At 44.3% G+C, this 141,757-nt stretch overlaps 6 protein-coding genes, 1 long non-coding RNA gene and 1 pseudogene across 11 annotated transcripts; 5 read left to right on the top strand and 3 right to left on the bottom strand.

Moving 5' to 3' along the window:
* Window positions 1–1,256: 1,256 nt before the first annotated feature.
* Window positions 1,257–11,502, top strand: DDRGK1 (DDRGK domain containing 1). Its single transcript, XM_077112505.1, has 9 exons — window positions 1,257–1,423; window positions 2,655–2,840; window positions 4,077–4,189; window positions 4,434–4,535; window positions 7,203–7,325; window positions 7,689–7,727; window positions 10,298–10,354; window positions 10,839–10,887; window positions 11,210–11,502. The coding sequence occupies exons 1-9, from the start codon at window positions 1,333–1,335 to the stop codon at window positions 11,374–11,376; spliced, it is 927 nt and encodes a 308-aa protein (XP_076968620.1). The 5' UTR covers window positions 1,257–1,332; the 3' UTR covers window positions 11,377–11,502.
* A 17,045-nt stretch (window positions 11,503–28,547) lies between these two features.
* On the top strand, window positions 28,548–33,763 carry LZTS3 (leucine zipper tumor suppressor family member 3). 4 transcript variants are annotated; one of them, XM_077112491.1, is made up of 5 exons: window positions 28,682–28,833; window positions 29,182–29,658; window positions 30,032–30,898; window positions 31,234–31,307; window positions 31,410–33,763. In XM_077112491.1, exons 1-5 carry the CDS (start codon window positions 28,804–28,806, stop codon window positions 31,933–31,935), a joined length of 1,974 nt encoding a protein of 657 aa, XP_076968606.1. In that variant the 5' UTR covers window positions 28,682–28,803; the 3' UTR covers window positions 31,936–33,763. The 4 variants fall into 4 exon arrangements, with proteins under 4 accessions (XP_076968598.1, XP_076968590.1, XP_076968606.1 ...); XM_077112483.1 differs by lacking the exon at window positions 28,682–28,833 and adding an exon at window positions 28,548–28,625 and having other exon boundaries at window positions 31,234–33,763; XM_077112475.1 differs by lacking the exon at window positions 28,682–28,833 and adding an exon at window positions 28,549–28,663 and having other exon boundaries at window positions 31,234–33,763.
* A 2,660-nt stretch (window positions 33,764–36,423) lies between these two features.
* On the top strand, window positions 36,424–94,541 carry UBOX5 (U-box domain containing 5). 2 transcript variants are annotated; one of them, XM_077112450.1, is made up of 6 exons: window positions 36,424–36,537; window positions 65,871–66,031; window positions 70,856–70,950; window positions 72,130–73,330; window positions 85,888–86,049; window positions 92,105–94,541. In XM_077112450.1, exons 3-6 carry the CDS (start codon window positions 70,897–70,899, stop codon window positions 92,224–92,226), a joined length of 1,539 nt encoding a protein of 512 aa, XP_076968565.1. In that variant the 5' UTR covers window positions 36,424–36,537; window positions 65,871–66,031; window positions 70,856–70,896; the 3' UTR covers window positions 92,227–94,541. The 2 variants fall into 2 exon arrangements, with proteins under 2 accessions (XP_076968565.1, XP_076968557.1); XM_077112442.1 differs by having other exon boundaries at window positions 92,100–94,541.
* Window positions 36,428–49,195, top strand: FASTKD5 (FAST kinase domains 5). The gene is made up of 2 exons (XM_077112430.1): window positions 36,428–36,537; window positions 43,770–49,195. The coding sequence occupies exon 2, from the start codon at window positions 43,960–43,962 to the stop codon at window positions 46,246–46,248; it is 2,289 nt and encodes a 762-aa protein (XP_076968545.1). The 5' UTR covers window positions 36,428–36,537; window positions 43,770–43,959; the 3' UTR covers window positions 46,249–49,195.
* LOC143644030 (uncharacterized) lies at window positions 92,916–95,310 on the bottom strand. Its single transcript, XR_013156455.1, has 3 exons — window positions 94,617–95,310; window positions 94,419–94,508; window positions 92,916–93,951 (listed from the first exon to the last, which is right to left on the bottom strand). It is a non-coding gene; the product is annotated as an uncharacterized LOC143644030 (long non-coding RNA).
* A 21,662-nt stretch (window positions 95,311–116,972) lies between these two features.
* LOC143683848 (vasopressin-neurophysin 2-copeptin-like) lies at window positions 116,973–120,885 on the top strand. The gene is made up of 5 exons (XM_077160275.1): window positions 116,973–117,038; window positions 117,155–117,242; window positions 117,339–118,941; window positions 120,276–120,477; window positions 120,645–120,885. Exons 3-5 carry the CDS (start codon window positions 118,822–118,824, stop codon window positions 120,821–120,823), a joined length of 501 nt encoding a protein of 166 aa, XP_077016390.1. The 5' UTR covers window positions 116,973–117,038; window positions 117,155–117,242; window positions 117,339–118,821; the 3' UTR covers window positions 120,824–120,885.
* Window positions 120,886–136,364: 15,479 nt separating this feature from the next.
* On the bottom strand, window positions 136,365–137,217 carry LOC143680373 (oxytocin-neurophysin 1). Its single transcript, XM_077156836.1, has 3 exons — window positions 137,074–137,217; window positions 136,509–136,710; window positions 136,365–136,420 (listed from the first exon to the last, which is right to left on the bottom strand). Exons 1-3 carry the CDS (start codon window positions 137,191–137,193, stop codon window positions 136,365–136,367), a joined length of 378 nt encoding a protein of 125 aa, XP_077012951.1. The 5' UTR covers window positions 137,194–137,217.
* Window positions 137,218–138,577: 1,360 nt separating this feature from the next.
* LOC143680362 (ATP-binding cassette sub-family F member 2 pseudogene) lies at window positions 138,578–140,686 on the bottom strand (annotated as a pseudogene).
* Window positions 140,687–141,757: the final 1,071 nt, after the last annotated feature.

Here is a 141,757-nt window from a genome sequence, read left to right as displayed (position 1 = left end):
ATTTTTGAAACTGTCCTGTGTTTGAAATTATTTCAAAATTAAAAGTTTAAGAAAAAAAATTATATAAGCTGTTTGAGGTTGCACGGAAAAGTTATCTCTATTGATTTTTTTTTTGTCTTCTCTTCCAGACAGCGTTTTAGGTACATGGAAGTTATACACACATTTATGACTTAATTTTTCCTTTTTAATAAAACTTTTTATTATGAAAAACTTCAAATGTACACAAAATTTTCAAATCTACACAAAAATAAAATAGTGTAAGTCATTCTGTACCCATCACTCAACTTCAACAATTATCCACATCACTATTTTAATATCATTTATCCTGCCATTTTTGTTTAAAATTTAATTTTGAAATGCCAATTATTAAATAATTTTAACTTACAGAAAATAATAAAATAGATGCCCAAGCTCCCATCACTTCAACTTATCAGACGCTAAGATGTTGCCATATTTGTTTCAAACTTTTTATTTGTTTCAAACTTTTTTTTCTCCCCATACATCATGCAATCTGTATTTCTGTCATCACACACACAAAGACTTTCAAATTCCTGCAATAGCAAATTTTGAGGAGTCGTTATTTGTATTTAAAAAACTTTTAAAAACAATTTTATTGGGATATAATTTGTCCCCAGTTTTGTAAAGGTTCTTAGGAATTCAAAGCAAATTTAAATTTCCTGTGCATATCCTGAGCGGTCAGTATGATGAAATTGAATCACTAATACAGATTCAACATAGATGAATCACTAATACAACCTAATACTTTACTAGTTTGGTATTAGTTTATTGTTATTAGTTTATTGTATTAGTACAACCTAATAAAGTCAATACTACCTAAAAATAGGTATAAAATTGCACGTCTAAATTTAAAAAGCAAATCACAATATATTAAAATGGAAAATTCGGTCTCTCAGAACCAGAGCTCCGCCCTTAACCCCATCCCACTTCTTTCCTCCACAGAGGTAACAACCATCCTGAAGTTGGCGTGTATCATTCCCAATAATCTTTATGGCTTTTTCCACATATGTATCATATCAACAGCATGTGGCACTGTTTAGGGTTTTTTAAACATACATAAATGTTATACTACACATAACCGTTAGCAATAACTTCCACTTATTGCTATGCTTTTTTACAATCCCAAACTCATATTTAAAGTTAAAAAAAAAAATCGGGCGGGTAGCCGAAGGCTCTGAACGCACGGCCTAGGCGGGACCCATACGTGGGCGGAGCGTAGAATGGGAAACGGGCGGGGCCATAAGCGCGTTGGGCGGAGTCTGGGGGAATCCGGGGCCTTTGGGTGAACGTGCCGGTTCCGCTGGAGCTGCTGTCATGGTGGCCCCTGTGGTGTACGTGGTGGCGGCGGCTCTGCTTGTCGGCCTTATCCTTTTTCTGACTCGCACTCGGGGCCGGGCGGTAGCAGGTAGGAGATGCCGCCACGCCAGATCCGGCACGGCCGTATTTTCCGGCCTTCGGAGCCTTTCTAGGCCGTACAGTTGTTACCCTTGCGCATGCGTCCAAATTAGGCTCGCGAGAACGTAGGCGCTGACGGCGCTGGGGCGCCAGTGAGGATGATCGCGCGCAGGCGCATCGGTGCGCGCGGAGGGTGCTGGGAAGAGCTGTGGATCTCTGTTGTGCTAGAACTGAATCCTGGGATGGGATGGCAGTACCCCTGCACCTTTCTCCGGGCCCAAAGCGAGAATCACGTCCTATTCCCATCCTCCCGCCCTCCTAGCACTCCACACCCAGAGGGGCTAGGCCCTGGCGGACCCACACTCCTTTTGCGTATTCCTTTTGGCTATCCACTTCATCGTCCATTGTGGGGCCGCAGTGCCTTCCATCCTTCCCAGGATGGTTCGAGAGTGGCTTCCAGGGAAGGGCACCTGAGTGTTCTGCTCTTCTGCCTACCCATTAGCTGGAGGGAGTGTGAGGCTGCCCCAGGAAGCTCCCTGAAACTCTCCTCTTCCTCCCAAATAAAACACCAATGCTGTCTTGTCCTCTCTTCCTACCTGTTCTGCCCTGTTGTTGCAGCGCCACCAGAAAACAATGCCATAGGCCAGGACAAAGAATAGATACAACTGTTATCCTTGCCCTACTCCCTATTTCTTGTTAGCATGTAGGTTTGTATGTGTTCTCCTTCGGGACCACGTGCTACTTCAGGTCACCTGCCTGCTCTAAGGGCAGATAGCCAGCACATTTTCCTGGGAGGAGAGACTGAGCTCCTGCCTAAGGAATTTACCTTCTGGTTGGGGTGCCAGAGAAAACCAGGCCAGCAATGTTAGGCAAGAAGTAAATGGCTGTGGACCATTTACTTCTGGAGAGGTCAGAGTGGTCTTGCTGAAGGAAGTAGGGCTTCAGCACCCTCTTTCAGGGCAGAGACAAGCTTCCTGACAAGCTAGCTATAAAGATGGGGCTTTGAAAGGAGAGAAAATTTCAATACTGACAGGAAAGAAGAGGAAAACTTGCTACATGAGACTAAGGTGTGGGCCATGGTTATAAAGGCCCCAATGGTCAAACTGAGAAATTGGGGCTCTGTTCTTACAGGCAGTGGGAACCTGGAAGGAGAACAAGCAGAGGAGGTGAGGATTTCACAATGCTGTTCTCCCTGCCATCAGGCAGACAGGGTAGTGTTATGGTTCCTCTCTTTCCTACAGCCCGCCAAGAGCCACAGCACAATGAAGAGGAGCCAGTAGGAATAGGCCAGGAGCCTGGGGAGCAAAGAGCTGAGGGCAGGCCCCGACGCCGGAGGGACCTGGGCAGCCGCCTGCTGGCCCAACGTCGAACCCAGCGAATGACCCGGGTGGAGGTGGATGAGAATGAGGAGGAGGCAATCATCCCAGGTGAGAGGGGCCCAGCCTGGTGGGCAGAGGGGTTTGATTAGGGAATGAGGGTGTCCCCAGAGCTGGGCAAGGGGAATGGGGTATGAAGACATATTGTAGGAGGGATGTCTGGAGCCACAGGGTAGGGTGAGAGGAGACTTAGGTCTTGGCCTTTAGACCTAGGGGCCTGCAGTTTTGAGCCCTGACCCCACTCTATTGAGCCAGTCCCTTCTTCCTTCATGTTGGGTCTCTATCCAAGCAGGAGAGCAAAGAGCTTCAGATTGTTCAGTGCCCTTCATGGTGAGGGCACACTCCTTCCCTGAAGGCCTCACCCTGGAGGGAGAGTACCTGGCCAGCAGCTTCTGCAGTTCTTGGGATGGGATCATCCAGAAAGAAGGTTTGGGAACAGAGGCATTCTGTTGGCCGGGAGGCCTTCCTATCCCTTGTGCTGGGAGAACAAAAGAGCCCTTTCCCAGAGCCTTAGGCTTCTGGGAAGAAAATGTCTCTTCTTCAGTGCTTGACAACTGGCTTAAGCTTGGGGAAGGAGCATTTGGCCCTTTCCCAGAAGCCAGAGGCATTTGGGGCTTTTGCCCTTGTGCCCTTGTTGATTAGCCCTGTTGGCTGAAAAAAAAGCTTTCTGTTCTGCCATCCCTCCTATCTCTGACTTGGGATCAGACATCTTCACTGCTCAAACATCAGCTGGTCTTTAAGTTGGTCTTAAAGTACTCCCAGGGTTGGGTTGTTCTTTTGTCTTGGACCTGGTTAGAGAAAAGGATAACCCTAGCCAGGAGGTGAGCCCCAAAATCTTTAGCAGCTCCTGAGCAGGATTCATATTTGAGCCTGGGATAAATTTCCCCATGGGGCCGCCCCTCCCTTAGAGATTTAGCTCAGAAACAGAACCACAGACCTCTGCAAACCTGGCCAGCTCTGCCTATGATTCTCAGATGCTGGGATATTGGAACCTGCTGTCCCCTCTTCAGAGGTATCCAGCATATAATTTCTCTTCTACTCCCTTGCTCTGTGGCCCCAATCTCTTCCCTACCCTCCCTCCATGCCCTGTGCCTGTTGTACTCAGGGTATGAATTTCTGCATTTCTGGCAGATGCCTCTGGAGGGCAGAGGTGGACTAGCGACATTCAGAGATGGATGAAAAAGGATACCCCCCCCCCCCCCAGAAGAGGAACAAGAGTAGGGTGTATCCATCATCATCAGTCTTCTCTGGCCAGGGCCTGAAGTTTTTTTCTCTGACCATACCCAGACCAGGAAGAAGAAGACATTGAGAAGCCAGCAGAAACTCATCTGTCTGGGAAAATTGGAGCCAAGAAATTACGGAAGCTAGAGGAGAAACAGGCGCGAAAAGCTCAGCGTGAGGCAAGCAAGAGGGATTGGATGCAGCCTTGGGAAGTGGGAAAGGGCTTCCAGGCAAACCCTTTCCTCCTCTTGGGCTCCTTGGGCACTGGGCTGTTGTTTACTACTTGCTTGCCTTACCCTGTCTCCTGCTGCCTTTCCCTGTGGCCTGGCCCAGACAGTGCCTTCCTCTAGCCTCTGTAGGAGGTGGGCAAGTACTAACTGGGGTGGGGGAGGACCCCCCCCCCCCATGAAGGCTTCTGTCCAGGCAGAAGAGGCGGAGCGTGAAGAGCGGAAGCGCCTGGAGTCCCAGCGTGAAGCAGAATGGAAGAAGGAAGAGGAGCGGCTTCGTCTGGAGCAGGAGCAGAAGGTGAGACAGACCCCTGACTGACACTCTGACACTTGACCTCTGACACTTTTGGGGGAGCTGCTTTGTTGGGGAGCTGCTTTCCATGCAGCACCCCAACATCCCCAGCTTGGAAGATGGGTTACGGACTAGGTGCGGGGCAGGCCACTTCATTTTATCCCTGGGCTCTAGGCACAACCTGTGTAAATTGGCTGTCTCAGGTCAGGTGTCTGAGAGACGAAACCCAAGATGGGAATTTTTGTGCAGCTGATTTATTGGTTATGCCTGAAGAACACTGAGGTTAGAATTAAGGAGAATAGAAGAAGGAGAGAGGTCAGACAGGTCAAGGAGTCTTGAATCTTGAGGGCCTTGAGGTTGTAAGAGATGTACCCCCACCTGTGCCATGCCTGGCATAGAGAAGGTGCTCAGTGCCTCTTCAGTAGAGTAGTTAGTGAACATTTTTTTTGCCAGGGGTTTCCTTGAGTCTGAGAACAGGTACCCAAGAAAGGGAACATCACGAAGGTGTGGGGTATACAGGGTGAGAGCCAGGACCTCCCCACCTGGGAAGACCCCACAGCCTGGCACCTGTGGCCTCTGACTGGCCCTGGGTGTCCAGGGACCCTGGGTGGTGGGTAGCCTTGCCCTGGGCCCTGGAGCACAGCAGAGGGGAGGCATTAGCAGAGAGGGCATTTCACCTTTCTCATATGCAGCTTGCCTAATGCACCTTAATTATTCTACGGTCTCCTCCATGCCTTCCCTGCACCTTGCACATTTGTCACAATTAGTAAGCCAGTACTGACAATTATTAACTAAACTCCATACTTTACTCAGATTTCATTAGTTTTTCCCCACTGTCCTTTTCCTGTTCTAGGATACCCTCCAGGAGACCATGTTATGTTTAGCTCTAGTGTCCCCTTAGGCTTCTTTGAGCTGTGACGCTTTCTCAGACTTTTCTTGTTTTTTATGACCATAACAGTTTTAAGGAGTACTGATCAGTATTTGTAGAATGTCCCTCAGTTTGAGTTTGGCTGATGTTTTTCTCAGGGTTAATCTGGGCTTAGAGATTACTGGGAAGACAACCACAGAGATGAAGGGCCAGTCACGATGTGCCATCAGCTTGACTTATCATTGGTGACATTGACCTTGATTGCTTGGCTAAAGGCCATATTTGCTAGATTTCTCCACTGTAAATCTCTTTTGTTTCCCCCTTTCCATATTGTATTCTTTGGAAACAAGTCACTATATGTAGCCCACACTTCAAGGGGTAGGAATTATGCTCTATCTTCTGAAGGAAAATATCTACATAAAGTATTTGAAATACTTCTGTACAAAACATTTGTCTTCACCCCCTCCTTTATTTATTTGTTCAGACACTTCTTTTTTTATGTTAGTATGGACTAAAAGATATTGTATATTTGGAGTTATAATCTAATACTATGTTATTTATTTTACTGGTCAGATTGTTCCAGCTTTGGCATTGGGAGCTCTTTCAGTTGGCTCCTGTGTCCCTTTGACTTACCCTCATGGTTTTTTCTTTTTTTTTTTTTTTCATGGGCAGGCACCGGGAATCGAACCCGGGTCTCTGGCATGGCAGGCAAGAACTCTGCCTGCTGAGCCACCGTGGCCCACCCTTTTTTTGTTTTTTCGCATGGGCAGGCACTGGGAACCAAACCCGGGTCTCCAGCATGGCAGGCAAGAACTCTGCCACTGTGCCACCATTGCCCACTCCATTACTTTTTTTTAGTACTTCCTTGCCTTCTGGCACTATAAGATTCTCCAGACTTATCTTTTGTATTCCCTGCCACACTTTAGTTTCATGTTTTAAAAAGATATTTCTGAGAGCTCTGAGGAGGGCAGCCAACTGGATGGCTGTGTGACCCATCGAGCAAGGGACCCGAGGAGAGAATGAGATGTTCGAGGAGCAGATCACCGGGTCTGTCTAAATTTGAGATGCTTGCGAGATGACCACATGGCACTGCCGTGTGGGCAGTTGTGTTTGGAAGGAGAAATTTGGGCAGAGGATACAACTGTGACAGTTACTGGCAGGAACATGATTGTCAGTGGTATGGGCATGGGTTAGGTGACCCTGGGAGGGGAGAGAGGAGAGAGAAGGTTCTGGGCTGGGTGATGAAGGAGATGGGGAAGAATGGCCCAAGAAGCAGGAGGAAGTCTAGGAGAGGATTGGATTCACAAAACCAAGGGATCTATGAGAAGGTTGTTGACTGTGCCCACGGCCACTGAGAGGGCAGGGACGTGAGACCTCTTGGATTTGGTGAGATGACGTGGAGGGCATTGCAGAGACAAGGGCAGGAGTTTTGGTGTAACGGGATATGCAGAAGCCAGATCAGAGTAGACTGGAGGAAATGGGACCTGAGTGTTTGTTCATGTTTGGGCATGGCAGGGTAGGGAGAGGGAGGGAGGTGACTGACTGGAGGATATTTGGGGGCAGAGTCATGCCAGGGTTTCCAAGAGATTTTCACTAAATAGATCTGAGTAAGGGGGGGCAGGAGCAGGGATGAAGCAGTGTTTATCTGAGAGGTGATGGGGGCAGCCTGCATACTGTTCATCTTGGGAGGGTGAGGGTTGGGGTCCTGACAAAGGACTGTGTTATATGCCCTGGTGCCCTGCAGGGGCAGAAGGGGACAGAACCCCCACCCAAATTCCTGACTCTCGCCATCTCTGTGTCGACAGGAGGAGGAGGAGAGAAAGGCCCGGGAGGAGCAGGCCCAGCGGGAGCATGAGGAGTACCTGAAACTGAAGGAGGCCTTTGTTGTGGAGGAGGAAGGCGTGGGCGAGGCCATGACAGAGGAGCAGGTGGGCCCACCACCCTGCACCACCAAGGGGTGCTCTGTGTCAGACCCAAGGTTGGATCTCCCCATCCATGCACCCTACAGCTCCATGCCTGCCTGCCCTCGTAGGCAGAGAGAGAGGGCACAGCAGGCTCTCACAGCCGGCAGCCTTGTCCTTGGCAGAGGACAGCGCTTCCGACACCCTCACTGCGGGTGGCTCTGTTGCTTCTGCCAGCAGGCCGGCTGGTGGCTCATATAGGTGGGCAGCAGGCACTTGAGGCCCACAGGCAGGTGGCACTCGGGACAGGCGGGCACACATCAGGGGAATAGGCCTAGACCCTGTGACCCCCTGCTGGGAATGCTCATCCTGCTTTCCCTGCTCCTCCAGTCCCACAGCTTCCTGACAGAGTTCATCAACTACATTAAGGTAAGAAGCTGAGGGCGGAGGTCGGGGCCCACTCCTTGCCCTCGCGTGTGTGTTGTGTGCTTCTCTCAGGACCTTGAGAACAGACCCAAGCAGAGGCTGTAGGGCTCACTCAGATCCACGTGGGAGTAGGTAGGGGAACCAGGAGAGCCTTCTGGGTTCTGGTCAGGGACGTCCCTTCTCTTCTGACCCTGAAGGTGGGGAAGGACCCGTGTCTGTGTGGGAGGCATGTGTCTTTGATGGGTCCCTCACATACTGGGTTTGACAGTTTCCCTGTTTTTCAGACCCCGCACTTGGTGAGTCACTGTGTTTTCAGGTTTTTTTCACGTGTCAATTCCATCAGACTGAGGTGCCTCTGGGTTGAAACAGGTGTTCCCTGCTATGTGACCCTGACTAGGAACTTGGGTTTCCCAGGGGAAACAGGACAGTATTTCTTCTGGAGTCGAGAGCAGGTGGCAGGTGTGTTCCCCTTTCTGCCTGCAGCCACGGCGCAGACAGCCCAAAGGTTGCTCTGGTTGCATAAGCATGTCCTGCTCTGCTTTGCTGCTAAGCAACTTCTCCTCTCCCACGAAGGATGTGTTGAGGGGAGAGGTTTTCAAGTGCAGCTCAGAGGCGCAGAGGCAGCTGAGGGAAGGAGTGCAGAGGGAGCGGGGGCGGTGGAGGATGGGGGTGCTAGGGTGCCAGGGAGCCAGGGCTTGCATAATCCTCCCCCCACCTCTCCCAAAAGAGAGCAGGATTTAGATACCTCCCAAGTGAGGGGCTGGGCTCACAGCCCGGTACCCGGGGTTCCTGAGAGGGAGAAACACTGGCAGCTCCCAGAGGGTTGTGTGAGCAATCCTCCATAATGGAGCCCATCCCGTTGAGGGCCAAGGCCCTTGCACGGCACACCTCACACTTTGCTGATGCGTTCTGGAACTTGCCGTTCCCCTCCTCCCCAGTGGACATCAACATGGTTCTGAAGTCCCTCCTCCCGGAAACCTTCGTGGGTGGATTGAGAGGAGGTGGTTAGCTTCGGCATCCTCATCTCCTCCGCAGGCTGGGGCGAAGCCCAGACCCAGGTCAGAGACCCAATGAAGGGGTCCCAGGGCAGTTCCAGCCCTCCCTTTTGGGTTTCCCTAGATGTGCCATTTTCTTGGGGTTCTCCAGACCCTTCTGGAGTGTAGAGACATTTTCAACCATGCTGGCTGTTTCTCTCAGAACTGCAGTTTGCAGAAAGAAGGACTTTTGAAATTCAGCCCACAGCCTTCCTCCTGGCTCTAAAGAAATGAGCCTTTTTGTCTTAGGCTTTCAGAACCGGAAGAACATTTCTGGGCCAGCAGTTTGTGAGGGGTAGCGAGAATTTGCTCTTGTCTGTCTATTCTCTTTTCTGACCATGGCTGGATGGTTGATTTGTTTGTTTGTTCAGACACACTTTGGGCCTCATCAGGACCTTGGGCCAGGTATTTAGGGACCACTCGAGTTCCCCATGTTCCCTCCCTGAGCTGTCCTGACAGCCTGGTTCCAGGCCCCTGCATTGTAGGGGAGGCCAGCTGGCTGGGTCCCGTGTGCTTGCTCACCCGCGACCCAGCCTTCACTTGCTGGCCTCCAGGCTGTACATACATACGGTTTGGCATTTTGAATAGTCACATGCCATCTGCAGCCGGGAAGGTGTCTCCGTGTCACTCCTCCCCCAACTCATTTGCAAGGGAACATACACGGAAATGCAAAAGGAGCCCTCCCCAGTCCTGCTTGGGGTGGAGGGCTGTGGAGGGCCCAGCAGTGGACCCTTGGGCACAGAAGTAAAGTTTCTACTAAGGGTATGAGGGAAACACAGGGAACATTGCCCTGTGTGGAAAGCACTTGGAAGTGTTCGTGATAGTTCTTTTATGTGTCTCAGACGATGTAAAGAGGATGAATGAAAAGAGGGGTGGGCATGTCTGGGTGTGGGAGACCTCCAGGCCAAGAGGGTAGAGGGTGGGGGAGCGGTGGGTGAAGGTGAGGCAGTGCCTTTGCTGCAGGACCTGGCTCCTCAGAACGTTTGGTCTGCTCTCTCCTTGTCCATTCACTCTCCTGTCTCACCAACCGCTTGGGGGCTCAAGGGGAGGAGCTGTGTCTTGTTCACCATTGTGCCCTCCCCCTGCCACCTTCTCAGTGCCTTGTCCTGATAGGTTCTCAGTACCCAAGTCCAAGGCGACCGTCTTTTAAAATAGTTTTTGGTGACTATCCCCGTCCTCCCTTCATCTCTGTGATACTTCCTCTTCCAGGCTGACCATGATGTTAAAAAGATTTCAGCAAGTTACAGAGGAGGTGGCACTGTGTGCTGCTCTCCACAGATGTGTCTGTCTCAGGTAGTCCCCGGTCCAGGAGGGGCCCTGTGGGTGTTTTGCAGGGAGTGAGAGAGTGTGGGAGTGCATGTGTCTCTGCATGTGGATGGTCATGAGAGCGTGTGTCTGTATGTATGAGCATGTAAAGGGAGCAAGCCTCTCCCACGGGAATCTGCGTAGTGTTTATCCAGCACCAAGACCAGGTCAGAGCAGAGGATACCCTGTGCTGAGAGGGATTTGTCCAAGCTCAGCTTCTACCTCTCCTTGTAGCAGTCCAAGGTGGTGCTCTTGGAAGACCTGGCTTCCCAGGTGGGCCTGCGGACTCAGGTAAGTCCTGGAAGGTAGCCTGCTGGGTGGCCTCCCTAAAGATGGAGAATCTTGCTGCTCCCTCCACCCTGCCCCTCGCCAAGAGTGAGTAGAGTGTAGGAATCTGTTAGCACTCCAGGTACTCTGCCTTTCTGATAGATGGAAGAACAGACAGAGAAAAAGGATGAAGTCAAATCTGTCAGTCCTCACCAGCCCCTGTAACCAATGCAGCCCAAATCCGGTTACCTTGACAACTCTCTTACAAACAGGCTGTACCAGTCTTCAGGGCCACACATCACCACTGCTCTCTTCCCCATTCTTGGGGTTTGGCAGGGACCTGGAACCAGAGCCCCTTTTCCCCAGGATTCCTCCCAGGGAGAAGTGCAGAGTCTCAGTGCGGGGCGGACATGAGGAGGAGATTTGGCTTTGGGAGGGGAGTTTGGACAAGTGCCCCTTTGGGGGATGGCAACCTCTATGTCTGCTCTGAGAAGTTTTCTCCTTATAGGATGCCATAAACCGTATCCAGGATCTGCTGGCTGAGGGGACCCTGACAGGTGAGAGGCTAAGAATCAATCACTACAGGCCTGGCCTTGGGCGGTGTCTAGCCACAGGGGACTGCAGGGACTTATTTCTGTGGGACATCTGATGGGGGGAGGGCAGGATAACTACGCCTGGTGGGGAGAGGGTTATGCAGTGAGGGGCACTGTGCAGTGGGATGCAGTTACAAGGAGGGCATGCTGAAGCCTAGCACTGGCTGTGCAAGGAAAAGCCAGGCTGGCAGGGGACTGGAGGGTTCTGAAGGGGTGGGTGGGCATTCCCAGGCCAGGTGGACGGAACCCAGGAGGGCTTAGCCCCACAATCTGCCTGTTTCCACAGGTGTGATTGATGACCGGGGCAAGTTCATCTACATAACTCCGGAGGAATTGGCTGCTGTGGCCAGCTTCATCCGCCAGCGGGGCCGAGTGTCCATTGCTGAGCTCGCCCAGGCCAGCAACTCCCTCATTGCTTGGGGTCAGGAGTCCCCTGCTCAGGTCTCAACCTGACCCCAGCCCTCCCCTTTTGAACTTGGAGCTGGTATGGCTTACCTGTCTATGCCTCCTCACCTTCCCTATCATCCTGAGCAGTGGTGGAGTGTGGCAGTTATGGATTAAAGGCCTGTGAGCACTGCAGAGCTTCATGTAGCTTGGTGTAGCAGAAGGCCTGGCCTGGGATCTCAGAAGAGCAGGTACAGTCTAGAGCTCTAAGTATATCTGATAGGAGGGGAGGATCTCTTGGAGACAGATGGGAAGTTCCCATTCTTACCATGAACTCATTCATTTATTCAAACAACAGAGTATTTATCACTTTCTGTGTTCCTTTTTGCCCTGCAAGCCCCACTCCCAAAGCCTGGACGTCTTCTCTACCATCCCCTCCATCCCAGAGCAAAAGTGGGAAACCTCTTGGGTCACATCTCCCTTAACTGGGGAGGAAGTACACATACTTTTTTATACAGATTTGAGAACCCTGAGTCGGTTAAGAGCCCCTAAAAGAGAAGAATCAGAAGTGCCAAGGATAGGGTCTGAGGGAACTTCAGCTTTTAAATGGGAGATCAGGAGGGTCAGTAAAGGCGAGAGCAGGACCAGGTGCTTGTGAGGCAGGTAGCAGGAAGGGTTGGACCTGGTGTGAGATAGATACGATTGTGTGCTGGAGAGACATTGCTCATACAGTAAATTACATGCATTAAGCCCTACCCCCTCGACAAAAAGAAAAAGTTGATGTGTGGGTGATTGTGCCCACTGTTGGATGTAAGGACCATATGCTGAGGAGTGGGTCTTAGATGGGATACGTGTGTATCCTGTAGGGTCAGCCATTCTTGTTCCTGTGGTCTGTTTATGGCGTGAGCATCCTACTGTGTAAGGGTGAGGTTTGTGTTAAAATGTGTATTTTTAAATGCAAGGTGGCCCTTAAACACAAACCACCTCCTTCTTCTGGTGCCTGGTGGAGGAGGCAGCTTTCTTTTCTAGCCCAAGGAGAGACTGTCTATGTGAGCGATGAGGAGACATATATCAGGCTCCTGGGTGGTACCTTCCTGAGGGGCTGTCAAGGGTGACCTTGACGTATTTGATGCCATACGCATAGTCTGTAGAACCTAAATTTCAGTTAGAGTGTGCCTCTGCTACTTCCATCAGCAGCAGGCACTTGGGGTCACTGGGGCTGTGAAGTGTCTGTCACATGGATGGCCTGCAGGGCCCCGGGAACCCACAGGCTAACAAAATAGGGAAGACATGGACACAGATAACCACAGAGTGAGTTCCTTTTTATAGGTGTAAAATTCTAAAGGGAAGAAAAGAGGTGACTTCTGGTTAGATCAGTGGTTCTTAATCCTGGTTGCTCATTAGAATCACCTGGGGATTTTTCAACAGGCCTCATGCCAGGCTGTGTACCCCAGATCAGTTAAATCAGAATCTCTGGGGGTGGGAGACAGGCGTCAGAAGGAGATTCCAGTTTGCGTGCAGCCAAGGTCAAGAGTCAGAATGGAAGTGCAGTTGGGGAGTAAAGGCAGATGATAAGGGTGTAAGTAATTAAAATTCCCACTGGAAGGGGCTCCTTCCAAAGCAAGAGAGCAGCTACAGGGTCCTTTCCATCCTTTCTTTCAACTATCCTCAGCCATTGCTATCCGGGTAATAAGATGGCTACAGTAGCTCCGGCCCCGGCAGCCCACCTCTCAGGATAGAGGGTTGGCGTTAAAACGTATCCTGAACATAATCCATTCCTGTGGGTGTGAATCCATTATAAATAGGATCTTTTGAAGGGGTTACTTAAGGTGTGACCCACCTGAATCAGGATGGGTCTTAATCCTATTACCTGAGGCCTTATAGAGAATGCCACAGAGAGAAAAGCCAGCAGGGAGAGAAGAAAGAAGCTGGAAGTCAGCATAACCCAGAATAGAAAGGAGAAGATGCTGCCGTGTACATTGCCATGTGACAGAAAAGCTGAGAAACACCAAAGATTGCTGTCCAGCCAGAAGACACCAACAGGGAGGAAGCAATCCTCCTAGCTTCTGAAACTGTGAGCCAATAAATTCCTGTTGTTAAGTCAGTCCATCATATGGTATTTGCTTTAGCAACTAGGAAACTAAAATTACTGTGGAGGAAAATATCTACTATTCCTTGTGCAGTATTTAATGATAACAGTTCTTCAAATAGTAAACAGTTAACATTTTTCTAAATAGGTATAAACTACTTTCACAACTAATTAAAACTTACAATTTAGCAGCTTACATTTTTCTAAACTTTTAAACATTAGTTGCCAACCTAATTAATTTTAAGCTTTTAATTAAACTACCAAGTGTAATATATGAAATTATTTTAAATGTTTTAATACCTTAAAAAGTAGACAAGATACTGACAGCATACTTATCTACACACAACACTAAATCTGACTGTAAATGAATCAATTTCAGGGATTTATGTTTATGCATTCATTATCTGTATTTTAATTTTTTTCCCTCCTGAGAGTACAATTTTCACTTATCCTGGAGCATCAGGGTTACTATCCCAGAGAGTTGAGGATGCAGATACAACTGGCCAGTGATGATTCAGAACTAGGGATCCGAGACTTCTTTGTGATTTCACATGAGTCCTTTTCCCATTGAGCAGTCCCATTTCTAAGTTAGATATTTTCCCTTACATCAGAAATTCTACCTTTGGCTCCAACAATCAGATGGGTTTTGATTTTTGTAACCTTCCAATGATGCTTGCTCTGGGTGCCTTCTTTTCATAGCCTAGCCCAGTGTAGGTCTATTTGGATATCACTTGTTCCCAATAGAGTGTAATCCAGTTCAGGTTAGTTTCTTCAGTCGCAACTTCTCCTTTTTTTTTTTTTTTTTTTTTTTTTTATTAATTAAAAAAATTAACACAACATTTAGAAATCATTTCATTCTACATATACAATCAATAATTCTTAATATCATCACATAGATGCATATTCATCATTTCTTAGTACATTTGCATCGATTTAGAAAAAGAAATAGAAAGACAACAGGAAAAGAAATAAAACGGTAATAGAAAAAATAAAAATAAAAAAAACTATACCTCAGATGCAGCTTCATTCAGTGTTTTAACATAATTACATTACAATTAGGTATTATTGTGCTGTCCATTTCTGAGTTTTTGTATCCAGTCCTGTTGCACCGTCTGTATCCCTTCAGCTCCAATTATCTTACCCTATTTCTATCTCCTGATGGTCTCTGTTACCAATGACATATTCCAAGTTTATTCTCTAATGTCAGTTCACATCAGTGGGACCATACAGTATTTGTCCTTTAGTTTTTGGCTAGTCTCACTCAGCATAATGTTCTCTAGGTCCATCCATGTTATTACATGCTTCATAAGTTTATTCTGTCTTAAAGCTGCATAATATTCCATCGTATGTATATACCACAGTTTGTTTAGCCACTTGTCTGTTGATGGACATTTTGGCTGTTTCCATCTCTTTGCAGTTATAAATAATGCTGCTATAAACATTGGTGTGCAAATGTCCATTTGTGTCTTTGTCCTTAAGTCCTCTGAGTAGATACCTAGCAATGGTATTGCTGGGTCATATGGCAATTCTATATTCAGCTTTTTGAGGAACCGCCAAACTGCCTTCCACAGTGGTTGTACCATTTGACATTCCCACCAACAGTGGATAAGTGTGCCTCTTTCTCCACATCCTCTCCAGCACTTGTCATTTTTTGTTTTGTTGATAATGGCCATTCTGGTGGGTGTGAGATGATATCTCATTGTGGTTTTGATTTGCATTTCTCTAATGGCCAGGGACATTGAGCATCTCTTCATGTGCCTTTTGGCCATTTGTATTTCCTCTTCTGATAGGTGTCTGTTCAAGTCTTTTTCCCATTTTGTAATTGGGTTGGCTGTCTTTTTGTTGTTGAGTTGAACAATCTCTTTATAAATTCTGGATACTAGCCCTTTATCTGATATGTCGTTTCCAAATATTGTCTCCCATTGTGTAGGCTGTCTTTCTACTTTCTTGATGAAGTTCTTTGATGCACAAAAGTGTTTAATTTTGAGGAGCTCCCATTTATTTATTTCTTTCTTCAGCAACATCTCCTTTTAATGGACTGTCAGTGTATCTTTTCAAAAATGTTTATTTACAAGATTGACCATGAGTTGAAAGTTACTGAAACTGGATAGTGAATACATGGGGGTTGTACTTATCTGTCTCTATTTTTATATGTGTTTAAAATTCCCTATAACAAAATATCTAAAAATAAATACAGTGAGCCATACATGGCCTGAAGTATCCTTAGCTCATGTTTAAGCCTCAGAAAAGGGGCTAAAAAAGCTGAGCCATGTGAAACCACCTGGCCATTGAGTCACTCCCCTGGGCTACCAGGAAGGATGCACATGGATTTTTGTAACATGAAACTATTAAAATCCGAAGTGTGTTAAAAACAAACACTGAGAGGTGCACGAGTCATTCAGTGGTAGAGTGTTTGCCTGCCATTGAACCTGAGCTCAATTCCCAGCCCATGCTCCCTGTAAAAACACACAACAACAAAAACACTGCAATGTGATTTCTGGAGAACCCACAGAGTATGAGGCATGAAGTAAAGCAACCCAGAAACTACCATGAGCAAAACACTGCCTCTCCACAGTGGCAGTGGGGAGAGCACAGTGGTTGGATCTCTAACAGGGAGACAGCACAGCCACCCAGCTGCCAAGCGTGCAGCAATATGCTATCACATGGGAAAGGCAGAGGAGGAGAGGTCTTCCAGGCTAGGGATTGGCAGGCACACAGATCTGGAAGGGAGAATGTAAAGGACTGTGGTTCATGGAACACAGCGTGGAGCTTTTGCAAAGAGAAAAGGGAAAAGGTGAGGCAAATGGAGAAGACAGGGTTGGAAAGGGAGGTTGGGACCCAGCTGGGAAGGGCACTGAGTGCAGAGCCTAGAGATTGGAAGTTGATTTGATGAGCCAGGATGGGAACTGGGGAGAATGTTTAATATTTAGTTAGAATTTTGAATCGCAGTTATCTCTTAATCCTTTTTTTTTAGTCATTGTCTCCCATGAGTTGTCTCTACGTCATCAGCATCTCCTTCCACATTCCTGTTGTCCTCTTCCAGGGTACCACCTCAAACCTTCATGAGCGCATGCCCCAGGCACCGCTAGTTTCTTCCCAACCCAAGATTGGACAACCCAATATTTATTTGACTAAAGTAGAATTTTTTCAAACCATTTTGATAACACTCCTTAGTAAGAATTCCATTTACATTAAGGTATCAGAACTTAGTGTGTATTTATACATACAAACAACCGAAGCAAAAGGCTCACAAGACTGTCCTTTGCTTATTCTGGTTTGATGCATGTTGATACTTGCTTTTCTGTTCTGTTTGATTGCTGATGGTGACTAAATTGATCTTACAATCTCAAAGCAGGTCTTGACCCACAGTTTGAAAAACAGGGTTCTAAGGAGCTCTGTTCATTTTATATTTGTTCTCATTTTATATTGAGAACAAATCAGGGTAAAGAGTTGTGTATCATATGTAACTTTTGATAATCATAGAGTCCTACCAGAAGTAATTTAGACTACAACAGTGACATCAGAAAACATTTTTAATTGGTTCATCCTGACACCATATGTAATTTTAGGTTGGTTAGTACGTGATCTGATTACTCACTACAGCAAATACTGATACTCTAACATTAAGCTAATTTAATTATACCCTTTTGCATTTAACTTGCTAGATTTACTGACTGGTTTCAGTCATTTAACTTACAATTTTACAATTTGACTTACATTTCTGACATGATACAAAAAACATCCATAGTAATAATAACAAAAGCTAAAACTATTAATGATCCAACTGTACTGAGTAACTGAAATCTAATACCTCTGTTACTTTAAGAGATTTGCTTTTATTTCTCATTAGTAAGATAAGTCATTTTGTTCTTGAACTAAACACATAATTCACAGTGTAGTTCACATAACCATGTATTTGTGTGGACACCTGCTTGATATCTAGTTTGGCATTTGTCTTGATGCCTTTTTAGTTTGTGCCTATTGTCTCAGATCAGAGTGGACTAGAGTGACAGATGAGTGCCGTGGATGAAAAATTGTTGAGCATTTAACCAGTCATCATCAGGAAATTCTTAGTTTCTCTCCCTGCTCTGTGGCAGAAATTCAGGAGAGGAAAGAGCCACAAAGTCAGGTTATAAAAGTTTCAGTTTGCCACCACCACACTCATCTGCAATGATAAGCTAAGAAGTTTACAAGGAGGTTTTCAGCTGGGCAAGTTTACCCACCAACGAATATTAGATTTTGCATATTTTCCATAAGATCATTAAAGATTTGGGCATAACCATAAATTCCACGGTATGTGGTCATTTTGGTATTATTCTGTTTAGGGCTTTTGGATGGACCAGCATGCCTCACAAATAGATGTGAGTGCATCAGACATACTGGAGTTGATAGTGAAGTGGTGACTTGTATTTCTTTTAACTTTGTATCAAAAGACCTTGCAATGAGATTTTCAGTGTATAGATACAGGTGGGTCTCTTCGCTGGTATTATGTAGACAGAGTATAAATTACATGAAAACAGCAAAGAAAAATTTAATGTTAAAGGGGGACTCTGAGTTCTGGAACTTAAGCATATCTTATATAAGGTATCTTAAATCGTAGGCAAAATGTGCAGTTAGTAAAGAAGAGTGGCAAGAAAGAGAATACACTCTTCAGTGATTTTTTTTTTTGTATTCTTTTAACATTTTTTTCTTGAGCCTAGTATGTATGTGTGCTGTGTGTGTGTGTGTAAACATCAACTTATCAGCTTATGAAACAACTTGTAAAAGCATATTTGACTCACAGCCATTTCAGTTACAGTTTTACATTCTTCTAGATAACCCTGAGGACCTTTGCTAGTAAATCTCAGAAATTTTTGGCCCAATTCCAGAGGTTATTCATAAAGCAAGCACAACTATAAAACAGTTTAGTACAAAACACCCCAACTTTTGTGCAAATTAAAATGTTTTGTGTGCCTACCAGTTTGGTGTTGGGAGATGACTGCAGTTAGTCACCCCTGTGGAGAAACCCCACCCCCCACCCCCCATCCCCAGTCCTCTTCTGGCTAACCTTGTAGGTCTTTGCTAATTCAATTGGTTTTAATTTGCATCTCTTCAATTTCAGTGAGGTTGAAGATGTTTTCAAATGCTTATTAGCCATCATAAGCATTTTCTATTAGCCATTTGTTTTCTGTGTATTATCCATCTTTTACTCATTTATCTATAAACTTAGGGTTTTTGGGATTTCATTCATCATTCAACAAATGAATATTGAGTATCTATTATATGTTTGTGTTACATTTTTAGTGCTTCTGTAACAAATTACCTCAAATTTAGTGGCATAAAACAATGCATATTTACTCTCTGAGAGTTCAGTAGAAGTCCAAAGTGAGTTTTACTGGTCTAAAATCAAGGCATGGCCGTGTTCCTTTCTGGAAGCTCTAGGGAGATATCTCTTTCCTTGTTTTTTTCTAGAGGCTGTTCACATTCCTTGGCTTTCAGCCCCTTCCTCCATCTTCAAAGCCAACCAAATTGCATCTATCTAATCATTCTTCCCTAGTCACATTTCCCCCTCACTCCCTTCTGCCCCCCTCTTCCACTTTTAAAGACTTTTGTGATTACCTTGGGCCAATCTGCATAATCCAGGATTATCTCTGTATTTTAAGGTCAGATGATTAAGAACCTTAATTCTATCTGCAACCCGAATTCCCATGTGCTGTGTGGGCTGCTTAAATAAATGCCATACAATAGGTTGACTTAACAGGAAATTATTGGCTCAAGGATATAGAGGCTACAAGTCTGGCTTCCTCCCAGTGTCTACATCTTCTGACTTGCTGGCAATCTTTGGGGTTCCTTGGCTTTTCTGTCATATGCCATGCCCGACATCTTGTCCTTTCCCTTCTGGGTTCCACTGACTTCCAGCTTCTTGCTTCTCCCATGGCTTCTCCTCCTGTGTCCAATTCCCTTTGCTTATAAGGATTAAGACTCACCCTCATTCAGTTTGGGCACACCTTTACTAATAACATCTCCACAGGTTCTGTTCTATTAACATACTCACAAATTCTGGGGACTAGGAGTGTGGCATTAATTTGCTTACACAGTGTTAAGCCAGGGGTATGAAATTTTAGAAAGGACAATACATGGATCCTACATGGAAAGACAGATGACTAATCAATCATACAGATTTCTTTTATACCATTTGTCGGACTTTGACATTAAGATTACTTAACATTTATCAAATGAATTAGGGAGCTTTCCATTTTCCTGTGATTTAAAATGATCTCTTCAAAGATTGAGTAGAATTCAGCTGTAAAACAGTCTGGGGCTAGTACAATTTATAAAGGTGGATCTTTAATATCATTAATTTCTTTTGTAGTTATCAATCTCATTAAAATTGCAATTAGAAAATAATTTTATCTATAAAATTATAGGTATAATTATTGTTATAGATAAAATTATTGCATCCTACATACCTCCAGATAGGCACTTGACTTGCTCCTCTCCCCTTCTAGTCTCTAACTTAAATGTTATCCTCTCCTCAAGGCTTTCCATGTTACCCAGATTGAAATTCCCCATTTCTCCTGATTTTCCTCCCTAGTGCTTGATACTTTTACTTTCTAGCCCACTATATATTTAACTTATCTTATTGTTGTGTCCCACTAAAGTGTAAACTCCAGAGGGTGAGGGGTTTTTGAGCAAATGTTTAATATCTTATCTGCTGTTTATAAAATTTCAGAGCTTTCTCACCTGTTCATTCTTTTTTCCTTAAAACAAATTTTTTTTACAAAAGTAATACATGCTTATCATTAAAAATGCAAACTATACAGAAGTGTCTCAAGTAAAAATCTGAAGTCCTTTCTTCTATCATACCCCCTGGAATCCCACCATCTCAGGGTTAATAGTTAATAGTTTGTGTATCTCTCCAGACTTTTCTGAGAGCACATATATACTATTTTTTAAATAATAGGAAGGTTAGAGCATATTATATATAAAAACAATTCTCCCATTTGACTATTTCATTTAATGTATTATAATCTTCCTTCTTTGTCAGTAAGATACATATCATTCTTTTAAATAGTTGTCCCTTGTTAAATTGCAGTGATGCTTGGTAATTTATTTAATCAGTCTTCTATTTGTGGGTTAATGCATTTAGATTTTTTTTTTGCAGCTTCATTCAGTGTTTTAACATAATTATATTACAATTAGGTATTATTGTGCTGTCCATTTTTGAGTTTTTGTATCTAGTCCTGTTGCACAGTCTGTAATTGCATTTAGATTTTAAAAAATGTTTTTTCTATTGCAGTCAGTACCTATCTTTGTATGTATGTCATATCAACTTGTGATTGTATTTCTTCTTGGAAATGGAATTGCTGGGTCTGAAAGTACACATATTTCATATATTTATGTACTACACAGTTTTTCTCCAAAATGGCTGTACCAGTTTATACTCTTGAAAAAGTTATAACCTCAACAACATGGAATACCTTGATTTTTTTTTTTTAATTTTTATAGACTCTTCCTGGTTAATTATGAGGGTTCTTCTTGAGTATTGCTTTTTGAATGACATTTTGATGTCTATTATAATGTTTTTTTCTTACTTGATAATCTCATGGAATATTAGTTTCATTGACAACAATATTTAATTTCATTTCCTTGAGCTGTATTGAGGAATTTTTTTCCCCAAAAGAATAAGCATGATTGGTTCACAGTTTTTCTTTCTGTGCTGTCTTTGTCAGGATTTGGTATAAGAGGAATTATGGCCTCATAAAATGAGATATGCAGTGTTCCATCTTTTATATGTTCTGATATAGATATACAGGGTGTTCAGTGAAAGTTTGAGAGAATTCTTCCATTAAACCATCTGATCCCAGAGCCTTTTTGGATACATTTCTTGGATGTTTTTTTAATCTCTTTTCTAGTTTTATAATTTTTCTTTTCCAAAAAATCCACTTCAAGATTTTCACATGCTTTAAAGATGAGATATAGTATTCTCCCTTGTTCCTGTGTTCTTCTAAAGATACAAACTTTCACTGTGAAATACAAATATGATACTATAAACAGAGATTAAGTTGAGATAAAGCCAGCGGTCAAATGGAAACTGGCTGAAATGAAAGGAAAATAAAACAAGCAGAATTTAACATCTTATTGGAGAAAATGATGAATACCCTTGACTCTGAAGAAAATTAAATCAGTGATGGTGAAGAAAACCTTGTGATACCCTCCCAGGATGCAGAGGAAAAGTCAGAGAGATTTAAATGGTAATCCAATGTGATCATTTCAGGGAGGGGAAAAAATTTTCACAGAAGGGACAGACATTTATTAGAAGAAAACTTTTGTAAGCTGAAAATAGACTTCTTTTGTTTCTTAGAAAAAGGTCCACACTAAAAGAAAGTAAGAAAAACATCCACACTCAGACTTATACTAGCAAAATATTTAACTTTTAAGGGTAAAGAAAAACACCTAGGAGCACCTAGGCAAATTGCTTACCTAGAACAGACAAGTACAGCTGGCTGGGCTTTGCTGCCATTTTAAGTGCCAGAAGACAACTAAATAAGAGCAAGACTGTGTTTAAAAGGGAAATGTTTAGATTGAAGAATTTCATTAACAGCCAAGCTACCATTTGTGCAGCATTCCCATATGAGGCAAGGGCATAGAAAAATACCACCTTCACAAATCATTCCTGAAATACCAGTCAAATGAGATGAGTCCGAATGAGTAGAAAAATGAGAGCCTAAAAAACTGGCAGTGACATAGAAATCAGCTAAAGCTGTCAGAAACCAAAAACAGTGATTGTGAAAGGATTCTGGGGCATAAAAAATGTAAAAGCTGAGGTGTAAGTAGGTGTAAGAGCAGCAGGCCAGAAGACAGAACGGCACATAACATTTCTTATTACAAAAAGAATAATACAATAAATAAATGATTTGTCACTGACTTTAATGATTTGTGAAACATAAGTTTTATTTGATAAACTTAAAGGCAGCCACCAGGAGAATTAAAAATGAGCTTTCTGCCTTGCAACTCACAATAGAAAATAAAAGCAAATATAGAAAAATTCAGTAAGCAGGAAATTAGCAAGAAATAAAAACTATGGGAAAACGGAAGATCAAGCACATCAGTTGTAGTAGAGATATAAGTGATTAAACCCCAGCCGGAGTGGATGCTGTGCAGCATTCAGAATGAACCGTTTGTGCTTCCCGGGCTGTGCTAATGCCGAAAATTCTGCTAGGTTTGCTACTCATTCTATTCTAGGCTAAGGCCTCATCTCAAAGCAGATACCCCCTTCCTCCCGGCAGCCATTCCCGATTTGCCCTGGGCAGGTGAGCACATCCCGCCCGAGCGCGCGAAGTTGGCTTTCCAGGTCGGAGACCACACCTCCCTCCTTACCCCCGGAGGTAGCTTGGGGGAAGATTCCGGCCTCGGGACAAGAGCAGGGCGCTCAAACCCTCCAGGATTGTGGAGTATCTTCTCTTCTCCAGCCTTTTCCCCCGGACGGCGAGCCTCCGGGAGCACAGAGTTTCAAACTGGCTTAGTTTGAGGAGTGACGGAGTCAGGACCCCTCGACGCCTGTCACTTGTCTGCCTGCGGTTCTGGCGCCCCAGCGGGTCTTCCTCCTGCAGTTTCGGGTCCTTCCGCGACGGCTCGCCCCACCTTCACCTTGCAGACTTATAGGGTATCCAGACGTCCGCTGGGAGCCTGGCCCCGAAGAGCTCAGGCGGAAGAGGAGTGGGGCTCCGGGCTGGGCATCCAGAGCTCCTTCCCCAAGCCAGCGATGCCCCTCTCCCTCGCCAACGATGTGGGATTTAGGGAGGGCACAGCCCTGCTGGATATGCCGGAGAAGAGACTCGGGTGAAATTGAGAGGTCTTGCACAAGGGTTGGGGCGCAGCGGCGAAGAGGTTAAGTCACAGCGCCCCGCCCCCGCTCAGGGATTGGTGGCCTCGGGGGGCGTGGCTGGAGGGCGGGCCCGCGTTTGCCGCAGCCGCGGGTGGGCGGGACCCGGGCGGAGAGCGGGAGGGGCGCCGCGCGGAGCCGGGCCCGCGCCGCGCGCCCAGCCGGGCGGGCTTCGGGCTGCGCCAGCTAGCCGGGCCGGTGGCACCGGTTCCGGAGTCCCCGCGCGGTACCTCCAGGCATCTCACGAGTAAGTGAGGCGGGTCCGCCGCGCAGCCCCTGCCGGCTCTGGGTGGTCGCCGTGCTCCGCTGCACCTTGCGGCGGGTCCCACCGGACCCCATGCTGGGTAGGGGGTGCGTCCCGCTGCTGGGGTCCCGGGGGGAGGGGAGGGGAGATGAGACCGATGATGTCATGGATGCTTCTCGGGGCCTGGGGGGAGGTGGCGGCCAGAGGGGGTGCGGCTCGGATTATGTCACCTCTTCCCTCCGCGCCCCGCCCCCTGGGGGCCGCACACGTTAGTGGGGGGTGCCTTAAGAGGTGCGGGCGTGGCTCTCCCCACAGCAGAGACCCCCCAAGCACCTGTGCCTGACGGCTTTTGGCTGGGGTCTCTGTTGGCTCTGCGGACCGTGGATTGCTTGTGAATGGCGATGCTCCCCCCACCCCCCGCGAAGGCTCGTGTGTGTGTGTGTGTGTGTGTGTGTGTGTGTGTGCGTGTGCGCGCGCGCGCGTCTGTATGTGTGTGCTGGGATGGGGGGGTGGCGCTGTCGGCCCCCTCAGTCCTGAAACATGCGCTTCAGCAGAGCCGGGATCTAGATGGGCCCCTTCTGCCGTCGGCGCCCACGCCGCCAAGGGAAGACAGATCTCCCCTCACACATCCCAACCAAGAAGTTCTGGAGACCTCTGCACCCCAAAATCCTTACAATGCCCCCGGATCTCTTTCGTCCCTCAGTCTTTCTTCCAGGAAGCCTTTCCTGATTTTCCTGCCGGATTCATTGCCTTTTTGCATTGCTGTTAACTAGCATTCCTACATGCATTTTCCCAGTATCTCCTCTGGGCCAGCGCCCAAAGACCCCCAGGATTCAGCTGTCTGTGTCCCTGGGATGCCCATGGACCAGCTCCAAGGAGGCCTCAGAGCAAAATTTACCCCAGGGTGGCCTGAGCCAAGTGCTTCAAGAGCTTCCCACTGTCCTGGGAGGCAGCATTTGGACTGGTCTTTGAAGGTTGTAGGATGGGCACAGAAAGCTAAAAAGGTTGTGCATGGAGTGAAGGGGGGGGTTCAGGTCAGGGGAGATAGCATAGGACTGTGGGAGGGGCTTGCTGCCTTCTCTGCTCTGGGTCGGAGCCAAGAGGGAAGCCAGGCATTTTACTCAAAACACATTTACTTCATATGGTTCCTGCAACGTAGGTGGAGAAACTGAGGCTAAGAAAGGTGAAATAACCTGCATGAGGTTCACCCCTAATCAGTCGAGCTGGGATTTACACTTGGAGCTCATGCCTCCAGAGCTCTGCTTCTGCAATTGGTGCTGCTCATGGAAGGGTTTGGGCAGAGCAGGGACAAGATTGGTTATGCCCTTTATGAAGAGTCCCCTGGCAGACACATGGGGGAGGGAGTACAAGGGAAGAAAGGCCAGTGAGGAGGCCCTACAAGGGCATTGGCAGGAGGGGCTGCTGAGGGCTTTAGGAGGTGGCCTGAGGCCCCAAGAGAAGGGTAGAGTGTTCCTAGCTTTGGGAGAGACACGGGTGGGGACCAGACAGATGGACAGTGTGGATTCAGTGGGTCTACCTGTGTAACTACTAGGTAGAGTCTGTTTAGCCTCTTTGTGTGTAATGTCCCAGGCACTGAGGGCTGATGGGACAGAGAGGCAGAGCCAGGCAATAGGCTGTTATCTGGGGTTTTGAGCTGATGCCACGAGGCTGCCTTTGCAGACCACGCTTGGGCAGTTTAGGACCCTGATCCCAAGATGAACCCAAACCTTTCCCCTGTCAGAGAAACAGGAAACATATCCACCCCCTTGTCCCGCAAGCTTCCCACCCAGGTTTTGAGGAGAGAAGCTGCAGCAGCCCAAACTTGACAGAAGCAACGGGCAAGGAGCACTTACATGGGGTTAACTGTGACAGGTTGGAATTATATATAGAATTAGAGAGCTGCTGTGGATTGGCAGTCAAGGATCCCCAAGTAGAGTATGGGGCAAGGGGACTCAGGACAACATCCTGGGACCTCATTTCCATCCAGGACTCCAGCGTCTGAGCCTGGCTGATGACCGCACATACTTAGGGGAAACAGTGGGACAGAGTGGCACATGACCAGCCTCAATCTATGGTTAGATTCTCCTTTCCTGAATCTTAAAGAAGGTGGTACAGCATGTTTGTACTGCACCTTACAGTTTACAAAGCACCTTCCCAAATATTGTCCCCTGTCATCCTCACGATCAACATGATTTCTTCTGGGTTTTTCTCCAGTTCACACCACTTCTGGCACACCGCTTGCTGCTTACCTAGCTCTTTAATCCCACCCTCACTATTGGTGTCTTTTTTTGGTGTATCAATCACACTCAGGTTTCTACTGTGTTTAATTTTAAAATAAAAAAGGATTCCTTAGGTTCCGAGATCTCCTAAAATGACTGCCTTCTCTTTTAGCAGAGAATTATCCCATGTCTGTCTCTGCACCACTTTCCCTCTGTAGTCTGGTTTTGCCTGTACCATTTTCCTGAAACCATCCTATCAAAGACACCAGTGATGTCCCCACCTGTCAAATCCAAGACACAATTATCCATCCCAGTTTTACCTTTCTTTCTTTCTTTTTTTATTGTAATTTATGTATAAAACATAAAATCTGCTATTTTAACCATTTAAGTGTACATTTCATGTTATGCTCTTTACCACCATCTATTACCAATTTTTTTCATCATTCCACATAGAAAACTCTGTACTCATTAAGCAATAACTCCCCATTTCTCCTTTTCCTCAGTCCCTAGTAACCTCTAAGCTACTTTTTGCCGCTGAATTCACTTATTCTATATATTTCATATAAGTGGAATCATATAGTATTTGCCCTTTTGTGTCTAGCTGATTTCACTTAGCATAATGTTTTCCAGGTTCATCCATGTTATTGCATTTATCAGAACTTCATTCCTTTTTATGGCTGAATAATATTTCACAGTGTGTGTATGACATATACACCACATTTTGTTTATTCTGTCAGTAGACACTAGGGTTGTGTCTATTTTTTTACTATACTGAATAATGCTGCTTTGAACATTGGTTATTCAAGTATCTGTTTGAGTCCCTGCTTTCAGTTCTTTTAGGTATATACCTAGGTGAGGAATTTGCTCCCTCAAAAAAGAGCCAAAAGAGGATGGCTCCCTTCTTTTGGACACCAGGAGGGGCTCCCACATTCTTTAATCTCCCCTGCCTATTTTGGCTTTCAGGACCCACCTCCTGTCTTTCCTGCTTCTTCCTTCCTCCAAAGCTTCTGGGTACTCTGCAGCCCAAGCTCAATGCCAGGTCTCACCCACACCTGCCCTGAATGCCGATGACCCTAGTATCTCCAACAAGTGCCAGAGAGGAATCTTTCTCTGGTCTTCCCAAGATCCTCCAAGCCTTTTCCCCTTGCTATGTTAAGCAGGTCACACCCACCTGCCCCAGCCCAGACTTCTTCCTCACCCTACCCCAGGAAGCCCATCTGCTCAGGTCTGGGCCATTCTTCCTCCCTAAACCCTCCCAGCCCTTTCCACTGGTTCCAAGCCTTAGACCACACAGCCTCCATCCTCCCAGGCCCCTTTCACCTAGGGAAAGAAAAGGGGGCCATGCTTCGGGTGGGTTGGTGGTTTCTGGGTTGAGGGGCTAACAGGCTGGAGCATTCTGGAGCAAGGGCAGGGCCAGAACTAGGATGAGGCAAGAGAGGCACCTTAGGTGCAAAATTTACAGTGGCAGTCACTGTCAGAGCCATGTACTTGCTAATCCTGCACTTAAATTGCATCTTAGGTGCTTCTCTTGTTTGACTCTAGTCCTGGTCCCTGTGTGTGGGGCAGATTGGCCAGTGGGAAGAAGGTGGCAAAGTGTTGGCCTCACCCGTGGAAAAAGACACTGAGAGAATGAAATTCTACAAAGGCCGTAGACTAGCTTGGTGGTGAACTCTCCTACAACCAGGGCTGTAAATCCTGGCATGGTAGCTAGAAGACTCCTAAAGTACAAGGGTGGGGGGTTGTCAGGCCCCCCTGGTTTGTGACCTATTAAAGGAAGGATGTAGCATTAGGAGTGGGCATCTGAATCGAAAACTGCGGAGCACACAAGGACCTTGGGGTGCAACATGGACCCCTTGTCCTGATAGGGACTGAGGTCTGCCTGCCTGCTCCCTGGTGGGAGTAGGGTTTAAAGACCTGAAGGCCACTGCGGCCCATCTTTTGCGCACTTATTGCAGCGTCTACACCGGGGCGGGCACTGCCACTTGCCCTTGGCGGGCACGATTTTGCGGATCTGGGGCAGGTGTTTCCCGGTACGGACTTGAGACAAAGGAACCAGGAAGCGGGGCCTCCCTGAGCACAGGTAACCCGAGGCCCTGCTCCCGTGGGCCGGCCCTGGGGGAAGGGGGAGCGTGCGCCCACAGAAGGGCTCAGAGGACTTCATGGAGAACTGAGCAGGGTCAAAGTCCACAGGGAACTGGGGAGGGGAGGGACGGGGGCTGTAACCCGAGAAGTCTTCCCGGTGGGAGTGAATTCTTAGCGGGGTTTGGCGAGTGCGGAATTCTCTGGGGCGCCTTGGGGTGCGGAGGCCCCGCCCCTCCCCCGCCCACCTGCGGGAAGGGCAGGTCCGGGGGAGGCACCGCCAGCGCCCATCGCTAGCGGCCCTGCGGCGGCCTCAGCCCGCCCCCAGGCCTCAGCGAAGGTACCGATCTTGGGGAGGAGGCCCTCTCGGCCCAAGCCCTCTGCGGCCGACTTGGGGAGACCTCCGGGAGGCCTCTCAAGCAACCTGCTGCCGCCGCGGCCCCCGCCCGCCCGCAGGGGGCGGCGCGTGCCCGAGCGGTGCCCACAGGACCAAGGCGCCCCAGCTGCGTACCGCAGCCGCAGCTCCCACCCACCGTCTCGCAAACCCGCCTTTACCTCGCGCGCCCGCCTCCTCGGAGCTTGGCACGCGGCAGCCCCCCACCCACCCCCAGGTAGGTTCTTCATTCCTCCCATTTCGCAGAGGAGAAAACTGCAGCCCGGATGACTCAGTCGTCCCATCCAAAGTCACGCAGCTGCTTCGAGCACAATCCCGACTGCGGGAGTGACGCACATGGCCCCTGCAGACCGGGCTTCGGAGGGTCCCAGGCTTGAGGACCCGTCGGCCTGCTGTCCCTCTGGCAAGGAGAGAAGCCTGCGCTGGCAGTGAGCCTTCACATCTGCCCTTCACTGCAAGACCCTAGGTTAGGGGACTGGGAAGGACCACTCCTCCTCCACCCCCTACACTTTTTGGCTAGAGATGGGTTTCTGCCCCTCCCCTAAATTGGGTGTTCTCTATTGGATTTAGGTACTGCTGCCCCCTTCCAAACCCATCTCCCAGCACATGCAGTTGGGACACAGGGGCCCAGATGGGGTAAAGAACCTCTAAGCTCTGGGGTTTGCAGTGAGGAACTGGGGGCATTGCTGATTCTGGGAGGTTCATGGAAGAGGTGGGGTTGAAGCAAGAGTGGAATGCATTCCAGGCACTGGGAAGAGCTGAGCAAAGTACATCGTGCCCAGGGGGTAGGCTTTATCAGGTGGGTGATGGTAGCCCAACCTCACCAAGCTGTCACTCTTACCCCAACCCACTTCTACACCCTGGGTGCCAGGAACTCTCATAGCCTTTGTAGGGAAGGGGCAGATTGCCAGTGGTACTGGGACTGACTAGGCTGAAGTGGGGGTGGGGTCTGACCTATCTCTTCCTTCCCACCTGTTCTCACAGTGCCCAACTGGCTTAGTCATGGCAAAGCTGGAGACACTGCCTGTGCGTGCTGACCCAGGACGGGATCCCCTCCTGACCTTTGCCCCACGGCCCCCTGAGCTCGGAGCTCCGGAGCCCCGCCTGGCCATGGGCAGTGTGGGCAGTGGGGTGCCCCATGCCCAGGAATTCGCCATGAAGAGCGTTGGCACCCGCATGGGGAGTGGGGGCAGCCAGGGCAGTTTCCCCGGCCCCCGTGGCAGTGGCGGTGGGGCCAACAGGGAGAGGCCCAGTCGCTACCCCTCAGAGGACAAGGCTCTGGCCAACTCCCTCTACCTCAATGGCGAGCTGCGCGGCAGCGACCACACAGATGTCTGCGGCAATGTGGTGGGCAGCAGCGGGGGTAGCAGCAGCAGTGGTGGCAGCGACAAGGCCCCACCTCAGTATCGTGAGCCCAGCCACCCCCCCAAGCTCCTGGCCACCTCTGGCAAACTAGACCAGGTCAGTCCCCAGGGTGTGAAACCCTCATGGCCTTTGCCTGGGGAGTGGGGGACAGCCCAAAGAGGAGGGAAAAGGGGGCCTTTTTGAAGGCTGGGTTGTAGTGGCGGGGAAGGAAAGTGGGTAGGGCAGCCATGGGGTGAGGCCCTGAGGCCCAAGTACAGCTGGTAGGTCCAGGACAGACAGAGACCTGGTTGAGGGTCCATGAGGGTGAGTCCCAGATGAAGGACCCCAGGATGGAGATCCAGTGGGGGTGGGAGGTAGGGCAGGACAGTCTTAGCCAGGGGTGGTGGGGATAGGGAGTGGTGGGGAGGAGGCTGGGGCTGAGGCTAAGGCCCCATCCCATACCCACTCCCCCTTGTTTGCTTTTATGCAGTGCTCAGAGCCGCTAGTTCGACCTTCAGCTTTCAAGCCTGTTGTACCCAAGAACTTCCACTCCATGCAGAACTTGTGTCCCCCACAGACCAATGGGACCCCTGAGGGACGCCAGGGCCCTGGCGGCCTCAAGGGAGGCCTGGACAAATCTAGGACCATGACCCCAGCGGGTGGGAGTGCGGGTGGCCTCTCAGACTCAGGCCGGAATTCACTGACCAGCTTGCCCACCTACAGCTCCAGCTATAGCCAGCACCTGGCACCCCTCAGTGCCTCTACCAGCCACATCAACCGCATCGGCACTGCTGGCTATGGCAGTGGCAGTGGCAGTGGTGGCGGCAGCGGTGGTGGGTCGGGCTACCAGGACCTGGCAGGCTCTGACAGTGGGCGGGCCTCTAGCAAGAGTGGGTCGTCCTCCATGGGGAGGCCAGGCCACCTGGGGTCTGGTGAGGGTGGAGGCGGAGGCCTGCCGTTTGCGGCCTGCTCCCCACCCTCGCCTAGCACGCTGATCCAGGAACTGGAGGAGCGACTGTGGGAGAAGGAGCAGGAGGTGGCAGCTCTGCGGCGCAGCCTGGAGCAGAGTGAGGCGGCCGTGGCCCAGGTACTGGAGGAGCGACAGAAGGCATGGGAGCGCGAGCTGGCCGAGCTGCGGCAGGGCTGCAGTGGGAAGCTGCAGCAGGTGGCCCGCCGTGCCCAGCGTGCCCAGCAGGGCCTACAGCTGCAGGTGCTGCGGCTGCAGCAGGACAAGAAGCAGCTGCAGGAGGAGGCAGCCCGGCTGATGCGGCAGCGGGAAGAGCTTGAGGACAAGGTGGCCGCCTGTCAGAAGGAGCAGGCCGACTTCCTGCCCCGGATGGAGGAAACTAAGTGGGAGGTGCGGGCTGGACGCTTGGGCCTTCTCCCTCAGTCTCTCCTTCCTTTTCTCCCTCTGGAGAAACCCAAAGCAGTAGCCTACCACCCACATAAGGGAGGTGAAAGGAGTGAGGGGGACAAAATCTATTAGTCGTGTCTGTGAGGACCAGAAACTACCCCTGGGTGGAGTGAAATGTTGCTACTTGATGAGTCATGTCTGCTCTGAATTCAGGGAAGGGAACCCCATGTGTTAATTCTGAAGAAGGCGCCACTGGGGCTAGACATGGGGGCTGGGATGGGGGTGAGCAGAGAGCCCTGCCTTTACCCTGGCCTCTCCTCACCTGTCCCCCTACCCAGGTGTGCCAGAAGGCTGGGGAGATTTCCCTCTTGAAGCAGCAGCTGAAGGACTCGCAGGCGGACGTGTCGCAGAAGTTGAGTGAGATTGTGGGGCTGCGCTCGCAGCTGCGGGAGGGCCGGGCCTCACTGCGGGAGAAGGAGGAGCAGCTGCTCAGCCTGCGGGACTCTTTCGGCAGCAAACAGGCCAGCTTGGAGCTGGGAGAGGGCGAGCTGCCTGCGGCGTGCCTCAAGCCGGTGCTGACCCCCGTGGATCCCGCCGAGCCCCAGGATGCGCTGGCTACCTGCGAGAGCGACGAGGCCAAGATGCGTCGTCAGGCCGGAGTGGCTGCGGCTGCCGCCTCCTCAGTGTCCTTGGACGGGGAGGTCGAGGCTGGGGGGGATAGCGGGACGCGGGCCCTGCGGCGGGAGGTGGGGCGACTGCAGGCAGAGCTGGCGGCTGAGCGGAGAGCCAGGGAGCGCCAGGGTGCCAGCTTCGCGGAGGAGCGCCGCGTGTGGCTGGAGGAGAAGGAGAAAGTCATCGAGTACCAGAAGCAGCTGCAGCTGAGTTACGTGGAGATGTACCAGCGCAATCAGCAGCTGGAGCGGCGGCTGCGGGAGCGGGGGGCTGTCGGGGGCGCCAGCACGCCCACCCTTCAACATGGCGAGGAGAAGAAAACCTGGACCCCCTCCCGCCTCGAGCGCATCGAGTCCACAGAAATCTGATCCCCACCCTGGGCACGTGGTCTTTTGACAAATGCACTGTCCAAAGACCTGAGTCCCCAGTGTCCCTCCTGTCCATCTCTTTTCCCAGTGTCTCCTGTATCCCCAAACCAAAGAGGTTCTCAAAGCAGCCGTGACCAGGTTACCCCCGCCCCACTCTGGGTTGGGTGCCCCCCCCAGTACCCCCCCCCCCAGCTCTACTACTGCCCCTTGGGGCAGCCCACCCAGATCAGGGGGAGGGCAGAGTCAGCGGGGATGAGGGACCCAGGCAGCAGGGAAGCCTATGCTCCCTTTCTTGGCACCCCGTTGTTAGAGACGGGGGCAGCAAGTCTGCAGCACCATGAGGTGCCCCAGCCCTTGTGTGAGCCTTTATGGCTACTGTTGGCTTCCCGGTGTCCAGTTGTGCTCTCTGTGCTCACCTCCTAGGCCATGTAGCCTGTGAGGGCCTGTGTGGGGTCTGCTGAGGCTGACAGGCCCCAGGGCTCCTGGCCTTTTGCCTTTCTGTAGTCTTCTCCCTCCCTATGCAGATTGGCAGGGCATTGGGAACAGATGGCCTGTCTGTGGTTGAGAAGGCCACCTGCCCAGCCCCTCCCCCCAAGGCTTCTTGGGCTCAGGCCTCAGAGCCTGGCCTGGTCCCTAGTGTGTCTATAAGTGTGTGTTGGGGGGCTGGGGCTCAAGGATCAGTGCCCAGGGAGGATTTCCCTCCATTCTTGGGAAGGGTCACCTGGAGGCTTCTCAGCTTCACCCTCACCCTTTGGCCAGGATCCCACAGGGCCACAGCCCTATCTACTTGATTTACCCCACACCCAGGGCCACTGTCCGGCTCTAACAACAGCTATTAAGTGCTACCTGCCTCTCAGATACTTCTCTCACCCAGTTTCTGAGGTCAGGTGGGTGTCTCTGACATCTTCCTGTGTCTTCCCCTACTTGATTCCTCCCTCCTCATGCTTAGAATTTTATCGTCCCAGGCTGTCTCTTCCCCAAAGTCTTACTTTTCCTTCCAGTAGAAAATTCTGCTTGACTTTTGGTGCACTGCCCACTTCCAAGCTCTGCCAGGCCCAAGTCTGAGCCTGAAATGGCCTTGTTTTGAGGGCTGGATGTGACTACCCTTGAAAACAAGGCTGGCCTGAGAGGAACACTGACCCCTTGGCTTCCAGGGCCCTGGGGCAGCCCGGTGTTTGCCCAGAATAGGACTGGCATGGCATGAGTGGGGGTTGGGACAGCCAATGTCACTCCTTTCCTCCTCTAGGGGCCCTCTCAGAGTTCAACTTCCCAAGGCAGGGAGGGAAAAGAAAATTTCTAATTCACCAGCAATAAAAATTGGAGGAGGCTTGGCCCTCAGTCCTTATATTTCTCTCTTTTTTCACTCTCTTCTTCCCACTCCCAAGACGGTTTGGGGGAGCAGGGTGGAGAGAGCTGGCAACTACTGTGAGCAAGTTCCCCAGCCCCTGACCAGCCTCCTCCCATGACTGGTGACTGTTTGACGAGCTGTGCGTCCCCCACAAAAACAGGAGCGCCCTTCTGTGTGGCCTCTACCCTCACTGCACAGCCCCTCCCCTCACCAGGTCCCTGAGCTGGGAGGGAAGCAATGCTGGCCACCACTGCCCATTCTAATCACCCCTGACTGCACCTGCCCCTGAACCTAGACCTGGGCCAGAGGGGAGGAGAAGTCAGCAGAAAAACATAAGAAAAAAATATGAATAGATTCAGCCTTTGGGACTTTCAAGTACAAAAGAAATTATATATAAATATATATAAAAATATATATCTACCATATGTGATGGAAAGATTTTTTGTTTTCCTTTCCCAAAGAAATAAAATGGAGAAAGTCTCTAGAGTGGCATTCTTTGGTCTGCATGTGTCTTTGCAAGTGTGAGAAGTGAGGCTTGGGTGAGGGGGGTGTGAAGGGTAAAGCTGGAATAAACAGATTTCCTAGAGCGGCTCACTGAGCTGGGCTAGGGAGGAACTAAGGCTCCTTGTTTCTGCCCGAGGGGGCCTTCTCTTCAGCTCAGACTGCAGCAAAACAGTTTCAAGCTGGTTCTATCTCAGAACCTGACACCCGCCTGCTGGCCAGCAGGCAGGTAACACAGGACAGCAAGATGTAGCCCGCAGCACCTTGAGTCACTTGACAGCATTTGGCTGATGTTTAAGGCAGAAAGGTGCAGAAACAAAGGATGAGGCTGGGTTTGTAATTAATGGTGAGACCCTGAAGGCAGAACTAACACAAGCATGCTGCAGAGGAAGAGCTGTCCTTTGGGGGTAAGTACTGTCCTTTCTGACGGATCCTTCTGCCATCCTCACAAAGCCTCTCCCACTCCCCCCAATTTACTTGTAGTATTCTGCTACAAGTAGCAAACCTGATGTATAGGACCTTAAAGACTGGTTTATTTTTCCTCACCTGGCAAGGAATCTGGAAGTCAGTATCGTAGGTGTTGGTTGATTGACTCTCACTCTCCCATCCTTAGCATGTTGTTCCCTCCTTGCCACAAGGTGGCTGCCACAGCTCCGTGAAGGGATTGGAGCAGCATCACTTTATTATGAAAGTAAAAACTCCCTTTAGATGTATGAGTTTCTTTTTTCTTTTTATTTCTTTTTCTGAAGGGCTGGAAATGTCCTAAAAATGTTCATAGTGATGAATTCACAATTATGTGATGATATTGTGTGCCACTGATTGCATACTGTGGATGGACTGTATGTATGTGAAGATATCTTAATAAAAATATATTTTTTAAAATTTTTTATTAATTAAAAAAATATTACAGAAAGAAATGCAAACATTCCCAAAATGTGATCATTCCATTCTGCATATATAATCAGTAATTCACAATATCATCACATAGCTGCAGATTCATAAAAATATTTTTTAAATGGGGGGAAAAATCTAAATCGTGGAATCAATCAAATTACCAATTAATAGGATATTGGTTTAATAAACTAATTTAAAACACTCAAAACAAAAAACTCCCCTTAAATCTTGGCCAGTCCTAAGTCATATGCTCTTCCTACTTTAAGGGAGACTGAGAAATTGAGTACCTGGCAAAGAGGAGTAGTATCGTCATAGACTGCCTGGGGCAATCATGGTTCATCCTGCGGCTGGGTTCTCTGCTTTCTATGGGTTCTGCAGATGGTAGTCCTGATGGAACAGCAACTGTTTGCCCTGGGCTGGCCTAAGTTAGAAAACCCTCCCTGAGCAAGAGTGTCAGTGGTCTGGGTTCATAGGCAGACTGTGCCGTCCATAGAGGTCAGGAATTGGGGTGCCAAGCTTGCTTCTTGCAGGGAAGTATCCTCCCTGACCCGACGACACCCCAAAGGGAACATTTTTCTCCCCTCCCAGACCGTAGGATGGGTGGACCAGTAGGAAAGGCACTAACACACATGGTATGAAGACTGTGGCAGGCAGCTCTCAGGTGCCCCAGGGATGGCAGGCTGGGGTCAGGCCCATGTGGAAGCTCTTGGTAGAGTCTCTTCCTTGCCTATTGTGGTGGTTTGAAGCTGTTATGTACCCCCCAAAAGAGCCATATTCTTTTAATCCATTCTTGTGGGTGCAGACCTATTATAGGGGAGACCTTTTGATTAGGTTATTTCAGTTGAGGAGTTGCCCCAAGGTGGGTCTTAATCCTTTTACTGAAGTCCTTTATAAGAGATGGAACCCAGAGAGTCAGAGAAGCCCAAAGAAGCTGAGAGACAAGGACAGACCCACAGAACTGAGAGAGGCTTCCTCAGAAGCTGAAAGCAACACAACCCAGGAGAGGGCCAGCAGACATCAGCCTTCCCATGTGGCAGAGATATACCAGATATCGGCAGCCTTTCTTCAGAGAAGGTATTGTCCTGTTGATGCCTTATTTTGGACATTTTCATGGCCTTAGAACTATACATTTGTAAGCTAATAAATCCCCATTGTAAAAGCCAACCCATTTCTGGCATATCGCATTCCAGCAGTGAAATAGAAACACCTCTCTTCTACTAAGAGCTCAAGTATGAACTCCACTATCTGGGGTCCAAATCCTGGAGAAACAGCTCAGACCTGGATGGCCCTACTCAGAGAGTTATTGGATTTCCTCGGTTATCCACCATAGTTCTGCCCTCCTCGAGCTCCAGCCCCTCAAATCCATGTCTCCTAACCAACTCACGTATCCATCACTAACTCCTCCTCTGGGAGCACTTTATACACACATCTTTATTATAAATGCATTATAACCTTCAGCTTATAGACAAGAAATCAGCCTTGGATAATTGATGTGACTTCTCCCAATGTAATCCAAACTCGACCTGTAGGCCTAGGATTGGAACCTAAACCTTAGCTTCCACAGCGGTCCAGCCACGGCAGCATTTCTCGACAGGTTCTAGATATGCTCCTCTCCATTTCTAGAGTCCGTGCTCCCGCCCTGCTCAGCAACGTCCTCTGACAGAAAGCGTCCTTGGAGAACGCTGACAGCGTTTTTTGAGCCTCAGCTGCACCCGTAGCTCGCGCAGCAAGCGGAAACAGCGGGCAATTAGCCGGAAGAGGGATTGTGATACCCGATTGTTTCTGGAGGGTTCGCTGTGTAGTGGCAGTCCGCGGGATCTGGGGTCCTGGGACGCGGCGCCCTCGCTCGTCAGGCTCAGGTGAGTGGCAGCGGCCGGGGAGGAGGTCGCGATTGCAGCTTCCTGCTTTCGCCGACAGCTTAGGACTCGGCCCACGTTTGCCTCTGTCCCGGCTACCCCAAGGCCGGCACCCGCTGAGGCCAGGCTTGGCGCTGCCGCCTCCTGTCGCAGGCCTGGCTCTCGGAGGAACCTTGGAGACCCTCGCCATTCTGGAGTTCTGTGACCTTTTGACGAACGTCTTATCGGGCCCTTGATTTTCCCTCTGTGTACTTGACTCACAGAGCTGTTGTGAAAATGTAGTGCAGAATCACGGCGCTGTTGTGAAAATGTAGTGCGGTATTCTGCCGCACCTCATACCACGCTTTTAACAGGCATACTAATCAGGGGTCTGGAGAGTGTGACTCTGTAGGTCTGGGATGGGGTTCAAGATTCAGCATTAGTAACCAGCTCCCAGGTGAGGCTGATGCCGCTGGTCCGCAGACCATATTTTGAGCAGCAAGGCCTTACTATATTTTTAGTACCTGGGACTGTCAATCTGGTATCCACACTTCCCCCGTTTTTAGCAGACCATTTCTGGTTGTACAAGCCTAACTAAAGGTGGTGTTAATATTCTCTTTTTTTCTCTCCAGAGATAAGAAAAATAGTTACCTTCCTCTTTATGCACAAATCGTGACACAGCTCCTCTGTCCTTATTCAGGGAGCTTTGGGCCTGGCTTATACCAGCTACGTTCATCAGCTTCCATTCCGCGGAGCTGAGAGCCAGGTGCTTTAGCCCTTAATTTTGTGTTTTGTGCTCCGTTCATTTGTTGTTGCTGAAGTCTAAATTCATGTTTACTGCACTTTGGGCATATCTCCAGGACTGAATTTTAGAAGTCCCTTCCATTAGACTAGAATCATGGCACTTAGTTGTGGGTAGTAGGAACAGCTGCCTTTCCAGAAATGAGATTTGTATTTCACTACCCTGTATGGCTGTGAGCAAGTCTTTGGATGAATTTGCTACTGCCTAGTAGACCAAAATAAAATCTGAAGATACAGTGCCACATAATACACCTGAAAAAGTGAGGCCTTTGACATTATTCAGGTGTAATTTAGTTGTCAGTATGGTTCCCTTCCCCGTTGATTCATTTATTTTCTGGTCCCTAACAAGATCTTACTCATTTTGCGAATTCTGAAGTTCTTCCTTTGCTTGACTAAAGTACTTATAGTGCATTCTTGGAAATCTAGGAAAGCAGGTAAAACCAACTGTTTGATTGCGCTAACTGTGATATGTACTAGAGCTGTACTTGAGCCGTTTATGTGGGAGTTTTCTCTAATTACTTTATGGGTACAGATACTTTTCTTTACCTGTCTGGATTTTGTCCATCCTCTGGTAGACACATTCAGATGGTCTGAGAGGAAATGACTATTTCTGAAGATAGTCTTAAAGACACCATTTAAGTAGTGGCTGTGACAGACCCATCTCTGGGACTTTGTCAAACTATGTCTACCTGTTCTCTTCTTACCTTTCTGATAGGGTAATATCAGAGTCCCTGTCAAAGTCCTAAAGGGAGCCAGAAAGGCTATGTAAGCTGAAAAAGTTTCACAGATGATTATGATATGCTGTTTTCTCTCCCATAGGCATGAAAATGAGAATAAAGTGGAGGGGAATGGATGGCTAGACTTCATTTGGTTTGGTTTAGCTTTGTGGGTAATACATATTTTTGTTTTTTTTTCTTATTAGAGAAGTTGTGGGTTTATAGAAAAATCATGTATAAAATACAGGGTTCGCATATACCACCCTATTATGAATACCTTGCATTAGTGTGGTATATTTATTATAATTGATGAAAGCATGTTTTTATAATAGTACTGTTAACTATAGTCTATAGTTTACTTTAGGGTTCATTGTTTGCATTGTACAGTTCCATAGAGTAAAAAAAAATTTTATTCTAGTAACGTATATACAACCACAAAGTCCACTTTTAACCCCTTCAAATAAATAATTCAGTGCTGTTAATTTCATTCGCAGTATTGTACTGGTGATGGCGCATGACATTGTGGTACGTATCTTGACCTAAGCACCTTTGTGCTAGTGCTTTACAGTCATAGAACTAGTAGACTCCTCTTTCATAGGTTCTCCTCCTCTGTGGAAGTGAAAGCCCAGAAGAGTCCTGTTAGCATTTTCATCAATAGGTAGGTCCTTGTCAGTCGTAAGCCCTCACCCGCGACTTTAGAGCTTTAAGCTCTGTAAACTTTTCAGCAGGAGATAATAGCACCTAGATAAAGGTTTTGTTTTTTTTTTTTTTTAATAAATTCTAAAGGTTACTCACCAGATCTTTGCTGGGACAAGTATCCATTTATTTGTAGCAGGTTTATCCGGACCCAGGAGTGTTAAACCTTTTTATCAAAAGGATTAGAAATCAGCATTGAGGGATAAGATCAGGTACCTGGTAAATTGAATATCCTGAGGGTATCATATAGTTAATCTACAGTTTAGTGTGACTGCTTTCTTCTAATTTCTGTACTGTAGTTTAAAACAAAGCTATTTAACCTTACTTAGACCTATGACTGGAAGGTGGAAAACTAGATTCCTCGCTTCTATGAATTCACAACATTCAGGGTGCTTTGGGCAATGCCTTTCACAATAGCCAGAGTCTGGGGGTTTCAAGCTTAACTTTGGTTCTTTAGGACCGCTGAAGAAGAGATGGGGAGGAGCAAATGCTGGGACATATAAACTAGGAAAGGGACTTTGTGAAATGATGTCAGATGTTTCTGAACTTTTAGACTAGGAGTCAGAAGTTGTTGATTGGGCTACTTGTAGTGTTGTTTCTAGCTTTCTTATGGAATCTCTGAAAGTTGGAAACTACTCTCCCTAACATATGTTTTCTCTACCTGAGCAGCACATCCTAACCTCCTCCCCTCTGCGGTGCCTTTTCTCCCTATGGTTCTACTTTTCTGATTCTGTATCTTCCTTATTTTTCTTTTATTTTCTTCCCCATAGCACTCAAGTCCCAACTTCTGAAGTGGTCATATTTTTGACCTGTAGGTATACACATAGTGTCCATATATTTACTCTAAAAGTTGCATGGTGAAAAAGTAAGTAGCCACTGTTTGCCATTTGCAGTTTGACTCTGCATGTTTCTAGAATTCCTTATTTTGTCATCATTTCTGTGACTAGGCATCCATAAAGAAGTTGTATAGACAGTAGAGTGCTTGCACTGGAAGTAACTTTTTTTCATCATTTTCCATGAATGTTAAGATTACTTTTTCTATTCATTGATTTTCTTCTTGAAGAATACCTTAATTTCCTTTTAGCACATATATTCTGTAAATTTAATTTTTTTCAAAATACACATACATGTATTTTGGTTTTAAAATACATGTATATATTTATGGTTTTAAAAGTCAAATCGTTTTAAGAATGTATAACACTAAATATCAGTTCTCTCCCTGCTCGACCTGTGTTTTTATTCTCCAGAGGCATTTTCAACTACTTATTTGTTTATTTGGTAATTATCAGTATATTTCTAATTTCTTGATTTTTCCAGTTTTATATTTAATCTTTTGTCTTCCTGTTTTTCCCCTCCCTCCATCCTCCCAGTATTTGATCATAATTTTTGGCTAGGTTAATATTCAAAGTTTATATTACTAAATTATGTAAATATTATTCAGAGCTGATCAGGGAGTGTAACATTTTCTGTTTCATATAACATTTTTGTTTTCCATGGAGTTAATCATTTTTGTGGCTGCTGTTGCTTGGTTTTTTGTCTCCGTATCACTAGTTTGTCCCCAGATTATCTATTAAAAGTGTAAATCTCTTCTGTCTTGGATTGGTTGCTTTCTACATCTGCTCACAATGCTTCTTGGGATCTTCCTTCATTATCCTGGGATTTTCCTTAGCCTCTCTCCTGTGTTGGAGCCCTTAATTTCTGGATTCCATATTATCCCCCAGCCATCTTTCCGACTTTGACTTGTGGTATCTATCTTCATGCTGATACTGGGTCACTATGCCGACATGTTACTTAGGGTAGTTTTAAAAGTTTTTTCTTTGTTCATTTTGTAAGCAGTATAAACTAGATATAGTCAGATCTAGAATCCCAGACTTTAGAGGTAGGAAGGGCATTCAAGCGCACCGGATTCTAATCTTTCAGCTCCCTGGCACCTGGGGGGTGGGGGGGGACATTGTTCAGAGGCCCCCTCCAGGCTAAAACCTTTTTGTCTAATTACTCTCATTCTTGTCTCAAAGAACACCAATAATGTAGGTTTTGGAGTCACAATTTTGAATGTCAAGCCCCAGGCCATCTCTTGGTTATGTAACCTAAGGCAGGTTTCTTAATTTTGTAAAGTCTATTTTTCCTCATCAGTAATATGAGGGTACTGAATTGACCTTATAGGATGGTTGTAGGGGTTGAAACTTACACAGATAAAACAACTCATACAAGGCCTAGTGCAGAGGAGACCCTAAGACAATTATAGCCCCTATTTTTTCCATCTTGGAACAGCCTGTATTTTTATAAATCAAAATGAACCATTTAGAACATCAATTCAGAACACGAGCTCTACATAAGTCAAACATTGAGATTCCAGGAAATGATTATTTCATTCATTTTATGTACAATAATTTCATTAAGCAATGTTAGGTAATATTAATTGTCATAATTATTATTATTTAATATGCTTTAAAATTAAATTAATCCTTGTCTTCTACTGTATTAACAGTTTTAGCCCAAATAAAAAGGGGAAGAGGTTAATTTATCAACGACAGAACAAAAAGTCTCCCTGCAAAGAAGCTATTTAATTCCTTTCCCTTTTCCGTAGGTGTATTTTAGGTGATGGCACTAGATTGTGTTCAGTGTTTCACTGAATATTTGTAAATTTCCATGTTTCAATTCTGGCCACATATTTATCCTGTAAACTGTCCTCTTCCTATTAGATGGAAATTTGAGTTGTTTTCAGTTTTTTGTTTAGAATAACAGTTACTTTGTAAAAAGTCATTGTTTTTTCTTTTGAGTTACTTCTTAGGTTCTCCTTCCCAAGGTGAGATGTATTACAGATTTGAACAACTTGTAGCTTCTGTTGCAAATTGTGTTAGACTAAATTTTGATTCTGGATTCTAAAACAGGTCTTCTTAAAAGCGCTGTTCTGTAAACTGGAGAACAGGCTCCTATCTCTGGTTCCCACCATGTGTGTGCTGAAATATTAATCCCTAGTGATTACTTTGAGGCATATTACTTAAATTTTCACCTAAATATTAAAGAAAAATAAAATTATTTCAGTACTATTTTCCTAATGTTTTTCTAACTTTTGAAAAGTTGGCTTTCTTCATTCAATAGTAATAAACTAATGATCATATATATATATATGCACATATATATTTTTTATTTTTTATTTTATTGACAAATCTTCACATACATCCAGTCTGTACATAGTGTATAATTAGTGGCTTACAATATCATCATGTAGTTGTGTATTCATAACCATGATCATTTTTAGAGTTTTTACATCACTCCAGAAAAAAACGAAAAGAAAAGCTCATACATCCCATACCCCTTACGCCTCCCTCTCATTGACCACTAGTATTTCAATCTACCCAATTTATTTTACCCCTTATCCCCCATATTATTTAATTAATTAATTAATTAATTAATTTATTGGCTTTTAATGAGGGGAATTTAATGAGTTGCTAGTTTACAGTTCTAAGGCCGAGAAAATGTCCCAATTAAAACAAGTCTATAGAAATGTCCAATCAAAGGCATCCAGGGAAAAGATACCTTGGTTCAAGAAGGCCGATGAAGTTCAGGGTTCCTCTCGCATCTGGAAAGGCACATGGTGAACACAGTCATGGTTTCTCTCTTAGCTGGAAGGGCACATGGCGAACATGGCGTCATTTGCTAGCTTTCTCTCCTGGCTTCCTATTTCATGAAGCTCCCTGGGAGGTGTCTTCCTTCTTCATCTCCAAAGGTCGCTGGCTGGTGGGCTCTCTGCTTTGTAGTGTTGCTCTCTCTGAATCTGAATCTCCAAAATGTTTCCTGTTTTATATATTTATATTTTTAATCCATATTTTTTTACTCATCTGTCCATACGCTGGATAAAAGGGACATCAGACACTAGATTTTCACAGTCACGTAAATCTTTTTACAGTCATCTTCGACAATCAAGGTTACTGGGAACACAGCTTAACAGTTTCAGGTACTTCCCTCCAGCCACTCCAAAAAACTAAAAACTAAAAAGGAATAACTATATAATGCATTAAAATAATCTGGAATAAGCCACTGGCCTGTCCTTCAGTCCCCTGGCACTAATACTTATGCTCTGGGCTCTAGAAGGAAGGAGCTGACAGAGTTGGGCAGGCCTTCTAGAAAATCATTCTGGCACCCTGTAACCCTCATGAGATTTTCTTCAGCAACAGCCCAGCTGGTCCATTGGTTGGCAACTCAGGTCTCTCTGGGCCTTGTTTGTCAGGTTTGGCACTTCTTAAGTGGAAGGAAAGAGAATACACTTCTAAGGAAACCAAGCATACAACAGAGTCTGTTTCATAGCCTCTCATGGTTTCTACCATGGGAGAAAAATACGAGTTGTGATGCTCAGACGCAGGATAAGAAAGTAATTAACTCTTGACACACTGGAAACATTGCTAATCCACTTTCTCTAGAGGAAGGCCATGGTGCTTTCCTGACTTGTCAGCAGGGCAGTTGCAGGAACTGGCATTCCTTGAACCCTGAGCCCAACTTTGAGATGCTCTTTGTTTCCCATCCAAGAGTTGGCAGTGAGCAGGGCTTCAGCTTTTGCCCTCCACCTCCCCCCAAAACTGGATGTTTTTGAGCATACTTCCCAGTTTGGAGTATATTTTCTGTTGCATGGCTATTCTGTGGCAGCGATTCCAACTCTGTTATAGGCCTCTGTTATGGGCCTCTACTAAATGCTGTGGGATCTCACAACTTTAGAATGACAGAATTCTGTAATTGAAACTTTTGTCCTCTAAGAACAGGGAGGGTCAATTGTGGGTATAATTAATTGAAGTTTGACCAAAGTTAGAGCTCCTTCCCTGTAAGACCTGCCCAGTGGTACTCTGGTTTGGGGTTTCGCTGTGCCTTTGTGCAGGGCATGTGGACTTTATACCTGATAAATGCTGACATAGATGTGGTTTAGGCATTCACTAACATTGAACTTACTTGAGCGGACAGCAGTACAGTTTTAATCCGTTTCTTAGAATATGTGAATTTTGGTGTTGTGATAGGTGGACGCTACTCATTGTTCATCTACCCTTTTTTCAGTATTTGGCACCAATTCTGGCCCAGTCATTTGTGGTCCGTGGCTCTTGTGATATGCTGAAGATTTCCAGGCAGTTTCTGTGGAACACTTCCCTGACCAGCTTTAATCAAGCACCATTTAAACAAGAAATGGCCTGGCCAGACCTGTGAGGACTATATTCTGACTGCCAAAAAGATCAGTACTGACACCAGAATGGCAGCCACTCTCAAGTTTTTAAAACCTCAAGGGTTTTGTATTCCTTTTGCCTACACCACAACCCAAAGGGTGGCATATTGGAATGTGGGAAGCAGTACATGGCATGGCAGACAGGATCCTTCAGAATGCAGTAGCCCCTGCCATCCTGTCAAACAAGTTGAGAACATTTGTAGTACCTCCTTTTCTCGGAGGATCCTGACAACTACCAGTGCCCTCTTGGGTTTGGAATTCAGCAAGGCTTCTAACTTTAAGACCTGCCCATTACATTTGAGCTCACCAAGGACCTTGAAAGTTGATGAAGAGGATGTGGAAGCCTTTGATTCCCTTGAAGATCCCCGAGTTTTCCTGCAGCTAAGACCGGAGTATCAGCTTCACAGCTATAATAGATTTGAGAATTGTCATGCCCTGACTGTTTCAGAAGGTGAACTAATTTTGGACAATGTCACAGTTTTTAAAAAAAATCTCCAGCCCCAGATCATTGTTGATTATTTCTGTAAGCTGAGCTCTTTGCCTGCAGAGCAGCGTCCTGTTTTGCTGTCCAGTACCAGCTTTGTTTTGCTCTGTCAACTGAGTGTGAAAAACATACAGTTCTTTAATGCTGCAGATCTGATCAGTATTTTGAAAGCCTTTGTCACCTTAGGAATCCCTCACTCCCACCCAATGCTAGATGTGTATGAAACCAAATTTTGCCATCAGGTGTGGGAGATGAGCCTGGATCAGCTTCTCTTGGTGGCTGACCTCTGGCGGTACATGGGTCGCAGAGTACCTCGCTTTTTAAAAATATTTTTTAATTATCTTAATTTGCACTGGAAGGATCTCTCCTTACCCCAGCTGATTCATTTAATTTACATTATAGGTGAAAATCGGCAGGTACCCCAGGACCTAATGCAAAAACTGGAGTCACTGATCCTCAAGTATATAGATTTGATAAATTTAGAGGAAGTTGGTACAATCTGTTTGGGATTCTTTAAATCAAGTAGTAGTCTCTCTGAATTTGTCATGCGGAAAATTGGAGACTTGGCTTGTGAAGACATGCAACATCTGAGTAATCAGGCCTTAGTGAATATTCTTAAAATGTTCCGCTTCACTCACGTTGATCACAAACAATTCATGAGGCAGTTTGGACAGATTGCTCCTCAACGAATTCCTTCCCTGGGAGTTCAGGGTGTCATGCACCTAACTCTTGCTTGCTCAGCCTTACGCTTCTTGGATGAAGGGTTAATGAATGCTGTGGCTGTTACTTTGCCTCCTCGAGTAACACACTGTCGAAGTAAAGATATTGCCAAAATCTTGTGGTCATTTGGAACCCTAAATTATAAGCCACCCAATGCAGAAGACTTTTATTCCAGCCTGATGAATGAGATTCACAGAAAGATGCCCGAGTTTAAGAAATACCCAGAACATCTGCTCACCTGCCTGCTGGGCCTGGCATTTTCTGAGTACTTTCCAGTAGACCTCATTGATTTTGCTCTGAGTCCAGGATTTGTCAGGTTAGCTCGTGAGAGTAGAAAATTTGAACTCATTAAGGAGCTGTGTACTCTTGATGGTACAGTTGGCATTGAGTGTCAGGATTACAGAGGCAGTCGTCTTAGTTCTTGTCTTCAGCAAGAGGGGTCTGAAATGCTATGGAATTTAGCACGGAAGGATATGACCTCAAAGCCTGAATTCCAGGAAGCTCTCTTTTTACTTGAGTCCATGTTGGGTGGGCCCCAGTACATCAAGCACCATATGATTTTGCCTCATACCCGATCTTCTGACTTAGAGGTACAACTTGATGTGGATATGAAGCCTTTACCATTTAACAGAGAAGCCAAACCAACTGAAGATATAGCCAAATTAAGACATAAGCATATGGGACTCAGCCTTACAGATGATTTGATGAATCAACTGTTAAAAGGGAAATCAAGAGGGCATTTCCAGGAGGAAATTGAATCAGAAATTTGGCAGCACCCCGAGGAGTTAGAGAAGAATGCAGCCATACACTTGGGAGGCTCCCTTTGCAATGTGGGAGATAGTTTGGGGTCCATGGAAATGGCTGGCTTGGGTCCCCTAGCTTGTCTCCAGGCCCCACGAGTGAAGCTGGCTATTCAGTTGACAAACAAGAACCAGTATTGCTATGGTACCAGACGTCTGCTTGGGCTACACAATATGAAGAGGCGGCAGCTGGTTCAGCTTGGGTACCATGTGATAGAATTATCCCACTGGGAATGGCTCCCACTACTGAAACAAACTCGCTGGGAAAAGCTAGCATTCCTCCATGAGAAAGTGTTTACCTCTGTACTATGAAGGGTGAAATATAAGAGAAATATAAGTATTTCTACTTATAAATACTTTAGGTGTACTCTGTACCAGGTGGTGTGAAACAGTGATAAAAGCCAGAATGTAAGTTTGATAATAAAATCGTCTTTTGTGGGAACTTAGCTGTGCTCTCATCTGTGGCAGACTGAACCTAATATAAGTAACCATGAATTTATTGTAATGTGGTCCAGTTGTACAAGATGCTGCTAATTTGTGCATATTACTCCTAGGCAAATAAACATCTTAAAATATTTGGTCAAATAAGTCCTGTTACATTTTTCTTTCTCTTTTGCCTGCCTTATCTCAAGGTTATTTTGAATTTTACAATAAAAATAAAGCCAATTATTTAAACATTTTTATTGTGAATTATATACAAAAATAATAATAATTTTCTAAGTACACTCCAATAAGCAGCTACAGAACAGATTTCATAATTTAGTATGGTTTGCCATTCCACAGTTTCATGTTTTTCCCTCTAGCTGCTCCAAAACACTGGAAGCTAAAAGAAATACCAATATTGTGGTTCAGCTATCATACTCATTTGTTAAATCCTCTCTTCTCTGTTATAGCTCCTCCTCCTTTGATCTTTCTCTCACTGTGTAAGGATCTTTGGGCTATCCCCTTTCTAATTTTTTCATGTTGAAAAGGGGTGTCGATAATATAGGATAGGGGGATATTCTTGGAGAGGCTGGCCCCTCTGGATTTCAGGACTAATCTAGAATAGAAACCTTCTGGAGGTAATGGGTTTCAGGAAAGTAAACTTAGTGCATGAAACTTTTATAGTCTCAGAGCCATAGGTGTTCTTTACAGTTAATAGGTACGAGGTTTGTTGGAGTTTGGCACACTGCAAATAGCAATATCTAGCTGAAGCTCGCATAGAAGTAGCCTCCAGAATAGCCTCTCAACTCTTTGAAATCTCTTAGCTAATGATACCTTGTTTTGTTACCTTTTCCTCCTTTTGGTAGAGAAGGCATTATCAATCCCACAGTGCCAGGACCAGGCTCATTCCTGGGAGTCATGTCCCATGTAGTCAGGGAGAATTTTACCCCTGAATATCATGTCCCCTGTAGCAGGAAGACTAATGATTTTCCTTGCAGAGTTGGGCTTAGAGAGAGAGGCCACATCTGAGCAACAGACGAGGTTTCCTGGAGGCAACTCTTAAGCGTAATTATAGAAAGTTTTAGCTTCTCCACTGTAGAAATACGTTTTATAAGGACAGGCCTCAAAATCAAGAACTTGACTTATTTTGGGGGGAGTCCTTGATGTTTCAGAGAGCACCAGGGGATTTCCCAAATGGGAAAATTTAATAGTTGTATATTTTTTCTCCAATCCCTCAGGGAACTCTACTTTTTTTGTTTCTCTAGTCCCTCAAGGGACCCTGCCAATACCTTTTTTTTTCCCTCCAGTCCCTCAAGGGACTCTACCAATACTTTTTTTCTTTAACATTTTTTGTTATAAAATAGAACATATATACGAAGCAAAGAAAAAAAAGCAATAATTTTGGAAGCACACTTGAACAAGTAGCTACAGAACAGATCCCAAAGTTTGTCATGGACTGCTATTCCACCATTTCAGATTTTTCATTCCCGCTGCTCCCGAACGCTGGAAGCTAGAAAGAATATTAATATAGTGATTCAACAGTCATATTTATCTGTCAAATCTTATTCTCTCTGTTATACCTCCTCCTCCTCATTTGATACTTCTCCCAGTTTATAGAGATCCTTGGGTAATACCTGTTCTGACTTTTTCATGTTGAGAATGGATGTCGACACTAAAGGATAGGGGAATATAATTAATTGGTAATCTTGAAGAGGCTGCTTCCTCTGGGCCTCAGGACCCATCTCACCTAGGAGTCCTCTAGGAATTATAGGTTCCAGGAAAGCAAACTTAGTGCATGAAACCCCTATAGAATCTCAGTTCAAGTCGTAGGTGATCCTAAGAGTCAACAGCAGTGATGTTGTTTGGGGGTTTCCAAACAATGACAATCAGCACTGTCTAACTGAAGCTTGTATAAGAACAGCCTCCAGAATACCTTCATGACTCCATTTTATCTCTCTTGGCCGCCTCTTTTCCGCACCTTGGTCCAGAAGGCTGTGCCGATCCAACAGTGCCAGGACCAGTCTCATCCCCGGGAGCTGTGCCCTACACTGCCAGCAAGACCCTTACACCTGAGTGTCATGACTCACAATGGGGGAGGGCAATGACTTTCCTTACAGAGTCTGGCCTAGAGAGAGAGAGAGAGGCCACATCTAAGCAACAAAGGTTTCCTGGAAGCAACTCTTAGGCCTCACCATGGGTAATCTTAGCTTCTCCCCAACTAAAGCAAGCTTTGTAAGGGCAAGCCTGAAAATTAAGGGCGTGGCCCATTTTCCTGGGAGCCCCCAATGATCAAGAGGATACCCGTGTCTTCCTAGATGGGAAAGTTCAATAGTTCCATACATATATATATACACACACATATATGTATGTTTATATTTTCCCTTCAGACTCTCAGGGGACTCCACTAATACCTCCTAATTATCACCCCACAACTGTCTTGAGACGTATCCCAGCACAACACCAAGCTATGCCGAACTACAAGGCCTTGTTCCTGTTCTGGACCTCAGGAGTCTGGGTTGTTCAAATGAGGTTGATTTAGATCAGGAAATCTAGGTTCTAGACATAATAAACCTCTCTGCTTTTGGTCCCATATGGTAGGTGAAGGTCTAGAGTACATACAATATCATCTTCTACCTAGTGTTCTGGTTTACTTTAGACCCAGCCAAAGTGGCTTTGTTTTTAACTCTAATTGAGGCCTGATCTCCCCTTCAGTTACTTTAACTGTTATTATACATAGCGATGCTAACCTTCAGGGCTGTAGCACTCCACCTCTGGATCCCAAGTGTCACAGAGTTACTCAAAGTCCTAGGGAAATAACAGCTGATACACATAGCTCAGCATCCAGAAATACATTTACAATTTCAGACTATGTGTGGCTGCTATAAGGGCTTACACTCTAGACTCCAGTTTTCTTATAAGTATTTTCTGAAAGAAACCTTAGCATGTTTGTTCTTTTATTTCTGGCTATTTTACACAACTTATTGTCCCCAAAGTTTATGCAGTTCATCGCATGCTGCTTGACATCATTCCTTTTTGTAGCTGCATCATATTCCATCATATAAATGTATCATGATTCGCCATTCTGCTTCTCAGTTATTGTACCCTTTGGCTCCCTCCATCTTTTGAGAGTCCTGGATAATATCCAGAATAAACAAACTGTGTCTTAACAGTTTCCTCACTTAGTTGCACAATCAGCAGTACTCTAAATTTTAGACAGTTTTCATTGATCCATAATGGCAACTGACAAACAGCATCACCAACTATCAAATCAAAACTACCCCTTATCACTTGCCCCTGCCCCCCAATTAGTTGCCCCTGGTAGTGATGTAGTACTGTTGATATCTTCCTGTTAATATTCGCCATAGCATGCCTTTTTTAGTTTTCCCCCTATACCCCTCTACTGTTGACTCTTTGTCCACTATCAAACCATTGAAATAGTTCATGTGAGAATTTATTTATAATTTTAAATTTATTCAGTGGTATAGTTGGCACTATACATCCCCTTTCAATCATATTCACCTTCAATATCTCAGTGTTACTTATAACCCCACTAATTAGTTACCATCATTTCTACCTGTCCCCTTGCATTTAGGTAGAAATTCTACAGTGTAACCGCTGAGATTACCAGAGCCATAATGTAGGAATCATACAGTATTTATCCTTTTGTGTCTGAGTTATTTCACTCAGCATGTGTCCTCAAGGTTCATTCACATTGTCATGTTTTAGGACCTCATTTTGTCTTATTGCTGCATAATATAATGTTGTATGTATATACCACATTTTGTTTATCCATTTGTCTGTTGATTGGTACTTGTATTGTTTTCATCTTTTGGCAGTTGTAAATAGTGCCACTATGAACATTGGTGTGCAAATGTCTGTGTCGCTGCTTTCAGCTGTTCTGGATATATACTGAGTATTGGTATTGTTGAGTCATAGGGCAACTCAATATTTAGTTTTCTGAGGAATCGCCAAACTCCTCCATAGTGGATACACAACTACACATTCCCACCAACAGTGAATAAGTGTTTCAATTTCTCCACATCCTTTCTTAACATTTGTAGTTTTCTTTTTGTTTAATGGCAGTCACTCTTATACTTGTGAGGTGATATCTCATTGTCTTGATTTGCATTTCTCTTATAGCTAAATGAAACCGAGCATCTCTTCATGTGCTTTTTAACCATCTGTATTTGTTCTTCAGAAAAGTGTCTATTCATATCCTCTGCTCATTTTATAATTGGGTTGTTTGTTCTTTTGTTGTTAAGCTGTATAATTTCTTTATGTACACAAGATATCAAGTCTTCATCTGATATGTTTCCAAATATTTCCTCCCATTGAATTGGCTGCCTCTTCACCTTCTTAACAAAGTCCTTTGAGGCTCAGAAGCTCTTATCTTAGGGAGTTCCCACTTTTCTATTTTTTCTTTTGCTGTTTGTGCTTTAGGTATATAATTTAAGAAGCTGCTTCCTCTTACTAGATCTTGAAGCTGTTTCCTGGCATTTCCTTCTAGAAATTTTATGGTACTGGCTCTTAGATTTAGGTCTTTAATCCATTTTGAGTTAATTTTTGTATAGAATGTAAGATAGAGATGCTTTTTCATTTTTTTGGCTATTGAGATCCAATTATCATTTATTGAAAAAACTATTTTGTCCCAGTTCACTGGATGTGAGGACTTTATCGAAGATCAATTGACCATAGATTTGGTGGTCTATCTCTGCACTCTCAGTTCAATTCCATTGGCTGATACTTCTGTCTTTGTGCCAGTACCATGTTGTTTAAACCACTGTGGCTTTTTGTAAGCTTTGAAGTCAGGAAGTGATAGTCCTGTCACTTCACTCTTCTCTTTTAGGATATCTTTAGCTATCCAGGGTCTCTTTCCCTTTCAAATGAATTTGATAACTAGTTTTACCAAGTCTTCAAAGTAGGTTATTGGGATTTTGACCAGAATTGCATTTAATCTGTAGATCAGTTTGGGTAGAATTGACATCTTAAGACATTCCACCTTCCCACCATGAACATGGAATGTCTTTCCATCTATTTAGGTAATTTTTTATTTCTTTTAGCAATGTTTCATAATTTTCTGTGTACAAGTCCTTGACATTCTGGTTAGGCTTATTCCTAGATTCCTGATTCTTTTGGTCACTATTTTGAATGGAATTTTTTCCTTAATTGTCTCCTCAGATAGGTCATTGCTTGTGTATAGAAACATTACTGATTTTTTACAGTATTCTTGTATCCCATCATTTTAATGAATTTGTTTATTAGCTCAAGTAGCTTTGTCATAGATTTCTCAGGGTTTTCTAAGTATAGGATCATATCATCTGCAAATAATGAAAGTTTTACAACTTCTTTTCCAGTTTGGTTGCCTTTTATTTCTTTCTCCTGTTCAATTGCTCCAGCTAGGACTTTTAGTACAAAATGAGCATTCTTGTCTCATTCCTGATCTTAGGGGGAGTGCTTTCAGTCTCTCACCATTAAGTATGCTGCTGGCTATGGGTTTTTCATATATGCCCTTTATAATACTCAAAAAGTTTCCTTTGATTCTTACCTTTTCAGCTGTTTTTATCAGGAAAGGATGCTGAATTTTGTTGAATGGCTTTTCAGCATCAATTGACATGATCATGTGATTTTTCCCTTTGGATTTGTTAACGTGCTATATTACATTGATTTTCTTGTGTTGAACCATCCTTGCTTTCCTGGGATAAACCCCACTTGGTCGTGATGTATAATTCTTTTCATGTGTTGTTGGATTTGATTTGCTAATATATTTTTTTTAATGTAATAATTTTAATGCATGAACTTACTTGATTATTATGATGATATCAAGGACATAAACATAAGGGCTTTATACTGAATTTTATTATGTAACTATTTGAATGATATTATAATAAAGTAAATTCATCCTTTTGCATAAAACTGGTGCAAGAATATGAATGGTAGCATTATTCATAACACAAAAAAATGTGCAAACAGCCCAAATGTTAATCACCTGAAGAAATGATTTTTAAAATGGTGTAAATCATACAATGGAAAATTATCAAGCAAAAAAGGTGATAAAGTACTGGTACTTGCTAAAACAGGGATGAAACTGAAAATATTATGCTTCATGAAAGAAGCAAGAAACAAAGTCCATGGAGGAGTGATTGTGAGTACATGAAGTGTGCTGAGTAAGTAAAAACATAAAGACAGATAAAAGATTAGAGATCATTAGGAGATGAGAGAAAAAAGTGGGGGCAAGGAATTGCTATGGATAGAATTTCTTTTTTTGTTTGTTTGTTTCTTTATTCTTTTTTTAATTTTATTAATTAAAGAAAATTACAAGAAACAAACATTCCCAACACATACACTTAGCAATTCACAATATCATCACATAGTTGAATATTCATCATCATGATCATTTCCCAGAACATTAGCATCAATTCAGAAAAAGAAATAAAAAGACAACAGAAAAATATAACAAACAGAAAAAAAAAATTTTACAGGCCATACCCCTTACTGATCCCTTTCATTGATCACTAGCATTTCAAACTAAATCTATTTTAACATTTGCTCCCCCTATTATTTATTTTTATTCCATATGTTCCTCTCATCTGTTGACAAGGTAGATAAAAGGAGCATCAGACACAAGGTTTTCACAATACACAGTCACACTGTGAAAGCTATATCATTATACAATCATCATCAAGAAACATGGCTACTGGAACACAGCTCTACATTTTCACGCAGTTCCCTCCAGCCTCTCCATTACCTCTTGGATAACAAGGTGATATCTACTTAATGCATAAGAATAACCTCCAGGATAACCTCTCGACTATGTTTGGAATCTCTCAGCCATTGACACTTTGTCTCATTTCACTCTTCCGCCTTTGGTCGAGAAGGTTCTCTCAATCCCTTGATGTTAATTCTCAGCTCATTCTAGAGTTTTTCCCAATCCCTTGATGCTGAATCTCAGCTAATTCTGGGATTTCTGTCCCAGGCTGCCAGGAAGATCCACACCCCTGGTAGTCGTGTCCCACGTAGACGGGGAGGGTGGTGAGTCTGCTTGCTGTGTTGGCTGGAGAGAGAGGCCACATCTGAGCAACAAAAGAGGTTCTCCTGGGGGTGACTCTTAGGCTTAATTTTAAGTAGGCTTGCCCTATCCCCTGTGGGGTTAAGTTTCATATGAACAAACCCCAAGACTGGGGGCTCAGCCTATAGCTTTGGTTGTCCACATTGCTTGTGAGAATATCAAGAATTCAACTTGGGGAAGTTGAGTTTTCCCCCATTCTCACCATTCCCCGAAGGGGACTTTGCAAATACTTTTCCACTCACTGATCAAATCACTCTGGGATTCATCAGGGCATCACCTGGACAAACCAACAAAATCTCATGGCCTATACAAAGTTCCATGTACTTATGGTGTTCAGTCAACTATCTACATAAGTTATATTAGGAGATGCACTAGTCAAAGTATAGATTTGTACCAAATAAACATTTTTTTGCTTTAGTCTCACACATTAGTTGAAATTTTAAAATATTAAGTACCATCTATTTTCAGCACACTGCAGTAATGACATTCTTTTGTTCTTCCTCATGCAAAAACATTTTTTAAATTTGTACATTTAGTCACTATCATTATACACTCTAGGCATTCCTAGATTACACCATCTCAATCTTTATCGTCTTTCTTTGTCGGTTTGCTAGTATTTTGTTGAGGATTTTTGCCATCTGTGTTCATCAGGGAAATAGTTCTATAGCTTTCCTTTCTTGTAATGTTTTTATCTGGTTTTAATATTAGGGTGATGTTAGCTTTAGGTAGCATATCTTTTTCCTCAGTTTTTTGAAAGAGTTTGATCAGGATTGGTGTTAGATATTTTTAGAATGTTTGATAAAATTCCCCCATGAAGCCCTCTGGTCCTGGGCTTTCCTTTGTGGAAAGATTTTTGATGACTGATTGAATCTCTTTACTTGTATTTGGTTTTGAGATATTTTGTTTCTTTTCAAGTCAGTGTAGGTAGTTCTTGTAATTCTAGGAATTTGTCCATTTTCATTAAGTTTGTCTAGTTTGTTGGCATATAGTTGTTCTTAGTATTCTCTTATGATTTTTAAAAATTTTTTCAGGGTCCATGCTAATCACCCCCTCTCTTATTTTATTTGTGTCCTCTCTTTTTTTCTTTGTTAGTCTAGCTAGGGGGATCCATCAGTTTTATTGATTTTCTCAAACAGTCAACTTCTCGTTTTGTTGATTCTTTCTGTTGTTTTATTGTTCTCCAGTTTGTTTATTTCTGCTTTAATCTTTGTTATTTCTCTTCTTTTATTTGCTCTGGGGTTAGTTTGCTGTTCTTACTCTAAATTCTCCAGTTGAGCAAGTAAATCCTCAATTTTTATTTGTTCTTTTTTAAAAATTATTATTATTATTATTTTTTGCATGGGCAGGCACTGGGAATCGAACCCGGGTCTCCAGCATGGCGACGAGAACTCTGCCTGCTGAGCCACCATGGCCTGCCCTATTTTTATTATTTTTTATTGAGATATTGTCGTGCACTACACAGTCCATCCAAAGTATATAGTCAGTGGCTCATAATATCATCACATAGTTGTGTGTTCATCACCATGATCATATTTAAAACATTTGCATAGCTCCAGAAAAAGAAATAAAAAAGAAAAACCCATACATCCTATATCCCTTACCCTTTCCTCTCATTGACTACTAGTATTGCAGTCTAGCTAGTTTTTTTTTCACCCTTTATCCTCCCTCTACTATTTGTTTATTTGTTTGTTTATTTATCGTCTTTATTTTTTTACTCATCTGTTCATACCCTGGATAAAGGGAGTGTCAACCGCAAGGTTTTCACAATCACATAGTCACATTGTAAAAGCTGCATAGTTATACAGTCAGCTTCAAGAATCAAAGCTATTGGGAGCCATACAAGGGTCGTTCAGTGGTAGAATTCTCACTTGCCATGTGGGAAATAAATTCCCAGACCATGCACCCCTCCCCCCACTCCCCCCAAAAACAGCTCTTATTTAAATACTAGTGGTCAGTGAGAGGAAGGGATAAGGGGTATGGTATGTGTGAGTTTTTTTCGTTTTTCTTTCTTTTACTGGAAGGATGCAGGTGTTCAAGAAAAAGATCATGGTGGTCAATACACAACTATGTGATGATATTGTGAGCCATTGATTTTATACCATGTATAGAATGTTTGTATGTCAAAGTTTGACAATAAAAATATTTTTAAAAAAAGAAGGCTACTGGAATACAGTTCAGCAATTTCAGGTAGTGCCCTCTAGCCACTCCAAAACGTCATAAACTAAAAAGGGATATCTATATAATGCATAAGAATAATCTCTAGGATAACCTCTCAACTCTGTTTGAAATTTTTTAGCCACTGAAACTTTATTTTTTCTCATTTCTCTCTTCCTCCTTTTGGTCAAGAAGGCTTTCTCAATCCCACGGTGCCAGATCCTGGCTCATCCCCAGGAGTCATGTCCCACATTGCCAGGGAGATTTATGCCCCTGAGAGTCATGTCCCATATAGGAGGGAGGGGAGTGAGTTCCCTGCCAAATTGGCTTAGAGAAAGAAACCACATCTGAGCAACAAAAGAGGATCTCTGGGGGTGACTCTTTTTTTTATTATTATGATTTTTAATTTTAATTTTATTTTATTAACCAAACAAAACAACATACAAACATGAACATTGTTCACATATGAACATTCCATACTTGGTGTACAATCAGTGGCTCACAATATCATCACATAATTGTATATTCATCACCATAATCATTTCTTAGAACATTTGCATCACTCCAGAAAAAGAAAGAAAAAGAAAAAACTCATACGTACCGTACCCCTTACCCCTCCCTCCCTTCACACCACTAGTATTTTCGTCTACCCAATATAGTTTAACCTTTGTTCCCATTTTTTTTCTATACCCCGTTACCACTCCCTTTCATTGATCACTAGTATTTAATCTACTCAATGTATTTTAACATTTGTTCCCCCTATTATCTTATTTTAAACCATATTTTTTACTCATCTGTCCATACCATAGATAAAAGGAGCATCAGACACAAGGTTTTCACGATCACACAGTCACATTGCAAAAGCTGTATCTTTATACAATCATCTTCAAGAAACATGGCTACTGGAACACGGCTCTACAGTTTCAGGCACTTCCCTCTAGCCTCTAATACACCTTAAACTAAAAAGGAGTTATCTGTGTAAAGTATAATAACCTCCAGGATAAACTCTTGACTCTATTTGAAATCTCTCAGCCATGGACACTTTATTTTGTCTCATTTCTCTCTTCCCCCTTTCGGTCAAGAAGGCTTTCTCAGTCCCTTGATGCTGAGTCCCAGCTCATTCTAGGATTTCTGGCCCACATTGCCAGGGAGGTTTACACCCCTTGGAGTCATGTCCCATGTAGAGACGGGGAGGGCAGTGAGTTTGCTTGCCATGTTGGCTGAGAGAGACAGGCCACATCTGAGCAACAAAAGAGGTTCTTTGGGGTGACTCTTAGGCCTAATTTTAAGTAGGCTTACCCTTTCCTTTGCGGTTGTTTAAGTTTCGTATGAACAAACCGCAAGATTGAGGGCTGAGCCTATTGATTTGGTTGTCCCCACTGCTTGTGAGAATATCAGGAATTCCCCTGATGGGGAACTATAATATTTCCTCCTTTCTCCCAATTCCCTCTAGTGGGATCTGCAAATACTTTTTTATTCTGTGTCCAAATTACTCTAGAATATATTGGGGCATCACACTGACCTGTACAATTCAACATGATCTCACTTCCTATTCAAGAGTTCATGTCATTATGGTGTTCGAATAAACTGACCATACAAGTTAAATTAGATATTGTGCTATCAAATGTAAATTTTGCATCAAATAAAATCTCTTCTTTTGGTTTCACATAGAAGTTAGGTTTTAAAATATAGACGATATCATCCTTTATCCTGTATTCTGGTTTACCTTAGTCCAGTCCAGATCAGCTTCATTAATATCTCTAGTTGAAATCTGATCACTTTCTCAACTTTTTAAACAGTTGCTGTATGAGGTAATGCTGAATTTTATATCTTCAGGGTTCTAACTGTGAGTCTCAGGTGTCACTCAAATACCCGAAATTCCAGGGAACGACCGAGTTATACACAAACAGTTCAGCATCTCAGAGTTTAGAAACAACAATTACAATTCCAGAATAGATGTGACTTCTGTAAGAGCTTACAGTCTAAGAGACTTTATAGTAGGCCTTAATCTGATAACCTATGCTCTCAATTTCAATTCTCCAAGTTTGTATATTATAGTCTAATGAGTGGGCATGATAATATTTGCTTTTTGTTTCTGGTATTTCATTTGCCATATTGTCCTCAAGGTTCATATACCTAATTGACTGCCTCCTACCTATCTTGAATAAACTTTTAACCCCTAGATATAGTACAAAGAGAAGAGATTGAATAACTCCATGGAATGACAGAGAAGAGACATCTTCCCTTCCCCTTCCCACAGATAAGGTGCAACTGAGCAAAATCTTGAAGAAAAGTAGATTCTTTTAAGGGTAAATGTAGGTCATTCTAGGTAGATGACATTATTGTTGCACATAGAGTAAAGCCTACCTGAACTGACAGAACCCTCTGTACTTGGCCCTTGCTATTCTTTTCTACCTAACTTCTCTCTCCTACCCCTTGTTCACTAAGCTCCAGGGTCCTACCATGGCTGTTCCCTCAGCCTGGAATGCTCTCCTGGGTCATTGGAGGGCTCCCTCGGACCATTTTTCATGTCTCCTCTTCAAGGTCCCTACTTCAGAGGGGACTTCTTTGTCCCTATTAACCAAAACAGTACCCCACCAGTATTTCATCATGCTTTGTCATCTATTCTCCTTCCTATACTCAGATGTATTAGAAATTATTCCTTATTTATTTATCCTCTCAATTAGAAGGTAAGCCCTTTGAGTTAACTTTGTCTAGTTAACTTTATCTCCAGTGACTAAACTAGGTCTCCGCCAATAAATAATAATGTTTAGTGAGTGTACTCTGGGAGCTTAGAGCAGTTAAGTGCATTGCTGGAGAGTCGGGGTGGAAGAAAGGCAGAGGGTAGGACTGGAGAGGTAGATGTGTAGGAGTCACCAAGGCCTTATACCTTGCTAAGGAGCCTAAGTCTACAGGGATCCCTGTAGACTAAGTCCCTCTGAAGAATTCTAAGGGAGTATTTGGACAGATTTGTGTTTCAGAAAGGTTAATGAAGGAGCAGGATAGAATTTGATTGGAAGGGCAGCAGTGCATGGGACAGGTCAGGGGGAATATTTCACAGATGTTTACGAGAACCCAGGTGAGAAATAATGAGAGCCAGAAATGTTGGAAAGAAAAGTTAATTCCAGAGATGTTTCCAAGAGGAAGTTAATAGTATTTGCTAAATGACTGGATTAGGATTGATGATTTTGGTGCCTAGATTGATGAAGTATCAGCAACTAAAATTGAGATTAAAGCCGGAAAGATGTTTGTGTTGGGGGTTGCTGATGAGTCAGCCCTGGTCATGCTAAGATGTCAGGCATCTGGGCAGAAAGGTCCAAGCTGGGTCTCAAATGGGACTAGGATGGATGACAGAACTTCAGGTGAGTGAAATTGCCTGGGGCAGTTGAGAGAGGACTTATTGCAGGCAGGGGAGAGAATAGTGACCAAGAATAAAATACTGACATTCATGGGGAGGGTATCTAGTGATAAAAATAGCAAAGGGGATTTAGTGATAAAGATTGAAAAAGAACAGTTAGATCATCAGTCTTAGGGGAAAATAGTGGTACAGAAGCTGAACGGAAAGGAAGGTTTGCATGTCAGGTGCTGGGGAGAGATGAATTAAAGCAAGAACTGAAAAGTGTCCAGCAAAATTAGTAACTTGAATATATCTTGACCTTAGCAATAGCAGTTTGGATTGACTTATCAGAGCAAAACAAAAACCAGATTCAGATTTTTAAATGAATGGAAGGTAAGGAATGGGTTGCAGGTATTGAGGATTCTTTGAGAACTTTGGAAGAGAAGGGGAAATGTGAGCAAGAATTAAAGAGGGGCTAGGGTTACCAGACAAAATACAGGGTGTCCTTTATTTTTATTGCTAAATCTATCCACTTAACATCAAGGCTTTTTTTTTTTTTGTAAGTGGAGAAGGACAAAGGGACTTGAATATGTTTACATGTTAAGGAAATATGTGAAGGGTCCAATAGTCAGAAGTTGAAGATTAGGAGAAAGGTAAGAGTGGATGGAATAAGGCCCTGGAGGAGAGGGATGGCATAGGCTCAGTTTGTACATGGAGAGCCTTACCAACTTGTTCTGGGTTCCCATAGAACTTTGCTGACACCACTGTTAAGGTGCTGAGTAAAGGGTGTTACAGCCCTTTGCATATCTGTTTGTTTTGAGATGAGTCTCTTAAAAGTGAAAACTATGCATACCTGTGCCATATATTGAGCCTGTGGGTTTTTTAGGAATAAAACCTACGCCTTCTTGTGCCTAGCAGAGTGCCTTGCACACAGTAAAACCTTGCAGGGTGAATTGGCTCCAAGTGGTATAAAATGGCAAGCTTCTTTTGGGCTCACCCTTGTGTTCTGGTCTTCATATGTACCTCTTACTGGTGAATGATTGTAGGATAGCTGTCTTTCATTTTAACCAGCTCTTAGAAAAACTCACACAAGTCAGTTCTTTTTTTCATGGGTGGACAGGTAACTCAATTTAGAAATTATAAGAAGTATTATGCTTCTTGAAAAGCTGAAGTGCCCAATTTATAAAATTGCTCAGTGCATTGGTATTCCACCCACTCTTTGAGGTTAAATGCTTTTCTCTTGATGGGTAATTTTTTTTCCCTCTGTAACCTGTTTGAGCCTAGTCTTTAAAAAATGTGCATCTGGCAGAATTACTTTCCATTATATTTTTGTGAGACTCAGAATCATATTGTATAACTCAGTTATTGCAACTTCTTTGTAGACCAAAGGAAGATGGATGCTTAGGTGTTCAAAAAATACCACAACCATTTTATTCTCTTCTAAATTATCCCTCCCCATCCCTCAGCCCCAGATTTTGAATCCTCATCAAGCAAAGATTTACTTGGTTCCTTCATGCTCCAAGGAAACACAGACAGAAACCTTCTGGATATGGTAACTAACTTGTCCCAGTTTACTAGGGACTTTTTTCAGTTTTAGTTCTCTAAGTCCCGTATTCTGGGAAACCCTTAGTCCCAGGTAGAGCAAGATGGTCATGCTACTTCCTGATCCCTTCCCAAACATTCCCTTGCATTTTTCTGGACTCAGCCTCAGTACAGGGAGGCAAAGGAGAAAGGTTTGTTTCCATCTGGACAGCCAAGTCTATAGGGACTGTTGACTGTATGTACTCTGTATGTACTGTGGACATATATCTAGATCCTTGATACTCTCTGATAGCATTCTGAGACCTCAGAAATACATGCCAGTTGTTTAACCACTTACATCAATTTTAAACATATAAAAGGAAAAATACAGCTTATCCCACCACTCTAACACATTGCATATTTAAATTTCTAAATATCCACCACTACCTCCCAAATTCATGTACACATATTCCTCGATACAGATTTTACCAAATATGTGATCGTAATACTACTATTTTTGAGATCTTTTTGTTTATTTTTACTTATGTTTACATTTTTGTACATTCTTAACATTTGAATAACATGAATGGCAAAGACATACACATCACTCAAATTCATTATTAACTTGATAGCCACTTAGCTGGAGTCTTCAGTTGAGGGGCTTGGATCTATGTGAAGAACTGCAAGACTTCTATGTAATAAAGTATTTGGATTTATAAAATAAAGAATTTTTTATAGGCTACCACAAGAGATTCCTCTGGTGATGAAACAGTTCTGTATCCTGACTGTGGTAGCAAGTATACAGATTTACACATGTAATAAAAATGTGTAGAACTAAATGCAAACAGACACACAAATGAGTGCATGTAAAATTGTTGAAATCTGTAAAAGATCGATGGATTGTCTCAATATATCATTTTCCTGTTTATACTATAGTTATGATAGATGTTACCTATAGGGGAAACTGGGTGACAGGTACATGAACTCTCCCTGTTTCTTATAATGCTCTGTGAATATTCAATTACCTTAAAATTAAGAGTTCAATTAAAAAGTAAAAGAATTCTTAGAAGGTAGCTTTAAAATCCTTGTGAGATGCTCAGTAATGTTATATATAACTCATTTTTCCTTTTTCCTCCATTTAAAGAATAGCTCTCTCAAAAAATGAAGGAAGAAAATGTCTTAAGAGAAAGCCTGAAACTACTTTTTTTCCGTTTATTTCTAAGTGTTTTGTACTTTGATACTTATCTTAGATGTCTTCAGGAAGCTATTTGCAAAGATAGCCCCTAGTGAGCATCAAAAAGATAGTGGGAGTGCATTAGTCAGAGAAAAGGGAAGCCCCTTGAAGGGTGAGTTGCGGCTAAGTGGTTCAGAATTACTGTTATCATCTAGGAGGTTAATGGCAGACTTTCATTAGTGTCATTTCTTTCCCTGGTTATAAACCTTCTATGACTTCTCTCAGATCAGTAACTTTCAAACTTTTTTTTTTTAAACTGTAATCCTTAATAATAAATGTCTTTTGCATTAAAACTTAGAATAAACATATGTATTATAAAACTGAAACAAAAGTTTCACAAAACAGTGCTTACCCTCATGTGTTATATTCTGATATTTTCTTTCTATTAATTTTTTTTTAATTGCTGGCTATTGCTCAGTAATTTGAGGTCTTGATTCTTGACTTGTAGTTCAGAACAGTGCTGGACCAGCCCACCAGGTAAAGTAGTCTAAGCCCCTTGACACCACATTTGAGGCCCTTTCTATCTGACTCCACCTGACTCCTCAGCCCTGCATCCTATTCCTCTACTAACTATATACTTAGCGTTTCCTGAACCTGCCTTGTACTATCCTTCCTCATGCTGTCCTGCTTCTGTGCCTTGACTCTTAATGGTCTCTCCCTTCATGCCTTTGTCCTTCTGCTCTTATCGATGCCTCTTGGCACCCATAGTCAAGGATTTGTAGTCGTTGTACCATTAGTTGTAGTATCTGCCCTTCATTAGAGTTGCCCATAAGATCAGGCATATGTTCTGGTTGTACCTAGTTCAAATGTTTCCTGTGAATTCTTCCCTGTCTTCTGGGTATCCTTTTGGCCTTTCAAACTTTTTAATATACATTTGTTATCCATATATGAAACAAAAACAAAATTAATATACCATATACTCTTTGATATTTCATATCCTAATTTGCTTTTTATTTCTGTTCTTTCTTTGACCTATAATTTGATTTCAAAAACCGCAAGTTGAAAAATACTAATTTAGGCCATTCTTCCATACCCTGAATGACATCTATAGAAACCTCTCTTACAAACCTTTATATTCCATAATCACTGCTGGAAGGTAGTCTGTATCATTGTTAAGACTTGAGGACAGAACCATTTCATTTTTCCCAGTACCTAGCACTGGACCTATAAATGTTAACTTATTTAAAATTAAATCTGAATAAATAAAATTCAGTAGTACATTTAAAGAATGATCTGCCACAACTAATAGAGCCTATCTTAGTAATAAAAGATTGACTTGAAATTATAAAAATGTATTAATATAATCTCATGTTATATGTCAGATAAGAAAATCACATACATAGAGAAAAATTTGAATTCAAGGCACATTCCTACTTTCAGAAAAATTTATGAAATTTGGAATGTTTTATTACGAGTCTGTCAACATCTATCTGTAATTATCAACACTATTTTCAAAGATGAAGCACAGGAAGCATTTCCCTTCAAATATGGGAACAAACCAGAATGTCCACTCTATTGTTTCACATCTGAAAGTTCTATCTAATGCAGTAAAGATGAGACAGTAAGATGGTAAGCTACGTTACCATGTTGAGAAAGGAATTATTAATGATAATAGAATTATAAGAACTCTTAAGAACACAATAAAAAAATGTATTGAAATGAGTCCAGTAAGACCCTCAGTATATGATAAAAGTACCATAGTGAAAACTTTCCTGTATATAGCAATAACCAGTTAGAAAAATGCAGTAAAAAGATGCTATTCATAAATAGCAACTTTAATAAGAAAAAGGTAGGCTCCCTGTTCTGGTTTGCTAGCTGCTGGAATGCAATATACCAGAAGCGGAATGGCTTTTAAAAGGGGGAATTTAATGAGTTGCTAGGTTACAGTTCCAAGGTCAAGAAAATGTCCCAATTAAAACAGGTCTATAGATATGTCCAATCAAAGGCATCCAGGGAAAGATACCTTGGTTCAAGAAGGCTGATGAAGTTCAGGGTTTCTCTCTTAAGTGAGAAGGCACATGGCGAACACAGTCAGAGCTTCTCTCTCGGCTGGAAGGGCACATGGCGAACACAGCATCATCTGCTAGCATTCTCTCCTGGCTTCCGGTTTCATGAAGCTTCCCAGGAGGTGTTTTCCTTCTTCATCTCCAAAGGTCACTGGCTGGTGGACTCTGCTTCGTGGTGCTGCAGCATTCTCTGCTCTCTCTGAATTTCCCTCTCCAAAATGTTTCCTTTTTTATAGGACTTAAGAAACTAATCAAGACCCACCCAAATGGGTGGAGACATGTCATCCCTTAATCCAGTTTAACAACCACTCTTGACTAAATCACATCATCCAGGGAGATGATCTGATTACAGTTTCAAACATAAAGTATTGAATAGGGATTATTCTACCTTTATGAAATGGGATTTATATTAAAACACGGCTTTTCTTAGGGGGCATACTTCCTTTCAAACCAGCACACTTCCCTAGGAATAAAAGTGAAAATTGTACTGAGAGAGTAAAAGGAAAACCTATTAAGATTTTTATCTTAATATTATGATAGTAAGAAATTTGCAAACAGCCTAAGTGGCCAAGAAGAGAATAGTTTATAACTAATACCACATTCTATTTCAAAATTATTTTCAGGTAGCTTTCACAGTGTACACTATGACATAAGTGAATTCAGGCAAAGAGAAATTTGAGGGGTGGGCCACAGTTTTTGTATTTTGTTTTTGTATAATATAACATATATACAAAGTAAAGAAAGAAAAAGCAATAGTTTTCAAAGCACACTTCAACAAGTAGTTACAGGACAGATCCTAGAGTTTTGTCATGGGCTACCATACCATCATCTCAGATCTTTCCTTCTAGTTGCTCCAGAACATTGGAGACTAGAAGGAATAAATGTATTTTTTAATCATCACAATCGACTTTTTTTTTTTGAAAAATAACATATATACAAAAAAGCAATAAATTTCAAAGCATATCACAACATTTAGTTGTGGAACAGATTTCAGAGTTTGGTATGGGTTACAGTTACACAATTTTAGGTTATTTCTAGCTGCTCTAAGATATTGAAGACTAAAAGAAATATCAGTATAATGATTCATCAGTCATACTCATTTGTTAAACCCAACCTTCTCTGTATAATTCCACCATCACTGTTGATCTTTCTCCCACTCTTTAGGTGTATTTGTACTATGCCCATTCTAACTTTTTCATGTTGGAAGGGGCTATCTATAATAGCTGATGTTCTGGAGAGACTGGCCCCTCTAGGTTTCAGGACTTACCTTTTCAGGGACCTATCTAGAGGTTGTAGGTTTCTGGAACATTACCCTGGTGCATGGAAACTTTGTAGAATCTTATGTGTTGCCCTAAGTGTTCTTTAGATTGGCTGGAATAGTTTTGCCTGAGGTTTGGCAAATTATGATAGGTGGCAATGTTTAAGTGAAGCTTGCATAAGAGTGACCTCCAGAGTAGCCTCTTGACTCTATTTGAACTCTCTCAGCCACTGATACCTTTTTTGTTACACTTCTTTTTCCCTTTTGGTCAGGAAAGCATTGGTGATCCCATGGCACCGGGCCAGACTCATCCCTGGGGGTCATCTCCCACGCCACCAGAGAGGCTTTCACCCCTGAATGTCATGTCCCATGTTGTGGGGAGGGCAGTGATTTCGCTTGCTGAAGTTAGGTTTAAAGAGAGCGATGGGCCACAGTTTTTATTCTGAGCTTTCCAGCAGTCAAAGTAAAGAAGGTATCATACTCAACTGTGATACATAGTCACAACATAAAATATTGAACTGCTAGGGAGAAACAACTGTTCCTGGCACTGAGGCCAAAAGAGAAAATTTCCCCATGAGTCTCAAAGGAAGATATTGTGAGGGTAGAAAATGATCATTTTAACAACATAATAAAATAGCAGTCAACTTTATTGAGCTGTTTCTCATGAAATTCCTTGCCAGTAGACCACACAGAGCCAATGAAAAGTTAGAAGAGCAGTATTTGCACTGGGGTGAGGAATGTGATGGTGGTAACTGGAATGAACACAAGAATAGTCTGGTACCCTTTTCTGAAGCTCAGCTCCATGCAGTGATACATTTTAGAGACTAAAGTTGTGGTTCACAAATGATGTGTTGTGCCACACTGGTGTCCTGTGAATCTTCACAGATTGGCCACTGAATTTTTATTAATGTGTTAATTTTTTTTTTTTGCTACAGCTGAGGATCCAAACTGCTATGATGTCTGTCAGATGGTGGAGTATAATATGCAGCAGCTACTAAGGATGCCAGGCAGGAAACCAAAGGTGGCTGGCACTAAAGAGAATTTACTTTGGATGGACTGAACATACTCCATAAATATTCTTTCAAATTGGATTTTGGTAAGTGCTGCAGAGAGCAAGTAGTCTATGTCTGTCCAGGTAGAGGTCCAGTGGCACTGAGAATCTCTGTTGAAGGTTGAGATGCTTTTTGAGGTGAGATACTTGAATAGAAGACTAGCCTGCCTCCACAAAGAAGTGGGAAGAGGGTGTAACTATGGGCAGGACCAAGATTTTCCTCAAAAAACAATTTGAGGTGTGATCCAACATATTTTTGAAAGGGCAGTCAAGGTTCTCACATTTCTACATCATAGCACATATTCATGTTGTTTTTAAGTCTGGACAATTTTTTTTTAATGAATGATACTAAAACTCCACCTAAGTAACAGAAAATTAAAAATAGGTAAGATATCCGTAGAATATCTAACTTTAAGCACTATAACTTCCTGGTAAATCCTTTAAGGCAAATGTCCAAGTAAGATAGTAAGCAGAGTGGCTAATTAAGGTTTGAATTAACCAATTACAGTTCTTCATCTACAAGATAATAATATTAGCCCCTACTTTGGGGTTGTTATGAGATTTAAATGAAATAGATGATGCAGGTTATATATTTAACATAATGCCTAATATATAGTATTAAGCTCAGTAAACATTAACTTTCATTTATTATCATGTCATTAATGTAATTTCAGATATTCACTGGATATCACCGAATTTGCAGTTAAACAAGAAGAAATCTGGCATAATCTGAATTAATGAGCAGAGATAGCATTCCCATGAATACCATAATGGTATCATGATATATCCCCAAATTGCTCTGTAGCTTCAATAAAATCTAATAAAAATCCCAGCAGTGTTTTCATGGAACTTGACAGAAAAAATTCTAAATTCTAAAATTTGTGTGGAAAAGCGAAGGACCATGAATAGATAAGTCACTCTTCAGAAAGAAAAAGTGAGATTTATCCTATCAGATAACCAAAATCAAGACTTTTAAGCTGTAGGATGAAGGCACTGCAGTATTTGCATAGACGCAGATAAATATGTCAGTTAAAGAGAATAAAGAACCTAGCAAGTGATCCACATATATTTAGAGACTTGAAAGATGAGATGGTGTTATAGGTCAGTGAGAAAAAGCACAAACTTTTTTTTTTAATTTTTAAATTATTTTTTTAAATACCAAAATATACCAAACAAATGCAAACATTCTTAACTTTTGATCATTCCGTTCTACATATATTATCAGTAATTCACGATATCATCACATAGTTGCATATTCATCATCATGATCATTTCTTGGAACATTTGCATCTATTCAGAAAAAGACATAAAAAGAAAACTGAAAAAAATTCATACATACTATAGCCTTTACCCCTCCCTTTCACTGATCACTAGCATTTCAAACTAAATTTATTTTAACATTTGTTCCCCCTATTATTTATTTTTATTCCATATGTTATACTCATCTGTTGACAAGGTAGATAAAAGGAGCATCAGACACAAGGTTTTCATAATCACACAGTCACATTGTGAGAGCTGTATCATTACACAGTCATCTTCAAGAAACATGGCTACTGGAACACAGCTCTACATTTTCAGGCAGTTCCCTCCAGTCTCTCCATTACATCTTGAATAACAAGGTAATATCTATTTAATGCATAAGAATAACCTCCAGGATAACCTCTCGACTCTGTTTGGAATCTCTCAGCCATTGTCACTTTATTGTGCCTCATTTCACTCTTCCTCCTTTTGGTCGAGAAGGTTTTCTCAATCCCTTGATGCTGAGTCTCAGCTCATTCTAGGATTTCTGTCCCACATTGCCATGAAGGTCCACACGCCTGGGAGTCATGTCCCACGTAGACAGGGGGAGGGTGGTGACTTTGAAAAGCACAAACTCTTAAGTAATACTGAAACAGTTGAATATTCAAATGAAAAAAAAGAAAGAACTAGGATCCCTATCTCATACCATACACAAAATTAATTCCAGGTAGATTAAAAACTTAAAAATGAAAGGTACAGCTTCCTTTAAAACACTTGAAAGAATATATAAGGAGGACATCACACTGACCAGGAAGAGTTTCTTAAATAAAATGCAAAATCACAAAACATCAAGGACTGGTAAATCCCACATTACATTAAAATTAAGAATTTCTGTTCATCAAGAAACACTGTAAAGAAAATGAAAATATATACCACGAATTGGAAGTAGATATTTGTCACTCATACAGCTAATAAAGTATTAATAATCAGAATATATAAAGAATTCCTATGAAATAATAAAGAATAAAACTTAGAAAAATGAGCAAAAGATTAACATTTCACGGAAGACGAAGCATGAAACGACAGTAAATATATATGAAGAGATTTTTAACCTCAGTAGTAGTTAGGGAAATGATGATTAAAGTATCAGGAGATACCCATTTAAACACTAAATAGGTAAATTGAAAAATCTTGACTTTATATACTATTGGAGTATAAATTGGCATAACCACTTTGGGAATAAGGTATATTTCAAATTGAGACTCACAAAACATCAGTAGATTCTTAAGTCATTTTGGGGTCTAGACCAACATTAGGAAAGAGAAATACTGGAGTTCATTATATGTAATGGGTAAATATTACCTCATGAAACTTGAAAGTATGTATATATACATACACATGCACACACATGTGTGCTTACCATGCAGTCTGACATTTCGGCTATCTCAGACATCAATTTCTTTTTACTTTCTTTCTTTTTTTTTTTGGAGGGTGGGGTGCATGGGCTGGGAATTGAGTCCCAGTCTCCTGCATGGCAGGCGAGAATTCTACCACTGAACTACCTTGCACCCCCACTTTTCATTTTTGAGTTATTGAGGAGAATAAGAAAGAGGGGAGAAGCCTGGAGAAATTTTTCATCCATTCCTCAAAAAATGAATTCTGTAAAATATAGTCCATGCTGAGTCCAGACCAGATTCTAAAATGCTCTGATAAAGAGATGGTGTGTATGCCTCAAAAAGTGGGAACCACTGGGAGTTTCACACAAATTCACAAAGAACAGGAGACTTTAGGCCAGGAGCTCTCCTCTCCAAACCATCAGATTCATCTCCCTTTTGTATTTTTTGTCATGGGCAGGCTCTGGGAATTGAACCCAGATCTTCAGTATGGCATGCCCTCATCTCCCTTTTTTTAATAACACATATTTTGTAATATTCCTTGTATTGTCCTGAACTTAAAGTCAGGGATAATATAAATGACCTGTGTATATTACTTTTAAAAACCCAACAAATATATATCCATGTTTATCATCTATCCATTCATCTATTTTCTAAACATTTGAGAATGGTTCGTATATATCATATTCTTTGAAAACTGGATACTCCCATGTATTTTTCCTAAGAACAAGGATATTCAGATATTTACTTATGTAAGCACCTTAACTACAGTCATCAAATTCAAATAATTTAACATTGATAGAGAACGTACAGTCGATATTCCTGTCTATCCTCCAGATTTTTTCAGCTGCCCAGTAAAATCCTTTGGGACATTTTCTCCTCCATTATTAGATCCAATCTGCAATAATGTGTTGTATTGAGACATTATTTTCTCTTTAGTCTCTCTTTTCAGTTGTGTGAATATATAGACAACATGAACTTTCCCATCTCAACTACTCCCAAGAATACAAATCAATGGAATTAATCACATTCACAATTTTTTGTCACCCTTATTACCATCCATTACCAGAACTTTCCCATCACTTAGAACATAATCAGAAGCTTTTTACCAGCATGTAGAATTACCTAGGATGCAGACTGACATGTGTGTAGCATTGTTTTCAGTGATACGGTTTTCAGAAATGGTCAGCACCTCTTGGTAAAGGTCTGAAAGAAACAACAATATTTCCATGATTTATATGGAAGTTTCCTTCATAGAAAATTCACGAGCTCTTAAAATCATGTTAAAAAAATGCCTTGTGTTAATATGTAAAACTGATTTAAGGACTAGGCTGAAATAATAAGAAAGATTTAAAAGTCACCTGAGACAGATCTACACTGTGAGAAACTTGCCCACTCAGATGTTGCAGAATGCCTGGCCTCTGCTTGACTTGCCAGGCCTCTGCAAGTAGCACCTATCAGGCATAACAACAAAAAGACCCCAGAGGGTGATCTGTCCCTATTGGGCCAAAAGAGTTTTCCATGGCATTGTCTAGGAAAAGCACAGGGCAGTCTGGCAGAAGAGTAAGTAGCTGGCTGGTCTCACCCGTGGAGTTCAGATCCATTGGAGGGACCCGCCACTGGAAGGGATGCTTATAGTGGCCGCCTTACTTCTTTATAGAGGAGTATCAAAGGGTGTTAGATAAATTGCTCATTAAAATGATCTAAGATTTTACTTCTGAATAATTATTTTTTCTGTTATAATTGTTTTCTTTTTCATAAGAAAATATAATTGCACTGGCAAGTGTTAAGTGATAAAATTGTCCAGCACTGCTGTGATTATTTTCTCTGACCTTTTCTACTCTTAAACCCTCTCGCTCAGTGGTCCTGTTCTTTATTGAGCTGAGGCACTGTTGGCCCTCTCCTTACTGTTAGGAGACCCCTGCAGAGTTGATAAGGTCTTGCCCTGACTAGCTTTTTAGAGCAACTGTCAGCTGGAGAACTAGGAGGACTGCTCTTATCTAGGCTAATCTGCTCAGCCTGCAGTAGTATTCTGCAAAATTTTTAAGTGACTAATTTTTTTTCCAACATCACATACAGAATATAAAGAGAGTAAGCATAGATCATGAGTGTGTGTGTTAAATTTTTTGTTGTAACCTTGCATGAGTCTGTTCTCTTAGAAATCAAGTCCTGAAAGTTTAGAATTAAATTTTAACTTACCTAATTCCAAGGTTTTTTTATTTTTATTTTGTTTAAGGCTGTTTCTGATGCTTGGAAGTTATTCTTTCAACCACAAAGATGGTAATAAATCTTTGCCTTCCCCAGTTCAGACCAAGAATTCACTGCAACAAGGTAAACAAAGCAAGTAATATATACTTATGTATAAATATACAATATGTATCTTTCATATTTTCCCCGTTTCCTACCCTGTGTATGTGAACTTAATTTAGGCTTAGTGTACTTTCACTGTAATTGTTTTAGATTCCCACTGGTGATATTTAGATAAGCATGGGTTAGGCTTAAGCACTGTTATAACATGAGCCGTGACTCATTTTATGGAGGGTCTTTACACGTGCTTTTCCCTCTGATCAATTTTAGTTCCCACCCAAAGTTATTAACAGAGGTAGAAATACCCTCTCCTCCGTAATTCTTGCTAAATTTCAGTGTTATAAATGATCATTTATATTGGTTATTTGTATACCTTAGTCTTTGTTATTTCAGTTAAGCTCCTCCTTTTATACAAAGGAGAGTATCTTTCCATAGCCCAGACTAAGAATAGAGCAACAAGAGAATTGGGCCCCTTCCCTAAGTTGGAGTTTATGTACATACTGCATATATGTAGTATAGACCTTGGCATACAAAAGGTCTCAGGTAATTAGGCTAACTCCTTTGGACAAAGATATCTTAAAATTTTCACTGGTTATAACAATTTTAGAAATATTGAAAGAAATATTTTTAAAAATCACACTCAATTCCACCCCCTAGCACATCTATTCTTTTAACTTTTCCATTGTCTTTTGTGGCCTTTGTTGCTGAGCATACATTTTTTACCAGGTTTCATCATTCATAGATTTACAAAAAGCTTGCTTCTTATGCCTTCCAGTGAAAATGTTAAAATCAGTAGAGTCCAAATACAACATGAAAAAATTTAATGGACATCTTTGTTTTTCCCTAAATCTGCATGTTTTCAACCCCTGAAATAAAAAGCATTAGAATTTCTGCTCCCTCTTCATAGAGATTTTTTTTTAAGAGATTTTTGGTTTGGTTGGGCAGGGCATGATTTTATTGTTTGTATATTTTCAGGATGGGCAGTACTTGGGGACATAGCTGTGTTCTGCCTTTGACCTGATTTTGGGTACCTGCAAAACAGAAACAAAAAACTGGAGAAATTAGGTTTTATAGAGGAAATTTTAAAGGAAGAACTTCAGATTTTCTTTAAGGTGTTTTTTTTAGAAGTGGTAAGTTCTTGAAAACTTATCTTTATTTGGACCTCATCAAATCAATGTGTCTTTTATTTGTCATTAACTCTAGATATCAGCTGATGGTTATGAAGTAGAAAATCTCATCTCTGAAGACCTCATAAAGAGAAGTCGTGGTTTTAGGTCAGAGTATTTCATTAGGCCACCAATCTATGTGATTGTTTCCTTTCCTTTTACTGTGGAAATCTGTAGGATCAACATAGACCTCACAGCCGGGGGAGCCCAGAATGTCATTGGCCTGGAAATGTACACATCTGCCTTATCCAGCAGTGCTTCTTGGAGTACCTCTGAGTGTCAGACTCCAGGCCCAGCTGAGCCATCCATTCCAAGCAAAGAGGTATTCACCTTGGTAGGCAAAGTCTTGTTGAAAAACCAGAGCCAAGTGGTATTTACCCACAGGGGGTTCAAGGCCCGACCACCTTTTGGTCCAATGGAAGCTACACTACCTTCCCCTGCTACTGTGACCCAAGAGCTCTGGAATAAAGGGGTTCTTTCCCTTAGCCACGTGGCCCATCTTAAGATCTGCATCACCCATGTAACAGGCAGTGGTATCCCTTGCATCAAGCGATTGGAGGTATGGGGTCAGCCAGCCAAAACCTGCTCTCAGGAGGTCATAGACAGTGTCCTGCTGGTTGCTTCAGAGAGCCTCCCTCAGAGCTTGGCTCTCCAGGCCCCAACCTTGCCCATGGAGAGTGACTGTGACCCCAGGAACCAAACTGAGGACCAGGAGGCCCCCTCCAGGCTACAGGAGCTTGCCGAGGTAATACAGGATGTGCCGGAGGAGTTCCTGGATCCCATCACCCTAGAGATCATGCCTTGCCCCATGCTGCTGCCCTCAGGCAAGGTCATTGATCAGAGCACACTGGAGAAATGTAACCGCAGTGAGGCTGCATGGGGCCGTGTGCCCAGCGACCCTTTCACAGGAGTAGCCTTTACTCCACACTCCCAGCCTCTGCCACACCCCTCCCTAAAGGCCCGGATCGACCATTTCCTGCTCCAGTACTCCATCCCTGGCTGCCACCTGCTTGGGAGAGCACAAACTGCAGTGACAATGACGCCTTCTTCCATTGCTATGCCTTCTCGGAAAAGGAAGATGGAGCAGGCCGAACAGGCCCCAGGCAGTAGCATTGATATGATTCCTTCCTGTTTTTCTACCACAAACCCTTTGGTCTCACCCACTACCTCAATGCACACTGCTAAGAAAATGAAAGCTTCCGGTGAGCTTGGCCTGACACAAATGGACTGCTCCACAGGTAATCCATCATGTTATGTCCATGACCCATTGTCATCCTTACCCTTGGCAGATGATGTTTGGCACTTATCTATATTTTGCCACCCTAAAATCCTTCAGCTGGCACCATGCTCCTTCTCATTTCTCATTGTGGGGCCCTTCAGCTTTGTCTTCAGACCAGCAATCCTGAGGCCTTGGAGGAGCCTCTTGTCTTTCTAGTGCTTCAGTCTATGTGTTTTATTCCTCCATCCAATGGTAGTCCCAAGACTGTTTTTGGGCTCTCTCTCAGGCTCCCTTTATGTGCCCTGGCCAAGTCAACACTTTTTTTCTGGGCTTGAAATCTCGGATCAGAGCTGTTGGGAGGAGAGACTCCAGTACCTCAGAGCAGACCTTTTTTCCTTTTGGTACCTTCTCTTCGTTTACTCATGTCTCAGTGGGCTTCTTCAGGGTATTGTTTCTAACCTTTGCAGATGTCCTTTGACGTCCCCTCTGCCTCAGTCTGCTACCCCATGGGGTGCCATGGACACATAGAAAAGTAAAAAAGTATAGATTGTGGGCCTTCCTTCCAGGAGATGGTCTTACTGAAGAGACAAGACACATTAAAAAAGGTGCTGTCAGTAAATGTGTGAATGAGTTGAAACATTCTTTCATATACAGTTAAAGCATCCTGCCTTACCTGGGGCATTGTCAGTGATTCCTGGGACGACTGATGCTTGCCATCTCCTGGGGGGAGCATGCTTGGTTCACTTGGTGACCTCTGCAGCTAAGTGTGCTCAGTAAGCCATAGTTGCTTTGTTTAGCTTTTTTCCGCAGTCAAACCCCAACCAACCACCTACTCACCTTCCACATATTTCTTCCTTCATTGGTCTCAGATTTAAGGGCCTTTGTTTTACTGGAGCCTACATTCATGTTCATTCCCTGAGCCCCTGTATGAAAGATCATTGTGGTTTTCATGTGTTTCAACCCGAATGACAAATAATGTATTTATTCTAGTAAAATATAGGAGGAGAGAAGAGAAATGAAGAAATAAATGAATTTAAAATGTCCTAGCTGAGGAAAGCCACAGTGGAAGATCCTAGTACCTCAATTAGGACATTTATCTTCTGGTCATAATTACTGATTTGGGCAAAAGCTATTATGAAATTTACAAAGAAAAAGAACAAAGTCAACAAGATATTTTAATTGTAAAATTGAAACAAAGATTTGTGATTTTTGGAATTGAAGATTAGGCAAGAGCTTTAAAGTTGATATAAAAAAATCTTCAGACCACTTTTATCACTGTTCGGCTTAATTTCATCCAATTTTATTAATAAGCAATATATTCATACAGTAAAAATTGTACCTACACACAGTGAAACATCTAAATCTCTCTTTTTGATGGGCATTTAGATTGTTTCTAATATTTTACTATTACAAACAACTCTGAAATGAATAATCTTTCACTTATGTACATGTGCAAGTATATCTGTAGAACAAGATTATAGAAGTGGAATTTTTGGGTCAAAGGATATATATCTGTAAATTTGATAGACTTTGCTGAATTGCCTTAGGGAATATCCTACCAGAAGTGTGTATGAGATTCCTCATAGCCTTGACAACAGAATATATCACACTACCATTTGATAGATAAAAAATGGAGTCTTATGTTGTTTTATTTTCATTTTTCTATTTATTAGGGAGATGAGCATTTTCCTATATGATTAAAAATCGTTTGTGTTTCCTTTTCTGTGAACTGCCCATTTCCTAGTTGTTGATCTTTTTCTTAGTAATTTCTAGGAGCTCTTATACATTTATAGAGATTAGGCCTTTGATGTGAACCGAAAATATATTTTCCTGTTTTTTTGTTGGTCCTTTTTTAGGGGGAGTTGGGGGCAGGAGTTGGAGTTATATGTACCCCAGAAAAGCATGTTCTTAAACTTAATCCTTTCCTGTAATGGAAAGGTTTTGATGAGGTTACTTCAATTAAGGTGTGGCCCACCTCAGTAAGAATGGGACTTAATCCTATTAATGGAGTCCTTTGTAAGTAAAATGAAATTCAGACATAGAGAAAGCCACAGAGGGAGCAGCCAGAAGCTGAACATCTACAGAACCCAAAGAGAAAGGAAAGACCAGGAAATGCCAATATGTGCCTTGCCATTTGATCAGCTAAAGACCAAGGATCACAAGCAGCCAGCTGCAGGACATCACATTGCCTTGCTGATTTCTTTTTTTCTGTTGTTAATTTTTGTTAATAAAACCAGTCAGCATACAATATGAACATTCTTTTTTTATCACATAGTTGTATATTCATCATTATGATCATTTCTTAGAATATTTGCATCAATTCGGAAAAAGAAATAGAAAACAGAAAAAAAATTCGTAAATACCATACCCCTTACCCCTCCCTTTCATTGATCACTAGCATTTCAATCTACTAAATTTATTTTAACATTTTTCTCCCTATTATTTATTTATTTTTAATCCCTATGTTTTACTCATCTGTCATAAGGTAGATAAAAGAAGCATCAGGTGCAAGGTTTTCATAATCACACAGTCATGTTGTGAAAGCTGTATCATTATACAGTCATCTTCAAGAAACATGACTGCTGGAACACAGCTCTACAATTTCAGGCAGTTCCCTCCAGCCTCTCTGTTATACCTTAACTAAAAAGTTGATATCTGTTTAATGCATAAGAATAACCTCCAGGATAACCTCTCGACTCTGTTTGGAATCTCTTAGCTATTGACATTTTATTTTGTCTCATTTCTCTCTTCTCCCTTTTGGTCAAGAAGACTTTCTCAATCCCTTGGTGCTGAGTCCTAGCTCATTCTAGGATTTCTGTCTCATGTTGCCAGGAAGGTCCATACCCCTGGGAGTCATGTCCCATGTAGAGAGAGGGAGGGCAGTGAGTTTGCTTGTCGTGTTGGCTGAGAGAGGCCATATGTGAGCAACAAAAGAAATTCTCTTGGGGGTGACTCTTAGGCCTAAGTAGGCTTAGCCTATCCTTTGCGGGGTTAAGTTTCATGTAAACAAACCCCAAGATTGGGGTCTCAGCCTATTTCTTTGGTTGTCCCCACTGCTTGTGAGAATATCAAGAATTCTCCACTTGGGGAAGTTGAATTTTCCCCCTTTCTCACCATTCCCCCAAGGGGACTTTGCAAATACTTTTTTGTTCAAATCCTTCTGGGATTTAACCTTGATGATTTCTTGATCTAGACTTTTTCTTAGCCTCAAAACTGTGAACAAATATAAATTTCCATTGCTTATGCCATCTTTCTGCATGGTATTTGCTTGAGCAGTCTAGATTTTAGCAAAATCTAAAACAAATTTTGATATCAGGAGAGTGGGGTACTGCTTTTGAAAATACCAAAAATGTGGAAACAGCTTTGGAATTGGGTAATGGGTAGAGGTTGGAAGAATTGTGAGGTGTTTGATAGAAAAAAGCCTAGATTGCTTTGAAGAGATTGTTGGTATAGAAATAAGGATGATAAAGTTACTTAGGAGGCCTTAGAAGGAAATGACTGTGTAGGTGGGCACTGGAGGTAAAGTGATCCTTGTATTAAAATGGCAGAGAGCTTGGTGAAATTGAGTTCTTGTGTTGGGTAGAAGGCGGAACTTGAAAATGATAAACTTGGATATTTAATTGAGGAGATTTCCAAACTAAGTGTAGAAGGTACAGCCTGGTTTTTCCTTGCAGCTTATAGTGAAATGAGAGAGGAAAGGGATAAGCTTAGAACTGAACTCCTAGGTACAAAGAAACCAGACACTGATAGTTTGGAAAATTCTCAGCCTATCCAGAATAGGTCTCTATGTGAACGTTTATGAACATGGAACCAGCCAGCAGTTTCCATGGAAATCAGGATTGGAGTTACAGTTATCCAGGAAAGATCTGTGGAAAGTCTTTTGGACTGAGGGATTCGACCCCCGTGAACTGTGTGCAAAGCTGACAAGTTCTTTGTGAAATCTGTATGAACAGAACCACTGCCAGTCTGAACTAAAAGGGACAGAGAAGGGGCACATTAAAGGAAGAATGACCTCAAGGGCAGAACAATGGAAGCAAGGTCTGAACTGAGGAGATTTCCTTGGGCCATGAGGAGCAGGCTCATCCTTGTGTGTAGAAAGGACAATTCTGCCCTAAGGTTTTAGAGTGGGTGGACGTTCCACCTTTTGCTTTGGGAGAGCACTTCCACCCAGTGCTTGGAGATGGTAGGGCCTGTGCCCCAGTGTTGGTGATGAAGAACCTGGCTGCCACTGCAGCCTCACTGCAGTGAGGTGAGGCTTGTGCCCTGGGGTTTGTAGAGAGCAAGGTCACGTCCTGGGTTGTTGGGCTTAGGGCCTGAGTTCATTGCTAGGTGTTGGCCAGAGGCTGCCCTCAGTTCTTTGTCACATGGAAGCTCACAATATGGTAGCTTGCTTCATCAGAGCAAGCAAGCAAGACAAGCAAGAGAGTCCAAATAAGATGGAAGTCAAACTTTTTTATAATCTAATCTTGGAAGTGGCTTCCCATTACTTTTGCTGTAGTCTGTTTGTTAAAAGCAAATCACAAAGTCCAGCCCATGCTCAAGAGGAGGGGGATACCCACAGACATGATTATCATCAGGTGAGGTTAATCAGGAGCCATTTCAGAAGCTACCTCCCACACCATTAATTCCAATTTTATTAACTGTTTTTATTCAGGATTGGTTGCTGAATGTTGTCTAATACCTTTCGGTGTCAAGGAGATGATTACGACTTTTCATCCTTAGAGTGTTTAAATCTTTTAATGTAATGAAGTACACTGACAGATTTCCTAGATTTGAACCACTCTTACATTACTGGAAAAAAATGCCATTTGATCATGATTCTTTTAATGTACTACTGACTTCTGTTTGCTAGTGTTTCATTTAGAAGGTTTGCATGCGTTGGTAAGATTGGACAGTAGGGAGTGTGAGTGTGTGTGTCTGCATGTGCACACATTGATCAGGTTTTGGTATAAACGATTTACTTGCTTTATAAAAAGAATTTGGAAATTTTTCTTTTTCTACTCTAGAACAATATAAGTAGTATTAAAACCATTTACTCTTTTTTTCAGTTTTTTTTTTAATTAATTAAAAAAATTAACTAACAACATTTAGAAATCATTCTATTCCACATATGCAATCAGTAATTCTTAATCACACATAGATGTGTGATCATCATTTCTTAGTACATTTGCATCGATTTAGGAAAAGAACTAGCAAAACAACAGAAAAAGATATAGCATGATAACATAGAGAAAAAAATAAAAATAGAAATAAAAAATAAAAAAATATATTAAAAAAAGGAAAAAACAAAAAACACAAACAAACAAAAACTATAGCTCAGATGCAGCTTCATTCAGTGTTTTAACATAATTACATTACAATTAGATAGTATTGTGCTGTCCATTTTTGAGTTTTTGTATCTAGTTCTGTTGCACAGTCTGTAACCCTTCAGCTCCAATTACCCATTGTCTTACCCTGTTTCTAACTCCTGATAGTCTCTGTTACCAATGACATATTCCAACTTTATTCTCTAATGTCGGTTCACATCAGTGGGACCATGCAGTATTTGTCCTTTAGTTTTTGGCTAGTCTCACTCAGCATAATGTTCTCTAGGTCCATCCATGTTATTACATGCTTCATAAGTTTATTCTGTCTTAAAGCTGTATAATATTCCATCGTATGTATATACCACAGTTTGTTTAGCCACTCGTCTGTTCATGGACATTTTGGCTGTTTCCATCTCTTTGCAATTGTAAATAATGCTGCTATAAACCTTGGTGTGCAAATGACCGTTTGTGTCTTTGCCCTTAAGTCCTTTGAGTAGATACCTAGCAATGGTATTGCTGGGTCGTATGGCAATTCTATATTCAGCTTTTTGAGGAACCGCCAAACTGCCTTCCACAGTGGTTGCACCATTTGACATTCCCACCAACAGTGGATAAGTGTGCCTCTTTCTCCGCATCCTCTCCAGCACTTGTCATTTTTTGTTTTGTTGATAATGGCCATTCTGGTGGGTGTGAGATGATATCTCATTGTGGTTTTGATTTGCATTTCTCTAATGGCCAGGGACATTGAGCATCTCTTCATGTGTCTTTTGGCCATTTGTATTTCCTCTTCTGAGAGGTGTCTGTTCAAGTCTTTTTCCCATTTTGTAATTGGGTTGGCTATCTTTTTGTTGTTGAGTTGAACAATCTCTTTATAAATTCTGGATACTAGACCTTTATCTGATATGTCGTTTCCAAATATTGTCTCCTATTGTGTAGGCTGTCTTTTTAGTTTCTTGATGAAGTTCTTTGATGCACAAAAGTGTTTAATTTTGAGGAGCTCCCATTTATTTATTTCTTTCTTCAGTGCTCTTGCTTTAGGTTTAAGGTCCATAAAACCGCCTCCAATTGTAAGTTTCATAAGATATCTCCCTACATTTTCCTCTAACTGTTTTATGGTCTTAGACCTAATGTTTAGATCTTTGATCCATTTTGAGTTAACTTTTGTATAGGGTGTGAGAGATGGGTCTTTTTTCATTCTTTTGCATATGGATATCCAGTTCTCTAGGCACCATTTATTGAAGAGACTGTTCTGTCCCAGGTGAGTTGGCTTGACTGCCTTATCAAAGATCAAATGTCCATAGATGAGAGGGTCTATATCTGAGCACTCTATTCGATTCCATTGGTCGATATATCTATCTTTATGCCAGTACCATGCTGTTTTGACCACTGTGGCTTCATAATATGCCTTAAAGTCCAGCAGCGTGAGACCTCAAGCTTCGTTTTTTTCCCTCAGGATACTTTTAGCAATTCGGGGCACCCTGCCCTTCCAGATAAATTTGCTTATTGGTTTTTCTATTTCTGAAAAATAAGTTGTTGGGATTTTGATTGGTATTGCATTGAATCTGTAAATCAATTTAGGTAGGATTGACATCTTAACTATATTTAGTCTTCCAGTCCATGAACACGGTATGCCCTTCCATCTATTTAGGTCTTCTGTGATTTCTTTTAACAGTTTTTTGTAGTTTTCTTTGTATAGGTTTTTTGTCTCTTTAGTTAAATTTATTCATAGGTATTTTATTCTTTTAGTTGCAATTGTACATGGAATTTGTTTCTTGATTTCCCCCTCAGCTTGTTCATTACTAGTGTATAGAAACGCTACAGATTTTTGAATGTTGATCTTGTAACCTGCTACTTTGCTGTACTCATTTATTAGCTCTAGTAGTTTTGTTGTGGATTTTTCCGGGTTTTCAACGTATAGTATCATATCATCTGCAAACAGTGATAGTTTTACTTCTTCCTTTCCAATTTTGATGCCTTGTATTTCTTTTTCTTGCCTAATTGCTCTGGCTAGAACTTCCAACACAATGTTGAATAATAGTGGTGATAGTGGACATCCTTGTCTTGTTCCTGATCTTAGGGGGAAAGTTTTCAATTTTTCCCCATTGAGGATGATATTAGCTGTGGGTTTTTCATATATTCCCTCTATCATTTTAAGGAAGTTCCCTTGTATTCCTATCTTTTGAAGTGTTTTCAACAGGAAAGGATGTTGAATCTTGTCAAATGCCTTCTGTGCATCAATTGAGATGATCATGTGATTTTTCTGCTTTGATTTGTTGATATGGTGTATTACATTAATTGATTTTCTTATGTTGAACCATCCTTGCATACCTGGGATGAATCCTTCTTGGTCATGATGTGTAATTCTTTTAATGTGTTGCTGGATTCGATTTGCTATAATTTTGTTGAGGAGTTTTGCATCTATATTCATTAGAGAGATTGGTCTGTAGTTTTCTTTTTTTGTAATATCTTTGCCTGGTTTTGGTATGAGGGTGATGTTGGCTTCATAGAATGAATTAGCTTTCCCTCCACTTCGATTTTTTTGAAGAGTTTGAGCAGAGTTGGTACTAATTCTTTCTGGAATGTTTGGTAGAATTCACATGTGAAGCCGTCTGGTCCTGGACTTTTCTTTTTGGGAAGCTTTTGAATGACTGATTCAATTTCTTTATTTGTGATTGGTTTGTTGAGGTCATCTATTTCTTCTTGAGTCAAAGTTGGTTGTTCATGCCTTTCCAGGAACCCATCCATTTCATCTAAATTGTTGTATTTATTGGTGTAAAGTTGTTCATAGTATCCTGTTATTACCTCCTTTATTTCTGTGAGGTCAGTGGTTATGTCTCCTCTTCCATTTCTGATCTTCTTTATTTGCATCCTCTCTCTCTTCTTTTTTGTCAATCTTGCTAAGGGCCCATCAGTCTTATTGATTTTCTCATAGAACCAACTTCTGGTCTTATTGATTTTCTCTATTGTTTTCATGTTCTCAATTTCATTTATTTGTGCTCTAATCTTTGTTATTTCTTTCCTTTTGCTTGCTTTGGGGTTAGCTTGCTGTTCTTTCTCCAGGTCTTCCAAGTGGACAGTTAATTCCTGAATTTTTGCCTTTTCTTCTTTTCTGATATAGGCATTTAGGGCAATAAATTTCCCTCTTAGCACTGCCTTTGCTGCATCCCATAGGTTTTGATATGTTGTGTTTTCGTTTTCATTCGCCTCGAGATATTTACTAATTTCTCTTGCAATTTCTTCCTTGACCCACTCGTTGTTTAAGAGGGTGTTGTTGAGCCTCCACATATTTGTGAATTTTCTGGCACTCTGCCTATTATTGATTTCCAACTTCATTCCTTTATGATCCGAGAAAGTGTTGTGTATGATTTCAATCTTTTTAAATTTGTTAAGACTTGCTTTGTGGCCCAGCATATGGTCTATCTTTGAGAATGATCCATGAGCACTTGAGAAAAAGGTGTATCCTGCTGTTGTGGGGTGTAATTTCCTATAAATGTCTGTTAAGTCTAGCTCATTTACTGTAATATTCAAATTCTCTATTTCTTTACTGATCCTCTGTCTAGATGTTCTGTCCATTGATGAGAGTGGCGAATTGAAGTCTCCAACTGTTATGGTAGATGTGTCTATTTCCCTTTTCAGTGATTGCAGTGTATTCCTCACGTATTTTGGGGCATTCTGGTTCGGTGCATAAATATTTATGATTGTTATGTCTTCTTGTTTAATTGTTCCTTTTATTAGTATATAGTGTCCTTCTTTGTCTCTTTTAACTGTTTTACATTTGAAGTCTAATTTGTTGGATATTAGTATAGCCACTCCTGCTCTTTTCTGGTTGTTATTTGCATGAAATATCTTTTCCCAACCTTTCACTTTCAACCTATGTTTATCTTTGGGTCTAAGATGTGTTCCCTGTAGACAGCATATAGAAGGATCCTGTTTTTTAATCCATTCTGCCAGTCTATGTCTTTTGATTGGGGAATTCAGTCCATTAACATTTAGTGTTATTACTGTTTGGATAATATTTTCCTCTACCATTTTGCCTTTTGTATTATATATATCATATCTGATTTTCCTTCTTTCTACACTCTTCTCCATACCTCTCTCTTCTGTCTTTTTGTATCTGACTCTAGTGCTCCCTTTAGTATTTCTTGCAGAGCTGGTCTCTTGGTCACAAATCTCTCAGTGACTTTTTGTCTGAAAATGTTTTGATTTCTTCCTCATTTTTGAAGGACAATTTTGCTGGATATAGAAGTCTTGGTTGGCAGTTTTTCTCTTTTAGTAATTTAAATATATCATCCCACTGTCTTCTAACTTCCATGGTTTCTGCTGAGAAATCTACACATAGTCTTATTGGGTTTCCCTTGTATGTGATGGATTGTTTTTCTCTTGCTGCTTTCAAGATCCTCTCTTTCTCTTTGACCTCTGACATTCTAACTAGTAAGTGTCTTGGAGAATGCCTATTTGGGTCTATTCTCTTTGGGGTGCGCTGCACTTCTTGGATCTGTAATTTTAGGTCTTTCGTAAGATTTGGGAAATTTTCAGTGATAATTTCTTCCATTAGTTTTTCTCCTCCTTTTCCCTTCTCTTCTCCTTCTGGGACACCCACAATGCGTATATTTGTGCGCTTCATATTATCATTCAATTCCCTGAGCCCCTGCTCAAATTTTTCCATTCTTTTCCCTATAGTTTCTGTTTCTTTTTGAAATTCAGATGTTCCATCCTCCAGTTCACTAATTCTAGCCTCTGTCTCTTTAAATCTACCATTGTAGGTTTCCATTTTTTTTTCCATCTTTTCTACTTTGTCCTTCAATCCCATAAGTTCTGTGATTTGTTTTTTCAGACTTTCCATTTCTTCTTTTTGTTCAGCCCATGCCTTCTTCATGTCCTCCCTCAATTTATTGATTTGGTTTTTGAAGAGGTTTTCCATTTCTGTTCGTATATTCAGAATTAGTTGTCTCAGCTCCTGTATCTCATTTGAGCTATTGGTTTGTTCCTTTGACTGAGCCATATCTTCAATTTTCCTGGTGTGATCCATTATTTTTTGCTGGTTTCTGGGCATTTAATCAGATTTCCCTGGGTGTGGGACCCAGCAGGTTGAAAGGCTTTCCTGTGAAGTCTCTGGGCTCTGTTTTTCTTATCCTGCCCAGTATGTGGTGCTTGTCTGTCTGCGGGTCCCACCAGTAAAAGATGCTATGGCTCCTTTAACTTTGGAAGACTCTCGCTGTGGGGGAGGGTCGCCAGCTGACGCGGCTTGGGGGAGTGCCAATCCAAATCTCCCCACCGGCCCAGGAAGCCGCGCGTGGGGGGTGGGGGGTTGCCGGCCGCCGCGGCTTGAGGTACCGCCGATTCAAATCTCCCAGCCGGCCCGGGAAGGAGGGAGGGAGGGGCTCTGGCTGCCAGCCGCCACGGCCCGGGGAAGCACGCGCCTCTCGGGGACCTCACCGCAGCGGATTCTCTTAGCTGGTTCAGCCGTTCCAGAATGGGGTACGCTGTGTTTCTGTTCTCTGTCGTGGCTCCGGAGCTGTTCTGTACTGTTTCTATTTCTTTAGTAGCTATTCTGGAGGAGGAACTAAGACCCGCGCGTCTTACTAAGCCGCCATCTTCTCCGGAAGTCCACCATTTACTCTTTAAATATCAGTGCCTGGTGCTTTTTGGAGTATAGCTCTCAGACAACTTTTTTCCTTATGAACAGTCTGTTTAGATGGTATATCTTTTTAAATTTATGGTTGTTAAAATTTTCTTATTCTAAAAGGCCTATCAAATAGTGCACTTAATGGTTACATCTGTGGTCTTCTCTGATTTTGAGAGTAAATCCCAGTTAACATGACCCACAGAAACTCTTGGAAGTATCTGAGGTGCAGTGGGGAGAGAGGAAGAAAAAGGCCTTAGACTCCTGTTCGTGAAGATCTCTAGTGATGAGGACCTTGACACACTCATCGGTCACACAGGACTACCCTGACCAATGCTCTTTCAAGGCTCAAGCTGATATTCTGTCATACAAACTGTTCTAGTTTGATAGCTGCTAGAATGTAATATACCAGAAATGGAATGGCTTTTAAAAAAGGGAATTTAATACGTTGCTAAGGCCATGGAAATATCCAAAAGCATACCATGGTTCAAAAAAGTCAATGAAGTTCAGAGTCTCTCTCTCAGCTGGAAGGGCATGTGGCAAGCAGGGCAAAGTCTGCTAGCTTTCTCTCCAGGCCTCTTGCTTCGTCATCTCCAAAGGTCCTGGCTGATGGACTCTGTGGTTCTCTCATCATTCTGTCATGGTTCTGTGGCTTTCTTCTCATTCTCAAAAGGGACTCTCTCCAAAATGTCTCCTCTTTTATAGGATCCAGTAAACTAATCAAGACCCACATAGAATGGGTGGATACACGTCTCCATCTAATCAATACCCATGATTGAGTCACATCTCCATGGAGATAGCCTAATCAAGTTTCTGACCTAAGTGCTGAAAAGGGATTAGAAGAAACTGTTGCCCCTACAAGATGGATTAGGATTAAAACATGGCTTTTTTAGGGTACATAAATCCTTTTAAACTGGCATACAAACCATAGACATACTGTCCCACTCCCTTGCTTTGGGGCAGTCTTGCAATCCTGCTACCAGCCAGGTCCCTCTCTTGGGCAGCTGTCCCCCTCCTCTTTTGTCTTCACTCTCACCCCATAGCTTGGTTTCCTGTTGACTAGAATCAGAAAGTCCCCTAGATGAGGGAGGGCGCACAGTAAGGTCTTGGTTATCTTACTCAGTGGTAACTGCTTGGCCTTTACATGAGAGGGTGCAGACACCCAGAAAGAATGCAGGCAAGCTGCCCTGCAGCATGGTGGGAACCCTAGAGGAGAGTAGATGGGGAAAGCAAAGACTAAAACTGATGGAGGTTAGGGGGCAGGGGGGGAAAAGTGCTGGGCTTTTGCCTGCCCCAAACATTTCCTTGGCCTTCAGTGAAGGCCTTTAGAAAGTAGGATGCAGTTCCATGATTGAGCCACAAGGTGGCCTATGCCTGTTCAGCTGTTTAAGAAAGGTTAAAGAAAGCAGAGCCCAGGAACCCTGAAATTGATTTAGTATGGATGGGAACTTTCAGGGTTCCCAAGCTTTAACTTCCAATCTTCTGTTATCATAACTCACCTGTAGGCATTAGGAAGGATTTTCTTTACATTATATCTATTTGAAATGGGATGTGCATGTTTTCTGTAGTCTTCAAATTCACCAGCGAGTGGCCTACTCTTTTGCTGAGCCACTTTCTGGAGGTTATGCTCTGTTCCTTTCTCGACAGGTCCAGTATCCCATGAGCAGAAGCTGTCACAAAGCTTGGAAATTGCCTTGACATCAACCCTTGGCTCCATGCCCTCCTTCACAGCTCGGCTGACCAGGGGACAGTTGCAACACCTTGGCACAAGAGGGAACAGCACTTCCTGGAGGCCAGGCACCAGCTCGGGTAACATGGGCCCTGTCCATATCCCTGAAGCCTTTGAACGGATCGTCTATTCTCTGTGCAGTGTGCTGGGCCATGGTTCTGGGGCCTCTGTGGACCTCTGTGCCCAGCTTCCTCCTTAGTTCCAACACCCAGGCCTGGAGAGAGAACTTGTTCTCTTTCCTATTCAAAGTGGAGTTCAGGGCAGAATGCGAAGTTGAATTCCTCACAAGAAAGGCTTTAGATAATTATTAGTAATTATGTGAATTTAAGGCTTGGCTACATTCTGCTGTTTGTTTTTGTTTGTTTTTTTTTTTGTATGTGTGAGATCTAATGTTAATTATTCTCTCCTGAGAACTTTTATTTGTGTCTCCTTGGTTTATTTTTCTAATCTGTTTTTTCTCCCATCTGATCTCTAGAGACTTTATACAGATGTGGAGGGAACTTTGGAGTTGTTTATGCCATCTTCATCCCTTCCTAAAGAACATTTTCATCAGTGTCTTAGAAAAGAACAGTGTTATTTTACTGAACCAATTTTTGCCTAAAATGAGCCTGGAAATGCATTGTATGGTAGAATGCATTAATATAAAGTGAAAGGGACTGGCTTAATGGGTCATTTTTTATAAGATAAAACTTCGTGGGGCTAATGGTGAAGTGTACACTTGATTCCTCGATTCCTCCTGCTTAGTAGGAGCTATTTTGCTCTCTTATTGTCTCTTATTGTCATTCACCAGCTCCCTGTCTGTCTCGTTCCCATTCTGATTAGGTTTCCACAGTAACCATTCCTAAGAGCCTGTCTTGTCAGAGTGACCAGTGATTTCCATGACCCCAAATCTGAGGGTCATTTATCTTCTTAGCAGCATTTGATGAAGTTAGCTAGGCCCTCCATCTGAAACACCTTCTCCCTTGGTTTCTGGGATGTTATGCTCTTTTTGTTCCTTATCCCCAGTGGTCCTTATTCAGTTTCCATTGAGGACTCTAATTCTCCTACAAGACTCTGTCCCTGGATCCTCTTCTCTCTCTACTGTCACCCCAAATGAAATCCCACTTGTCCAATGACTGCCCCATGTTCATCTGTAGCTCCTGCCTCTCCTTAAAGTCCGACCCTCCACCTCCCTGACAACTGTTTGGCACCTCCTCTTGGGTGTCTCCTGGATATCTCAGAGAAAACATACTAGCAGTAAAGTGTTAATCTCTGCCCTCCAAAGCTTCCCCCCTGGCCCCACCAGCCCCTATCAACCCCATCTCCGTTAAAGAACAGCACCTTCTACCCTATGGTCAGACTTATAAGATGGAGGACATCCTTAAATTCCTTCCACATCCTTACCCTGACATTCTTTCTGTTATCAAGTCCTGTTCATTCTCCCATAAAATAAGCTTTCAGATTGGTTCTTTCTAGTCCGTTCCCCTCCTCCCACCCTGGCCCCAGTCCTCTTCCATACTCCTGTTGTAGTAGCCCCTGTTTGCTGTACCACATCTTCCCAAGCCTTTCCTAATACCATTGTCCTCACAGGAGCCAGAGGTACTTTTTTACCTGTCACTCAGAGCCTGGTATACCACATCTCTAAAGTCCTTCCATGGCATCCTGTTGAACTTCAAATAAAAAAAACCCCTGACCACCTTCCCCTGTAATCTCACCTTAAGCTACATTCTCACTGACACACTTCTCTGTCTTTATTTTAATGGATTTGCCTATACTTTGTACTGTCTACCCCTTTTGCTCTTTGCATGGCGGTTCTTTTGCATTCTGATGACTCTTCCTCTAAGAAGCTGTCCTTGACCACCCTGTCCAAAGTAGGGTACCTTTCTATTCTCTCTCTTAATCACCTTAATGATGTATTTGCTTGTTAACTTACTTTTTTCTTTTTAACTGTAACTACCTGAAAGTAGGGATCATCACAGGATCTGACCCTAAATACTCTGATGAAGAAAATTTAGGATCGGAAATATAGGAGATTTTATATGCATTAAGGTGCTTCCAAGTAAAGCTCCTTTGATTTGGCCTGCCTTCACAGGCGTGTGGCATCCAAAGAAGAGAAGTGAAAGTCCTGCTCCTTTCACCTACAAGGAATTCCCAGTGGGCTTTCAGAGCTATCATCCTTTGGCAGTCATACTTAGGTGGATTAGGAGTAGGACTACTGAAAGGTTTCAACTTTGGCTGAGGAAGGGCTTTCTGCATCAGAATGACCCAGGGCCACCTCCATGGGGAGAGTCTATTCAGTCTATTACATTTCCTGAGATATCTACCATTTCTCTTACTCTTCTTTCACTCATGATGTTCCAGGTGCCCCTCTGGTAACGTTTCCTTTCTGTCTGAAAAATATCTTGTAGCATTTCCTTTAGAGCTGGTCTTAGCAGTGAAATGTCTTGCTTTTGCTTCAGCTAGGAATGTCTTTCACTTTACTTCCTGAAAGACTTATTTGCTACATATAGAACTCTGGGTTGACAACTTACTTTCAGCCTTTAAAATAATATTCTAATGCACTCTGATTCTATGTGTTTGATGAGAAATCCCCAGACATTTGAATCATTGCTTCCCCATAAGTTATGTGTTATTTTTTTCTGGCTGCTTTCAGGTTTTCCTTGTCACTAGTTTCCTCATTTTGATTCTGATTTGTCTGTGTGTGGATTTCTTGTTTATCTTCTTTGGTGTTCCTTAAGCTTTTTGAATCTATAGTTTCTTGAATCTTTAAGTTTGAGTGTTCCAAATTTGGGAAGATTTCAGGCATTATTTTTTTTTTCTTCATAGTCTTTCTCCTCTCCTTCTGAGACTGTGATGACAGGAGTGTAGCACTTCTTGGAATTATTATCCTATAGTCCCCTTGATACCCATCAAAAACAGTATGTTCTCTGCTGGGTGCACTGAAATGACTAATTTCTGAGACACCCAGGTTTCAAAGAGAGAAAGTATTTATTGTTAGGTACAAAGCAGGTGATCAGATGGCCTATCAGCCTAAAAATCTGTCTTCCCAAACTCCAGTAATTCTGATAGTTTTTTAGTATCAAAATATGGGCAGGCTGTAGGATAATGAGCACAATAGCTTGAGATTACGGGGTTGGAGATGATCTCATTATTGAGCATCCACAAATTGATTACATGCTTAGTCACAGAATATATGTAAGAAATGATGGCCTTGATATGATGATTGGCATGGTTTTTAGTATTATAATGAAGTATAGGTCACTTAAAGGCTAAAGTTAAGCTGCTGTGCATGTCACTTGGCCCAATTTTGGTTAGATTTGGCTGTTTTCTAGTTAGTTTGGGAATTGGGGTGGATTAGTTCTGGGCTGACTAAAGGCCTTTCATTAATAAACATTAGGGGCTGTCTTGAGTGATCATAAAACTCTAAAGTTAAAAAACAGGATAAGGGGTACAAGTGAGGGTCAGTCACAAGGTTTTTATAATCACAAAGGATATATATATTTATATAGTCATTGTCAGAGATCAAGGCAGCTGAATTATAATTCAGAAATTTCAGGTATTTCCCTCTAGTCATTCTAACACACCAGAAAATAAAAAGAAATATCCTATATAATGATTCAGTAGTCATAATTATTTGTTAAATCCTAACTTCTCAGTTATACACCGAGGCTCTATTATTTTCTTCCATCCTTTTTTCTGTCTGTCGTTCAGATTCTGTTGATTCATGTTCAAGTTTACCACCTCTTTCCTTTGTCATCTGTACTTTGCTATTCAGATTATTCTATGTGTTTACTTTGGTGATTGTGTCTTACAGTTCTAAAATTTCTCCTTGGTTCTTTCTAATTATTTGCTCAGACTGTATCTTTCCATTCATTTCCAGAGTGATCACTCTTACTTCTTTGAGTGTGATTATAATAGCTGCTTTAAAGTCTTTAACATAGCGCTCAGAGTCTTTCATAATTTCAACATCTGTGTGATCTCAGTGTTGTCTGATTCTCTTTTCCCTTGAAACTTGAGGTTTCTTGGTTCTTCTTATGCCAGATAGCTTCGGATTGTATTCTGGACATTTTAAAATAACATGCTAGGAAATTCTGGGTCTTGTTTAAATTGTAAGGACAAGGGTGATTTTATTTTTGTTTTAGCCATAATCAACTTCATAAGATTCAGGTCACAAGTTCTGACCTGCCTTTTATGGTCTGTGGTTCCAACATCAGTTCAGTTTTCAAAGCCTTAGCAGGGCTATTTGGATCTATCCTGCATATGTGGCCCCAAAGGCCAGTTTGGAGCCTGTGCCATGGTCTGTCCTGTTATAGCTAAGTTCTCAAAGCCTTTGGTATGCTGTATAGGCTCAGATGCATGTTTATAAAGCTGAGTTCAGGATTTCGTACACTGCTTTGTGGGGTCTCTCTTTTGAGCTCCCTAATCTCCACAATCTCCCCAACACTTTTCAGCTCTCTGGGCTTCCTACCCCTTCTCAATCCTCCAGCTAAAAAGCTGGGTCTTTAGTTTGCATGTTTTATCATACAAACCTTTGAGAGTATCTTTCTGGCCTTAGTAGCAGGAACACAGAGGAAAAGCAACAACAGAGTATTTTCACCCACTCTTTCTGAGCCTTAGGAGTTCACTTTCCTGCTCCTCAGAGTAGAAATAAAGGGTTTCTCTTGGAACTTCTTCTGACTTCACCTTGTGCACAATTCTGGGCTTCAGGATACTTTTAAGTCCAGTCCAGGTGATACCAGAGGGATGAGATGGGAAACTCACTGCTTGTTTGGTGATGCCTCAATTCTGATCTCCTTCCCCAGTCTGTCTGCTTCCATTAACTTTTCAGAGTCTTCAGAGAGATAGCTGCTCCAGACATTCTGTCTGGGGTTTATGGTTACATTCATTGGGAAGGGCAGGATGGAGTATGCCTAGTACTCCATCTTGCTCAGAATTGGAAATACCCTGCAAACATGGGTTTAACCACATAAAACCAGCACATAAAAATCCTCAGCTTAAACCCAGTTGCCCAACATATCAGAATCATTATTTCTCAGCTATATTTAGGTGCCACTAGAAATATTTCATATGCATTCCCCTTACCATTTAAGTTCTACTAAATTACTCATGGAATGTTTAATCTTAAAACAGAAAATTTGAGGGCAGTTAAGGATCTTACACTCAAAATCTGGATTAGGGAAGCACAAAGGGTTGAAGCATTCCTGACACTAAAATGTTCATTGCTCAGGACCCTACAAAGTCAGTGGCTAAATACAGAAGTTGGTGCCCTTCCTCCCAACATTCCACATTCATGACAGGCAAATAGCCAAAAACTTCAAAGATACAGGGGTGGGGGCTGGGGTGGGAAGTGGTGCAAGGGTTGTTCAGTGGTAGATTTCTCACCTGCCATGCAGGAACCGGGCTTCGATTCCCGGCCCGTGCTCTTCCCAAACAAGCAAACAAATGAAAAACCAAATAAACAAAAATTCAACAAATAGTACTGCAATAAAGGGATACTCACATGGAAAAAGAATGAAATATGACCCCTGCCATATAGAATACAAAAAAATAAGGAAGATACAGGACCATACTAAATAAACAGGTTGAGGTTCTGTTCCAGCTTTGCCGCCTTCTTGCTTTTGGCCGGTTATTGGAGGACTATTAAATGGACAGATTCTGGCCCTGGAAAGAATCTGTTTGGCTTTGGGTTTCCAGCCTATTCAGAGCACAGCAATTTCCTCCTGATGAACTTTGTTTTTCTTCCTTTGTCACTGAAAGTACCCTCTCAGCCGCAGGCTTCTGAGACATTAAAATGGGGCTTCTTGTCAGTGCTAGAAAGAATTGGAGCCCTTCCATATGAACTGGGGTGGTGTTAGGTTTGATTTTTAAGACTTAAATGGGAAATCAGTCTTTATAAAGCACCTATAGGTCAGGCAGGTCTCTGAAGCACCCAGTCACGTGATGGAGATGACGTCTGCCCAGTATAGAGCTGCCTGCTATCTTCTCCTCCCAGGGCCAGAGGCAGCCTGGGGAGGGATAAAAGGGGGTTGCTATGGTGATGGTGGGGATGTTTCTCTTCCCCTCCAAGCCCATACCTTCCCTCTAGGATAGATGTGTAGACCCAGAGGCAGTTCTCCCTAACCCCGGCCCGTTTTCCTCCCTGATTTACCAGAGCAGCCTGGGAGCAGCCTGGGCCCCGAGTGTGCCTCCTGCAAAAGAGTGTTTTCTCCCTACTTCAAGAAGGAGCCCGTGTACCAGCTTCCCTGTGGCCACCTCCTGTGCCGACCCTGCCTGGGTGAGAAACAGCGGTCCCTGCCCATGACTTGCACAGTCTGCCAGCGGCCATTCGCCAGCCAGGATGTGCTGCGGGTCCACTTCTGAGTGGCCGTCTCATGCAGAGAAGACCGTGTGCTGGGAGGAGCTGAAGGGGCGCAGTAATGGGGGTCACAGCTACCCCAAAGTCAGGCCAAGTCCCAGGCACAGGGGGCCCAAGAAGGGATTCCTGAGCTGCCTTTTCTTTTCCACAGGGCTTTCCCTTTATCACTTCATACAATGTAGCATGGAGGTGGGGGAGGGGCACTACCCTCTTGCTCAAGTGGCAATAGGATAACAAAGCCATAGGTTGGGATGCAAGGGATGGGGTAGTATCCCTGACCTCCTGTGCCTCCCTTCCACTCCCAGAGATCAAGAGCTCAGGGCCTGCTGGAGCCAACCCACCCTGGGCAGGATACCCCTGGTAAGGGTTCCCCAGGTTGTCTGTACACACCCCCTTAGGCTTGTCTGAGCTAGCGTGCACACACACACTCACACACTCATCCATGGGGTAAATGTGAGAGGAGCACAACTGATTGTGATTTGGGACCTAAAGGAGAGCCTCCTCCTTCATAGTGACCCCCAAAAGTGAATGACTTCTCCCCCATCTGGCAGACCACTCTGAGCCTTAATAAAGTGATAGTTGACATGCTGTGGGCTTCTTCCCGATGAAGTGCCTGTCTGAGTCGTCACACCCTTGTCCCCTTGTCCACACCTACACAGTGAAACTGTCACAGGGCAGTGTGAGCAGTTTATAATTCATGTAAATGAACTGAAAGGACAAAAACTAGCATTTTCAGATGTCTGGGGTTTGAAGGTGTGGGCGGGGTGAGGTGGGGAACCCTCTGGACAGGCTGCTTGCGTGTATCCAGCTGGTGTCCGGAGCTCCTTGTTCGCAGAGCTGGCAGCTATATTTCCTGCAGTGGGAGGTGCCTTTTCTGCATAAGGACCATTTTGGGAACTATGTTTTTTTCCATTCAAAATTTAGCTCCATATAGTCTCAGAGGGAGAATATATATATTCCTACAATTCTGTTTACCACATCAGATAGATTCTAGTCAATGCAAGAATGTCATCGAGAAAACACCCACGCCAGTCTCTTTTCCCTTCTGTGCACATTTGGGAAGGAGCAGCCCAGAGATGCTTTCTGATCGTTTATCCTTGAAATTAATCACAGGTAACTGTGGACAGCCTGTGGGTGGACATTCCTGGTCCCTGGGAGCGCCCCAAAAATCAGCACCCACACTCCCTCCTCTCCCACAAGCCTGCTGCCTCTTCTGAGGGGCCCTCCAGGGCGGAGGCTGGTGCTCTTCTCCCTGGCTTCCATGCTAGGCCTCCAAGGCAGAGCAAACTATGTAGGCCTCACAGTGATGGGGGAGGGGAGTTTGTTTAAAATGTGGATTCTTGAACTCCAGTCCACAACCCAAGAATTTAATGTTGGGTTAGAGTTAGGGAATCTACATTTTTAAGAGTTTCTAGGAGCTTCATATGTCCGCAAAAGGGAAAGAGAATCACATTCTTCACTCTGCTTCCCAGTGGCACTTACTTTGATGCAGCCCTTACCACAAAGCTTTCCAAAAGGGCCAGAGAGATGGCACAGCCTGTGTGGATAGGCTCTCTTGCTTCTGCAGGTGCAGCTTCTTTGTGGTGTTCTTTGGCTTTAAATGGCTGTACCATGCAAGGGTTTGCCCTACCTTCCGTGTGTGCCATGTCTGTGGAAAAACGCCAGCATTTGTAGGAAAAGGATTTCTGGGGAGGGGTAGTCCTACTCTCTGTTTGTCATGGTTTCGAGGGTACAGCAAGTTGACATCCTCAGTTCACTGATGCTGGCAGTGCTCTCTTGAGGATACTTTCCACCCCCCACCCCCCCCCCCACAGAAGCCCCTAAAGTCACCAGCTTTAGATGAGAATAAAGCAGAGTGCTATAGGGAGGGTAAAGCTGCTGCCGCTAGGCTGTGCTGGAGGCACTCACTGGCCATGAGCTGGTCTGCCGAAACACCAAGGAGTAGTTGACCTGGCAGCTTGCCACTCCCCAGGCTTCTCAACTTTTGCTAGTGGGGCCTGGTTCCTTCCCAGGGAGCTAGTGGGAAACCAGGCATTGGCACCACTGCGTGGGCAATACCTGTCCTGCATCCAGGTAGAGTTACACCCACATCCTTGAATATATAGATATACGTACATTTTATCTTAAAGACTCCCCCACAAGGAAGTCATCTTTTTGCCACACGCGCAATAAAAGAGCTGAGCACTGTTGGACTTTGTCTTCTCTCTAAAATGGGAATAAAATTTTTGTTGCTGCCAATGGCTCAGTGGGCAATTTATTTCTCACCAGAGCTCTTCAACTCATGGGCTCGCAGAATTGAACTCCCCTCACTACCTGGGAAGTGTCTGGCAGAGCCTAGGCGTGACCTCCTCCGTTCTAGGGATTCACTGCCTCCTCCTTCCCCATTTCCTGTTGTCATTTGCTTGGATGGAAGCAAGAAACCTCTTTGAAGCATGCAGCACTGGGGCCCTCTGAGAATAGGGAGGCTAAAGCTGTGGCACTCCCCTCAGCTTTGTGAGGTGAGGAGGCCCAGACAACTCCAGTCCCCAAATCTCCAGCGTGAGATGCTGAGATGAGTGTCCTGGCGATTCTCCCCATAGGGGCAAGGTTTTCAGGCCAGCTGTTATTACTCTCCAGTTGCTCCTCCAGCCCTTGGGTAGCAAAAGGAAGGCCTGGTCAAAAGTAGTCCTGAAGGTAGAAGAAGTAGAAAAACCAAATTGCTAGGAAGAAGAGAAGCAGCTGCTCAGTGCTCACAGTGTTTTCCATCTCCCAGGAGTTGGGCCACTGCAGTGTCTGGGTCCTGGGGCTGAGTGGGTCCCCACAGGCCCTCCTCACCTGCCCTGCCCCTCCTGTGGGTCTCCAGCCTGAGGCCACTCAGCTGCTGGGTGCTTTTTCATTTCCCAGGAAACTGGGTCCCCTTCACCTAGGTTGCTGTAAGTAGGTCTTCAGACAAAGAGTCATGTCCTTGAAGGGAACCGCCCCATGGGCTGCAAGGTTGCTGCTCAGCCTGTGTATTATGATGTGGGCTGGCTGCCATTGTGATGGCCACTGAGAAGGGGATGGGGAGTGCTCAGGCTGGACACTTCCTACAGGTCACATGTGGCTGTTCTTTATGCAGGACTTAGCCCAAGAGCCAGCCCTCCACCCTCTTTCAACTTCCTGAGAGCTCTCCCCAACCTGCAGGAACCTCAGCACCACATCTCAGCCCACTTGCACATTCAACATGACTTCTTCCAGTAGGTTGGAAAGGAGTGGTAGGCATGGAGCCCCTGGCTAGGTTGGAAATTAACCAAAGCTGAACTGTGCAATGTGATTGCTATTAGGTGGCTGTGGCTATTTAACTTAATTAAAAGTAAAAATTAAAAAAATTAATTTCCTTGGCTGCATCAGCCTTATTTCAAGTGCTTAATAGTCACATGTGACAGGTGGTTACAGTATTGGACAATTCAGATGTGGAACATTTCCGTCATCACAGAAAGTTTTACTGGGCAGTACTGGACAAAAATATGAGCTTGGTGAGACTGGCCCTTGGTGTCCCCTTACACCTTTTATGAGTCTGTCTCCTGGAAGAGATGGGAAATGCCCCACCCTAAGGCTGGGGCAAGGTTATTATAAAGAGGAACAGGATAATGGGGAAGGGATGGGAGACATGCAGAGAGAGGGGCCATCAGTGTGGCCATCTCCCTGGGCTCTACTCTGCTGTAGTGCCCTTCCTGCCTCACAAAGAGGTATCGGGAATGATTTGGCTGCCAGTCTAAAGGCCCAGTGCCCTGACAAGATATCACGGAGTGGCACTGGGATGAGGCAGCCTTGTGGTCACTTGGCAGATATTTCTGCCTCAAGATGTGCAGCAGTAGGAAAATGCTATACCCCTATTATCTATCGTGACCACCACAAACATTTTGTTTTCCCTCCCATTATTTTTCTATAAGGAAAAAATATGTTTATATGTATATAATGTGTGTTTCTACATAAAAAGAAAATTTTAAACCTCTTGCATTGCAAAAAAAAAAAGCCACCATTAGCAAAGCAAAAAAGTGCAAATATATTTGCAACTTAGATTACAATGATTGATCTCCCTAATGATCTTCTAAAAGCAGATTCACAAGGAAGTACACAATACCTTTAAATGTAAAAAGATGTTCAGCCTTGCTCATAATAAGATAAATGCAATAAGTGACATCAAAAAATACTATTTATTGCTTAAAAGATTAGCAATAATCTAAAAGTTTAACTGTGCCTGTGGGTAAAGCTGTGGGGAAATGGACATGCTCATGTACAGCGTGTGGTCATGCAAGTGGTACAGCCTCTTTGGAGGGGGACTTGAGAATATCTAGCAAAGTTATCTATGCATTTACCCTTTCTAGGATTCTATTCCAAAGATCCTTGGGGATGGGGGGTAGGAGGGGTGGGGGAGCCAGCATGACAAGCCTGTGGAGGGACCACTGCTTCTAACACGTGGGCCCAGGAATAGGTGTTTTGCACATATATTAAGGAGATTATGGAACCCTTAAAGTCCATCCATAAAAAGTTTACATTCAAAAGTTAAAAAAAAAAATCTCTGTGTATTGAGCACAGTACCCTGGACATTGTGCTATGTGCTTTATATGCACTAAGACTCGGTTACTGGATGAGCAGATCTGACCGATTCCAAGGCTTTAACCCTTAGCCACCCAGATGCTCTGTGGGTGGCAGGAGCAGACAGACAGCCAACTGAAGGCCCCCTATGGCTGTGGCCTGGGTGTCCTGTCACTGCAGGACCTCTAAGGATCCGTCCATTGACCAGGGACTTAAAGAGGGACATGGGCACTGCTAGCACTGATGTGGTGGGAAACCACCCAACTACATGACCCGCAGGAACCTCTCCACTTGGGCTATGTGGTTCTGATTTAGAGGAACAAAATATCTAATTACGGAACAACAAAGTTGTGACCAGGTTACAACACAGCTTTTTTTTTTGCGGTTTTACTGAGATATATTCACATACCACAAAACCCTCCAAAGTATACAATCACTGGCTCACAGTATCATCACATCCATATGCACAAAAGCGCACGATCAATTTTAGAATTTTTTCATTACTCCAGAAAAGAAATAAAAGTAAAAAAGAAAACCCAAATCCTCCTATACACCTCATCATCCCCTCCTGACCCATAGTATTGCTGTAGTACATTTGTTACTGTTGACGAAACAGTATTAAAATATTACTGTTAGCAATAGTCCGTAGTTTGCAATAGGTATATTTTCCCCCATAAACTCTTCTATTATTAACTCCTAACAGTGTCATACATTTGTTCTAGTTCATGAAAGAATTTTGTAACATTTGTACAGTTAATCATGGACATTGTCCACACAAGATTCACTGTTATACATTCCCATGTTTTAACCCCCAACTTTCCTTCTGGTGACACACATGACTAAACTTGCCCTTTCCACCACACTCACACGCCATTCAGCACTGTTATTCACACACTAACATGCCATCATCACCTCTGTCCATATCCACATGTTTAAGTTCACCAGTGTGTGAGTCCATAATCCAGTAAGCCCTGGATGGTCCTGGTGGGTTGGGAAGGCATGAGGAACAGACATACTGGGGCAGTCATAGGAAGGTATGGGGAAGCAGGGGCAGGAGTGGGGAGAAACGGTGGGTTAGGGCAGCTGATGTCTTCTAAACTGGTGGGAGAGCTGGATTTGGGAAGAAAGGACAGCAACAGCGTGGGTAAGGCAGAGGCACAGGTTGGCCTCCACCTCCCAGGCCCCCTCCCTTGATTCCCTGATTCCTTGATTCATGGGTCCAGGGCCCAGACATCACCTGTGATTCACTGATGACATGCAACCCCATGGCTCATTAACGAGGCAGCCTGTAATTAGCCTGTCTCAGAAACCAGGATCCTCCAGAGAGAGCCCCTCTCACCTGCCTTCCTCTCTCTCCCACCTAAAGAATGAGATCAGGCTCAGGGAGATCTTGCCCCTGGGATGCGGAGGTGGAGGTGGAGCATGACTACCATGGGAAATAAGATGCCAGGGCACGCATCTATGCTTAAAACGGGCTTGGTAAAGTGACCTTCTATAATGAGATGATGGAAATGACAGGAAGCAGCCCAAAACTCTGAAAGTTTCCTCTGCATAAGCTCATCGGGGCAGGCTTGGAAACAGCCTGGCTGAATCTGCAGGAGCTGAGCCTCTACAACACCTGCAAAGCTGTGACCCAGGCAGTTCAGTCTTAGAGTCATAGGAAGCAAAAGGAACACAGCTTCAGCAACCAGAACGTCATTACACACTGTGATGTTGCTCAAGCAATACTTTGTCAAATTCCCCTTTTATCCTTCCAACTCTCCCAGCCCCTGCCCACCCCCCATTACTATTCTGCAGCTGCTCCAATGCCCCACTATTTCCTCAGAAAAATCTATTCCAAACCTTAGTCCTTTCCTCCTGACTGCACACCACTACGATGCTTTTAAAACACAGGTTGCGAATTATTTGGCACACATCAGCAGAAGGTGAGCTCTGATCCTCCTCTTGGCTCTGGACCAGCCTGTGATTACTGCCACCAACAGAGTATGGCAGAAGTGACTCTGATTTCTAAGGCTGGGTCATGAAATGCCACATGACTTCTGCTCGCTGAAACGTTCGCACTGGAAGCTCTGAGCCATCTTCCAAGATGGCCAACTTCCCTGAGGCCATGAGCTGCGAAGATGCTCAAGCTGCATAGAGAAGGCCACGTGACAGCCCCAGCTGCGCCCAGCCTCTGAGTCATTGTAGCTCAGGTGCCAGGCATGTGAATGGTGAAGTCTCCAGTGAGTCTAACCCCTGGCTGAGGGCCCAGAGAAAAGGTGTCCCTGCTGCGCCCTATTTGAACTGACCCTCAGATTCTAAAGGCATAATAAAATGGTTGCTGTTTTATGCCACTCTGCTTTGGAGTGTTTGTTATATATCAGTAAAAACTGGAACAAGTGCAAAACCCTAGGCAACTGTTATAGATGGGACCAGGGGAAAGATGGGGAGAAACTATAATCGAGAAGTTAGGATTAAAGGGATGATTATGGTTGTTGAATCATTATATAGATATTCCTTTTTGCTTTCTGATATATTAGAATAGTCAGAGGGAAATACCTGAAATCTTTGAACTGTAATCCAACAGTCTTATCTCTGATAATGATTGCATAGTCTTTAGCTTGTGCCCTTGTAATTGTAAAAACCTTGTGACTGACCATCACTTGTACCCATTTTATCCTTTTTTTTTTTTGCCTTTGGAGTCTGTGATCACTAAAAATAGCCATTAACGTTTAATGAAGGACTTTGGGTCAATCCAAAATGAACCCACCCCAATTCCAAAGTTATCTTAATAACTGAAACTGGATCTAACCAAAATGGGCCCGCCTGACATGCTCAGTTCCTTAGACTTTAACCTATAAGTCACCTATACCTCATTGTAATACTAAAAAATCATGCCCATCATCATATTAAGGTGACTATTTTCTTATATGCATTCTGTGACTAAGCATTTAATCAGTCTGCACATGCTCAATAATTAGATCACCCTTAATTCCATTATCTGGGGTCATTGTGCTCATTATCCTAAAACCTGCCCCTCTTTTGATACCATAAAACTATCAGAATTACTGCAGTTCAGGGAGACAGATTTTTAGACTGATAGGCCATCTGATGTCCTGCTTCGTGCCTAGCAATAAACTCTCTTTGAAACCTGGGTGTCTCAGGAATTGGACATTTGAGCACATGAAACAGAAAATCCACCACCTTTGTCTGGTAACAGAACCTGAAGACAAAGCCAGAATCCTCCTCAGCAGTGAGAGGAGGGGAAAAACTTTTCCATCACCACTGCCTCACTGTAGGCAGTCAGCACAAATCAAAGGAGCAGGAGGCTTGCTGGGGTTTGCCAGCACACTAGCTCAAGATGGTCATTTCCTGAAGATCCACTCCTAAATCCTGGGGTCATATTGATGAAAGGAACACTGTAGGGAAGAGAGGGAAATACATGCATAATGCATTTTAGGGCACCATCAAACTGAAGGAAGAGGAAGTCAGTTCTGCTAAGGCGGAGCAGGGATGGGGGTAAGGAAAGATGGGACACTGGACTTGATTCTGGAAAGATATCTTACTGGATTTTTTTGGCTGGGGGGGAATTAGCTCAAAACATCCATTTCTCCTTCCTATTATCACCCTGGTTTTCTTTCAAGGCCTTTCTTTATCAGGCAGAATTTGAGGGCACCTTATTCATACAGCTAAGGAATGGGCAAATGACCCAACTAAGCCAAATAGCAACTTCCTCGCTGGAATGTGAATCTGAGCAGAAGGATTAGGCTGGAGACACTTTAAGTTGTCCTGAGGTTGTCCTTGATGCTGAGCCCAGATTCTCATTTCCAATCGGCACGTCCCTCCCCAAGATGTGGTGTGGACTGTTTGTTAGTGGAAGGGAGCTGCCCTTTCTCAAAAACTTGTACTGAGCCAGTGGAAAGCAGTTCCCCAAGACACTACCTGGGAGATGTTCTTCCTGCCCACCTTCTTAGCCAATGGCTGAGTAACACGCAAGTACCAGGGGAAAAAATCAACCCTTTAGCCTCAAGGTGGGGCAACTCTGTGGTTTCATTCACATTCCAGAGCTCCCTATGGGATCAAGCTGAGGTCAGACACCAGCTGAGGCCACATCTTTACCTACCTTCTTCCCCAGCCTCATCCTGCTTCCCCTGAGGGCTCAGCCTCAATAAATCACATGCACAATTCCCAACTCAGGCACTGCTTCTGGGGAACCTGACATGTTCATTTCATGTGACATTCCTGAGCCTATGTACCACCAAGTTTCCAAGCGTGGTTGCCTTATCCTCTTCTAAGAAGTGAGTTCTCAACAGTCTAACAATAAATGCCTTCTGTTCAAATTTCCAAAGTCTGACACAGAGTATGGATCCAGTGGTGGAGGGCTGGCAACAGATTCTCAAGGATATGAGGGGTGTGTAGGGTCGTGCAGGAAGTACCAGAAGGCAGTGAAACTGATACCCATATTCTGGCGTGGAGCCTGGAGTCCAATGGCAGGTGGCAATGAGCCATGTCACTGGAGCCATATGCCTGGTGTATTGACCTGCTGCCACAGGTGATCTGGGTTGGAGGGTGTTTTAGTTTGTTAAAGCTGCTGGAATGCAATATACTAGAAACAACAGCTTTTAAAAAAGGAATTTATGAAGTTGCAAGTTTACAGTTCTAAGGCTGTGAAAATTAAGGCACCAACAAGAGGATGCTTTCACTCAAGAAATGCTGATACCATCTGTAACACCTCTGTCACCTGAGAAAGCACATGGCAACATCTGCTAGTTTTCTCTCCGTGTTTCATAAGGCTTCTCCTGGGGTGTTTTCCTCTTGCATCTCCAAAGATCTCTCACTGTGTAGACTCTGTCTGGACTGAAGCTTTTTCCAAAATCGTTCCCTCTTAAAGGACTCCAGTAAGCAACCCCCCCCCCTTGAATGGGTAGGTCACATCTCCATGGAAACAACAAAAAAGATCCCACCCAACAAGATTGAATGATTAAAGAATGTGGCTTTTCTGGGATACATGACAGTTTTAAACCAGTACATTCCAACCTTTGGACCCCAAAAAGAAATGTTCTTTCCAAATACAAAGTATATTCATTCCATCACAATATCACAAAACCTTACACCATTTCAGTAACAAAACAAATACAATACAAAGGCAGAAACAGTACAGAATCACATCAGAGTCAGCTACAGACACGGTCTGTCCTAAGACAAAATTCTCCTCTGGCTCTGGACCTGTAAAACTCAGCAGAAGTTATCTGCTGCCAACACACAAAGGAGGGACAGTCATAGGATACATATTCCCATTTCCATAGGGAGAAATTGGTCAAAGGTCCCAAGCAGTTCCTAAAACCAGCAGGGCAAACTCCATTCTATTTCAAAGTCTGAGAGTCATTTATCTTGGGACTTTAGAAAGCAGCAGTCCCACCCTTTTCAAGGGCCTATGCAGCAGCCTGGCTCTCTCCAAATGATGGGGTGAGAATTGCAACCTTGAAGGGCATTGGGGAGACCACCTTTTTCTAGACTCCACCCTTTCCAAGCATTGGGGCAACACTCGGTCTCCCTGCCACCTCCCGGACAAACGTTCAACTTTCTCAGAACAATATGGTGACAGCAAGGCTCTCCCCAATCTCCAAGGAATGTGCGCCACCCCCTCTGAGGCCTGAAGCACTGCCCTCTGCCTCCGGGGCAAATGCACCCTCTTCAAGTGCATAGCTGGGTCCACTCTCCTAGCCCAAGGTTTCTTGGCTTCAACCCATAGCTTCCATGGTTCTTCTGCCTTTGAAGTTATTTTTCCTTCAGTTTGTCCCTTTTCTGTCCATTTTAGTCCAGACTGGCAGTGGTTCTGTTTATACAGATCCCACAGCACTCTTGTTGGTTTTCGATATAGTAGGCAGGGATCATAACCATCAAACAAGAGGACCTTCCACAAATCCTTCCTGGATAACTCCAATCTTGGTTTTTTTGGCTGACTGGCTCCATGTTTGGTTAAATCCTCATGTGGGGCACTATTCTCTGGGGTCTCCCTTTCTGAAAGCCCAGAGTTTTTCAGATCATCAATTTCTGGTTTCTTTATACCCAACAGGTCAGTTCTCAACTTGTCTCTTTCCGGTTGCATTTCACTAGAAGCTGCAAGGAGAAACCAGGGTGCTTTTTCCATATTTAATTTAAAAATGTCTTCTACTAAATATCCAAGTTCAGGGCTTTTAAAATCTGCTCTCCACCCAAAACTAGTAGTCAATTTTGCTAAATTATCGGCCACTTTAAAACAAGGATTGCCTTCCTTCGAGTCTGCAATAACACATGCATCATTTCTGTCTAAAGCCTTATTAGAAATATCACTAGAGTTTACACTTCCACCAACAAGTCTCTTCAAAGCATTCTAGCTAGGCCTTCTCTATTAAACTTCTCACAATCCTTCCAGAATCTTCCCCTTATCCATTTAAAAAACTGTTTCAACATGTTTGGTATTTGCAAACTGCAGCACCCTACTTCTCTGGTACCAAAATCTGTTTCAGTTTGTTAAAGCTGCCAAAATGTTTTTTTTTTTTTTTTTTGGCTTTTAAAAAGGGGAATTTAATAAGTTGCTAGTTTATAGTTCCAAAGCTGAGATAATGTCCCAATTAAAACAAATCTATAAAATATCCAAATTAAGGCAACCACCAGAAGTTACCTTCACTTAAGAAAGGCTGATGAAATTCAAGGTTTCTCTCTCAACCGGAAAGGCATACGACGAACATGGCGATATCTGCTAGCTTCCTCTCTAGGCCTCTTGCTACATGAGGCTCCCCCAGGGGCATCCTTCTTCATCTCCAAAGGTCGCTGGCTGTGGACTCTGTGTCTTTTTTTTTTTTTAACTGTTTTTATTAATTAAAAAAATTAACAAACAAAACATTAAGATATCATTCCATTCTACATATACAATCAGTAATTCTTAATATCATCACATAGTTGCATATTCATCATTTCTTAGAACATTTGCATCGATTTAGAAAAAGAAATAAAAAGACAACAGAAAAAGAAATAAAACGATAATAGAGAAAAAAAAAGATTATACATACCATACCCCTTACCCCTCGCTTTCATTTACCACTAGCATTTCAAACTAAATTTATTTTAACATTTGTTCCCCCTATTATTTATTTTTATTCCATATGTTCTACTCTTCTGTTGATATAGTAGCTAAAAGGAGCATCAGACACAAGGTTTTCACATTCACAGAGTCTCATTGTGAAAGCTATATCATTGTTCAATCATCATCAAGAAACATGGCTACTAGAACACAGCTCTACATTTTCAGGCATTTCCCTCCAGCCTCTCCACTACATCTTGAACAACAAGGTGATATCTACTTAATGCGTAAGAATAACCTCCAGGATAACCTCTCAACTCTGTTTGGAATCTCTCAGCCATTGACACTTAGTCTCATTTCACTCTTCTGTCTTTGGTCGAGAAGGTTCTCTCAATCCCTTGATGTTAATTCTCAGCTCATTCTAGGGTTTGTCTCAGTCCCTTGATGCTGAGTCTCAGTTCATTCCAGGATCTCTGTCCCACGTTGCATTGCCAGGAAGGTCCACATCCCTGGGAGTCATGTCCCATGCAGAGAGGGGGAGAATGGTGAGACTGCTCATCATGTTGGCTGGAGAGAGTGGCCACATCTGAGCAACAAAAAGGCTCTCCTGGGGGTGACTCTTAGGCCTAAATTTTAAGTAGACTTGACCTATCCTTTGTGGGGTTAAGTTTCATATGAGTAAACCCCAAGACTGGGGGCTCAGCCTATAGCTTTGGTTGTCCACACTGCTTGTGAGAATATCAAGAATTCAACTTGGGGAAGTTGAATTTCTCCCCACTCTCACCATTCCCCGAAGGGGGCTTGCAAATACTTTTCCAGTCACTGATCAAATCACTCTGGGATTCATTGGGGCATCACTCTGGACAAACCAACAAAATCTCATGTCCTACCTGAGATTCCAAGTACTTATGACATTCAAGTGAACTATCTACATGAGTTATCTCAGGAAATGCTCTAGTCAAAATATAAATTTTGTAACAAATAAACATTTTTTGCTTTAGTCTCACACATAAGGTGACATTTTAAAGTATTAATTATCATCTATCTTCAGCACCCTGCAATAATGACATTCCTTTGTTCCTCCTCATGCAAAAATATTTTTAAAATTTGTACATTGTACATTTCACTATTATTATACATTCTAGGTATTCCTAGATTATACCATCTCGATCTTTACCATCTATCTTTCTTTCTGATTTCATTTATGTCCCCAGCCCTCCTCCCTCTATCATTCTCACATGCAGCTTCATTCAGTGTTTTAACATAATTACATTACAGTTAGGTAGTATTGTGCTGTCCATTTCTGAGTTTTTATATTCAGTCCTGTTGCACAATCTGTATCCCTTCAGCTCCAATTACCCACTATCTTACCCTATTTCTATCTCCTGATGGTCTCTGTTACCAAGGAAATATTCCAAGTTTATTCACTGATGTCAGTTCATATCAGTGAGACCATACAGTGTTTGTCCTTTTGTTTCTGGCTAATCACACTCAGCATAATGTTCTTAAGGTCCATTCATGTTGTTACATACTTCATAACTTTATTCTTTCTCACAGCTGCATAATATTCCATCTTATGTAAATGTCACAGTTTGTTTAGCCAACTGTCTGTTGATGGACATTTTGGCTGTTTCCGTCTCTTGGTAATTGTTAATAATGCTGCTATAAACATTGGTGTGTAAATGTCCATTTGTGTCCTTGGCCTCGTGTCCTTTGAGTAGAGACAGCATATAGATGGGTCCTGTTTTTTAATCCATTCTGCCAGACTATGTCTTTTGATTGGAGAGTTTAATCCATTAACATTCAGTGTTATTACTGCATGGGTAGTACTTTCTTCTACTATTTTGCCTTCCGGATTTTATCTGTCATATCTAATTTTCCTTCTTTTTACCTTTACTCATAGTCTTCCTTTCTACACTCTTCTCCACACCTCTCTCTTCTGTCTTCGTATCTGTCTCTAGTGTTCCCTTTAGTATTTCTTGCAGAGCTGGTCTCTTGGTCACAAATTCTCTCAGTGATTTTTTGTCTGAAAATGTTTTCATTTCTCCCTCATTTTTGAGGGACAGTTTTGCTGGATATAGAATTCTTGGTTGGCAGTTTTTCTCTTTTAATAATTTAAATACATTATCCCACTGTCTCCTCACCTCCATGGTTTCTGCTGAGAGATCTGCGCATAGTCTTATTGGGCTTCCCTTGTATGTGATGGATTGCTTTTCTCTTGCTGCTTTCAAGATCCTCTCTTTCCCTTTGACCTCTGACATTCTGATTATTAAATGTCTTGGAGTATGTCTATTTGGATCTATTCTCTTTGGGGTACGCTGCACTTCTTGGATCTGTAATTTTAAGCCTTTCATAAGAGTTGGGAAATTTTCAGTGATAATTTCCTCCATTAGTTTTTCTCCTCCTTTTCCCTTCTCTTCTCCTTCTGGGACACCCACAACACGTATATTCATGTGCTTCATATTGTCTTTCAATTCCCTGAGTCCCTGCTCATATTTTTCCATTTTTTTCTTATAGTTTCTGTTTCTTGTTGGATTTCAGATGTTCCATCCTCCAGTTCAGAAACCCTATGTTCTGTCTCTCAAAATCTACCATTGTAGGTTTCCATTGTTTTTTTTCATCTCTCCTACTGTGTCTTTCATTCCCATAAGTTCTGTGATTTGTTTTTTCAGACTTTCAGTTTCTTCTTTTTGTTCTTTTCTTGCCTTCTTTATATCCTCCCTTAATTCATTGATTTGGTTTTTGATGAGGTTTTCCATGTCTGTTCGTATATTCTGAATTTATTGTTTCAGCTCCTGTATGTCATTTGAATTGTTGGTTTGTTCCTTTGACTGGGCCATATCTTCAATTTTCCTAGTGTGATTTGTTGTTTTTTGCTGGTGTCTAGACATTTAATTACCTTAATTAGTTTATTCTGGATATTGCTTTCACTTCTTTTATCTAGGGTTTTCTTGCTGGATGAATTTGTTGTCTATCTCTTCTTTGACATTCCGTTCAGCTTTATCTGGACCTTTAGCTTAAAGTTTTGTTTAACAGAGGAGAATTTTTCAGTTCTTGTTTTCTTATTTCTTGCCCTGCTTGTGTGGTGCCTTCCCCCCTCACACACACTGAGGAGGGTCTACTTAGATATTATATACCCCAGATTTTCCCAGACCAAACTGGCTTCCTATTAGGAGGAAAGTGTCACCTGCATTGGTTTTCCCTGACGGTGAGATCCAGCAGGTTGAAAGACTTTCCTGTGAAGTCTCTGGACTCTGTTTTTCTTATCCTGCCCTGTGTGTGGTGCTTGTCTGACTGCACGTCCCACCAGCATAAGATGATGTGGTACCTTTAACTTTGGCAGACTCTCCTTGCTGGGGGCATGGTGGAGACAGAGGAGAGGTTGTAGGCTGGTTTTAATGGCTTCAAATTACCAAGCCCTGGTGTCTGAATTCCTTGATGGAGGGATTCCACCTGGGTGGGGCTTCAACCCTCCCCTGGGGAAGGCACAAGCTCCAGATAAGCCCCCCAAAAAGCTCACTTCTGCCTATGCCTGGGGCAGTTGCAGCCTGAAAAGTCCTGCCGCTGTATCCAGAGGCAGTCAGGCCTTTGTAGATACACAGCCACAAAAACCTTTGTTTCCTTTTTTTTTTTTTATCCCCTTTTTCTGTCAGTCCTGCCCCCTTGGCGCCGGGGCAAAAATGAGCAACCTCCGCTTTGACCAGGTTCACCTGAGCTGGGGGCCTACTTTTAGTAGTCAGAATTTGTTAATTAGTTCCACAATTGGCGTTTGATTGTGCCCAATCCCTGCTGCTGGTAAAGTCCTTTCCTTTCCTCTCTGGGAAGCGGCCTGTTGGGGAGGGGCGCTGGCTGCTGCAGCTTTGGGAACTCAGGGTTCTGGGGGGTGCTTGCAGCCGGTCCAGCTGGTCCAGACTGGGGTATGCTGTGTGTTTGGTCACTTACGTGGCCCCAGGAGCTGTTCTGTACTGTTTCTGGTTATTTAGTATTTGTTCTGGAGGACGAACTAAAACGCGCACGTTGTTAAGCCGCCATCTTGACTACACAGAACAGCTTTTAATAAGGGAATTCATTAAGTTGCAAGATTACAGTTCTCAGGCCATGAAAATGTCCAAATTAAGGTGCCAACAAGAGGTTATCTTCACTCAAGAAAGGCTGATACCATCTCAAACACCTCTGTCAGCTGGGGAGGCACCTGGTGACATCTGCAAGTTTTCTCTCCTCACTTCATAAGGCTTCCTTGGGGGGCATTTTCTTTCTATATCTCCAAAGATCTCTGGTTGTGTGGGTTCTCTTGGCACTAAAGCTTCTTCCAAAATGGTTTCCTCTTAAAGAACTCCAGTAAGCGCCTCTACCTTGAATGGGTGGAGACACATTTCCATGGAAACAATAAAAAAAAATCCCACCCAGCAATATTGACTGAGGATTAAAGAACATGGCCTTTCTGGGTTATATAATAGTTTAAACCAGCACAGATGTTTACAAGGGCAGTCACACCTTAGACTCCTGCAAGACAGACCCCTGTCCTGGCCCTGTGCCTGAGCGAGCCTGTCTGGCCCCCTTCAGCTGCAACCTCCCTTGCCCCAGGACTAGCAACATTTTCAGTGCCTATAGGCTGTGTCCCGGAACACCCTGCTTGATTTCACATGGCTGCTTCTTCAGCGGGGTATGTCCCCCTTGCTTGGTCCATGTTCTCAAGGGTAGACACCTCCTCTGGCGAGCAAATGCTAGCCTGAGGGTAGAAAGCAGAGGCTGTTTGCTAGGTCCTTGGACAGAGCTTAGATGTACAGGCTCAGGTGTCGGCAGAAGAGGCTGTGAGGCCCTTGTGGTGTGGGACAGAGCCAGCCTGGGGACAGAAGGGGAGAGGCTGGCTGTCCCAGCTGCCGAGATCTGATACACAGTATGCAGCTTCTAAACTTGAATGTGGCCTTCTAGATCCTCCTAGACGCATTTTAATCAAGGTAGGAGGAAGATAGAATACGTTTTATTCAATATTTTGTTAACTTGTCTTACAACCTATAAAACACTTTGTCATATTTTAAACCCCAAGCCCCAGAAAAGATGAAGCTGATACCTAAAAAATATATATTATGGAAAATTTCACATATATGCAAAAATATACAGATTTGTATGAGGAACCTTCATATACCTTTCGCACCCACTTTCAACAATTCTCATGGCTAGTCTTTTTTCTTCTGTACAACGTACCCACCTCTCCCCTCTCATATTATTTTGTAGCAAATTAAGGTTGCACTAGATTAACTAAATTAGAGCATGATGAAGGAGGTGGAACCCTGAGTTTCCCTCTTCTGTCAGAATGGCAGATGACGACATGGGGGAACCCATCAAAGACATGAAAGACACAGGGCCGGTGCCTCCTTGCAGGCTGGCTCGGGAACCGAATGGCAGGTTTGAATCCTGACTCTGCTCCTTGCTAGCTGTGGCACTGTAAGACATTTGCTAAACCATTCTACACTCATTTCCAAATCAATAAAAAAGTGTTAAGCATCTACCCTATGATGCCATATGGCTTAAAACATAAGTGCCGAGAACACATGGTCAGCATACAGGGAATGTTGGTGATTCTACAGTATCCCTGATTATACATTTTTTGGTTTGTTTGGTGCAGAAGATGAGTAGATGTGGTGGTTTGAAACTGTATGTACCCCAGAAAAACATATTTTTAGATTTAATCCATTCCTGTGAATATGACCCATTTGTTAAGTAGGACCTTTTGATGAGGTTACTTTAGTTAAGGCGTGTGTAACCCTGCCAACCAGAATGGATCTTAAACCTATTACCGGAGTCCTTTGTAAGAGGAGTGAATTCAGACATGAGAAAGACACAGGAAATCAACAATATCCAGAAGAGAAGGTAAAGACCAGGAGGTGCCACCACGTGCTTTGCCATAAGACAGAGAAGCCAAGGACTGCTGGCAGCCAGCCCCAGAATGCCACAGTCTTCAGGGAGAAAGCATTGCCTTCATGATGCCTTATTTGGACTTTCTTTTTGCCTCAATACCATAAGCTAATACATTCCCATGGTTTATGCCAATGTATTTCGTGGCATTTGTCTGCGCAGCCTAGAAAACTAAAACAATAGATCTTGGAAAATGAAAGAAGATTTTCTAAATTTAATCAGGTGGCATCTGTTGGAGACCAGTTCCAAATAAGGCCTTCTCACTAGAGTTCATCAGAACAGCCCTTGGGCTTGTTTTTTGTTTTTTCCCCATTGGGAGATACAGAAAGTCTACTTGTCAATGAAAGGCTGTGTGCTGGTTTGAAAAGATGTATGTACCCTAGAAAAACCATGTTTTAATCCTAATCCCATTTTGTAATGACAGCCATTTCTTCTAATCTCTATTCAGTACCCTATGTAGGAAACTTTATCTCCATGGAGATGTGACTCAATCAAGTGTGGCTATTAAACCTGATTGGGTGGAGGCACATTCCAGGTGGGTCTTGATTACTGGAATCCTTTAAAAGAGGAAGCATTTTGGAAGAAGTTTCAGAATGACATAGCCATGAGAAGCAGGGAGTCCACCAGCCAGCAACCTTCAGAGATGAAGAAGGAAAACACCTCTGGGGGAGCTTCATGAAACAAGAAGCTGTAAAGGAAAGCTAGTAGACTTCACTACGTGCCCTTCCAGCCAAGAGAGAAACCCTGAACTTCATCGGCCTTCTTGAACCAAGGTATCTTTCCCTGGATGCCTTGATTGGACATTTCTATAGACTTTCTTTAATTGGCCTTAGAACTGTAAACTTGCAACTTATTAAATTCTCCTTTTTAAAAGCCATTCCATTTCTGGTATGTTGCATTCTGGCAGCTAGCAAACTAGAACAGGCTGAGTGGAGTTTTAATCAATAACGATAATGAGTAGTGAGAATCTTAAAAACAAGGCGTATCCTATGTTCTGGAGCAGCTAGATGGAAAAATCTGAGAGGATCGTATGGTAGCCCATGATAAACTCTGGGATCTGTCCTGTAACTACCTGTTGAAGAGTGCTTTAAAAACTTGCTTTTTTCTTTCTTTGCTTGGTATATATGTTATACTATACAACTTTTAAAAAGTAAAAAAAAAAAAAAAAAGGCGAAACTAAGATATAGTAATATAATGGATGATGGGAGTGAAGGAATTCTTGTTAAAACATTCTAAGGAATTCACTTGCTCTGAAGGAGGACAGAGGTATGGATTAATATTACATATGATTAAGTCAAATTACTAAATTTAAAAAATGTACAACTAGGACAGAAGGAGAAGCAGCATAAGGATATCATGGTAAATAGAACACAGGGTGAGTATATGGAAATGAGTCCAAGGAATGAAGAAAAAGAAAATTTGTAGAACAAATATTACTTTTATGCAGATAGAAATCAAAGCAAAAAGACCAATAGTTGATAAAAGAGGGATTCTATTTAAAGATAAAGGAAATAATCCATCAAGATTAACAATCTGAAGTGCTTATACGCCTAACAGCGTATGTTCAACGTAAATGTGGACAATTCCATCTGTTTAGTGAGAGGCACTGCCAGGTCCCTCATAGAGACCCACCACTATGTACATGTCATTCAGGAAGGCAGGGAAGATCAGAACCATTCTATTTACAGTTTTGGTCTCCTGGTTTTTAAATAATACAGTTATTCAAGGATTCAGGCAACAGTTCAAGTGATCACATTTTGAGCCACAGAAGCAAGTGGCAACAAATTCCAAAGAATCAGCAGAACACAGGCCACATTCTCTGACTACAATAAAAGTAAAATCAATAATAAAAGCAATCCCAGTCTTATGGAGAATAAATACAGCAAAAGCAAAAACAAAACAACACTGAAAGCCACCACCCTTCTAAATAATTAATGAGAAAAGGATGAATCACTATGAAAACTATGAAATGCTTAGAACCAAATGACAAAGAGAGAACTACAAGTCAAGATACAAACGAAAGACATTTTAAAGCCTTAAAATACAGATATTAACAAAGAAGAAAGATTTAAAAATAATGGCCCAAGCATTCAACTCAAGAAGCCAGAAAAGGAATTTCAGTCAATACAAAGAAAACATAAAATGAAATAACAAAGATACAAGTGTAAATTAATAAAACTATGGAGATTCAATGCAACCAGATGTTGGTTCTTTGAAAAATCAAATGAAAGGCACAAAGAGAGTGGCCTGTGGAGAGGCATGGAAGATGCGAAGAACTGCCTCCAAGTACAAGCCCAGGGGTTGGGGGACACCAGTTTGTCTTTCAGTGGGAGTGGACAAAGGTGAGGGTCAGAGGGCAGACCTGCAGACAAACTTGGACTTTCTACAAAGCTTGGACCTTGTCCAGAGGCAGTGGGGAGCTACTGGTCAGAAGAAGACATACCTAAAGAGATGTCAACCCACTCCAGTACAGGTGGTGGGTTCACCAGCAAAACATAACTCACACAGGTTCTGATGGATAGATGTTTTACTCACATAGAGACGAGACAAAGCAACTTCGGTGTTACGAGTGGGCATCGGTTCCCCTTAGCCAGCAGGTCTCAATCTGAGGCCCAGGCAGGGAGATGGTCTTCACCGGCACCTTCTCTTATGTTCACGTGTTGCCGTGGTGGAGGGACCTGCTCCCTCCCAACCAGAGACAGATATACCGCAGGGGTGCGAGCTGCATGCAGTGAAATCTACACACCAGAGTCAGACTGTCTCCAGTGACTGTTTGCATATGCTCGGGACAATGAGGGAAGGAATGTCCTGGCAGTTGCCATATCTACTAGAGGACTGTCTTTTATCCCGCAGGGTGGACACAACTAATCCTGAGCATAGGGCGTATTTGTAGGTTCCAGGGAGAGGCAGGAGGACCTGTTAGGATTACCTCCACCACAGGAGCCTGAGAAAGGTTTTGAGCAGGAACCACTCGGGGAACACAGTTCCCAAGGTCACCCTCACTACTGGCCGCAGTGCAATCAGGGGTCCCCAAGACCACACTTAGATTCCATAATTCTCTAGAAGGACTCGCAGAAAGATGTTATATACACAGCTATGGCTAATTACAGGAAAGGATGAAACCAGCCAAGGGGAGAAGCACAAGGGACAGAATCCAGGAAAAGTACGAAAGTGGAGCTTCCACTGTCCTCTCCCAGCAGAGTGAACACAGGTACTCTTCTAGTACGAATGTGTGACAACACACAGGGAGCGCTGCCAACCAGAGAAGCCCCTGAGTCCTGGTGTCCAGAAATGTTCCTGGGACTCCATCATATAAGCATGGTTGAAGGGCCACGGCAGATCTCAGTTTCCAGCACCTCAGGAGGACAAGTTGGCACACCTTGACCCAAAGCTCGGTCCCTAAATCACCTTCTTGGCGGGGCTCAAAGCTACCACCTCAACTCCAATTCCAGAGGCCGAGGGAGCCTGACTCTGCTGGTCAATCCAGCCCCCGCACGGCGGCCTCCGATTCCTACACTCACCCAGGATCCCACAGCCTGGGACGCCCAACTGCACTGTCTGGGTCCCGCGCCGAGTTTAAGGGGCAAACTGGAGATTTTTTGCTACGAGGCAGAACCCCGAGCCGCAGCCACTCATTTGCGCAGCTCTCCTACAGATCCCCTGCGGAGACCCCAACGCGCGGGGCGTGTGTCTCTGGCGGGAGCGAGCGCGCACGGGCTGGGGCCGGGGGCTTGGCCGCGGCCCCTTTGCTCCGAGTGGGGACCCCGGTCCGAGCGCCGCCTCCTCCAGCCCCAGCCTCTCCCCGCCGCGGCCCCTCGGCCCTCCTCCACGCGCCCGGAGCCCCACGGGAGCTAAGCGGGCCGCCTCCCCCGCGTCGCGCGCCGGCTGATGGCGCTAAGTGATTCCGGGCGCCGCGCTCCCCGAGGCGCTGACCTGCGGGACCCGGGGGGCCGCGCTCATGCGGCCGTTAGCAGTCTGGGCACAGCCCGCCCGGCTGCCGGGCTTCCGGCCTCATTAGGAGCCGCAGAGAGGACGGGGCGTGCGCGCCGCCCAAGCCGCCCAATTCACTGTGGCGCCGGCCCCGCGCTTCAGCCCCGGTGGCTCCGAAAGGCCACCAAGTTTGCGGCCTTCCTTTCTGATTTTTCACTCCTGCTCCCCACGACCCACGAGTACTTCTTGCCCCTTTGTGTCGTGGGGGAGGATTTGGACGATTTGGTCTGACTCTTCCCCAGCCCAGGCCAGGGGGTAACCCCTGTCCACCCCCCCCCACCCCCTCCCCCCCCTCCCCCGCACCTCCAGTACAGCGACCACCGCCCCGGAGGGTGGGGCAGGCCGGGCGCGCGGGAACTGGACTTGCAGAGGAGCGTCCCCTGGACATCCGTCTGCGACAGGACAGGCTTTAATATGAAAAAGAGTTTCGTCCACTAGGGCAATATATAAGATTCCACAAGAGTTCCATGCACTAGAGTAACTTTCCAGAAACCTAAAACCTCCATATGGGTCCCTGGTCCAGATAAGTCCTGAAACATAGTCTAGCCTCTACAGAACATCAGATAGTTTCATCTCCCTACCCCATATTAGTGACAGACCCTTCCACTATGAAAAATTTAGAATTGCCATAGCCCAAAACCCCCTAAAGAGAGGTATAAAGGTCAAAGGTGACGGTGGAGTCATACTTAGAAGATGGGATTTAACAAATGAAAATGAATGCTGAATCATTAAATTGATATCTTTTAGTCTCCAGTGTCTTGGAGCAGCTAGAAAGAAAAATCTAAAATTGTGAAATTGTAACCCATGTCAAACTCTGAAATATGTTCTACAACTAATTGTAGTGCTGTGCTTTGAAATTTATAGCTTATATATATATATATATATATGTTATTGCTCACAAAAAAAAGGAAAAAAATCAATTGTGATAATGAAAAAATATTTGAGCCCTCCTGTATTATGGAGCAGCTAGAAGTAAGAATATGAGAGGATCGTATGGCAACCATGAGAAACTCTTGGATCTGTCCTGTAATCACTTGTTGAAGAGTGCTTTGAAAGCTATTGCTTTTTATTTCTCTGCTTTGTATAAATGTTACACTAAACAATAAAAAATAAAATAAAAAAAAACAGTTTCATCAAGAATATTTTACCTACTATGTTTGGTTTTAATTTCAGTTATTTCTGGGAGTAAGCATTTTTGTGAGGTCTTTTTATTTATGATTTCTTTAAGCTTAATGTAACCCCTTCTCGAGAGGTTCTTCTAGTTAGCTCTTCAGGCCATCTGAGAGTGCTTTGGCTTTGGGTGTGGGTGAAAAAAACAAAACAAAACGTAAGGCTTCTCTTTTTTTTTTACTCACTCCTGGGGTCAATCCCTTGCAGTCTCTCACCATCTGCTCAGGACTTGCCTTTTCTCCTCTGTTGGCTCCCGCCTGCCTCACCATCTTTGATTCAATTCAGTCAATGGCTCTTAGACTCCTACACCTTTTGCTTGCTTTTGTCCAGTGCTTCAATTTATGGGACATTTGTGAGTGTTCAATATGGAGGGGCCTCAACCAGGACGACTGGAAAACAGGTGCCCAAGGAGAAAGCTTTGCTTGCTGCTAGCCGCAGAGTCTGCTTGAAAATGAGGCCAGCCTGTTTTAGAAGCAGAGATTTCCTGTGGTTCAGGCACCAGGCTGGGCTTGAAAGGGGGCACATAAGAAACAGGAGTGGGGGTAGAATGAAGAGGGCAGAGGCTGTGCTAAGATTAGTTAACTGTTACCTGTTCTCAGGAAACATGGTCTAAGGATAAGGAACCACGTCTAAGAAGGTTACGGGATTTGGGATTTAATCTGCAGGCTGTGGCTGTGTTCTGTAAGGATTGCAGAAATCTGAATCCTTTAAGCACCTACATCTGATTCCCTCAGAACCTGAGTATGGGGGTTGGGGTTAGGGCATCCTGCAAGTAACCTTGGGAACAGGTGGGACTTGCCCAAGATCACACAACAACTCCCTGGAGAGCTGAGGCTGGAACCTGGGACTTATGCCCCTCCCTCTCGTCCTGCTTTCCATGATTTATTAAAGATCCACTATGTAGCAAGCACTGAACCAGGAGGGGCTACAGCACTGGTTATGAAAGATGGAGCCTTTTCTACCCTGGGATTTTCATTCTAGTGGAGCTATAGCCAAAAACAAGCACACACACGCACTATAAACAGAAATTAAATGAACTGCAGGTTGTGTTAAATGCTATAAAGCACAGCAACATCTCCTAGATGTTAGAGCGGGGAGAGTTAGGTTAGAGTGCGGAGAGAGAAGGTCTTGGGAGGGTGATGGGGAAGAGGAGATGACACCAGTCACCTGAATCCTGGGAGGTGGGCAGGACTCTGAATCTTCTAGAGCAAGGAAACAGTAAATCCTAAGATCCCAAGGCAGAAGCAGAAAGGAGCAGAGAGATTTGAAATACATTTGAGAGAAGGGATGCAGAAATGAGCCCTGGGATATTCCAAAACTTAGAATTTAATGACAAAGAACAGCTCCTCCAAAAATCAGGAGACTGTGAGAATTGCCCAGAGGGAGAAAAGGAACACCAGGAAAGCACGGTGTCAATGGAGCCAAGAGAAGCTCGTGTTTAAAAAGGATGAGTGCTCGCCCATGTCACATGCTGCTACTGGGTTATGCAAAATGAGCACACGGACCTGGCCAGCAAATTTGGCAACATGGTGGTAGTTTGTGGCCCAGGAGTTTCAATGGACTGGGCTGGACAGAAGCAGGGGTGGAGAAGGCTGAAGAGCGCCTGGTGATCGGGATCAAAATGGCAAACGGGCCATAGTGAAAAACTGAGAGAACCAACATAGGGAACATAAAGCTGTTCCGAAATGGAAAATTCATCATCATATACTACACAGCTTAGCTTGGAAGGCAGATTTGCCGTCTAATGTGTGGACTCATCTAACATTTATGGTGTCATGATATCAACAAAATAGTTAGTGGGAACGGTACAAGTGGGAGGGGGGAAGAGCCCCGAGCTCTGCTTTAGAATGATGTGTGAGTCAACATTCGGAGCTGCGGAGGGGAAGAGGGGATGTAAGGATGGGGAGATCTGAAGAGTAGTTTGGGAAAGGATGCGCATTCAGGGGGTGGGGTCTGGAGGGTCCTTGTGGTTACCAGGCAGCAGAGCGGTGAGACTTCTTCCAGCCAGTGCAGGCTCTGGGAAGGTGGGTCTTGGGGGAGCGCCTGGTGTCTGTGTAGAGGTGAGGTCAGGGGTCTGCACGGGAGCCTGGGAGTGGGGGGCGGGTCTTAGACGATGCCCTGCTTGTCAGGATATGGGTGCCCGGGCCTGCCCCCAGCCTTCCCTTCATTTTGTCAGGCCGCACAGTTCTCAGATGACACCTCAGACCTGATGTCCAGAGAGGGAGAGCTCCTGATCACACAGCCCGGGTCACCCAGCTCTTCAGGTGCTCACAGAACAGTAGAATGCTAATGTAATAATACTGTTTTAACTAACTTCACGAGGGGGCAGCACTTTTCTGAACACTTTGGTGTGGTTTCAGTCCTCACTACAACCTCGGGAGGAGGATACAGAGAAGGTCGGGAAGTTTCCAGCAGCTGCAGAAGTCAGATTCACACGCAGGCTCACGTGTCCCTGAGGTCACACCTGCCCAGCACTGCCTTGCCGAGGGTCTGCTCACCTCTGAAGGGATGACCCCAACAAGCCTGGATTCAGGCCCTGACGGGGGACGGGAGATATTTCAAGGGCCCCTCCCTGTGATGGCAGGTTCCTCACTACACTTGGTGGGAAGCGGGCAGCCTCAAAACCAGTGCTTCTTGTCTGATCGCTGCACAGCTCGGAGAGGAGAGCGGAGTCTGCCTGGGGTGGGGCAGCGAGCAGGGCGTGTGCACACATTGAGAGGCCTGGGGAAGCCAGACGGGGTCCCAGCACCAGAGAGGGATGTTGATGGCATGGGGGGAGGGAGGCTGCCGCCTCTTCAGACCTGCCAGCCGGGGCCCATCTGGGTGTCCCCAGTCATGGGCTCCAGGGTGGGGCCCATTTGGCTGTGGTTCACCCCCATCCCAGGCCCCAGCCCCAGAGTCCCCGGGCCCCATGTCCAACCTAGGCCTGAGTGGCACTTGTCTCAGTTCCTTCAGACTGTGGCCCATGAGGAAAGCAGAAAACTTCCTCAGGGTTGGATTCCACTGCTTTCCCACAGCTGCCCTTCCCCTTCCTGCTTGTGCAGGGTGATGCAAGACATGCTAAGAAGCTGTCCCAAAGACCCCAGCCTAGGACCCACGTCCCTGGTCTCTGCTATGTGGGTGCAGGGGAGTGAGGGCTGGGGATGGGGTGGAAGAGTCCCCATTTCTCCCAGAAGCTGGACCCTCATGCCCGGTGGGCCCAGCACCCTCCGATTCCGTGTGTGTGCCCTGGTTCCCTGACTACACCTCTCTGGTCCAGCAGCCTGCAAGCAGGACTCCCCTTTCCTGGTATAGCTGGGAAATAGCCGTGTCCGTGACATCCTGCATATGTGTCATTCTTTGTCACTTGTCCTCTCACGGGGCTAATCCTCTTGGATCTGGTCCCTATACCCAACTGTCCCCCACCCCACTCCTGGACAGATACCTCTCACCCCCTGACTGTGCTGGGGGAACTAGGCCTGGCGACCCCCAGCCTCCTCCAGGTGGCCAGCAGTGCAGAGACCATCTCCAGGCGACCAAGCCTTTCACTTGTCCTCAGTCCAGAGAGCTGAAGTCACAATCACAGCAGCTCCTGCGCCAGGCTGGGTACTCCTGCTGAATGCAGCCAGAGACCTGCACCCCCTCCTCCTCACCCCTGCACAGACAGGCCCACGTGTGTCCCCAGATGCCTGAATCACTGCTGACGGCTTGGGACCTGGCAGCTTCGGGCTCCTGGGGAGCCACTGGGGAGGGTGGCAGCCACGTCACCTCCAAGGGGACACCTGTGGACATAAATAGGCAGTCAGCCAAGGCAGCACAGCAGAGCCTGTGGAAAGCGCTGCACGCTGTGCCACCCGCTCCAGGATGCCCGACACCGCGCTGCCTGTGTGCCTCCTCGGCCTGCTGGCCCTCACCTCCGCGTGCTACTTCCAGAACTGCCCAAAGGGCGGCAAGAGGGCTGTGTCCGACCTGGAGCTGAGACAGGTACAACCTAGGCCCGTTGGGGCTGCCAGGAGTGGCAGTGCCCCTGGGCTGGCATCACAGGGCACGGGCCAGGAGAGGGGAAGTCGTGGGAGAAGGCAGGCTGCAGGGGAAGTGCCCAGCAGGAGAAGGGAGGCTTGGCGTGGCTGGGCAGAGGGGCCGACAGGCTTCCAGGGGCTGGGAGGGGTTTTGGGGTTCGTGGGCACTGGCCCCTTCCGGAGAGGAGAAGCAGGAAAGTGAGAGATGTTTTCCCAGTAACCAGGCTGGGGACTGGGCCATGAAGAAGTAGGTAGTGAGGTCTCCTCTGTGCACGAGGGGACTTGTCTGAAGTCTGGCCAGTAACGGTAGGTCTGTCCTGCCGGCATTCGATGCCTCCTCCACAAAGCTCCAGCCCTCGCCCTGCCCCTCAGAAGGTGTCCATTGCTCTGAGCTCTCCTGATGAGGAGCTACCTCCCACCCAAGCGTCCTGCGAGGTGGTTCTGCTGGATACCTAGCCCAATTCTTTCATGCTACATGTCCAGCCAATTTCCTTTTAGCTCATTTTCAGCAGAGCTGAAGGAAACCTGCTCACCACGGGCCATTCTGCCCTGGCCACAGCTGGCTCAATGCGGGGGACTGCTGAACAAATTAGAGCCGGCAGGTGGGCAGGCCCCGGGGCCCAGCCTTTCTCCTGCTCAGCTCCTCTGAGATGGGCCTGAGCCATCTGGGTGCCTGGTGCCCTCCTCAGGTCACCATAGCTGGGTGAGTAGGGGTCAGACTCCCAGCCAGGCCACCAGCTTGGGGAACTGGGGTTGCCCTCGGTCCAGAGGCCTGTCATGAGGGGGGCCGGGTGGGTCCAGTGGGGAGACAGGGAATAGGGAGAAGGTTCTGGATGTGTTCTGGAGGGGACACCTCTCTCTTAGGTCATGGGGTGGGGTTGTTAGGGAGGAAGCTGCAGTAAGGGGGTGAGAAGAGGAAGGTCTGGGTTAAGGGGGAACAGGTAGTGGGGTGGGGGCATGCCACCGCGGGCCCAGAGCTGAGGAGGAAGGTCGCCCCACACCCCCCTTGTAGCTCCTTCCCCACATACGGTGAAGCCGTGAAGCCGCTGAGAGATGGTACCGACATGGCTCCTGGGTCACCTGGAGATAAAGGAATTAAGTAGATTTCGAATCCCCGTTCCTGACCCCTTTGGGGCCGAGTGATGCAGAACCCCCAACCACCAAACTCTATCCCCCAGCTCAGACTGGCCGGGGACACCCCAGTCCCCGCCGCTCCACCTGCCCCTCAGGGCCTTCCCCACCGCACCCCCGGCCCCCGGGCCTCGCCCCTCACCCCGCTCCCCCGTGCGGTCCCCGCAGTGCCTCCCCTGCGGCCCCGGGGGCAAAGGGCGCTGCTTCGGGCCCGGCATCTGCTGCGCCGACGAGCTGGGCTGCTTCGTGGGCACGGCCGAGGCGCTGCGCTGCCAGGAGGAGACCTACCTGCCGTCGCCCTGCCAGTCGGGCCAGAAGCCGTGCGGGAGCGGGGGCCGCTGCGCCGCGGCCGGCATCTGCTGCAACGACGGTGCGGGGCCCGGGCGGGCAGCGGCGGGGCCGGAGGGAGGCCGCGGGCCGGGGGCCGTCGGGGCTGGCGCGGGGCGGGGCGTGGCGGGACGGGGGAAGCGAGGCCCGGGCGTTGCGCCCCCACCGCCGGGGTCCCCGTGCCGGCGGCTCAGCCCGTGCTCCCCGCAGAGAGCTGCGCGACCGCGGCCGAGTGCCGGGAGGGCGCGGACTTTCGGCGTCGCGTCCGCGCCAGCGACTGGAGCAACGCGACTCAGCTGGACGGGCCGAGCGGGGCCTTGCTGCTGCGACTGGTGCAGCTGGCCGGGGTCCCCGAGCCCGCAGAGCCCGCCAAGCCCGGCATCTACTGAGCGGCGGGGGACTGTCCCCAACCCCGGGCGCTCACCGCCGCCCTGCCCTTGCAGCAAGAGAAATAAACCTTTGCAATGCACTGGGCGCCTGCTGTCTCTGTCTCTGGGGGTGGGGAGGGGACAGCAGGGCAGGACGGGGAGGCGCCCTCGGCTGTCCCTAGACTGAAATCCATGGGCGGACCCACCCAGTGAAGGGCAGACCCCGTAGGGGAGAGGTCATGGCACAGCACGGGGGCTAAACTGCAGGGGGCCCGGGGCGGCCTGTGGGTGGGGCAGGGAAAGGGCATGGAGAGAGGGGCCCTGGATGGGGTGGGCTGGGGGTTTTCTAGGTCAGAAAGACAGAAGTGGAAAGAGGGAGAAGGTGATTGTGAACAGGATAACAAGAGAGGGACAGAGGCTGCAGAACAATGGAACGCGAGAGAGACGCTGAGAGAAGAGTGAGAGAGGGCGGAGAGGACAGCATGTGGCCACGCAGAAGCAGTGGCCTCTGAGAGGGCAGCTCCAGAGCGCATTGCCATGGCCTGAGTTGTGTCAGGCCTCCCCACCCATCCCGTCCCCGCCCACGTAGTTCCTTGGCTCGTCAGCAGGAGGGAGGCAGGGCCCCTTTCGCTCCTTTTCTGAAAGGGAAACACCAGGTAGGGAACACAGCAGAGAAGAACTTGCACCATGCCACAAAGTCGCCCCTGGTGGATGAGCACAGCGGTGGGAGGCATCCCTCCCCCCATTTACACCCCAGGAAACTGAGGCACAGACAGCTTCAGCCACCCTCCAGGGCTCCAGGTCCCCAGTCCCATATCTAGTTCATGCAAAGGGAGCTTGTGTGCAGGGTGGAAGCGGAGGGGGCGGAGTGCACAGGGAGATGGCAGTGGGTCAGCCAGGCCTGCGGCGTGTGCCTCACCCAGCCCCAGCCCCGGAGCGCCCGAGGCCTTCTCTCCAGGAAACTAAGGGCCACCATCAGGGCCCCTCAGCCAGAGTGGGAGACAGACCCCATAAGACAGTCCCCCACAGGTAGTCACACCAACCACACAACGTCCCACACAACCGCAAACACAACAGGGAATAATGGATAGGAACGTGCCTGTGGTCCCCAACCACATCCACTAATAATGACATACAGAAACACTGACACAGCCGGACACACACAGGCACAACCACGCCTGCCAGCCAGTCACGAGTGCACGTGCACATGCATGCACTCCCACATGTGTGCAATTACGTGAGCTCCGGAACACGGACCTTCTGCCCTCTGACACCTGCACCTCAGGGCGGGGATGTCCACCCGCAACTCGACCACTGCGCTGCTCTGTCCCCACTGTCCCTCCGCCCTCCTTCCCTCTTTTACCTTGCATCCCATCTGTCCCCATGTCTGCTTCGCCCCTCACTCCTGTCTTTTCTCTGCCTCTCCCAGCCCTTTGCCCTATCTTATTTCTCTCCTTGTCCCCCTGTGCCCTTCCCTTGGCACTTCAGTCCCCTTGCCCCTTCCATTACCTCCCACCCTCTTCTCTCTTTTCGCCCCCTCCATTCTCTGCATCCTCTCCTTGGGTTTGCTTGTTCCACGTCTTGGGGCCACGAGAGGCTGCATCTCCTTAGGCAACCACACCAGACTCGGGAACAGGAGGGAGGGCAGAGAGAGAGGCCACTGTCAGTCCTGTCCCCAACGCAGCGCCCTGGCTGGGGGCAGAGCCTCGCGGCTCACACAGCTGGGCCTTAATCAGTGCTGCCCGAGCCCAGGCGTCAAGCCAAGGTCAGACTCCTTAGAGCCCCATCGGCTCACCCCGCCCCGCCCCGCTCAGAGCCTTTGGCAGGGCAGTGTCCGGCGTGATGACGTCTACCCAGGAGGCAGGGACCACGCTGGCTCCTACCCCTGCTGTGGTGTCCCTCCTCTGCCCCTGAGTGGCCCACTTGGTGCCAACCCCAGGTCAATGTAGGGCTGGGCTGGGACAAGCCTTATATAAACAAAATAACTTCATTTTGACATAATGTCAAACTTACAAGACAATTACAAAAATAGTACAACCCCCAACATAACACACACACCCCCCACCAGCACCCAGTATACAGACCCACCAATTTTAACATTTCACCACAGTGGCCATGTAATTCCTCCTTCCTTCCTTCCTTTTCTTTCCTGCCTTCCTTCTTTCCTTTCTTTTGTTTCTTTCCTTCCTTCCTTCCTCTCTCTCTCTCTCTAAAATGTCTTTCTATTTAATTATGTTCTGAACCTTGGAGAGTAAGATATATATGTCATGCTCCTTGAACACTTAATACATTTCCTAAGAACAAGGATATCCACTTTTATAACCATTAAGTACATTCATCAAATTCTAGAACTTTAACATTGATATAAAGCTTACTGTCTCTACTATAATTTCCCCATCTATCCCAGTAATGTCCCTTTGGGAATCTTCTTTATTATTTGATCCAGTCTGGATGCATGCATGGCCTTCTAGTTGTTTCTTTAATCTGTTTCTCTTTTTTATATTGTAGAAACATATATACAACTAAACGCTTCCCTACCATTTTTCACTAGCCCTTTTCTTTATTCAGTACTCTCCTTGATACTGTATCCTTTTAACTGCTCTCTGGAGCTTTGAGAAAGATGGTTCTTCCTGCTCCAGCTTGTAGCTTAATGCTTCTGTCTGGGCCAGAGTCCTGATACGGCCCGCTTTGCCATCTTGATGACCGGAAATCATTCCATGCCATCTTCTCACAGGCATGGAGGATGTAACCACCACACCAAGGGCAGGACCGTTTCCCCACGAGTTCCCTCCTCCTGCCACTTTGTTTTGCACCCATTCCCATCCCTTCCTTCCTGTCTCTCCAACTCCACACTTACTTCTGGCAATCTCCAATCTGATCTCCATCTCTATAATTGTGCTTTTGTCATTTCAAGAATGTTATATAAATGGAACCATAGAGTATATAACCTTTTGAGATTGGCTTTCCTCACTCAGTATCATTTCCTTGAGGATAATATTCACCCATGTGTCCTCGCGTTGGACTAGCTCATTCTATTTTATTGATGAGGAGCATTCAGGGTGCTACAGCTTGTTTACACATTCACCCATTTGCATTACCAAGGAAGCTTCCATGGACATGTGTGTCCACTTATTTGAGTGTGTACACTTAATTTCTCTAGGCTGAATTCCCGGGAGTATGGCTGCTGGGTTGTGGGATAAATGTATGATTAGTTTTTTCAAGAAGCTGCAAACTTCTTCCAGAGTGGCTGCACCGTTTTATATCCCCGCAGCAAGTCGTGAACAATGCTGCTTGTGCTCATTCGCATCAGCACGTGACATTTGCATCATTTAAACTTTTTCAGGCCTTCCATAGCAAACTCTGAAATCTGTTCTGTATCTACTTGTTGATGTGTGCTTTGAAAATCAAAACAAAAACAAGAACAAATGCCATACATGTTTCATAGATTCTTTTGTATGTCTCGAATATTGTTTGGTTTTAAAAAATGAAAACATAATTAAAAAGAATTTTTTTTTACCTGTTTCAGTAGGTATGCAGCAATCACTCGCTGTGGTCTCTATTTGCATTTCCCTTACAATTGGTGATGTTAAGCGTATTTTCACGTCCTTATTTGCCAGCTGCCTCTCATTTTTAGTGAAATGTCTTTTCATGTCTTTTTTGTATTTTCAGATTCAATTGTTTGGGGTTTTTAATATTGAGTTTTGAGATTTTTTGTATATTCAAGTTATTAAAACATTTGGGGTTTCACATGTTTTCTTTTAGTCTGTAGCCTATCTTTTCATTCTTTCACAGGATATTTGCCAAGCAAATGTTTGAAATTTGGATGAATGCCAATTGAGCAATTTCCCCTTATCTGAATGATGCTTTTGGGGTCATGGAAACAACTCTTCACCAGGCCCTGTGTCCTGAAGAGTTTCTCCCTTTCCTTCTTTAAAGTTTTATAGTTTTACATTTTAGACTTAAATTGATTATCCATTTTGAGTTAACTTTTGTATAAGATATGAGGTTCAGCTCCTGGTTATTTATTTATTTGCTGTGATGTCTGGTTGTTCCCATATCATTTGTTGAAAAGATTACCCCCTTCCATTGAGTTGCTTTTGCACTTTTTCAAAAATCATTTAGGCATATTCGCATGGGTCTATTTACGACCTCTGTGTGCATGTGTGTATTTCTATTGATCCTGTGTCTGTCCCACCCCTGATACCACGTCGTCCTCATTGCTGTAGGTATTACATTAAGTCAGTCTTAAAATTGGGTAGAATGATCCTTTCCATGTTATTCTTATTTTCTGGTATTATTTTAGCTATTCCATTTCCTTTGCCTTTCACATCAATTTTAGAATAAACTTATCTATAGCAGCAAAAACTCTTGACGGGATATGGTAGGAATTGCATTAAATGTGTTCATTGATTGGAGGAGAATTTATGTCTTTACTATGTTGAGTCTCCCAATCCACGGACTGGGACATTTCCCTATTTCTTCACATCTACTTGGAAATATTTCACAGCATTTTGTGGTTTCCAGCATAGAAGTCCTAAACACCTGTACACATTTTACTCAATACATGTGTATTTCACTTTGGGGGGGCAGGTGCTTCTAAATGAAATTGCGGTTTTTTAAATTAAAGTAGTTGTTGGCTTAGAGAAAAGTCATGTACTAAATGCAGGATTCCCAGATACCACACTATTATTAACCCTTTGCATTCTGTGGTACATTTTTTACAATTGATGAAAGTGCATTTTATAATTGTATTATTAACTATAGTCCACAGTTTACCTTAGGGTTCACTGTGTTGTACAGTCCTATTAATTTTTTTAAATTTTGTTCTAGGGACCTATATACAACCTAAAGATTCTGCTTTAAACCACGTTCAAATATATAATTCATTGCTGCTAATTACATTCACAATATTCTACTCCCTTCACCACCATCCATTAACAAAGTTTTCCATCTTCCCAAATAGGAACTCTGTACCATTTAAATATTAACTCCCTATTCCCTCACCCCACCACATCTCCTGGCAACACTGTGCTGGTGTGAAGCTATGATGTACCCCAGAAAAGGCCATGTCCTTTTCGTAGGCCTTGTTCCTTTAATCCATTTCTGTGGGTAGGAACTTTTAGTTAGGTTACTTCAGTTTGACATGTGACCCACCCCATTCAAGGTGGGTCTTACTGGAGTCCTTTATAGGAGGATAAAGGACAGAAAAAGCTGAGAGAGCATAGGCAGGAAAAGGCCAAGAGAAGCTAAGAGAAGACCCAAAGAGGAAGTCACTGGAACCAGAAGCTAAAAGCAATGAAATCCAGGAGCAAAGGACCAGTAGACACGGCCATGTGCCTTCCCCAGTAACAGAGGTGTCCCAGATGCCAGCAGGCTGTCTTCAGAGTCCAGGTATCATCTTGCTGATGCTTTAGTTGGGACATTTTCATGGCCTAAGAACTTTAAATTGTAAGTTAATAAATCCCCTTTGTAGAAGCCAATCAATACCTGGTCTGCTGCATTTTGGCAGCTTTAGCAAACCAAAACATCTGCATTCTAAATTCTGTCTCTATGAGTTTCCTTATTTTAATTATTTCATATCAGTGAGACCATACAATATTTGTCTTTTTGTGTCTGGCTTATTTCACTCAACATGATGTCTTTGAGGTTCAATAATGTTGTTGCATATATCAGAACATTGTTCCTTTCTATGGCTGAATAATATGCTATGTGTGTATATTCCACATTTTATAAATCCAATAATCTGTTGATGGACACTTGGGTTGTTTCCATCTTTTGGCAATTGTGAATAATGCCACTCTGAACATCAGTGTGCAAATATCTGTTTCAGTCTCTACTTTCAATTCTTTTGAGTATACGTCTAGTAGTGAGATTACCAGGTCATATGGGAATTCTATACCCAACTGTCATACACAGTGATGCACCATTTGATATTCCCTCCAACAATTAATAAGTATTGCTATTACTCTGCATCCTCTCCCACTCTTGTAGTTTTCCTTTTTTTCCCTTTATGATAGCAGGCATTCTAATGAGTGTGAAATGGTATTCCACTGTGGTGCTGATTTGTGTTTCTCTAGTAGCTAATGATGCTCAGCATCTTTTCATGCGCTTTTTGGTCATCTGTATATCTTCCTTGAAGAAAAGTCTATTCAAGTCTTTTGTTCATTTTTTAAATTGGATTTTTGTCTTTTTGTTGTTGAGTTGTAGGATTTCTTTATTTTTATTTTGAAATATAAAATATATACAAAAAGCAATAAATTTTCAAGTACATTTTAACAAGTAGTTACAAAATAGATTTTAAAAGGTGGTGTGCCGGTTTGAATATGTGGTGTATCCAGAAAAGCCATGTCCTTTAATCCTCATTCTATACTGCTGGCTGGGAGCATTTTTTAAAAAAAATTTTTTATTAATTAAAAAAAAATACAAGAAACAAATGTTCCCAACACATACACTCAGCAATTCACAATATCATCACATAGTTGCATATTCATCATCATGATCACTTCCCAGAACATTAGCATCAATTCAGAAAAAGAAATAAAAAGACAACAGAAAAATATAACAAACAGAAAAAAAAAAATTTACAGGCCATACCCCTTACTGATCCCTTTCATTGATCACTAGCATTTCAAACTAAATTACTTTAACATTTGTTCCCCCTATTATATATTTTTATTCCATGTGTTACTCTCCTCTGTTGACAAGGTAGATAAAAGGAGCATCAGACACAAGGTTTTCACAATCACACAGTCACATTGGGAAAGCTTTATCATTATACAATCATCCTCAAGAAACATGGCTACTGGAACAGAGCTCTACATTTTCAGGCAGTTCCCTCCAGCCTCTCTATTACATCTTGGATAACAAGGTGATATCTACTTAATGCATAAGAATAACCTCCAGGATAACCTCTCGACTTTGTTTGGAATCTCTCAGCCATTGACACTTTGTCTCATTTCACTCTTCCCCCTTTGGGTCAAGAAGGTTTTCTCAATCCCTTGATGCTGGGTCTCAGCTCATTCTAGATTTTTTCTCAATCCATGGATGCTGAATCTCAGCTCATTCTGGGATTTCTGTCCCACGCAGCCAGGAAGATCCACATCCCTGGGAGTCATGTCCCACGTAGACAGGGGGACGGTGGTGAGTCTGCTTGCTGTGTTGGCTGGAGATAGAGGTCACATCCGAGCAACAAAAGAGGTTCTCTTGGGGGTGACTCTTAGGCTTAATTTTAAGTAGGCTTGACCTATCCCCTGTGGGGTTAAGTTTCATATGAACAAACCCCAAGACTGGGGGCTCAGCCTATAGCTTTGGTTGTCCACACTGCTTGTGAGAATATCAAGAATTCAACTTGGGGAAGTTGAGTTGTCCCCCGTTCTCACCATACCCTGAAGGGGACTTTGCAAATACTTATCCACTCACTGATCAAATCACTCTGGGATTCATCAGGGCATCACCTGGACAAACCAACAAAATCTCATGGCCTATACAAAGTTCCATGTACTTATGGTGTTCAATCAACTATCTACATAAGTTATATTAGGAGATGCACTAGTCAAAGTATGGATTTGTACCAAATAAACATTTTTTGCTTTAGTCTCACACATTAGTTGAAATTTTAAAATATTAAGTACCATCTATTTTCAGCACACTGCAGTAATGACATTCTTTTGTTCTTCCTCATGCAAAAACATTTTTTAAATTTGTACATTTAGTCATTATCATTATACACTCAAGGCATTCCTAGATTACACCATCTCAAAATTTATCGTCTATCTTTCTTTGTGATTTCATTTATGCCCCAGCCCTCCTCCCTCTATCATTCTCATATGCAGCTTCATTCAGTGTTTTAACATAATTGTATTATAGTTAGGTAATATTGTGCTGTTCATTTCTGAGTTTTTATATTCAGTCCTGTTGCACAATCTGTATCCCTTCAGCTCCAATTACCCAATATCTCACCCTATTTCTATCTCCTGATGGTCTCTGTTACCAAGGAAATATTCCAAGTTTATTCACTAATGTCAGTTCATATCAGTGAGACCATACAGTATTTGTCCTTTTGTTTCTGGCTAATCACACTCAGCATAATGTCCTTAAGGTCCATTCATGTTGTTACATACTTCATAACTTTATTCTTTCTTACAGCTGCATAATATTCTATCTTATGTAAACGTCACAGTTTGTTTAGCCAGCTGTCTGTTGATGGACATTTTGGCTGTTTCCATCTCTTGGTAATTGTTAATAATGCTGCTATAAACATTGGTGTGTAAATGTCCATTTGTGTCCTTGGCCTCGTGTCCTTTGAGTAGAGACAGCATATAGATGGGTCCTGTTTTTTAATCCATTCTGCCAGACTATGTCTTTTGATTGGAGAGTTTAATCCATTAACATTCAGTGTTATTACTGCATGGGTAGTACTTTCTTCTACTATTTTGCCTTCTGGATTTTATATGTCATATCTAATTTTCCTTCTGTTTACCTTTACTCATAGTCTTCCTTTCTACACTCTTCTCCACACCTCTCTCTTCTGTCTTTTCTTATCTGTCTCTAGTGTTCCCTTTAGTATTTCTTGCAGAGCTGGTCTCTTGGTCACAAATTCTCTCAGTGATTTTTCGTTTGAAAATGTTTTCATTTCTCCCTCATTTTTGAAGGACAGTTTTGCTGGATATAGAATTCTTGGTTGGAAGTTTTTCTCTTTTAATAATTTAAATATATTATCCCACTGTCTTCTCGCTTCCATGGTTTCTGCTGAGAGATCTGCACATAGTCTTATTGGGCTTCCCTTGTATGTGATGGATTGCTTTTCTATTGCTGCTTTCAAGATCCTCTCTTTTTCTTTGACCTCTGACATTCTGATTAGTAAATGTCTTGGAGTATGTCTATTTGGATCTATTCTCTTTGGGGTATGCTGCACTTCTTGGATCTTTAATTTTAAGCCTTTCATTAGAGTTGGGAAATTTTCAGTGATAATTTCCTCCATTAGTTTTTCTCCTCCTTTTCCCTTCTCTTCTCCTTCTGGGATACCCACAACACGTATATTCGTGCACTTCATATTGTCTTTCAATTCCCTGAGTCCCTGCTCATATTTTCCCATTTTTTTCCTATAGTTTCTGTTTCTTGTCGGATTTCAGATGTTCCATCCTCCAGTTCAGAAATCCTATGTTCTGTCTCTCAAAATCTACCATTGTAGGTTTCCACTGTTTTTTTTCATCTCTTCTACTGTGTCTTTCATTCCCATAAGTTCTGTGATTTGTTTTTTCAGACTTTCAGTTTCTTCTTTTTGTTCTTTCCTTGCCTTCTTTATATCCTCCCTTAATTCATTGATTTGGTTTTTGATGAGGTTTTCCATGTCTGTTCGTACATTCTGAATTAATTGTTTCAGCTCCTGTATGTCATTTGAATTGTTGGTTTGTTCCTTTGACTGGGCCATATCTTCCATTTTCCTAGTGTGATTTGTTGTTTTTTGCTGGTGTCTAGACATTTAATTACCTTAATTAGTTTATTCTGGAGATTGCTTTCACTTCTTTTATCTAGGGTTTTCTTGCTGGATGAATTTGTTGTCTGTCTGTTCTTTCACCTTCAGTTCAGCTTTATCTGGACCTTTAGCTTAAAGTTTCGTTTAACAGAGGAGAATTTTTCAGTTCTTGTTTTCTGGTTTCTTGCCCTGCTTGTGTGGTGCCTTCCCCCCTCACACACACTGAGGAGGGGCTACTTAGATATTATATACCCCAGCCAGATTTTCCCAGACCAAACTGTCCTCCTATCAGGAGTAAAGAGTCACCTGCGTTGGTTTTCCTTGCGGGTGAGACCCAGCAGGTTGAAAGACTTTCCTGTGAAGTCTCTGGACTCTGTTTTTCTTATCCTGCCCTGTGTGTGGTGCTTGTCTGACTGCAGGTCCCACCAGCATAAGATGATGTGGTACCTTTAACTTTGGCAGACTCTCCCTGCTGGGGGCATGGTGGAGACAGAGGAAAGGTTGTAGGCTGGTTTTAATGGCTTCAAATTACCAAGCCCTGGTGTCTGAATTCCTTGATGGAGGAATTCCACCTGGGTGGGGCTTCACCCCTCCCCTGGGGAAGGCACAAGCTCCAGATAAGACCCCCAAAGAGCTCACTTCTGCTTATGCCTTGGGCAGTTGCAGCCTGAAAAGTCCTGCTGCTGTAACCAGAGGCAGTCAAGCCTTTGTAGATACACAACCACAAAAACCTCTGTTTCCTTCTTTTTTTATTTTCCCCTTTTTCTGTCAGTCCTGCCCCCTTGGTGCCGGGGCAAAAATGAGCAACCTCCACTTTGATCAGGTTCATCTAAGCTGGGGGCCTATTTTTAGTAGTCGGAATTTGTTAATTATTCCACAATTGGCGTTTGATTGTGCCCAGTCCCAGCTGCTGGTAAAGTCCTTTCCTTTCCCCTCTGGGAAGTGGCCTGTGGGGGAGGGGCGCCGGCCGTCGCAGCTTTGGGAACTCAGGGTTCTGGGGGGTGCTCGCAGCCAGTCCAGCTGGTCCAGAGTGGGATATGCTGTGTGTCCGGTCACTGACATAGCCCCAGGAGCTGTTCTGTACTGTTTCTGGTTATTTAGTAGTTGTTCTGGAGGACAAACTAAAATGCACACGTTGTTAAGCCGCCATCTTGACCCGGAAGTGGCTGGGAGCATTTTGATTGTTCCCATGGAGATGTGACCCATCCAATTGTGGGGGGTAACTTTTGATCACATAGGTTCCATGGAGTTGTGACTCCACCCATTAATCCCTGAAAAGAGGAAACATTCTGTAGAGAGTCCCTTTGTAGAGTCACGGGAAGGCCACAGAAGCACAGAGCAGAGAGTCTACCAGCCAGCGACTTTGGGAGATGAAGGAAAACGCCTCACAGGGAGCTTCATAAGATAAGAAGCCAGGAGAGAAAGCTGAGAGACTTTACCACATGCCCTTCCAGGAGAGAGATACCCTGAACTTCATCGGCCTTCTTGAGTGAAGATAAACTCTTTGTTGGTGCCTTAATTTGGACATTTTTATAGACTTGCTTTAATTGGCATATTTCCTTGGCCTTAGAAGTGTAAGTTAGCAACTTACTAAATTCCCCTCTTTAAAAGCTTTGCTGTTTCTGGTATGTTGCGTTTCGGCAGCTAGCAAACTAGAACAGTTGGTATGGGTTACAGTTCTACAATTTTTAACTTTTTCTTCTAGCTGTGCCAAAACACTGGAAACCAGCAGAAATAGCAATATAATGATTCAGCAGTCATACTCATTTGTTAAATCCTATCTTCTCTGTTATACTGCTCCTCTTTAAATAACATATATACATAAAAGCAATAAATTTCAAAGTACATCACAACAATTAGTTGTAGAATTGATTTCAAAGTTTGGTATGAGTTACAATCCCACCATTTCATGTTTTTATTTCTAGCAGCTCAAAGGTACCGGAGGTTAAAAAAAAATCAGTAGAATGATTCATACTCATTTGTTAAACCCGACCTTCTCTGTAGAACTCCACCAATCATGTTTGATCTTTCTCCCACTCTTTAAGGGTATTTGGGCTATGGCCATTCTCAACTTTTCATGTTGGAAGGGGCTATTGATCATATGGGGGATGGAACTAATTGCTATTCTGGAAAGGTTGGCCCCTCTGCATTCAGGAATTTGGTCCAGGGACCCATCTGGAGGTTGTAGGTTTCTGGAAAGTTATCCTTGGTATGGAACCTTTGTAGAATCTTATAAAATCTCCTGGGTGTTCTTTAGGATTGGCAGGAATGGTTTTGGTTGGGGTTTGGCAAACTATAATAGATAGCAATGTCTAAGTGAAGCTTGCATAGCAGTGACCTCCAGTGTAGTCTCTTGATTCTATTTGAACTCTCTCAGTCACTGATACCTTATTTGTTACACTTCTTTTCCCCCTTTTTGTCAGGATGGCATTGTTGATGCCATGGTGCCAAGGCCAGGCTCATCCCTCAGAATGAGTCATCTCCCATGCCACCAGGGAGACTTTCATCCCTGGGTGTCATGTCCCATGTAGGGGGGAGGGCAATGCTTTCACTTGCAGAGTTGGGCTTAGAGAGAGAGGGGCCACATCTGAGCAACAAAAGCAGTCCACCGGCAGTGACGCTTAGGCATACCATAGGCATGCAAAGCTTCTCTGCTACTTATATAAGCTTCGGAAGAGTAAACCTCAAGATCAGGGGCTTGTCTGATTCTTCTGTTTCCACCCACTGTGAATCTGCCATTTGTGCATTTAAGCAGAAAAAAAGTGTCTATTTTCTTATACCTTGTTTCCCATCTTTTGTATTGATTTTAGCTCAAGTAGAACTTTCAAATGATAATTAAAGTCCAAACTTTGTTAGAAATACAAGCTGCTGCTATGGTTCGCTATTGATTAAAATTTTGTGACAGTTTACTAATTGGTAAAGCAAAGAGACCAGAAATAGCTTTTTATAGAATTATTTTATGGTTCTTAGAAATAGATCTGTGATAGAAACAGGACTAAAGTTAAATTTCTAATGAAAACAGAATAATTTCTTTTTTTACAATTTATAATTCATAATACACCTCTCCAGATGAAGGGTTTCTAATTCTGCAGAAGAAAAAAATACGTTATCATATGTGAGTGCACGTCAGACCTGATTCTGCAGTTGAAAATAGGAAAATCTTACATAGAGCTGGCAAAAGTATATTCTACGTTTCCTGACTTATTCTCACTGAAAGCCACTAAGCCGTCTTCTCAAAGATGGGAGGGAGGGCTGCAAAGCCTGGCACCTGGTAGGGCCTGGGGTACCTGAATGAAGGAATGTTAAGATTCTCAGCTCATACAGATGAGAGTTGTTTTTCCTCTTGGAGTTTAGGAGCCAGAGCAGCTAAAAAATAACAGCCACGTAGATGAAGCTATCAGAATTCCACCTTGCTTCCTCCCCCAGGGGAAAAATCCACCTAGTTCATCTGAAGTGGGTGAACTCCAGAAAGATTCCAGTGCTGGAAACTTCTCTCTCAAACTTGGGTCTTCCTACCTAAAAGTGCCCAGACCCCTCTCCGCTGTGAGTGTGCTGACCTCAGGACCCACTGGCATGTGGGGACCCTCCAGGGAGACTTGGGAATGGCAAAAAGATCCTGGGGTTGTACTATTTGTGGATCAACGACTTTTTACACAGAACAAGCTGCTTGGCTTTTTGTCTCACTAGTGAGGTGGCTGCTAATGCCATAATATAATAGCATATTTTGGATTGTCCTTAAGGACAATGCATAATGGAAATTATAACAAGGAATTTCATAAGTGTGCTGGTTTGAAAGGATGTATGTCCCCTAGAAAAGCCATATTTTAATCTAAATCCCATTTCATAAAGGCAGAATAATCCCTATTCAATACTGTATGTTTGAAACTGTCATCAGATCATCTCCCTGGATGATGTGATTTAATCAAGAGTGGTTGTTAAACTGGATTAGGTGACCCACATGTCTCCACCCATTTGGGTGGGTCTTGACTGGTTTATTGGAGTCCTATAAAGGAGGCAGCGTTTTGGAGAATGGGAGACTCAGAGAGAGCAGCGCAGAACAACATAGCCACAAGAAGCAGAGTCCACCAGCCAGTGACCTTTGGAGACAAAGAAGGAAAACGCCTGCTGGGGAGCTTCATGAAACAGGAAGCCAGGAGAAGAAGCGAGCAGATAATGCTCTGCTTGCCATGTGCCCTTCCAGCTGAGAGAGGAACCCTGACCATGTTCACCATGTGCCTTTTCAGATGAGAGAGAAACTCTCTCTTTCACTTGAGAGAAAGACCCTGAACTTCATCGGCCTTCTTGAACCAAGGTGTTTTTCCCTGGATGCCTTATAGTGGACATTTCTATAGGCTTGTTTTAATTGGGACATTTTCTCAGCCTTAGAATTGCAAATAGCAACTTATTAAATTCTCCTTTTTAAAAGCCATTCCGTTTCTGGTATATTGCATTCCGGCAGCTAGCAAACTAGAACACCTAGTAAGTCCAATTTCGGTGCTTTCTCATGGATATTTTCTGTCTATTTTTTTCCCTCTGAATGAACAATACTTATGTTTCTTTATATGCCTTGTACTTCTTTTCTTTTTTAATCTGGGCATTTGGCTACTGCAATGTAGTAACTCTGGAAATCAGATTCTCCCCATACTCCAGGGTTTGCTGCTATTAATTGTTGACAGCTGAATCTCTTCAGTGCCTTTTCCAAAGTATTTTTGGAAGGACTTTATTTCTTATTTTGTGTAGTTACTGACGTTTCTGTTTCATTATCTCAGGTTTCAGCCAGTGATCTGGCAGGGATTTTCTTGAATGCCTAGAGTCAAAAAATTGGTGTGAGAGAGTATAAAATCCCACTCTCCCAGTCTTTGCAGCTTGGCTCTAAGATGTGGCGCTCCTTCAAAGATAAGCCGCACTGCCTACAGCTCTGCCTTTGCTTCACTTCCGGCTTGTGGGAGCCCCAAATCTGCCAGACCTCCAAGCCTGGGGTGCTCTCAGATCTCTTCTGAGCAGGGGTCCAGGTCCTGGGCGTGTGCATTGCACTCCCTCCTCCCCAGGTACAGCCTGCAGCCCTGCTGAGCCCTTATTCCAGCTACACACTTATTCCTCTGCTTCTTTCCTCCCAGGCCTTTGGTCTGTCATTTGCCCTGCCTGCAGTCCCTCATCCCAGGTGGGCATGGTCAGTTTATGTCTTTATATCTGTTGACATCCGTCTTTATATCTTTTGACATCCCAGATGCCTCCAGAAGGCCTCTTCAGCCTGGGGAGGAGGGTGGCACAAAACAAAGTTCAGTCCCTGCTCTAGTCCCTCAGGGAACCACTAGACAGCTCAAAACACACAAAATATACTTTTTCTTAATATTTCATGTTCTGAAATAATTTCAACCTTCAGGATGGTTGCAAACATAATACCAAAGTCATGTAGCCCAGCTTGCTCCAGCCTGGGCTCCTCTTCTGATTGGACCAGCGACTACGTGCTGCCTGTTTGAGCAGCCACCTCCTTGGAAACTTGACTGGCCCTTCAACTGCTCCCTCCCCCTGGCACCTGGCACCACAGGTCACCTCTCCTCCCTCAACTTCCAGGAGGGCCCACAAGTGTGGCTCCAGCCTCTTTGCAGATGGCACGGTGCCATTCACTCTTCATGATGGCATCCCTGCCCTCTCCTACCCTGTCAGCTCAGCTTTGACCTTTGTCTCCTTTCTGAGCTCCTCCTAAGACAAGCCAACTGTTTGGAGTCAGCAAGTGGAGGCTGTTTCCATCCCCCTCACAGATGACCCTGTAGTACCCCTTCTTCCTCAACCCCTAGAGGACTGGGGGGGGGGGGGGGGTGGAACACCCTCTCCTTCAAGCAAGGAACATAACAGTGTCCGGCCTTTGAGGCTGGTTCCCAATTCCTGTTCTCAATTATCATGAGCCTGAGACGCGGCTGGCCTTGAGCTCCCTCTCCCCAACACCCTCCCCTCTCGTTTATGACACAGAAATGCGACCCGAGTTCGAAGTGGGGAGGAAATCTGCTTTATTTCATTTCATTTTTTCTGGGGGTGCATATGGGAAGCGAGGGATGCGCTCCGTCCATGTCGGGAGCTGATCCCAGCTCAGCGCTGGGAAAATGAGACCTCCAGGTCGCAGGCGGGATGGGCGCGGCAGCCGTCTGGAAGGAGAGAGGCCGGGTCAGGGGCCGCCAGCCCCGCGCCCGCCGCCCCAGGCCTCGGCCCCGCCCGCCCCGCCGCGGGGCTCACCCGGGCTGCAGCAGATGCCGGCCGCGGCGCAGCGGCCCCCGCTCCCGCACGGCTTCTGGCCCGACTGGCAGGGCGACGGCAGGTAGGTCTCCTCCTGGCAGCGCAGCGCCTCGGCCGTGCCCACGAAGCAGCCCAGCTCGTCGGCGCAGCAGATGCCGGGCCCGAAGCAGCGCCCTTTGCCCCCGGGGCCGCAGGGGAGGCACTGCGGGGACCGCACGGGGGAGCGGGGTGAGGGGCGAGGCCCGGGGCCGGGGCGGGTCCTCGAGGGCAGCCAGGAGGCCTTGCGGGGCGGGGGCGGCGGCGGGGCCCGGGCAGCGAGTCTGGGGCTCGGGAAGTCCGCGCAGCTCTGGGCTGGGGAAGGGGACGGATCGCCCGGGGACTGCCGGGGCTGGGCCTCCCGGTGCCCGTGGGCCCCACAGCGCCCCAGGGAGGGGGTTCGCAGTCCACCAAACTCTGGTTCCCGGGCCAGGCCCAGGCGCGGGGGCCGGGGCGGGGTGGATGCGCCCCTGTGCCTGGGGCTCCCTCCCGGCCCGACGCGGCGGGATGGGGGCCCAGGGCCGCTCACCTGGCGCACGTCGAGGTCCCGCGCGGCCCTCTTGCCGCCCAGGGGGCAGTTCTGGATGTAGCAGGCCGAGGCCAGCGCCAGGAGGGCGAGCAGGCAGCAGGCGACGCGGGGCGCGGCCATGGTGCGGGCGCGCTGGGTGCGGGGTCCGGCGGCGGCTGCGGTCTCTCCTGCCTCGGCCTTTTTATGCCTGGGGCGGCGCCCGCGGGGCCGAGTGTAAGAGCGTGGCCGCATGCCTGGTCACAGCGGGTCGCTGGGGGTCAGGCCATGTGTGCCCGGCGTGCCCCCTCATTTGCAGGAGCCGGGCGAGGGGTCAAGGTCACCGCGTGGGCTAATGGACCTGGCGCAGATGTCGGGACCGACCGAGGGGGAAGGAAGGAGGAGGCTGGGCTGGACCGGGCCGCAGGGTGCGACTCCTCTATGGAGCCGGATTCGGGGTTCTTTGAGGCGGGTAGGAGGGAGTGGACACTGGGCCCCCAGGCTGGAGAAAAAGCATAAACCCAAAGTGTACTAATTGTGCCAGATTTCCTTGAACCAAGAACCTAAGTCATTAAATAGGTTTGTCCATTTAAATATGTGTCTGAAACATAAACATATGTGTATGAAAACATCTTAACATGTTCTTTAAAAATATTTAGGTTACTAATCACTGTGCCAAATATATTAATATAAAAGCAACATTACTGGATTACTAGAGTGCAAATATCTACTGGTTTGGGCACTTGAGATACTTAGAGTCTGTTTTGTGAAGACATTGATGTTAAGCTGTTAACTTCAGGTGGAGGATGGAAGAGAATTAATGGTGCTGTTGAGGCTTTTTTCCAGAACCTTCCATATAGTTATTATTGCTGGGTCCAAGTCATATGTTCCTAAGTAACACCCTTTCTGACCCCTTGAGCTACAACACCGAATACAGAGTATATGTTCAGTGGGCCCATATCAATAAATTCTGCTGATCCAACTATATATTCCTTCCACCATTATCCCTCACCCTTAATATCCATTCCCACACATATTCCCCTGATTTCTGTCCATATAAATTGGAAAACTCATGCAGGTTTTTTCTTTTCTTTCTTTCTTTTTCTTTTGGCTTCTTCTTTCTTTATTGGATGCTTTGTAGATGTCACACAGGCCTAGAATTATTTAAAAACCATCCAGGCCTAACAGCCTGGTCCAGAGCTCCAAATCAAAAGCAGAAAGGAATGGGGATGGTGGGGCTGGGCTATTCCTCCAACATCACCAAAACCAGAAATCGAGGAACCTAAGCCCCTTCATGGGCCAGATCCAGGGTTTGGGCCCTTGGACTCAACCTCAGGTGCCTCTGGCTGCATCACTATCCAGGTAAGGTCGTCAGGAAGGGACTGGAGGGGACGGTCAACTGAGTCCAGACATGGATGGTCAACTGAGTCCAGACATTGACGAAAGAAACTGGAAGGAGGATAGGAAATGGACAGGTACTGTGCAGCTGTAGATAAGATAACAGTGCAGCTGATGGAGGTTGAGGGAATCAGGGAGAGAAGTTATGGGGAGGCAGTATTGCAGCAATGCAGGAGTGTAGCCCCAGATTCCTGTCCTGGGCACTGGTCAGGGTAGCAGCTGTTAGTTCCCAGATGGAGCTCCTGACCCAAGCCTGGGCAGAGGGCTCACACATTGTGGTCCTCTTAGTGAGCTGGGGCTCCTCTTCCACCAACTTGGACTTGAGGGGCTCCTTGTAGGCCAGGACGTCTCCACGCCACTTGGTGATTGTCTGCTTTTCACAGACCGAAATTTCCTGTGCAACCTGCTGAATGAGCCTGAAATCATGGTCGACTACCATCATGCCACCCTCAAACTCACTGATGGCATCTGGCAGTGTATCGATGGTCTCAATCTCCGGGTGATCGGTGGGTTCATCCAGGAAGAGCAGGTCGGGGGTTTGCCAGGTCAGCCAGGCCAGACACACTCAGCACTTCTGCCCATCTGAAAGGTTCTGGATTGGGCTTACCTGCTGTTTCCCAGTGAGACCGTATCGCCCAATGGTCTTCCTCACTTGTTCCTTCTCCTTGATCTCAGGGTAGCACCTCATCACGTACTCCAAAGCGAGCCATCTAAGTCCAGCTGCTCTTGTAAGTGTGGATGGTAATGCCCTATCTTGACCTGAGAGCATTTTCAGATCATCCCGTCTGTGAGTAGCAACAAACCAGTTAGCAGGTTCCAAAGAGCTGATTTTCCTCCTCCATTGGTCCTTACGAAAGCCACTTGTGTATCAAGGTCAATACCAAATTCTAGATTGTTGTAGACACAAGGCCCATCCTTTGTATACTTGAAGCTCACGTTTTGTACCGTAGTGGCGGGTGGAGGAATCTTACCACATGGTGGGAAATAAAATGACAGTGTCTTGTTGCACATGACCTTCTCTGCCCATCCTGATGCCATCATTTTCTGCAGCATCTTTTCCTTGCTCTGGGCCTGCCGGCCAGCTGGGCACTACTGCCATGACCAAACCTAGCATCATAGTTCTTCATGTGAGCTCTCTGATCTTGCTCCCAGTGAAAGCTCTTCATCTGGTTCTCTTCCAGCTCCAGTTGTGTCTTCACATACTGATCATAACTTCCCATATAATACTTCCGTTTCTTGTTGTGCATGTGATGATGCTGGTACAGACACCATTCAGAAAATCTTGGGAATGGGAGATGAGGACCAGGATGCACTGAAAAGTCTTGAGTTCTTCTTCCAACCTCACACAGGCATCTAGGTCTAAGGGTTTGGTAAGCAGCGTGAATGGTCGGATAGAGAGGGCCCTGGCCAGGGCAACCCTCATCCTCTAGCCCCCATTGAAATCTTTTCACTTCTCGCACTGCATGGCAGGTATGAAACCCCGTCCATGCAAGATCCGTGAGGCCCCCATCTCTGCCTTCTTAGCTTCCAGCTCCTCCAGGCGCTCATATATCTCCATTAGATTCTCACCCTCTGCATCCTCATGAGCCAGCCGCTCAGCCTCCTTCTCCAGCATGGTCCTCTCCGCGTCAACCTCCATCACACACTGCAAGCGTGTCTTGTCAGGAGGGGGCATCTCCCAAGTCAGATGGTAGATGTCAATGGGCTCAGGGATGGGCACTTCACATTTCTCAATAGCAGAAAGCAGCATCGCCTTTCCAATTCCATTTAAGCCAATAAGACCATAATGATAGCCTGAGTTTAATTCCAGTTTGGTGTCACTGAACAGCTCTTGACCATGAGAAGTGAGTGAAAGGTTGATAATATGGACATCAATAATCTTGGGGTGAGAGACTAGGACACCAGTTATAGCTCGAGCAGCAGCTTTCTTCATCTCAAAGTCCTCCAACTCCTTGGTCAGCAAATCCACTTCTGTTGTCTCTCTGCCATTGGCCTCCTCATTTTTCTCTTCTGCCACTCGTGGTTCTGGAACAGCATTTTGTTTTCTTCATGCCCCTTTCTGGGCCACTGTTGAGCTTGGGCAGCTTCCTTCTTTTTAGCTGCCTTCTTCTTGGCCAGGTCAGGGCATGGTAATGAGCCCCCAGGGTGGGTTACTGTTCTTTCAGGGGGCTGGGCCCCGCCACTCAGCTTCTCCACGCAGTTCTTTTGGAGTATAGCACACCTCCTCATGGGTCACACGCTGTACTTCATGGGCCTGTTGGGGCTTTAGTCTAGTTATAGGTCTAGAAGAAAAGAGGGGTGGTGGGGGTGGGTCATGAAAAGAATTAGTGTATTTCAAGCTAGTTTACTCAGGGCAGCTGTTTCAACTGGTGAAACAGGTTTGATTGCTCCATACAGAGGAGTAAGGACTGTTTCCCCAGGGGAGGTGGTTACAGGCTTCGTTGGAACTGAAGGGTTAATCTCTCTAGGTGGAGGTTGAATGGCAGACCCCCTCAAGGTAGACTGAGGGCTAGAAGCTGTTCCCTCAAGGCAGGCTGGAGGGCAGGTAGCTGACTCCACCGGGCAGGCTGGAGGTGGGGCAGCTGTTACCTCAGGGAAGACCATTCCAAGTCTATCTAGCAAAAGCTCAGCAGAATCCTGGGTGCCCATGTCCCCATCCCCATTGTTGTGGGGCGCACCGAAAGAGAGATCACACGACTTAAAACTGCAAGCCAGTTTGGAGTCTTTATTAGCCGGCTGACGACTGCCTCAGAAACCTCCAGAAGGAAGATTCAGAGAGTAACCTCTGGAGGTTTTCAAGGTGAGCTTATAAAGGCTAAAACCACATTCTGGTTTGTAGTTGCTAGCAAGCAAGCGTAATCATAGAAGCAGAAAAATGCCGTTAGCTGTTGCCAAAACACATCCCGTTCCCTCCGCTTCCTAACATTGGTCATTGTTTAATTCTTGGGGACATTCCACCCCAGATCTTTGGGGACGTTCCCTGCTCGGGCCTGATTTATTGCTGCTGGCCCTCCATATTCCCCACTGGTTTTATGAGAGAATCAAATAATTGTTTCTTCATTTTGATTATAAATCTGTTGATATTGGGTTCGAAGGACTAATAATTTGACAGTTTATATTCTTTGCACGTATGAGGTGAGACAGTTGATTGCGCAGGGTCCAAACATTAAGCCTAATAGTATGAGAATGAGGGGTCCTGCTATGGGGGACAAGAGCGTGGTCGGTCATGGGGACCGGGAATGTAAGTTTTTAGATCAGTTGGTTTCAGTTTTCCAGCGTTCCTCCAGCTCTCGTAACCTGCTACAGACTA

The sequence above is a fragment of the Tamandua tetradactyla genome, chromosome 1 (genome assembly GCF_023851605.1).
Source record: "Tamandua tetradactyla isolate mTamTet1 chromosome 1, mTamTet1.pri, whole genome shotgun sequence".
NCBI lineage: Eukaryota > Metazoa > Chordata > Mammalia > Pilosa > Myrmecophagidae > Tamandua > Tamandua tetradactyla.
Note: the sequence above shows the minus strand (reverse complement) of the source record. Positions and strands in the feature narration are given on the sequence as shown.

Bases quoted from the DNA above. Each gene is read 5' to 3' on its own strand.
- DDRGK1 (XM_077112505.1), top strand. From the start codon at position 1,333: ATGGTGGCCCCTGTGGTGTACGTGGTGGCGGCGGCTCTGCTTGTCGGC. The intron at 1,424-2,654 runs GTAGGAGATGCC...TCTTTCCTACAG, and splicing joins TCGGGGCCGGGCGGTAGCAG to CCCGCCAAGAGCCACAGCAC. The intron at 2,841-4,076 runs GTGAGAGGGGCC...GACCATACCCAG, and splicing joins GGAGGAGGCAATCATCCCAG to ACCAGGAAGAAGAAGACATT.
- LZTS3 (XM_077112469.1), top strand. From the start codon at position 28,804: ATGCAGTTGGGACACAGGGGCCCAGATGGG. The intron at 29,659-30,031 runs GTCAGTCCCCAG...GCTTTTATGCAG, and splicing joins CCTCTGGCAAACTAGACCAG to TGCTCAGAGCCGCTAGTTCG. The intron at 30,899-31,233 runs GTGCGGGCTGGA...CCCCCTACCCAG, and splicing joins TGGAGGAAACTAAGTGGGAG to GTGTGCCAGAAGGCTGGGGA.
- FASTKD5 (XM_077112430.1), top strand. From the start codon at position 43,960: ATGGCAGCCACTCTCAAGTTTTTAAAACCTCAAGGGTTTTGTATTCCT.
- UBOX5 (XM_077112442.1), top strand. From the start codon at position 70,897: ATGGTAATAAATCTTTGCCTTCCCCAGTTCAGACCAAGAATTCACTGC. The intron at 70,951-72,129 runs GTAAACAAAGCA...CATTAACTCTAG, and splicing joins CAAGAATTCACTGCAACAAG to ATATCAGCTGATGGTTATGA. The intron at 73,331-85,887 runs GTAATCCATCAT...CTTTCTCGACAG, and splicing joins ACAAATGGACTGCTCCACAG to GTCCAGTATCCCATGAGCAG.
- LOC143683848 (XM_077160275.1), top strand. From the start codon at position 118,822: ATGCCCGACACCGCGCTGCCTGTGTGCCTCCTCGGCCTGCTGGCCCTC. The intron at 118,942-120,275 runs GTACAACCTAGG...CGGTCCCCGCAG, and splicing joins CCGACCTGGAGCTGAGACAG to TGCCTCCCCTGCGGCCCCGG. The intron at 120,478-120,644 runs GTGCGGGGCCCG...TGCTCCCCGCAG, and splicing joins CGGCATCTGCTGCAACGACG to AGAGCTGCGCGACCGCGGCC.
- LOC143680373 (XM_077156836.1), bottom strand. From the start codon at position 137,193: ATGGCCGCGCCCCGCGTCGCCTGCTGCCTGCTCGCCCTCCTGGCGCTG. The intron at 136,711-137,073 runs GTGAGCGGCCCT...CGGTCCCCGCAG, and splicing joins GGGACCTCGACGTGCGCCAG to TGCCTCCCCTGCGGCCCCGG. The intron at 136,421-136,508 runs GTGAGCCCCGCG...CTCTCCTTCCAG, and splicing joins CGGCATCTGCTGCAGCCCGG to ACGGCTGCCGCGCCCATCCC.